The sequence below is a fragment of the Filicampus tigris genome, chromosome 6, assembly GCF_054856515.1.
Source record: "Filicampus tigris isolate MCC_2025a chromosome 6, RoL_Ftig_1.0, whole genome shotgun sequence".
Classification (NCBI taxonomy): Eukaryota; Metazoa; Chordata; class Actinopteri; order Syngnathiformes; family Syngnathidae; genus Filicampus; species Filicampus tigris.
Window position 1 is genome coordinate 16,118,476 of NC_141222.1, and position 141,450 is coordinate 16,259,925.

The 141,450-nt window shown below is 40.8% G+C and overlaps 9 protein-coding genes, 2 long non-coding RNA genes and 5 other non-coding genes across 28 annotated transcripts in view; 12 read left to right on the forward strand and 4 right to left on the reverse strand.

Moving 5' to 3' along the window:
- Positions 1-3,990: 3,990 nt before the first annotated feature.
- On the forward strand, positions 3,991-17,857 carry haspin (histone H3 associated protein kinase). The gene is made up of 18 exons (XM_086033408.1): positions 3,991-4,306; positions 6,145-6,267; positions 6,677-6,817; positions 7,042-7,185; positions 7,500-9,285; positions 10,551-10,689; positions 10,785-10,831; positions 10,911-11,009; positions 11,110-11,295; positions 11,817-11,902; positions 12,035-12,097; positions 12,170-12,261; positions 12,774-12,853; positions 13,063-13,151; positions 14,201-14,343; positions 14,450-14,552; positions 15,275-15,488; positions 17,060-17,857. Exons 1-17 carry the CDS (start codon positions 4,152-4,154, stop codon positions 15,474-15,476), a joined length of 3,678 nt encoding a protein of 1,225 aa, XP_085889534.1. The 5' UTR covers positions 3,991-4,151; the 3' UTR covers positions 15,477-15,488; positions 17,060-17,857.
- On the reverse strand, positions 15,849-47,030 carry fam184b (family with sequence similarity 184 member B). 5 transcript variants are annotated; one of them, XM_086033404.1, is made up of 19 exons: positions 46,447-47,030; positions 38,397-38,585; positions 35,718-36,350; positions 33,892-34,027; positions 31,547-31,695; positions 30,034-30,579; positions 29,206-29,313; positions 28,628-28,926; positions 27,266-27,410; positions 25,773-25,892; positions 25,373-25,505; positions 24,968-25,098; positions 24,767-24,882; positions 22,917-23,291; positions 22,734-22,848; positions 21,442-21,549; positions 19,161-19,516; positions 16,667-16,689; positions 15,849-16,594 (listed from the first exon to the last, which is right to left on the reverse strand). In XM_086033404.1, the coding sequence occupies exons 1-19, from the start codon at positions 46,594-46,596 to the stop codon at positions 16,464-16,466; spliced, it is 3,963 nt and encodes a 1,320-aa protein (XP_085889530.1). In that variant the 5' UTR covers positions 46,597-47,030; the 3' UTR covers positions 15,849-16,463. The 5 variants fall into 5 exon arrangements, with proteins under 5 accessions (XP_085889530.1, XP_085889529.1, XP_085889532.1 ...); XM_086033403.1 differs by having other exon boundaries at positions 22,917-23,309; XM_086033406.1 differs by lacking the exon at positions 46,447-47,030 and adding an exon at positions 41,449-41,741 and having other exon boundaries at positions 22,917-23,309.
- LOC147145994 (uncharacterized) lies at positions 18,814-32,017 on the forward strand. Its single transcript, XR_015087122.1, has 4 exons — positions 18,814-19,026; positions 24,811-24,891; positions 30,448-30,609; positions 31,535-32,017. It is a non-coding gene; the product is annotated as an uncharacterized LOC147145994 (long non-coding RNA).
- A 1,228-nt stretch (positions 47,031-48,258) lies between the features above and the next one.
- Positions 48,259-60,103, forward strand: tapt1b (transmembrane anterior posterior transformation 1b). The gene is made up of 14 exons (XM_086034239.1): positions 48,259-48,449; positions 48,818-48,948; positions 49,786-49,904; positions 50,877-51,039; positions 51,139-51,274; positions 52,014-52,111; positions 52,788-52,857; positions 52,984-53,064; positions 54,311-54,420; positions 55,183-55,242; positions 55,839-55,907; positions 55,985-56,061; positions 56,149-56,324; positions 57,112-60,103. The coding sequence occupies exons 1-14, from the start codon at positions 48,278-48,280 to the stop codon at positions 57,369-57,371; spliced, it is 1,722 nt and encodes a 573-aa protein (XP_085890365.1). The 5' UTR covers positions 48,259-48,277; the 3' UTR covers positions 57,372-60,103.
- Positions 60,104-61,561: 1,458 nt separating this feature from the next.
- On the forward strand, positions 61,562-90,009 carry prom1b (prominin 1 b). 7 transcript variants are annotated; one of them, XM_086033432.1, is made up of 28 exons: positions 61,565-61,912; positions 61,988-62,272; positions 69,547-69,608; positions 69,713-69,739; positions 69,832-70,037; positions 71,487-71,607; positions 71,675-71,738; positions 71,809-71,898; positions 72,673-72,696; positions 72,877-73,094; positions 73,167-73,241; positions 74,535-74,598; positions 75,174-75,333; positions 75,515-75,667; positions 76,892-77,015; positions 78,104-78,207; positions 78,302-78,386; positions 78,468-78,614; positions 80,029-80,100; positions 80,698-80,790; positions 80,903-80,920; positions 81,063-81,116; positions 81,778-81,858; positions 82,013-82,081; positions 82,180-82,269; positions 85,231-85,346; positions 87,344-87,448; positions 88,417-90,009. In XM_086033432.1, the coding sequence occupies exons 2-27, from the start codon at positions 61,990-61,992 to the stop codon at positions 87,414-87,416; spliced, it is 2,673 nt and encodes an 890-aa protein (XP_085889558.1). In that variant the 5' UTR covers positions 61,565-61,912; positions 61,988-61,989; the 3' UTR covers positions 87,417-87,448; positions 88,417-90,009. The 7 variants fall into 7 exon arrangements, with proteins under 7 accessions (XP_085889559.1, XP_085889558.1, XP_085889557.1 ...); XM_086033433.1 differs by having other exon boundaries at positions 61,562-62,272; positions 87,347-87,448; XM_086033431.1 differs by having other exon boundaries at positions 61,566-62,272.
- Positions 80,150-80,220, forward strand: trnag-gcc (transfer RNA glycine (anticodon GCC)). The gene has a single exon. It is a non-coding gene; the product is annotated as a tRNA-Gly (tRNA).
- Positions 80,355-80,425, forward strand: trnag-gcc (transfer RNA glycine (anticodon GCC)). Its single transcript has one exon. It is a non-coding gene; the product is annotated as a tRNA-Gly (tRNA).
- On the forward strand, positions 80,517-80,587 carry trnag-gcc (transfer RNA glycine (anticodon GCC)). The gene has a single exon. It is a non-coding gene; the product is annotated as a tRNA-Gly (tRNA).
- On the forward strand, positions 82,339-82,409 carry trnag-gcc (transfer RNA glycine (anticodon GCC)). The gene has a single exon. It is a non-coding gene; the product is annotated as a tRNA-Gly (tRNA).
- On the forward strand, positions 84,878-84,948 carry trnag-gcc (transfer RNA glycine (anticodon GCC)). The gene has a single exon. It is a non-coding gene; the product is annotated as a tRNA-Gly (tRNA).
- Positions 90,010-92,644: 2,635 nt separating the features above from the next.
- On the forward strand, positions 92,645-94,360 carry fgfbp2b (fibroblast growth factor binding protein 2b). The gene is made up of 2 exons (XM_086034107.1): positions 92,645-93,370; positions 94,247-94,360. Exon 1 carries the CDS (start codon positions 92,663-92,665, stop codon positions 93,359-93,361), a length of 699 nt encoding a protein of 232 aa, XP_085890233.1. The 5' UTR covers positions 92,645-92,662; the 3' UTR covers positions 93,362-93,370; positions 94,247-94,360.
- A 1,700-nt stretch (positions 94,361-96,060) lies between these two features.
- Positions 96,061-96,754, reverse strand: LOC147146003 (fibroblast growth factor-binding protein 1-like). The gene has a single exon (XM_086033809.1). The coding sequence runs from the start codon at positions 96,734-96,736 to the stop codon at positions 96,137-96,139; it is 600 nt and encodes a 199-aa protein (XP_085889935.1). The 5' UTR covers positions 96,737-96,754; the 3' UTR covers positions 96,061-96,136.
- Positions 96,755-97,387: 633 nt separating this feature from the next.
- Positions 97,388-107,638, reverse strand: anxa5b (annexin A5b). Its single transcript, XM_086034777.1, has 13 exons — positions 107,477-107,638; positions 107,323-107,370; positions 103,758-103,842; positions 103,315-103,409; positions 103,052-103,165; positions 102,678-102,768; positions 101,323-101,402; positions 101,138-101,188; positions 99,862-99,955; positions 99,694-99,789; positions 98,940-98,998; positions 98,740-98,862; positions 97,388-97,753 (listed from the first exon to the last, which is right to left on the reverse strand). The coding sequence occupies exons 2-13, from the start codon at positions 107,323-107,325 to the stop codon at positions 97,691-97,693; spliced, it is 954 nt and encodes a 317-aa protein (XP_085890903.1). The 5' UTR covers positions 107,326-107,370; positions 107,477-107,638; the 3' UTR covers positions 97,388-97,690.
- Positions 107,639-110,237: 2,599 nt separating this feature from the next.
- uchl1 (ubiquitin carboxyl-terminal esterase L1 (ubiquitin thiolesterase)) lies at positions 110,238-116,148 on the forward strand. The gene is made up of 9 exons (XM_086034778.1): positions 110,238-110,357; positions 110,456-110,467; positions 110,809-110,937; positions 112,973-113,114; positions 113,278-113,363; positions 113,914-113,961; positions 114,051-114,120; positions 114,335-114,393; positions 115,488-116,148. Exons 1-9 carry the CDS (start codon positions 110,325-110,327, stop codon positions 115,569-115,571), a joined length of 663 nt encoding a protein of 220 aa, XP_085890904.1. The 5' UTR covers positions 110,238-110,324; the 3' UTR covers positions 115,572-116,148.
- Positions 115,762-117,932, reverse strand: LOC147146006 (uncharacterized). The gene is made up of 2 exons (XR_015087327.1): positions 117,849-117,932; positions 115,762-117,715 (listed from the first exon to the last, which is right to left on the reverse strand). It is a non-coding gene; the product is annotated as an uncharacterized LOC147146006 (long non-coding RNA).
- LOC147146007 (LIM and calponin homology domains-containing protein 1-like) overlaps positions 117,430-141,450 on the forward strand; it is a 35,479-nt gene continuing 11,458 nt past the window's right edge. Inside the window, exons 1-18 of one of the 3 annotated variants that reach the window (XM_086034776.1) lie at positions 117,430-117,739; positions 127,772-127,842; positions 127,955-128,024; positions 129,045-129,151; positions 129,229-129,259; positions 129,330-129,440; positions 130,601-130,728; positions 131,872-131,942; positions 132,719-132,917; positions 132,979-133,122; positions 134,238-134,561; positions 134,671-134,922; positions 136,397-136,615; positions 137,755-138,078; positions 138,156-138,419; positions 139,466-139,684; positions 139,829-139,867; positions 140,977-141,106. In XM_086034776.1, coding sequence (XP_085890902.1) covers positions 117,644-117,739; positions 127,772-127,842; positions 127,955-128,024; positions 129,045-129,151; positions 129,229-129,259; positions 129,330-129,440; positions 130,601-130,728; positions 131,872-131,942; positions 132,719-132,917; positions 132,979-133,122; positions 134,238-134,561; positions 134,671-134,922; positions 136,397-136,615; positions 137,755-138,078; positions 138,156-138,419; positions 139,466-139,684; positions 139,829-139,867; positions 140,977-141,106 — 2,799 coding nt within the window. In that variant the 5' untranslated portion in view covers positions 117,430-117,643. The remainder of the gene's footprint in view (positions 117,740-127,771; positions 127,843-127,954; positions 128,025-129,044; positions 129,152-129,228; positions 129,260-129,329; positions 129,441-130,600; positions 130,729-131,871; positions 131,943-132,718; positions 132,918-132,978; positions 133,123-134,237; positions 134,562-134,670; positions 134,923-136,396; positions 136,616-137,754; positions 138,079-138,155; positions 138,420-139,465; positions 139,685-139,828; positions 139,868-140,976; positions 141,107-141,450) is intronic. The other 2 variants (XM_086034774.1, XM_086034775.1) reach the window with 2 other exon arrangements.

Sequence of the window (141,450 nt, forward strand, 5' to 3'; positions counted from 1 at the left end):
ACTGTGACTGGGGTTAATCATGGGCACTTTAAATGGTGGCAGGCGTATGCTGACACCCATTTAACATGAGTTTGAAGGTGAACACGGCCAAATCCCAGTTTTAAGAGGGTGTGCGTACTTGTGCAAGTACTTTATTTTAGTTATTTACAATAAGTATTAGTATTTAAAATGAAGACTCAAGGAAATCACAGATACATGGAAAATCTACTTAATGGGAAAATCAACCCAAACACATTTTTTCTCCTATTTTATGAAGCTGAGCCATGATTGGCCGTTACCTGAGCCCTGAGCATTTGTGATGTCATTTTCAGTCGAAAGAAGTGACAACTAAGAGATGGCTAAAACGTGTGCTTTAACTCTCATTCCACAAACGCAATATTTATCAGAATGCCTTGTTTCAACTAGTGAGCTTGCATAGAACATATTCTAGAAAAAAAATTGTTTGGGTTGACTTCCCCTTAAGTACAGTAACAAAGTACTGTATTTGTACTTTCGTTAGTAGTGATAAAACTCTGCTCATAATAATAGAGGGATATCATAAATGAACAAATAAATAAATAAATAAAACACATTAATTGAATCTATCTTAGCTGCTCAACAACTGCATTCTGTTATTCATTAGTATGATTTATTACTAGCATGTACTGTAACTCAATTAATTCAGTTTGGCCTTAAACCACCAAACAACGATATTAAGGCAGTGTTGATGGAAAAAAGATTGTAAAATGAATACATTTATAAAATAATAAATCACCTATGTGCAAAACATACCCTTGTAAATTGTACAACAGGAGCATCTTGTTTCTGTATAATATTGTTTAAAAGCTAATTCATTTTTAGGTGAAAAATTCCAAAGTGTATAAAAATATTGTATATCTGTAGATTCATGAAACACAGGATATACGTTTAAAAAGGCCAATTCCTGCCTATTTTCCTTCCATCCATTTTCTTATCCTGATCCTAATCGTCCTTTGGGAGTCCAAGACAAGCCCAGGGATGCTCCACATCCGTGTACTGCAAAGGTTCGCTTCATTATCAATCAAAATGTGGGAATTTGAGAAAATTGGCCCATTTACTGTGCTAGATAAATTCCTTAAAATACTTCTTTAGGATTATCTAACAAGAGAATCATGTCATCGCTTTTGTTGGAATTGATAAAATAACTAATCAACATTTAATATACAGTATTTTACCATTTCCATTCATCATTGAATGGATATCGTAATATCTGATACTGAAATGTATTGAGATACACCTTAATATAGGGCACATGATCATGCACATAATGGAAGATACATACAATAAATAGTAAACAAATAGTACCCTGAATTGAGGTATCAACAATAAATACATACTGTACATTACTATGCAGTTGTATTCATGCATAAAACAACTAAGCAAAATATCCCAGAATAATAACAGTCTGTTAATGTTGCTCAAAAATTGCATGAAGTCGTGGGTAGAAGCAGAACACTTGCTACGCACCACATTTGATCATTTGTCTGCGTTTGTCTGTGCAAGATGAGTGCTACGATTGCGGGGCAAATGGTGGTTGAAGAAGGCAGAATGCAATTAAAGAAATTGGAGGCCGTGCATCCGCTTCAAAAACAATTGGCAAAACTTAAGTGTGTGCTGAGTGTGCCAAACCACAAAGCAATTACTGATGACTTGAAATGTGGATTATGGAGTCAGCTTTGGCGAGAAGGCAATAACCATTTGGATCAGTGCAAGATGGGTCAATAAAAAGGCCCAAACAAGCAACGTGTGTTATTTTACAACTCTTTAATTAAAATTAACTGTATAATACATCATATAATTTTCATTGTGTATTCATATACTGTATTTTACTTACAACGCTGATTTCAACATTACAAGGCAACTGAACAGGCACGTCTTAATTAATTTGAACCATGATTTTCAAACTTCTTATACGCTAATCCAGCCCCCCCACAAATTTGGAAATTTGCCTTCCAAGCACCAGCATCACGACCAACATTTAGCATGGTAGGCCTATGTGTTGTCCAAAATGTGGCAACACCTTCATTCTTAAAAAAAGTGTATTCAATATTATTGTAAGCCACTGTACCATTATGCACAGCTTCTACATTAACACTACACTTAAAGGTAGGAAAAGAAAAACTGTAATTAAAATATGATCAACTTAACATGTACCGTCTGCAGGCCGATCCACCTCTGATTTTGAATGGGCCCTATGTTACAGTTTCCCATCACTTTTTGAATGGAACTACTGTACTGAAATGAACTTTTCTATAATGTTCTAATTCAGTGATTGTCAAAGTGTGGTATGTGGGGTCCCTCTAGTGGTAAGTGAAAGAATCACTGAATCAAATAATCAAACTATGCATGTTACATTGACTTAATGAAATGGTTCTCAACTGACCTACCTGGTTAAATCAAGGGTGTGCGGATGTTTGTCTGTGTGTGCCCTGCGATTGGCTGGCAACCAATTCAGGGTGTCCCCCGCCTACTGCCCGAAGACAGCTGGGATAGGCTCCAGCACGCCCTGCGACCCTTGTGAGGATAAGCAGTATCGATAATGGATGGATGGATGGGTTGTATTTAGGAGTGTAGTCCAGGGTATATGCAGGTATATGGTGTGTACCTGCTTATTTATCAGTCAGCATTGCGTATGCCCACTTCTAAATCCCCCCTGATGCGCACTGTTCAGTCATATCTGTAAACCAGATTGTCCATTTTTTCCTCACGGATGGTAAAGCCATGACCCACCCTCCGCTGCCTCTAATTGGCTTGCACTCGCTACCTTCGCTGATTGGATTGGTTAACTTTAGGTATATACGACTGATGAGCCAATCAGAAAGAGAGTAGAGTGGGTCATGCCAAGGAAAATATTTAAAATAAACCATCTGTTTATTTAGTGGCGGCACAAATCAGGCTGACGTTAATAGGCACAAATGAGGCCCAGAGAGACCCCAGTCACCCAATCAGCAGCTGACAGCTCCCAACCTGGAGCTAGCCAAGCTAGTCAGTGTGAGTAGACACAAGGACCTAGTCTACCACCACCAGGTCAGCGTACATACAGGTCATAAATTGCATCTACAGTTTATTAGGTGAAGTCTCACTAACAAAAGGTGATTTTGATACATTATGCCTCATTTTGAATGTTGAATTAGCTTGTAACAAATTACATTGGATGCATTTCTGTGTGATGTTATTTTAATGTCACAACTCTGTCCGCTCTTAATCAAGTCAGGAACGTTTTATTATTGTGAGCAAGTAGAAATTACAGATTTTTCTCACACGTCAAGGTGAAAATTGAGAGCATACCCACTTCTTCAGGGACCACTTCATCACTGGTTGTATTTAACTTTTAAGTACAATGCAGTTGCATTTAATATTTTAGAAGTTTTCCCCCCAAAGATGTATTTTCATTTTTAAAATATGCGTTGTTTAAATGTATTGTTATCTAAGTAAAGTTTTTTTATTTTCTATAATTAAGCATAGTGTTAATGTACAGACTGTACATAATGATAGTGGCTTACAATAATGTTATATACACGGTATACATAGAAATAAAGACTCTGCCTTGTTTTGGATGAACACGTAGGCCTACTAACTCCACTGTATTTTAATGTTGATCACTATATTTGGTACCCGTAAACTGTAATTCAAAACTGCTTGTAAGTATTTATCAAGGGGTAGGCTACTTCGTGACAAAGTTTGAGAACCGCTGAATGAATTGCTTGAGATACGCCACACGCCAATTGCAATGCAGTCTTTTGTTGACATCTAGCGGCTATCCCTGTTACCTCAAGTCTGTCACGGTTATATCGTCAGGTTCGTCTTTCTTGGATGTTTAGTACAACAAGCAATAATTTTTCAAAGCGGTACAAGTAACCGATGGATGTATTTTTATATTTTAACTCAAGCAAAAAATAAAGAAGTGGCGTGCGCGTCACTCTTTAAATTGTTATTCCTCCAATCCAACAGGTGGCGTTGGAGAGAAAGCGTTACACCTTGTCACCCAAGCAACTTGATGACATGATACAGTTTGAACAAGGAGCGGGTAACACGACAAAATGAGCTAGCGACAAAGCCATCGATATCTCGGAATGCAAGCAAATGATCATAAGTAAATATCCATCCATCCATCCATTATATTTTAACGTAAAATGACCACCGTGAAGCCAATATTTATGAGGACTTACGGGAAGACTAGTCGCAAGTTGGCGGCCTGGATTTCACCGAAGGAGCACAAGCAGGCCTTCGATAGCTCCTCGTCTACAGACGATTCCTTGTTGGTACACGCCAAATTCACCAAAGTCAGGTAAACAAACAAAAAGAAGCACCGTATCTCTTCCTATTGCGTCATCATGTTGATGAATTCAAATCAGTTTCCCAACCTTCACTGAGCTAAGGCAAATAGAAAAAGATCACCGCACAATACCAAACAAAAAATGTCACAAAACGTATGAAAACTGAAATGATGATCTCGTGTTGTTTTACTCACTTATGTACTTGTGGTGAAATTGGAGCCTCCTTAGTTAATCACAAAGTGTTTCCATTGTAGTAATGTTGACAGGTTCATTGTGTCTTCAGTCATCTAATTGGGTTTGTTCTGCAAATCTCGATGAACAAAGATTTAGGGCTGTGCAATTAATCGAAATTCAATGACGATTACTACACTCCACGATTACAAAATTGGCATAATCGTAAAAACCGATTATTAATATGTATTTATATCCAATGCACTCGCACTTTATTTACTCAAGGAAATCATACTTGAATTTACACATTTGCTCCAATTAATTATATACATTTTGTGTGGTCCAAAAGGAGCTTGCATAATTATAGTGTTTCAAAGAAATGTATTTGTCTTTATCTAAACATTTTCTTGTTTTGTAACAAAAAATCAATTATCGTTTGAATAATCGTGATTTCAACTATTACCAAAATAATTGTGATTAATAAGTTTTTCTATAATCGAGCAGCCCTACATTAAATCAAGCAAATTTAACTGAAATTCCCGCAACACCCATAATGATTTCTGATGGAACCCGGTTGCAAATCACTAAGTGAGGGATGAAAGATTTTTTTTTAATATTGCTTAGTACTAGCTACCTCGTGTCTTCGGCTCGATTCTAGTCCTGCAATAATTCATATTTATAGTTCATCAGAATTTTTTGAGGCGGCATGGTGGACGACTGGTTAGCACGTCCGCCTCCCAGTTCAGAGGTTGTCGGTTCGATCCCGGCTCCGGCCTCCATGTGTGGAGTTTGCATGTTCTCCCCGTGCCTGCGTGGGTTTTCTCCAGGTTCACCGGTTCCCTCCCACATTCCAAAAACATGCTTGGTAAGTTGATTGGACACTCTAAATTGCCCCTAAGTGTGATTGTGAGTGCGGATGTTTGTTTGTCTCTGTGTGCCCTGTGATTGGCTGGCAACCAATTCAGGGTGTCCCCCGCCTACTGCCCGAAGACAGCTGGGATAGGCTCCAGCCCGCCCGCGACCCTTGTGAGAATAAACAGTATAGATAATAATGAAAGAATTTTTTTTTTTTTTTTGCTAAAAATGCTTTAAAAAAAACAATGTTCAGATACTTCCTTAGTGGTGTCTGAGCATTTGAATTTGTATGTGGTATCCTATAGACTTGGGAGCCACTGCAATTTTTTGTCGTCTTTGCGTTTTGTGAAGGGCTGCCAGTTTGATACACTTTTTGACTGTTACTTACTATTAGAGGTGTCAAAATGAATCGATTAATTGCCATTTAATAAATTATTAATTTAACCACCAACTACTTTGATAATGATTCCCTTTTTAGAGCCATTGATTACGGTATCTTAAAATTGTTCTTTGATTCCAGCCTCTCAAAAGTAACATTTCTGTAGTCCTTCCTGAAAGGAGACTGATTTTGTGTTAAATCAAAATCAACGATGATCAACATTTTAGCCTTTTTTTACTTAAGAAGTGCAACTCATACATTTTGCCCTTCATTAATCAGTGCCCAAGAAGTAGCTCTCTGTTTCAAAAAGGTTGCTGAAATTGTGTGCTTACCAATACTACTTTCACTTTGGTGCCGGTAATTAAATTGAGTGCCACATGACCTGGCAGATATTTTCAGTATTTTCTGTCCACACTGTTTTTGACTTGATCTTTCTTAATGCAGGAAAAGAAAACCTGTTTCAGTCGCAGCAGCAGTCACAAGAAGAAGAATCAGCGAAAGTGACGAAGATCTCTTATCCTCTGCCAAAAGCCACAAAAAGCCACTTCAAATCAATGCAACTTCCAAGTAAGTCAGTGTATTACTATGGGGAAAAGTAACACCCACATTTAAATGGAATGCGAGAAACAATCAAAACAGCGCGGCTTCCCATAGCTGATGTCTTGTTGTTCATCTTTAGAGTGCAATTATTTGAAACCAAATCAACAGGTCCTGGTTGTAGCCAAGTAGTGCTCTCTTCTTTTCCTCAATTGCTCCGCGATTTGATTAATCAAAATTCAGTTCCACAAAATCAACAGAGTTCCTAGCAATCAATTAATAAATGGACTGTTATGTAGGGCCCCGCTCGATTAATCGGCCGGCCGATTGTAGCCCTTCATCATCGGCCAAATTGCCGAGGTTTGCCAGTTGTTTTTCCCCTTCATGTACCCTAACCATTAACAATGTTGTACACAAGAAATTATTTTCAATTTTTTAGAGCAAAGAAAAGTCCTTCCAAGGGAAAGAAAGTCCGTGCAACTAGGAGGAAAGCGAAAGAGAACATCACTGATGAAGAGGACATTTTCAGCGTGCCCTTCCCCTCCTGCCCTCAGCCTGCTCCACTGGACAGGGCAACCAGGTCTGTGCACTAACACACACACACACACTTATTTACACAATCAACTCCTGCTTTGCCTCATATTTATCATAAGCTCAGAAAATGCTCAAGATATCAAACATAAGAAAAACACGCGATTCAACTGAAATTGTGTGGTTACTAGTCTTGTTTCTTTGAAAACAGCCACAACACGACCTGGCAGAGGTTTTCTGTTTCTGACCTGATATTTACTGATGCATCAACAGGAAACGAGCACCTGTCTCAGTCAGAGCAGCGGTCACAATAAGGCGGAAGAAAGAGCATTGTCCGATTACCAGGGAGAGTGACGAAGATTTCTTGCCTTCTGCCAAAAGCCACAAAAGGCCACTTCAAATCAATACGACTTCCAAGTAAGTCCTTGTATTGTAATGTGCAAAAATATCACAATGTAAATACTTCATATAAGTCGATATCAATAATTAGAGGATTTTATTATTTTAAATCCAAAATAAAGACCCCGGCTAAAAAAAAGTCTGAATTCAGGCAATTTTATTTTGCAGTGTAATATTTAACCTTAAATAAGAGATGAACACAACTACGAAAATGTTCAATAAGCAAACTGGTCAGTATTGAGATTAAATAAACATTGCATGTTCCTTCCGTTCCGCTAAATGCCAAGTGTTGCAAAATGTTTTGGGTCATCTCTCCTTCCCGTTTTCCACAGTCTTCCTCATCCTCCGCTGGGATGTTTTGTGACTTGTCGTCCACGCCGCCCAGTCACCACAAAAGTCAAACGCTCAAAGGCAAAGGGCGATGTGTTCAACTTTGGGGAAGACTTTACTTCTGGAGAGGAAAGTCAAATCTGTCGTTCTCACAAGAAGAAAAGAGTCTCTCTGGCAATGCTAGAATCAAGTGTGGAGAATTCCACCTGCAACCTGGATACCGACCCCTTGCGAAACATGCTCCAGAGTGATTCAGCAGATGATAGCCTCGGGCCACACCCCAAGAAGCCCGTCTTTTGCTCGACACCTTCAGTTAGCCGGTCGAGCAAACGCCCCCATATTGTTCTGTTCCCCGTCACCGATCGGTCCCCGAACCCCACGTCCTTGTCCATCAGCCGCATAGGTGCAAGCGCATGCCAAGAAGACCGAGACTCTCCAAGGCAGCCATGTTCTTCACCGCCCAAAATTCTAAACTCCAGCAAGGAGCAGGAGGCAAGCCTGAGCGAGCCGAATGCGCAAGCATGCCCACTTTTCCGCGAAGGACATTCAAAGGACCTCTTTTTGCACCCGGGGAGTACGAACGAGACGAGTGGAGACGGCAAGGTGGAAATTGACGGCGCGTCGGCAAGCCTCCATCTGCTGACTGCAGACGGTCAAAGCGGCAGCTGTTCAGTGTCCGCAGTGGAAGACGTGCTCTCACTGACTGAAGTTCTGAAGGAGAAGTGTTTAGCCCAGCGCTGCACTGTGAGAATGAAGAGATTGGACGGCCTCACTGCCAGCGGACTTTGCAGCCGCACCACCGGCGCGTCCTGCCTTGCTGATCTTAGCTCAGCTCACAGAAGGCCAACCGCCGAGCATCGTCCGATTTTCGTGGATATGTTATCGCCAGAACTGTCACACGACTCGAGTTTAGCTGCCGCGAAAGATGAGACCTGCGGGCGGTCAACCGCATGGAATGAGCCGGAGTCCGAAGCTTCAGATGTTATCGTGGGTGTTGCGCCGTCAGCAGAAAGTGAATGCGAGGAGGTGTCGACGTCAGAGCACACTGAATCCACCCAGCACACCGGCAGCGGCTCTGAATTTTTCACTTGCGCAGAATTCACAGCCAGCTTTCCTGGGCAAATGTCAGCAAAGGAACAGGATGCAAATGATACATTTCAAGGAAAAAGTCGCAAAGTTAGGGTAGGGCGATTGGGTTTGGAGGAAATGAAAAGAGAAATCTTCCAAAGATTGTCTGTCGGACGATCAAGTTACAACGGCGTCGACACACCGTCCAGGGCAGAAAGACTCTCCATGGCACTGATCCAAAAATGCCTAAGTGACAAGCTTGCAGTAACAATTCAGAGACTGACACCAACACAACTGAAGGAGCTGCAGCAAAACGTCAGGAAGTGTAAATCATCCACAAATGGTTCCGATTTGACCAACGAGGAACTGATCAGAAGCAAGGGCCCGAATAAAACGGACTCGAATCAGTATAAAAAGATTTCATGCAATGGTGTGGAACAGGGCTCGTCTAGTTCTGACAGCGTTGTGGACCCGGGCAAAGAAGCCTCAAAAAAACGCTCAAAGGTTGACCAACAAGCTTCGGCTCGGGTTGGTAAAAAGAAGACGACAACGAAACGGCCGGGTACCACCCGAAAGGCGTGCGTCAGTGGTCTGAGCGTGAGTCGCTGGAAGAATGACAGCAAATTGCAAGCGCCGCACGCGTTCAAGAGGAAGAGTACAAGGAGGGCTGCCGACTGCACCATTAGCGATATGATCTCGAATCAAAGCAACGGACTGCAGGTGAGCATGACACGATAACCACGTTTAAAAATGCAGACTGTATTTCAGTCTTTCCATGGTCATTACAAGACCTATGTGCACACAAGTATATTCAAATAAAGCAACCCCCACATTTTCTTGACAATAATATGTTCTGTGCAGCTCAATGAGTCCAAACACGGGATTAGGATTGATAGTTTGTTTGTGGAAAATAAATTAAGTAGTAAAATCCAGCCATTTTTGTCCTTATCAGGGGGCGGCCATTTTGTCCCTTTCTGTTGACTGAAATTAACATCACAGTTGCTCATGGCTCAGATAACGACCAATCACGGTTCTCCTGTTTTCTGAAGCTGAGCCATGATTGGTTGTTACCTGAGCCCTGAGCAACTGTGATGTCATTTTCAGTTGACAGAAGCTAGCAAAATAGTCGCTCCCTGATATGGAGAAAAACAGGTGGATTTTACTGCTTAACTTGTATTCCACAAAAGTAATATTAATCAGAATGCCGTGTTTAGACTAGTGGGCATGCACAGAACATTTTCTTGTAAAGAACATTTTGGGGTTGACTTCATCTTTAAAACAATAGATGACACTTTAGCCTCATAGCGCAAGGCCAATAATAGCATTTTTGAGTAAACAAAACTGTATTAACATGGCAAAAAGGGAAAACCATACTTGACTATCAAGTTAACAAAACAAGACCTTTTTGAACAATTCCTAGTTTTTGTGAAAATTGCCTTGATCTCAATACTCATAGTGTTGTACCTGAACGAGTTGAGTGAATAAAAGTGCATGAACTCGTCGAGTTCAGTGAATAAAAATTCATGAACTCGTTTATATTTCGGGCGAACGTGAACTGAACATGGTGTATTTTGGCTTTGTGAAAGTTTCTGTGAACAACCACATTCTGGGGTCAATGCACTTTTTTTTTTTTTTTTTTTTTAAACAGCAGTTCATTTTTGTCCAAAAGTGCCAGGTTTTCTCTTGTTAGACTACAAGGAGAAAACTCGGCTAGACACACTGCCAATGAGCCTTAAATAGGCAGAAATGGCCATTATTTGGCAACCCCGGCCACCAACAGTTGCACGGCGCATACATCATCGAAACGAAGTACCGTAGTTCGCATAGAATGATGAAATTTCCCAACACTGCTGATGGAATGCAGTTCAATCAGATTGATAGGGTCCTTGTGGGATGAATAGGTTAGCAGTTCTAAGCATTTTCAAATCCGTAGATATGAAGCTGTTTCCTCAGTGACTAACTTGGTCATCCGTCCTGATGTGCAGGGGCTTACGGGACATGCGCTGAATTTCTCCACCCCGGTGAAGATGTGTCCCCTCAACCTGTCATCGCTGCTGGTCGACAACACGCCGCACACACAGCGCTGGAATCGACTTAAATCGGCCCTCTCAATTCACCGCAAAGGTACAGATCTTATGTGCCCATGAAACTCAACCTCTGTACTTGTGCTCATTTCTCATCATCGAATGTTCAACCGCTCTCTTTTGGCCCTTTTTTAGTGCTGCTCACACCGCAGAGTTCTAAAAAGCGGGTAGACACCAGTCAGGTACGCATGAAGGGCTCATCATAATTTGATACCAAAAAACTTGTCAAATAACTGTATGCAAATGTTCCTACCCCATCAGCTAGTTTATGACACCGATTTGTCAGCTGCAGAGAAGCTCTCTTTAATGCTGCCCACACCGCAGAGTTCTAAAAATCGGGTGCCAACAGACGTCAGTCAGGTATAAATGAAGCAATCGCCATATTTTGACACCAGAGAGTGAATCCGCATACAAAAAGACATTGTCAAATAACTCCATGCAAATGTTCCAACCCCCACAGCTAATGTATGACACAGATTTGTCAGATGCGGAGAAGGTGTACGCTGAGTGCGGACAGCAGGGACCGCTGCCCTGGAAGGAGTGCTTCTCAGCTCTTCAGATGAGACGATGCGTCAAGATTGGGGAGGGTACATTTGGTGAGGTCTTCTCCACCAGCAACTTGTCAGAAGAAACGGTTGCTCTTAAAGTACGTGTCTACATATGCATGAATATGTCACTGGCGAATTTTTACCCTGAACAAATCAACAGTGTATAGAAGAAACATTATGTTGGCTCGAAAAGGTTATGAGCACCACCAATTGAAATGAAATTGTTCCTTTAATTGTGACTGTAATGTCTGCAAGTTTTATTTACAAAACTGAATTTAATTTATTGATAACATAGTACCATATTTTTTAAAGTGGGTTAAGTACTCATTTTCAGAGTGAAGCATTCTGATTAATATCGCGTTTGTGGAATATGAGTTAAGCAGCAAAATCCACCCATTTTTAGCCATCTCTGGGGGCGGCCATTTTGTCTCTTCTGTCGACTGAAAATGTCATTTTCAGTCGACGAGAAGAGACAAAATGGCCGCCCCCGGAGATAGCTAAATATGGGTGGATTTCTCATATTCCACAAGTCTGAGAAGCCTTTTTTTTGTTTATTTTTTAAAGTGTTTGAAATTGATATTGAAAATAATGAATGAAACATCACTTCTTCTTCTTACAGGTCATTCCATTGGAGGGCAGTCAGATGGTGAATGGGGAAGACCAGAAGACCTTTGGGGAGATCCTTCATGAGATTATTATCTCAAAGTAATCTGTCCCTTTATTTGTGTTGCATTTATATACTGTAAGGTACACATAAAGTATATGATGTCCGCCCCCCCCCATAGTTTTGTAGAAATGTTGCTCATCGGATTTGTAAACCATCTTGTATTGTTACAGGGAGCTGAGCAGCTTGAAAGAGAAGCATCATAACCAGACCAGCTGCTTCATTGGACTTAATGAGTAAGCACTCTCTCTGCTCATCCGTGTTTTCGTCTCTCTGCGCTTGCTGACGTTCGTCTCGTTCCCTCATAGTCTCCACTGTGTCCGAGGCTGCTACCCTCCTGAGTTCTTGAATGCCTGGGACACTTTTGATAGGAAAAGGGGCTCTGAGAATGACAGACCAGGTTTGTGTTGTGTTCTCATTCTCTTGAATCCAGCAACATGAACACACTAAAGTCAAACATTTCTTTAACATACTCGTTTCTGAATATATTCTCTTTGGCACAGAAGAGTCCTTGTTGCACTGTCACCACTTTCCTCTTGAAAATATTTCCATACTTGCAGACATTATCATTGCAACATGATGCTAGCTCCGCGTTAAATTCTGCCACCTACTAAACGTTCCCACACTGGATGTGTTGACTTCCGCTGTTTCCGGCTGTGTTGCAATTTTGCGTAATATAAAACGTATTTATATATTTTTTCTTTTGGCAATATCTGAACCTCTGGACTATTTTTTGATTTGTAGCCCTTCAAGATATAGAAAAATAAATAATATAAGATGTATAGCAGACCCATGAATGATTGATTGCGATTTAACAGGGGTTTCACTTTCACTGTATTGTTGTGCATTGTAATGTGAAAATAAGTTTTATTTTACACGTTTCATGCAGCTGCTTCTCTCTGTGTTGTGTAGATTTATTTGAAAATGACCAGTTGTTTCTCATCCTGGAGTTCGAGTTTGGTGGTGTCGACCTAGAGAACAGCAATGGAACGGTATTCACACGCCAAACTTTTGATTGCATGTTCGGTGCTGTCGAGCAGACATATTATACATTTTTTTTCTAGATCTGGCATGGTCTATCTCTATTTATGAAATGGTACCCGATGGGGGAAAAAAAAACGCAATCCTGAGTTTTGGGGCGCATGCATTATATGGTGAATCTTTGCTGTCTCATAATTCCAAAATCTCTTTTGTCTTGAAGTTGTCGTCTTTGGTTGTGGCAAAGAGTATCCTCCACCAAGTGACCGCAGCGCTGGCTGTGGCTGAGCAGCAACTGCACTTTGAACACAGGTACACACTAAAACGTCATTACATTAAAAAAAATAAGGGCCGTCATTTGATCCTTTATTTGGCAAGTACCCTCTGTTCATTTTTTTAAATCGTCTTAAGTCTTCAATACTATACTGTACCTCAATACGAAATCTCAATACCAATGCTTAAAATTTACCATGTCAAAAATAAAAACACCACAAAAATCAGTCAAGATAGGGGAATTAGCAAAACATGGCACTTGACATTAATTGTCATGTTATTAGTTAAAAAGAATAACCAATGCTAAAATGATATTATGTTGACAAAAAAAAACACACCACAAAAATCAGTCAAAATAGGGGAATTAGCAAAACATGGCACTTCACATTCATTGTCATTTTATTAGCTAAAAAGAATATTAAGTAGTCGGTGAGATATTGTTTCCTCTTGATAAAATATACCAAAAATGTGATAAATATTTTAATTGCATATTTTGAAACAAAAATAGAATTACTCTCTCAGAGCTCGTGAGATTTTTAGTGTGAAATGTGACACACTTTTCTCTGACCTGTTTGGGCAGTTCATGATTGCCTCGATAGAAAAGTAGAAAAAGTGCACAGGAGAGCCCGGAGGTTGTAATGAGTCATTTGTGTGAGGTCTATTTTAGTGCAGTGGTGAACACGTGAATAGTACTGGAAGACCTTTAAGTCAGGATTATTTATTCTTTTCATGCAGTCCAATTGTTATAGAGTCGGATCAGTTAGACACTGAATTAGCATACGAGCATATTCTTAGCATTCTGCATTTGTGCATAGTATGCAGTATTCTTATATTTGATTTCTCCCTTCATGATACATTACACCATTATTTATTTACAAGCCCTTGTCATGTGGGAATGAATAATGAGTCAATAAAGCTCTGTAGCTGGGGGCTGAGTGCTGGACTCTGCTCATTTCCAAACACTATTGACCAAATGCAAATACAATTTGCTTGTCACAAAATAATTCGGACTCCTTTGACTAGTCTTGGAAGGCAAGTTGTCTAAAAGTGTGAGGTGTGTCATTTGTTACTTTTGGCTTTTCCTGAAGGGACCTCCACTGGGGCAACGTGCTCGTGAAAACAACAAAGCAGAAGACTGAAAGCTTCCTCCTCAACGGAGCATCACACTCTTTAGAAACCAAAGGGGTGTTTGTCCACATTATTGACTACTCTCTGTCCAGACTGGAAATTGGTCAGTGGCGTTTCTCGTTACCTATCATGTCACCTGCTGAGCTATTTTATTTCCCTTTATTGTTTAATCGAATGAAATTAACGCCAATGAGCTGTGCCCTCTCCAGATGGTCTGACGGTGTCCTGTGACATCTCAAATGATGAGGAGCTCTTCATGGGTCAGGGAGATTACCAGTTTGACATCTATAGACGCATGAGGGAAGAGAATGGGTCAGTCCAACTTTTTTGTTTGATTTACTATGTCTTGGTATCGTGTCTTGGGAGGAGGCCACATAAAATGGAAGTCAAGCCCAAGATATTTTTTTCAAGAATATGCTCTATTCAAACCCACTAGTTGAAACAAGGCATTCTGATAAATATTGCGTTTGTGGAATAAGAGTTAATCCACTCGTTTTTAGCCATCTCTGGGGGCGGCCATTTCGTGACTTCTGTCGACTGAAAATGACATCACAACTGCTCAGGTAATGACCAATCACGGCTGACCTGTTTTCTGAAGCTGAGCCGTGATTGGTCGTTAGAGCCCTGAGCAGTTGTGATGTCATTTTCAGTCGACAGATGTGACAAAATGGCCGCCCCCAGAGATGGCTAAAAACGAGTGGATTAACTCTTATTCCACAAAGGCAATATTTATCAGAATGCCTTGTTTCAAGTAGTGGGCTTGCATAGAACATATTCTTGAAAAAAATATGTTTGGGTTGACTTGCTCTTTAAGGGTTCATAAATGATTGGACACTGGTTGTGAAGCAATTTGGCAACACTTTGTTCGGATTTCAAAACTGCTATTAGTCGTTAGTTTGAGTGACCTCCTGAAGCTTTGCCCCATGCTTGGTCAGTGTCAAATGCTCGATCGTCATCCTTACAATGTCTGAATAGCATCCATGTGTTATGGAGACCCTCGTTCCTAGAACTCTTGCCGTTTTTTTCTGTCGCAGTAACAACTGGAACAGCTACCACCCTCATTCCAACGTGTTGTGGCTCCACTACTTGTGCTCCAAGCTGCTCTCCATGAGGTACCGCGGAACGGGCGGAAGGAGTACCAAGGACACATGGAAGGAGCTCACACATTTTCACGACAACGTCCTGCGCTACACTTCAGCAACCGAAGTACTCCAGACATGCCCCATGTTTACGTAACATGCAACGCTAGTAAGTGCGTTTTCTGGCCAAAAATTGTGTATATTTGCACTGCTGCAAATTCATCACTGAGGCACCACACACTGATTGATGTCTGTTTCCTGTTTCTGTGGCCGTGCAAAAGAATGTATATCGGCGCTGTCGGGAGGAATCCTCGTAGCGTCAAAATGACAAACTTTACAGGAGATAACATTTTTTTTTAAAAAAACACCAACTTGTTTGAGTTCCCAGGCACCGCTTGGTTCAATTTGTATTATATTGCACATTCTAATACTACCTTTAAAAATACATTCAGTCGCTAATTTAACGCTTGCATTGATTCAGCGAGTACTGCACTTTTTACCTGTTAAGAAAAGATCAAGAGGAATCGAGTACAAAAACAAAATATTTATTCAATTTGTTCATTAAGACTATTGTACATTTTTGCATCAAAACAAGCTTCATTTTGGTATGGGAAGTGAAAAGTGTGTGTGTGTGTGTGTGTGTGTGTGTCCGTAGTAATGAGGATCTTGATTGAATACATCAAATGCCTCCATAAGTCGAAGAGACACTCGGTCGGCGAAATTTGCCTTCAATAACCTTGTGATCATATTGAAGCAAATGCTGCACTGAAAAAGGAAGACTGTTTAAAAAATAAAATAAATAAATAAAATATATGGAGACATTTCAGACTACACAAACAAGATCCAGGAAGCCGAGAAGAGGTCAGGCATGTGTTTTGAGAAGCACTTTTTGGTTGAGCTTTGAGGCAATGTTGGAGATGGCCTTGCTGGTGATGAGCCCACGAGTCTGTTGTTCGAGCACTCCACCGATTTAATACCACTCAGCGAAAAGGATTCATATCAATGCAACAGAACCAGATGAACATATTTTTGTTAAAATCCATGCAACCTTATTTCACAGTATTACATTACCAACAGTGCGACTGGAGTGTCTCTTTTGAGCAGCCATCCCACGGCGTGGTCGTTTCATCACATCCACACGACTTTACACTTTTGCCGTATCGTCGACCCATTTTCCTCGTCTTTGACCAAGTGAGTAATCAGCGGTGCTCCCAGTTGAGCGTTTGTGTATATGTGGGAAGAACGCACGCACGCAGGTGTGGCAGAAGCGATGAACTGTTGGGAAGATTGTTTGTGCTCAGAAGGAGAAGTATTTGGTGAACCACTCTTGTTTTAGGCCCTCGGTACCTCTCTGCTCCATATAAGGCCCCCTAAAAACACACGTACACACAAAATACTGTAAATCAAATGTTACTTCAAAATGGTTCCATTTAAATCTTGGTATCATTCATTATTTCCGTTTTCACTTGGCAATTGGAAAAGACAAATGACAGCTTTTTCATAATTCAATATTAGGCTCCAGTCAAAACTATAAAATTGTAAAATCAAATTCAGTCCGATGCTTGCTCACATTTTTGACCTGAGCCTAAAACTGAAATTCTGCATTTTTTTTTCCCCCCTCCCCCTTTTTTTGTGTAAAATTTAAAAACATTTTAAAATGTTATTTTTGGTTGCCTGTTGACATTGTGGAACAAAATGAAACGGATTACATTTTTAATCTTTTTAAAATTGTGTCCACAGGAACTCTTGGAAGACCACTGTGTGTTTTAGTTCCAGCACACTATCAGGAAAACGTGCTCTTGGAAGGCCAGGAACCTTTGGGGCGATCTGCCCGACAGTGTATTACCACAGTGGAACGAACCTCTAAAGTCTTTGTCCCACAAATCTGGAACACACTTCCACAAATCTGCATATTTGCTCCAATTCTCAAATTTAAGCATTTCTGCATTGTAACTTTAATTTTCCGGTCTTATCCATTTGTTTTTATTTATCTTATTTTTAACTTAATTTTCATTCTCTCTTATTCTGTAGTATGTTTTAACTGTTTCAATGAGACTTTGGATTTCTATTTTAATTGCCCTGTTTTGCTTTCACGTTCTGTTGATGCTTTTTATGCTTTGTATAAAGCATCTTGAAGTCCCTTGCATCTGAAATGTACTACAAGAATAAAAACGCCATCCCTGAAGGCAAAGCCCAGGAAGTGATACAATTTTGGATTTTCAACCAAAAGATCAAAGTCAAACAAGTACGTGGAGGTCAAACCATGCTCAGTGAGCATCTTGAGGACTTTCTTTTTTTTTTGGTGATACCATTACACAGGTGATCTCAAACACCGGTTAATAAAGCTGGGATTCATCCATTTTTTTCCCCCTAAGTTGCCATTTTAGTGTTTTGTATTATACTGTACGTCACGACAGTACAGGTACACCCATGTACAAACTTCGGGTCCATTCTTTTGAAATCAAATCACCTGTAAGCCATTATGTATGTATATAAGAATGTAAGAAAAAAAAAACAGAATAAAATTGCATAATGCTACATATTTGCATGTAGTCTTTTAGAACTATTTGGTTTTCAAGCATTTATTAAGGTTCAGGTACATTTTTCTAGGCAGGGTACACACAGACAAGGGGGGTTGGTCTAGGACGGACAGGGTCGGAGGATGATCATTTTTATGAATAAGAACTGAGGGATGAGGACGGAAGCCTAAGCAGGTCGCGGACGGAGGACGGACTGGCAAAAAAGGGTCAAGTAAAATACTGTATTATGTGGACTTTTTCATAACGTCATTAAGTGGAATTATTTTTTTATGGCCATGGTGTCTTCTTAACATCCATAGATGCCACTTTATTAGGGCAATACCTATCTGTAAGCAAGGCAGTGCACTGAGCGCAGGGCTCCAGACTAAACTTTTTATTTTTTTTACTAGGAGCGCTGTGGGCCCTAACCTGAAATTTTAGGGGCGCAAATAGACAGTTTAGGGGCACAGGTTGTAAATTGACTTGCAAAGAAAATATTCTTCCCACTCATTTTCATTGTCACCGATAAAAAATATTCAAGAATAGTAATTACATATTTAAAAAATCTTCAAAGGTACTGGTCGCACAAGATAATTAGTTTTAAGTCAACGTTCTGTTATGAGTGGTTGTTAATTGACGTATCAGTTGCTGTCCTTTTATGCTTTGTCCTGTATGATGTCATATAGGCCTGAAGTCTTGGAGTTTAAAAGTTTTGAGTTACTCAGTCACACGTACGACTCAGTACGTCAAACCTTTTTTGAGTGAGGACGCAAACTCTCTTCCAGTCCTGATCTCTGTTGTGACTTTGTATTTTTGTTGATAAAGACTTTTTACTCTTCATCTTCCGTGTCATGTGTGCGTATGGGTCCAAATCCCGATCCTCGCGTCACACATTCGTTGTATTCATAAATACAACAGTATAAAAACGTGTACATTTAAGCCCCTCCTACTTACTTCCAGTGTATTACTTTTTGTATGATAGTACCCTACTCGGCTGTTTAAGTGATCAAAGGTACACGTTATTGCGTTCCGTATCCACTCAAGTAAATGTTTGACCTATTTTTGCATCCTCTAGTGTTTTTATTTAGCACAGAAGAATACAGGGCTGCTATTTTTTCCAAAGTGAACCAACTACAATGAGTCACTGTCACCACATAAAGGTCCGGAACAAAGGCGTCTGTTAGAAAGGTAGGTTATAAATAATGCAGTTTAATAGCACAATTGCAAATGTTATATTGGGAAATGACGCGGCAGGAGAAAAGTCGCTGATGCTGTCAGATGACTTCACGCAACAATATTTTTAAACCTTTTGAAAATCCCACCTGATTGACTGCGCCTGCAGGTACGCGTACGGCTCCTGGCAGGAGGGCGACACATAGCGAATGCCCGTCTGCGGCGAGGGGCAGACGGGCAGCGGCGCGGTGGGCGCCGGCGTGGGGGGGATGCAGGAGGTTCGGGATCGGGGCGAGCGAGGCAGAGGCGGGGGGGAATGTTGGCTGAGGGAGGTGTGCTTGTGTGGAAGGGACGAGGTGGAGTAGTGGGGGGATGCGTGAGGGTGGGAGGTGGACTGGTGGGGCAGCGTGGAGGAGAAGGACGAGGATGAGTAGGGGGGGAGGCGGTCGTAAGCGCCGGAGCAGGAGATGCTGCTTCCACGGGGGGACGACTCCACGTGCTTCCTCTGCGCACACAAACAAATGAAATGAAGACTCAGTTCAAATTGGATACGCACACAGTAGAGATAGACCGATATTTTTTTTTTCAAGACCGATTATTAGTAGTCAAGCAGGCCGATGACCGATATTAGAGGCCGATATTCATTTTCACTAAACAGGAAAATATTGGTGTCAAATTATTTTTTTTAAAAAACACTGAACTTTGTTTAATCGTCTTTGGCCATATGTGTATTGACCAATTTTTCAAATTTGCATAACGTTAAAAAATTATTTTTTTTTAAATCATTGTAAATTTTTGCCAATGTGGCCATCTTTGTTGTAAAATTCTAACAAAAAGAGATATTGTATTGTATTGACTTCAAATAAAAACAAAAGGTGCGTAGTGTTCCCTGTGTCAGTAGAATCTCTTATAAAGTTAGCTGAATATTTAAATAAATACTTACTTGAAGTTAACACTGTTTTAAATTGATTTATTGTCGGCCATCAGATTTTTTTAAAAAAGGCAGATACTGATATTTGTGAAAATACTGAATATCTGCGCCGATAATCGGCCCGGCCTATAATCGGTCTATCCCTAGTCGGCAGTATCACTGTATTTTCATATACAGTACAATACTGTAGTGTTGGAATCACCCATGAACGTACTGAGGACAAGCTCGATAGAAAATGAATGGATAGGAGTACACTGGTCAACACATTTTTACTAGTAAATCTTTTGAATCACGGAGGCAGGTAAACTTTTCAAGATGATTGTTTTTGGTGCTGGTTCCGATTCTGCCCTTGTTTCTCTAACACATCAAATTTTCATAATAAAATAAAATTACAAAAATATAACTATCGTCGCTGTCCGGTGAAAAACACCTATGTCCAATTTTGGGAAAAAAAATTCAATTTTCACATTAATGCGATGTCTGAAACACCATTCACGTAAAAATACATTGAACATTGAATGAAATGGACATAAGTGTTTTTCACAGGACAGCGACGATATAGTAATGTATTTATGAATTTAGGGTTAGGTTCAGCAACAGGTGGTATTTTTTTCGGAAATGTACAACGAATGGTAAAATCTGTATTATGCAAGCTTTAAAACAAAAAAATGAATCAAAAAAAATCTCAAAAATCTGATATGCTAGAAAAAAGTAAAGACATTTTTAAATCAGCGTCAAAAATATGTTTTGGAAGTAGGGACACATAAAACCATCTCTGATTAATATTTGCTGCTGACCAGTCGTTATTAAGGATGAAGTCAAGTCCAATTTTTTCTTTACAATAATATGTAGTCTATCCAGTAGTCTAAACACGGCATTCCCGTTTGTGGAATATCAATGGAGAAGCAAAATCCACTCCTATTTATCCATCTCCGGAGACGGCCATTTTGCCACTTGCTTTCCACTAAAAATGACATCACAATTGCTCAGGAAAATAGGTTTCATTTGATTTGAAAGTGTCCATTATTGTCTTTCTTATTATATTAACAATGTCTGATTTCAATGTCACCTGAAAGCGCAGGTCAGTGAATGACATGTCAAACAGAAGCAGCTTTTCCTTCGGGAATGTTATTTCAAGATCCACTGCCCTGTATCGACCTGCGCGTATCCCGCGGCTTATTCGGAAAGCAAAGTGAATGCTGGGGAATAAATTCCCATTCACTTGCAGCCTCACATCAAGAGCCCAACTATTAAATGTTTTTCAAGTCATTAAACATGTTTACTAGGAACAGTTTGCCATTTGAACAGCACTACATTAATCACATTAATGCGTATTTCCAAATGAACATTTCCACACACTCACAGGGATCCAGATTGGACACCTTACCGCCTGTGCACCAGAAACAAAACTTGGCTTGAGTCCAACATTCCCTTCTGGCAGGAAGGAGTACATTTTCGTGAACTCATTATGTGTTGGACACGCACACACACACACTCACCCTCATGGTTGGCGTGGTGCTCCCAGGGCGGGGCTTGTTCTCACGGAGCCTGAGGCCGCTGTTGTCCCCGACAACAGGGGGGTGTAGCTGCAGCTGATGCCGTTCTTCCTGGAGGGGAGGGAAGGATGGTGAAGAAGGAACTCGTTCACAGTTGGTGCTGTCTGCAAGTCTGATTTGTTTGCTTGCTTGCCTTATAGCAGATGGAGCAGTAATGGGCAACTTAAACATTTGCAAGTTCACCCGTTTAAAAAAATCGAGAGAGGTTTGGAATTTATGTCATAGGTACACATCAAGCGTGAGAGGCAGAATGTAAAAAAATAAAATAAAAATCCAGGAGTACGTCCTTTTTGGGGTTGGTTGTCTACTTGGCAGGATGTCGCCAAAAATACACGCACAAAACCTCAAGGGCAGGGATGGGCAACTGGCAGCCAACACACTCTGAAAAAATGATTTTACAATTATTTTTTTTTCAAACAAAAAGTCTTTCAAAAACGCAGGTAACCATTCCATATACGGTTTCCACGGAAACAAGGGGTAAATGGGGAAAAAGAAATACAGGGAAAAACAGGAAAATCCAGAATATGAAAAAAATATTGAAAACATGCACATCTGCGCGTACCGAACAGTGAATATGCAGGGGTCAACTGCAGTTTTAAGTTGTAATATCACCAATCACCACTAGATGTCTTTCACTTACACTGGGTCTTATATTCCCCCATAGTACAACATGAGGCATGTTTTTTTTTTTTTTTTGAGGATTTGGCATGATATGCAGGACACACATCGTACCTATATAATATTAACATTTTGGGTGAGTTGATTTTTGTGAAAAAATGTAAAATTTTAATTTAGTTCTTGCACTTAATATAGGTTTCTTATTCAACCATTTTGTGCTATCCTTGAACAGTAATTTGTATGCAAGAGAGATCTTAGAACTGGAAAAAAAAGTACAGTATGTGGTTATTTTGTTGTTTTTGTTGTTTGTTTTTTGTTGGGTTACCATACATCTATACGTGCATTGAAAAATGTACGATCAAAATGAAATATATTAAGAGCACATATTTTGCGCGTATGCACTTATTTTGTCCGTGTTTAAAATAACATTTTTGCCACACATCTGATTAGCAAGTGTAGCACTGATGAAAAATTGTGGCCCCCCCCCCTAGCATTTAAGTTGCCTGTCCCTGCTCTTGATTGTTCGGAAATGAGTCAATGGAGTAATGCTAATCAAGGAATTTATCACATTTTGCTGTTACAATCTCTACTAGGGACATGTGTGTGCGTTGTTGTACCACTAATCGTTTAATGAGCTGGTCTCGTTCCGTCAGTCTCTCCTGAAGTTTCCCCAACTGGAGGTCGTCGCATCGTGGTTCTCTCCTCCTGCATCGCTCCTCCCGCTCACGCAACCTGGAGCAACCGTAGCCACATAAGCTATCATCATGTTGTCATGTACACGTCACACGTGCGGCACTTACTCATTCTCCAGGGCGACGATGCGAGCCTGCAGCTGCATCTGAGCGCTGCTGTATTCGGACACCAGATTCTGAATCTCCCTCTTGTGCTCCTTCCTGATCTCGTCCAGCTCTTTTCTCCTCCTCTCGTCCCCCTCCTCAGGGTTCTTCTTTTTCTCCTGCTCCCCTTCCTCCTCCTCCTCCTCCTCCTCCTCCTCGTCTTCCTTCCTCTCCTCCCACAGTTTGTGTGACTCTTCCAGCTTCTCCATTTCCACCCTCAGTTTCTCCACCTCCTCCTTCAAGCGTTGTGCTTCGTCTTCCAGATGGACATCTCGGGACTTTTGCGAAGCTGTGCTCTCCTCTTCTTTCGCTTCGATTTTGGGGTTCACCTGGATGGACCTGTGAGGAGAGAGATGGCTGGAAATACCCATGCAAATTCATTCTGCATTAAAATGAGGCTCATGGTGTCACTTCAAATAGGACAATAATGCATGTCTATTTGATAGACTTGTATAATCGAACAAAGTACAATATAAGGCTACAGCAGACCCATCCCCTGATATTTATGTTAGGCGGTTGAATTATATTATTATTATTTATACATGTGAATAAATTAAAGAAATATTATTACCCAACAAACAATTGCGTGTGTGCGTGCGTGGCTCAAGTGTAACAGTTTTACAGGTTCTTTGAGAGAAATACTGGCTTACTTATCATTTCTGGCTCCAGAGAGGACCTTTCACAATTTGCAATGTTGCTCCATGCACTGAAAACATTGTTGTCGTTTAGTCACGTGGTGCAACATAACATTGTTGTGCTGGTGAGCTCGACATCCAACAACACTTCACTATCACAAATACTATCAAATAATGATGGATGACTTATTTTTTAGCCACTAAATCCATCGAATGTGTTCGGCACTCTTAACTTTCCGTTTTCCCGGGCGTGTTTCACTCGTCGCTCCAGCCCTCGGATGTTTAGCTAGCATGAAATGGGGTTTGTGATTGGCTAGCATTAGCGATGCATTCAAGGACCATCTTTAAAAAAGGATTTTTACACGCAGTTTCGAGCTTGGAAATCATACAATATATCGTTCAATTTGAATGTTCTTATCTAGGTAACTACGATAGTAAACTATGCTAACGATAAATCGTTCAGCCCAATAGCAAATATGACCATATAGAGTGGTCAACAAAAGGACATGTATTGCCATCATACACAAGTACACATGCTTCAAATTTTACAGCTGTGATAGGTTGTTGATAAAATTAAAAATACATTTTTAAAAATGTTTGTTAGTTTTTACAAATCCGTGACTCAAGTTGGGGTAGTGGGTGCACGGCGCCCTATGTCCCGCCCATGGGGACGCGGGTCTGCGCTAAAGTAGAAAATAAATGAAAAGATCTTTGCTTCAGATGTTCTGTTTTACTAAGAGGTCTTTCTAAAACGTCTTTAACTTATTGAGCATCATAGCAGGGCAGTATATTTGCACCCATCCATTTTCTGTAGTGCCTGCCTTCATTAAGGATTTTCTAGTGACTTACACAAGACTCAAGTTACATGGCTTAAATTGTCGCCAGTCAAACACAATAAGATCCCATTCATACATATGAGCAATTTAAAGCCTTGAATTAACCAATAATACAATAATCCCACCTGAGATTGGGCGCAAGGCGGGGGTACACCTTGGACCGGTACACACAGACAAACAACCAGTCATGCTCACTTTCATCATTTTGCATCTACAATGATGTTTTGAAGAATGTGGGAGAAAGTCAGAGTACATACAAACTCCGCACAAACTCACCACAGCGCTTCCTCCAAATCCACAATTCAATGAAATTGTTTTCCTTTCCCAATATATTTCCACTTACTTCTCCTGTAATTGCTTCTTGAGTGTGGCATTCTCTCGCTGCAGCTCCAGCATGGCGCAGCGACTCTCATCCAGCTGCCGCTCAAACACCTGGTTCTGGTTCTGCTGCTTCAGGTCCTAAAAAAGGTACACACCCATGCACACAATGGCATATTTAGGTCAACAGACACGGCGGGAATTGAACACTAGGAGTGTGTGTTACCTGCTGCAGTGCCATCATCTGCGTGTGCGCTTGCAGTTGGGCCTGAAGGTCTTCAATCTGCTGCATGTGTCTCTGGGTCATCTGTCTGCTCCATTCTGTGTGCTGCTGGGTCAACTCTGCACGCTGCTTATCTGACATCACGCGCCCGCGCGCACACACATACGCACACACAAGCGCAAGAAAAGAGAAACAACATCCACTCAGCCCATTGTCACAGGTAGCCTTCTGCTTGTTGCCATGGTGAAATGTATCCATGGCAATAAGAACCTCGCCGTTGAACACATCATCTCAAATCACTGCGTGCCTATGCGCGCGCACGTGCTTGTTTGTCCATTCATCCGAGGGCCTCGCTAGCCGGTGCTCATGTGTCAATGCGCAATCCATGCGCGAATGTGCACGCGTTACCTAACTCCAGGTGGTGCATGGTCTGTAGTCGGTTCCTCTCAGACAGCACGTCTTCTTTGGCTTGCCTCTCCAACGCTTGCAGCTGCGCGGCGTGACTGTGCCTTTCCTCAGCGAAGCACTGGCTCTGCGGTTCCTCCAACACACCAGAAGCTTTTTCACGGCCGATGCGAGCCACTTCATTTGTCTAAACGGTTATTTATTCATTTAATGGAAATATTACTAGCAGTTATTCGCCACGGGGCTCGCTACCCATCGCCCGCGAATAGCTGGCGTTCACTGTTTGGTTTGGTGTGGCATGAGATTTTTTTTTTTTGTAAAATGCCACTGCCCTTAATTGAAAAAGTGGCAAAACACTGGCAGATGCTTCCAAGTGTGTATTGAAATGAGGTTGTGCAAGTACCTGCAGCAGCTCCCTCAGCTTTTTGTTAATCTCCTTGGTCTCCAGGACCTCCTTTCTGAGCTTGTCGAGCTCAAGGTTGCCGTGGGTATCGTCTTCAGGTCCCTCCTTCTTTGCCTCTGTCTGTGTTGGCAAAAAAAAAAAAAAAAAAAGTGGATAAAAGTAATGAGACATGAGGCCTTGACATCTACTGGAAATTAGAAATAGTAGAAAATATGCAGTTGGTCTCTTATTTTCAGTGTTGCCAACAAATACAAGAGGTTGCTAAGGGCGGGTTTATTTGTTGTTATAAGTTGCTAAATGATGTTCCCATTGAGTGATTATGTCATTGCATACATAGAACATTATATATATATATATATATATATATATATATATATATATATATATATATATATATAACATTATATATATATATATAACATTATATATATATATATATATATATATATAATGTTCTATGTATGCAATGACATAATCACTATATATATATATATGTATATATATATATATATATATATATAATGTTCTATGTATGCAATGACATAATCACTATATATATAATGTTCTATGTATGCAATGACATAATCACTATATATATATATATATATATATATATATACATATATATATATATATATATATATATATATATATACACAACACGCCAACACAAACAAAATTCATCAGCAAAGAAAATCATTGGCCACAACATGCCAACACAAAATTTATTGTCTCACAAAGTTGAATTTAGTAAGAACAAATTTGATATTTATTCATTTTTAACACCCTTGTCAAATCAACAAAATGTAAAATTTTTAGACACTCTTACACTTACATATATTCCATATATTTCGTCAAACCTTTAAATTTGAATTTTTTTTTTAAAGAAAATAATTAATTTGGAATATCCATCCATCATTTTTTTTTTTTTTCTTATGGCGCTTGTCCTCATTACGGTGGCGGACCAGCTGGACCTTATATACCAGCCCACTTTGGGCAACAGGCAGGGAACACCCTGGACAGGTGGCCCTCCAGTCACACAGACAACCATTCACACCATTGGACAATTTCGAGTCTTCAATTAACTTCACAAGCATGTTTTGAGAATGTGGAAGAAGCTCAGGGACAACATGCAAACTCCATACAGGAGGGCATGAGCTGAGATTCAAACCCAGAACCTCTGGACTGCGAGGCAGAAAGTAATCAGCAAACTGACCAATCAGGTGAAGCTCCAAATAAAAGCAACAGCGTTAATTCAGTAGTTAGGTCCCTTAAACGTTGCACAGGTGCTTTATGTGGATCGTTAACACTTCTGGTGGCTTGTGTGCAGCAAAAGTGAAGTGAGCAAGACTCAAAGCCCAATTGGAGTCAGCGTTAGCGGACATCTGGCTGTTTTTTTTTTTTTTTGCACGCTCAATATCCGCTCTGAATGAGGCCAGCGGTAAAAAGCACAGTAGCCGCCGTGGTGTTTGGGGACAATAAAGTCGGCTCACCTGCAGCTCATCCAGCTGATTCTGCAGCTCGGCGATCTGGGTGTGCAAGTCTTGCTCCTGGTTTTGCCACCTCTGCTCGCTCTCGGCGACGGCAGCATTCATCTCGATCCGGAACTCTGCCCTGAGGCGATCCTCACACTCGGCCCTGCGGGACCCGACACCCCCCCCCGCAAAAAGACACGTCAATTATTTCAGAATATTGGAACAAAAATCGAAAAAAAAACCTGTATATTCTGAGGAATTTTGGATTACTGTTTGGACGATGGCGGCAGACAACGTCCCTACCAAATTACAACCGATCACAGATTTTGCATAAAATACAAAATATCTGCCGATCAGATCCGTGCTAAGTCTAGTAATAAGCTTCTCAAATCAGCTGGGATGGACTACAGATAACCCAAATGAGAATAAGCATTGATAGCATTATACAGTAGATAACCTCTTTATTCTTATAGAAAACTGAAGAATGTTAAAATGATACCTAAGACATTGCCTGTACAGTTAAATGAAACAGTTTACAGTAAGAACCTAATGAGAATGTGTAATTTATTTGCTTCCTTTGCTTCAATACTTTAGAATCCCATTGTTTTATTGGGCTTCATGCAATAATCAGAGTCAGAATCGAATAAAAGAGCTATCAAAAGGAGACATTGAGACATTGATGATACTTTTTTTTAAGGATGTTACGATATCCACATGTCACAGTAAGATAATATCACGATCTGAACCTCACGATATGATAATTATCACGATATTGTGGGGAGGTTGGCGATATATTAAAAGCTCACGATAGTGTATAAAAGCTCACGATATTTTGTTAAAAAAAATTTTTTTTAAAAACCCATCACAATATTCTTTTTTTTTTTTTTTTTTACATAACAGCATTCACAAAGATGACCTACAATGACCGAACACCTAATATCGAGGCACTTACTTGCTAATGCACGCACACATTGTGAATCGGGTCAATTTGTGAAGGAACTCAAATGTGTTATGTCTCCGTTTATCTGCCGATTAGCCTGGGTCTTAAACATCCATCCATCCATTATAGGTGGCAAAAAAATTGCATCAAATTAAACTGCACTAATAAACTAACCACCAGAGGGTGCTGGAGCTGCACAAATGGAAAACAACGTGGGCTTTTAAACAGATTTGCTGCTATCAATATCGCAACATGACGACTACGATATATTGAGGCAATTTTAATATTGCGATATTGCCGATATTGTGACATCCCTATTTTTTTAATATATGAATACTCTTTTGTTGCATTTATGGTTTCATTATACATTCTGTACTCTATTTCAACTATGATGACAATTATGGCAGCCAAAGCAGGCTTTTTTTTTTTTGTTGTGCTACCTGATACGTTCCTCAGTGTTGCGTTGGCTCTGTTCTAAAAGGTTCCTCTCCGTATTCAGCCGACTCTGTTCCAAAACTTTCTCCTCTAGCCGGTGTTTGTCCGCCTTGAGGGAAGCGATGTCTCTCTGCTGTCTTTCCCGCTGCTTCGCCGCCTCGTCCTGCATCCGAGTCAGGCGGCTTTGGGTCTGCAGCAGGTCCTCCTGCAGGCGGGAGCACTGTGGTCCGCACGGGGGCGATGTCCCTGGCGCTACTTTGTCCTTCTCTTCTTGATGATGCATGGCTGTCTTCAAACGAAAGATCTGAACACACATAAATCTGCTTGAGGAGTCAGTCCCTTTATTGTCACTCTGCTAATAGGGTGAACCCCGTTTATCGCTGGTGCTACGTTTCAAAGCGATAATGGAAATAGAGTAAATCTGTCCTCCATCATGAAACCTTATTTTGCAATGAGAATTGATGTGACTTCACGGGTGTATGCCCCAATATGTTTCTCTAATGCCGAATTGTGAAACTTCAGGGGCGACTTTCGCGGTTCCACTGTGATAGTAGAAGTTCAAAACAAACAGTGTGCACTTTACCTCATTGTCTGCATCTTTAAGTTTAATCTCAAATTCTTGTCTCTCCCTCTCCAGCCTGTCATGAAGCTCCCCATTCCGCCTCCTCTCCTCCTCTAGATGTGCACATACCTTGAAACAACATCCGATAAAACGATATTTGTTAAATGTTATAAAAATATAAATGTAAATATCTAAAACATTGTGGCAGTTGTGTTAATTCGTTTTTTACTTTTCATACATTTTGTTACGTGTCCAAAATTTATATATATATATATATATATATATAATTACTATTATTATTATTGTTGTATTAATAATAATTACTATAATACTGACCGATACTAGTATGAGTATTCACTGATACAGAGTACTGACACTGCTAGTACTGTAAATACATACAATTTCATTTAACACAATCACAAAAACTTGTGAACAAAGACCTTTCTTTCTGATGCAGATGATGCCGCAGTATAGCGCCAACTACTGCCAAGGATGAACTATTCTGTCAAGTATCGGTGCCTGGTATTAGCACCCTCTAAAATTACCCGATACCTTAAAATAAGGTATTCCATCCCTAGTTAAAATGTTACCTAAAACATTACCTGTACAGTTCAAAAAGGGTTTTAAGATATCAACAGTTTGAGACTAAAACAAATCGATTGAACTTAAATTTTTTTTTCAGAAGCTCTAAAATTGCATAGCAAAGTACAAATTTTTCAATCATATTCGTTTCTGACATTTGAAAAGTTCCATTCTCGAGTCTTCTCAGATTTGATCAGTCACATTGCGCAAACCTTTTGTAAATCAGATCTATTGTGATAAATAGAAAGTGTTGAGCAGGAGTCGGACCTCTTGGTTGGTCTTCTTCTCCGAGCTCAGAGCTTCTTGGACGCCGTGTAGTTCAGCCGCATGTCTCCGCATCACCTCCTCAATGGCCTTCCGCACCTGCTCCTTTAGCCTCCTCCTGTCTTCCTCCGCCTTCTCCACCAGCCGCTTCTTCTCCTCCTCCAGCTTCTGCTGCAGAACGGCTCTCTGCGCCTCCACCTGCTCGAAGCGCTTGTCCAACTGGGCGCGGACGCGGACCCTCTCCACGTCCAGCTCCTTGCGGAGACGCTCCACCTCCTCCTCCTTTTCCCTCCGCACATGTTCTCTGACTCCCTCGGCCTCCTTCCGCAGCGCCTCCTTCTCCTCGTCTCGCTCTCGCCGCAGTCGGTTTCGCTCCTTTTCCAAATGGCTCTTTTCTTGCTCTCTTTCCCTCTGTAGGTTCTCCCGCTCCTTGTCCATCTCCCTCTGCAGTTTGTCCCGCTCTTCATCTGCGTGTTTTTGGATGCGCCGCAGCTCTTCTGTCTGAGCCCGCACCATCTCGGAACGCAGACTGGACAGGGCCTCCGCGTGCTGAAGTACACCAACCAGACACTTCATTAGGTACGGCAGTTTCCGTCCATTGACGTTTCCATTACATTTCGATGAAAACCCGCACTCGGTTGTTCAATTTAAAACACACAAAAATCGACTATGTTTTGTAGTTATTGAATCCTATCCACTTTGAATTAAGTTTGCTTTGTGGAGGTAGCCAGAAGCTACAATGTAAATTAAACCTTCCGTTTTTTAAAAATTCCGTTTAACGTGTTCACATTGATGCATATGTGTCTCGGATGTCATCAAATTGTATTGTTTGTGCTTTTGTCGTCTTAGATGTAGAACAATGTGAACAAGATGAATAAAACTTTATCTCACTTTCCATTAGATATTAAGACTGTATATTAGAGTCAGCAATCGCCCCAGTCAAACCTTTGGGAGATTTCCTGGTTGCTTCAAATGTTCTTACAATGAATTCCACATGAAGGTTTTAAGAAATGAAAATGCAATACTTATTTAAAGTGAAAGTTAGTCCAAACATATTTTTTTTCAAGAATATGTTCTATGCAAGCCCACTTGTTGAAACAAAGCATTCTGATAAATATTGCGTTTTTGGAGTAAGAGTTAATCCACCTGTTTTTAGCCATCTCTGGGGGCGGCCATTTTGTTACTTCTGTCCACTGAAAATGACATCACAACTGCTCAGGGCTCAGGTAACGACCAATCATGACTGACCTGTTTTCTGAAGCTGAGCCGTGATTGGTCGTAACCTGAGCCCTTGAGCATCTGTGATGTCATTTTCAGTCGACAGAAGTGACAAAATGGCCGCCCCCTGAGATGGCTAAAAAGGGGTGGATTTTACTGCTTAACTCATATTCATATTCCACAAACGTAACCAGTATCGGATGTACGCAACCTCTCAGCCAGTTGGGATAGGCTCAACCTACCCTATTTAAGTGCTCCCGAAAATGAATGGACAGACATTCCACAGGATGCGTGTTACCTGGCGGATCTGGCGTGCGTGGTCGTTATTCCTGCCACTGGTCTGGAGCTCTAACTCTCTGTTCCTGCTCTGCAGACGGCTCAGCTGGCTCTTCAGGTCCTCCACGTCAGCGCACACACACACCTTGCAGCCCACATTCAGCAGCTCTTCTAAAGCCCACACAGATTACACACATCACCGACAAATGCCATTGCAGGACAATGAGTAGAAGTCACTGGTTAGACAATGATTAGTTTGGTTAGCTTCCAGTTTATGAAAATAAATGTCAAAAGCAGTGAATGAGTTCAGCCTTCATTCAGAACCTTTACACTGTGTTTAAAAACATGCAGCTTATTTTTGTCGAGGTACAACCATTTTTGATTGAGGTGCTACTTTTAAAATCAATGCTTTTGTACACTTGACAAAACATACTTGTAGTATTTGGGCCCCTGGAAAAATGTAAACCTTACCTTGGAGTCTAGTAACTAGTTATTCCGGATACATTAGCGTAGCTTGTACTTTAAGGACCGACAATGAATTCCTACTACCCCTGTTTCCATATGTTTCTCAGTGTACCCACAAGTCAGGTGTTCCTCAGGGCTCAGTTCTTGCCCCACTCTCAATTGGGGCACATTTAGACAAAGATGAATAAAAGCAGGCGTTTGTGTGTCTTTGCATTTTTTTTGTTGAAGAAGTCCTTGTTCACACAGAGCTGAAAAAAACTACAAACTAAAACCACTTTGTATAATTTATATACTGGTCCAGTACGACAAGACAACAAAATATTAGACCACCTTTGTTTCTTCAGTTTCATGTTTATTTTAAATCCCTGGTAAAACTAAAGCTGCATTTGTTTGGACAAATAAAATGATGACTACAAAAATAGCCCATAAGAGTTCATTTTAAGATCTATCCAGCCATTTTCCATGGCTTACTTAATAATCACCAAAAATCACTTGTGTTTTTAAGGTAATAGCTATCGCCCTGTACTGCCCAAAACAGTTATTTTAGGCGGTTCATGTTTTCTTTTCGGTCTGTTAGTACCTTTAGCCTCCACTGGTCACACCAATGGTATTCTTAACTGGTTATCAAGTTCATGCTCATACGAAGGTATAATGAACTGGATCTGTCCCCCGAGCCTTGAATTTGACACCCATACTTAAAGCCGTAGTCAACCCAAACATATTTATTTAAGAATATGTTCTATGCAATCCCACTAGTTGAAACACAGTGTTCTGATAAATTTTCGTTTGAGGAATAAGTGTTAATCCACTCGTTTTTAGCCATCTCCGGGGGCGGCCATTTTGTCTTCTGTCGACTGAAAATGACATCACACCTGCTCACATCGACCAATCACGGCTCAGATTCAGAAAACAGGTCGTGATTGGTCGTTGTGAGCTGTAGTGATGTCATATTCAGTCGACAGAAGTGACAAAATGGCCGCCCCCAGAGATGGCTAAAAACGAGTGAATTTTGCTGCTTAGCTTACCGTATATACCACAAACGCAAAATTAATCAGAATGCCGTGTTTCAACTAGTGGGCCTGCTGGGAACATATTCTTGAAAAAAATATGTTTGGGTTGACTTCCGCTTTAAGTGGTGCTTAAATATTGAACAATATTTAACTATGCAATGGCCTTTCCTAGCTTCACTCGTCTGCTGATGACGCTCAACTCGAATCTGCCTCCTCTCCTTTCCGACAATCAATTTGAGAGACACATCTCTGCATGTCTTAAAGACATGAATGCTTGGATGTCAGTGAAAGGCCTTAAGCTTAAGCTTGACAAACGAAGCTTCTCTTTCCGCTGCAAACATCATCACCCCCTTAGCGCCGCAGCGTTGGACTAAGCCTCGCGCTTATGTCAGAGTCAATACATCACATTTTTTAAGTTTCTTAAGGACAGGGACAAGCACAACTGACAAATGAACAAAATGTAAAGTAGAATGAAGCATGTGATGCAAGTCTCATTAACTCAGTGCTTCTCATTTATTTTCTGTTACAGCCCCCCTAGCAAGAAGAAAACAATTTGTCCCCACCCTAACTATAAACAATAGCATTTGTCTATAAAACAGTTATAGGTACACCTCTGCATAACATCGTATCCTTGTTAAGATAAAGAAAAAAAACAAAAACAAAGAGATATACTGTAGTTCAACTTACAAGAATAATCTCATTAACATTGTTTATTAGTCGGTAAAAGAAAAGACCTTAAGTGCATCAATTTGCCTGAAATTCAAAAAAAAAAAAATATCCTTGTTTAAGCTGTAAACATTTGTAAAAAAGCATGTTCCCCAGGGTCACACGCAACATCGCAGCACCCAAGGGGGGGCCCGCCCCACTATTTGAGCAGCACTGCATTAACTACCTGCTCGGCTCTGGAGTTCATCTTCTTGCAGCAGTAGCCTCTCTTTGGCCACGGCGAGCTCCTCCTCTGCCCGTTTCGCCGTGCCCTCAGCCTCGGACACGCGTTTCCGATCCAGTTCCAGCTCTTCCTCCAGGTTCTAGGAGTGGGAAGAAGAGCGGCCAGCATGGGGGCACATTTGAGCACAGAGGAGGAAGGGATGTTTGGCAAAGATAATGCGGACAGAGCGAAAGAGCAGAAAAGCAAGTAAACAATTGTAGCTTTGTAGCCCAGCTGCAGGACTTTAATGGTCAGCTACAAGGGATTATGTCAGCTGTGTGTCGAGCTTCGGCAGGGGGTCTGAATGCTCAGCTTTGATGGTGAAACTGCAACGATTCTATCTTGAGCAAACTACTCATTAGGACAGAGCTGACAGTGGAAACAGCACTCAGCAAGCACAGCCTGTGGTTAGACAAGCAAGTTCTCCCGTCTCCGCCTAACATGGACCTCCAGTAACGGTCATTAGCTGGCAATATCAGAGCTGCAACGTAAACATGAACTTTATCCGTTACAGTGGCTGTGCAACTGCAGAGTTCAAAATAGAATCACAGTTAGGAGGTGGCAAAAGGTATTGGGCCTTGTCGACTTGCACAAAACCGTGCTTTTAACAAGGTTTCCGTCAGGTAGTTTGTTTTTGCTTTAAAATAAATTTGCCTCCCATCAGTCATAGCAAGGCAGTCGATTCCTCTATTACGGTAGCCGTTGGCCGTGTTTGGAACAAAGCAGGGCTGTCACTATCGAATATTTTTCAAATCCATTAATCTATCGATCGTTCCATTGATTCATCGGATACTATTTTACTTTGCATAAAAATGTATCGCAAAACTATTTTTGTTTATTTGGTATTAGTATTCGGTGTTGTTCGGTGATTCGAAAAAACAACAACAACAATACAGCAATATCACACGAGAAGGATTGATATTGTACTGAACCACCTTGTGAAAGTGATTCAGTTACTGGTTCGGTCCTTGTTTTCCAAAGTAAAAGCAGATATTTGCAAATCGTCGCTGTCATGTGAAAAACACTTTTCTCCATTTTTTTTTTCATTTTCTTATTTTTACCTGAATCATGTTTCCGCGTTACAGAAATCGCATTAAAGTGAAAATTAAAAAAGGTTACAAAATTGCCGACAAGTGTTTTTCACAGGACAGCGACGAAATGTCTTATTTGGATTAAACGCAAAAGCTCATCAGTATGCTTTCATGAAGGACTACAGAAATCAGGGAGGCTGAAATAAGAGGATTTGGACAATTTGAAGTTAAACAATGGCTTTAAACGATTATCAAAAAGTTGTCGATTAATTTGATAATCAATTAGTTGTCGACTAATCGATTCATTTAGACACCTCTAGAACAAAGGTTCTGCATTGTTTGGAATGCAAACTGTGGTTAAAATGTGTTGATTTTATACACACTTACATTGTCTCTTTTATATTTCATAAAAAAAATGAAATAGGCCTACATGTTGAAATTGTTCAACTAAAATGGCATTTTCCATCATTACATACTGACAGGATATGGAGACATAATCTATCAGACTCTTCATTAGGTACACCTGCACGAACCAGCGAGATCCAAGCCACAAACAATATGATGAGAGGGCTGCAGTGTAAACATAATCCCGTTTCCGCTTTTTTTTGCCAGTATCAAAATCAAGAAATTCTATCTGACAATAATCAAAGCTGAGCATCATTATCATTTTGGTATCGTATTGCATCCCGTTAGCCGGTGCAGGTGTACCTCGAGTTATGTCCGCCGACTGTATGTGAACAAGAAGTGACGGGGTTCTACCTGAATGCGCTCCTGCAGTTTGACTGTGTTGCGTTTGCTCTCCGTCTGCCTCTCCAGATGACCCTCCACCTCGGCCTCGGCCCTCTTCACCCGTTCTCTTAAAGCACTGTGCATTCCTTTCTTCTCCTCCTCCTCTTTCTCCTCCCACCTGCGCTGCTCCTCCCGCCATTCGGCCTCTATCTTCTTCCTCATTTCTTCTTTCTCCTCTTCAAGCCGGTTCATCTTTTGCTCCCATTGCCCCCTTTCCGCATCCGCTGCTTGCCTTCTCTCCTCCTCTCTTTGATCCCTTTCCTCCTTCATCATGCTCACCTCCTCCAAAAGCCCTTTCACTCTCTCCGACTCCTTCTCTCCCTTTTTCCCCTCATCTTCGCCCTTCTCCTTCTTCTCGTCCTCTCCGGGTCTCTGCCTCAGCTCGCGTTTGGTGCTCAGCTCTTGGATCATTTCCTCGGCGTCTTGTAGTTGTTTGCTCAATCGCAGGTTTTCCTCCTGAGCAGCGCTGATCAGGGACCTGGCCTCTCCAAGGTCCTCCTCTGCAGCCTGGAGCCTCTCCTCAAAATCCCGTCTCAGTTCGGCTTCAGTTTCTCGCTCCCTCTCCTCCGAATGCATGCGGAAGAACTCAAAGTCGGCTTGTACCTGGAGGCGCAGGTGGCAAGGAGTTACACACGCTGCAGTCTAATGAGCTATAATGCAAGAGCTGCAGACATTCTGCCTTTACAAAGTGGGAATTAGGGAATAGAAATGGATATTTGTGATTTTTGTTCATTGTGTTGGACTGACCCTTGTTTAATCATATTTGAAGCGTTTGAATATTGGGTACACTATTTGGGCAGGTGCTGTTAAAGCAAGACACTGGGATTGAAATAGGACTTAAAGTGGAAGTCAAACAAAAACTTTTTTTTTTTCCGGGAATATGTTCTATGCAGGCCCACTAGTTGAAACAAGGCAATATGATTAATATGAAATATGAGTTAAGTAGCAAAATCCACCCATTTTTAGCCATCTCCGGGGGCGGCCATTTTGTCACTAAGCCGTGACTGGTCGTTACCTGAGCCCTGAGCAGTTATGATGTCATTTTCAGTCAACAGACGTGACAAAATGGCCGCCCCCGGAGATGGCTAAAAACGGGTGGATTTTGCTGTTTAGCACATATTACGAAAACACAATATTAACCAGAATGCTGTGTTTCAACTAGTGGGCCTGCATCGACCATATTGTTTGGGGTGACTTCCTCTTTAATAACACTCCAAGAGCCTTCCACTCAAAATTATATCTAAAACTATTTTTGTTGATTAATTGCTAATCATTTCCCAAATCACGGAAATTAAGTGAAATGCGCACCCCTAGTTTTGATTGCCACTGTCAGAGGTAATTAATCGAACCATCTCTATGTTCATTACTGTGGTTGTTGCTTTACAATTGTGTAGAAGTGTGCTACACCATAAATAAATCCCTTTCTAATTATGTATGTTTGGTTAACTTATAAAACTATAGAAGAAAAACTAAATTTTAAACAGGTGGTCGTAATGAGGTTGCCGGTTGATGTCGAGTTGTTAGTTATGTAAGAAGAAATCAAATCGATCAGTCAGTCTTACTGTAACCTGGTTGTTTTGTTGAAATATTTTCATGTAACATGACCGATGCAGTTCTTAACAAAGTTGTTAGAATCTAATTAGACCATCATCCAGTGTATCACATCAATGCCACATTTGCCCAAATTTAACAGTACTGGTAATTACTGAAATATTTGTTTACGTTTCTGTAATGGTTAAGACCCCAGTATGTAGAAGCTGTTAGCTAAAATTGGATTTTTAATTATTAAAATACAATCATTACTGCTATCCATTAACAATCAAATGTACCTTTTTACTTTTTTTTTTTTTTATATAGTGACGCAAATGATTAAGAGGTCAAAGTGTAGTTATTCATTTGCGTTCCCGGTCCGAAAAAAAAAGTGGTTGAAGTTATGCGTGATTATTTTTTGACTTGAAGGCAAGCCGAGTGAGTTGGCTCAAATTTGGGTATGAAATAAATTAATCTTGAGCGGGATTAACAATGAAGTATTATCACTGTTGTTACTACATACAGTAATTAATTCATGCTATAATGTTGAGGGCTCACCGAGTCTGCATTAAATCCCTTCATGATGCCGGAGGGTCTCTTCTTGCATATGTTGATATTATTTCCAATGTCAGATTTTTTTTGATAAAGGCATTAGCTCTTACTAGGCTGTACCTACTGAAGAGAGTGTATGTTGCAAAAGTAGCCACCGGAAGGATTTTTTTTCTCCCCCATCCGATCCGTGATTTGCATGTGAAAAAAAAGGATAAAACACCCAGCGTCTACGATGACTTTCACTGACTCCTGAAGCTCATGCTAGCGTAATGCGGTTATATATGATGAATGTGTATGTTTTATTGAGGCAAATTATGCAAATTGCACATGACGAATGGGCTAAGTACCGTGCTGTTTGCACTGCTTTGATTACAGTGGGGCGCAGTCGATGCGACTTTGATTTGCAGCGCTTATGTGAGCGCATTAATTTTACAGCAAAACAGCACGGCCTTGGAAAGAGGTTGGCTCATTATTATGGGATAAGGTTGGCGGGGTCATTACGCACACCTGGGCTCAAGGACACACACACACACACACACGCGCGCGCAGAAATATGCATGTGCGTACCTGCGCTCCGACCCGCTGCTGCTCATCCAGAGACTCCTGCAGCTGGAGGAGTCTCGTCCTCAGCACTGAGCCCTCCCCCTCTTGACACGTCTCCATCAGGATGCGGTGCAGCTCCTTGTCATGGGCGTGGTTCAAGGCCTGCAGGGCCGCCTCCTGCTCTTCATTCTTCATGTTGAGGGAATAAATCACCTGGAGGGGATCAACAAGGGTAGTGACGATGCGGTTTGTTGATGATCTGTTGATGTAATGCTACAGTATAGCGGGTCATGCATACAGCTCATTGTGGTCATAATTTGTTATAGACACGACAATCAGTCGGACTCGATACGCGAACGTTTCTTCTTCTGAGTTAATAGATCTTACGAACTAGGGAAACTTTTTGTGTGAAGTGGACATGCACAAAAGCAACTCAATTGCTGTCCAGTGGTGTGCGTGAGAGTGACCCAAAGATCATCCAAGAACCACCCGTGATTGGTCGTTGTGAGCAGTTGTGATGTCATTTTCAGTCGACAGAAGACAAAATGGCCGCCCCCGGAGATGGCTAAAAACGAGTGCATTTTGCTGCTTAACTTATATTCCACAAAGGCAAAATTAATCAGAATTCTGTGTTTCAACTAGTGGGCTCAACTAGTGGAGTATGAGTCAAGCAGCAAAATCCACCCCTTTTTAGCCATCTCAGGGGGCGGCCATTTTGTCACTTCTGTCGACCGGAAATGACATTACAACTACCCAGGGCTCAAGGAACGGCCAATCACAGCTCAGCTTCAGAAAACAGTTCAGCCGTGATTGGTCGTTACCTGAGCCCTGAGCAGTTGTGGTGTCATTTTCAGTTGACAGAAGTGACAAAATGGCCGCCCCCAGAGATGGCTAAAAACGGGTGGATTAACTCTCATTCCACAAACGCAATATTTATCAGAATTCCTTGTTTCAACAAGTGGGTTTGCATAGAACATCCATCCATCCATTATCTATACCACTTATCCTCACAAGGGTCGCGGGGCGTGCTGGAGCCTATCCCAGCTGTCTTCGGGCAGTAGGCGGCTGACACCCTGAATTGGTTGCCAGCCAATCGCAGGGCACACAGAGACAAACAAACATCCACACTCATAATCACACCTAGGGGCAATTTAGAGAGTCCAATTAACCTACCAAGCATGTTTTTGGAATGTGGGAGGAAACCGGAGTACCCGGAGAAAACCCACGCAGGCACGGGGAGAACATGCAAACTCCACACAGGGAGGCCGGGGCCGGGATCGAACCCACGACCTCTGAATTGTGAGGCGGACATGCTAACCAGTCGACCACCGTGCCGCCCTGCATAGAACATACTCTTGAAAAAAAATACAGTATGTTGGGTTGACTTCCTCTTTAAGGCTTTATATATTAGGGTGACAATATTGAACATAAGCACTGGTTGGAAGGGTGTGCAAGCATGAACATAATGAAAACTGGCGTCCACAGTATCTCCAAACTGCGAGATGTTGTCCCTAATAAATCCACCTACCCACGCATGTGTGTGTGTGTGTGTGTGTCCATCTCTCTCTTCCCCATATAGACTGTGACTAACCGATGAAATATGGCCTGTTTCTCATTCACTTTACCGCTGTGCCCACAGTGTTATCATCTGATGACCCCGATGTCTCACTTACACACTCTCGGAGGTGTGTGTGTATGAGTGTGCGCAGGGGGGGGGGGTTGGGGGGGACGCACGGGCTCATATTTTACGCAGACGCCGCTCTGTCTGCGGCACACAGCTGGCACACAGTGTCGCAAGACATTCCCCCACGTGTGTCAATACGTGTGTGCAAGTGTGTGTGTGTGTGTCCACCTTTAATGCTTTTCGCCTGTGATATCAATGACAGATGTGACATGCGGCAAAGCTCCCGTCTCACGTTCCGCTCAGCCCAACACTTATATCCAATCATGTCACGGTGCAAGAACTTTGGCTCACGCACTGCGAGTTGGACCGAGAGGAATGAAAAGGGACTGTATCGAGGGCAGGCTCAGAGGGAAGAGAGGGTTCATGCTGTGCTTGGATGTCCGTCTCGGCCTCGCTTTTTTTTTTTTTTTTTTTCCCCGAAAATGGGAGCAATGAGCCGAGAGAAAGGGCCGGAATGAGGACAATTTAACAGCACAGCACACCAGAACATTAAATCCCAAATGCTCCTTGCACAATAATGTTACAACAGCCTCCATACTTTATTTAGGAAAACTTGGTTCACCAGGCAGCACAGTGAATGAATGACTGGTTAATACATCGCCTCAGAGTTCTGAATGGATCGCTGACACGTAAAAACGGGCACATCTCGATTTTCATGCTGGCGTGAGCCTCGTTTAGCGTGTTTGGTAATTTGGCATTTTCTTTCAACAACGCCGACCCACCTGATTATTTAGTGACTGAAAGTAGACTAAACATTTAGACCAGCTGAAAGAAGTTCTACACAGGTCTCACACCCATGGACCCAAACGATTGGACTCCAGCGATGTATTTCGGTGCCTCTCCTGCGTTCACTTTAAAGGGAATGAGAGGAGCCGCTTCCATCGGCAGTGAAGCTAGTCGGCTGTTTTCACACCCACAACGAAACACAAACACTCATTTCTAACTGTGAAAACACCAAAAGAGAGAAAAGGCCACCCATGCACACAGTTAGTCCGAACTTTGCGCTAGACTTGCGCCGGGCATGAAAATATGTTAAAGTTGTTCAATAAAACAGAAATGTTCCAATAATAAAGACAACTGAAATTTTTGGGATCTAACTGCATTCAAAAATAAATTGCGTTATTAATATGAATTATATGATAAATTGGAAAATTCATCCATGAAAGAATTGTTACTAGCAGAGATGAATATGCACTGATTTGAACTGACACAGTTGAAATACCAAAAAATTTCCGACTGCAACCACCTCCAGAGAACACACCCACCGAAGCCTAAATACTGGGATTCTACACCTAAAAATTTTAGAATTGAAGAAGCTTTGTGGATTAAAGGTGAAACATCTTCGACGAAGAGCAACAGTCGAGTTGCTTTGATTGAACCTTTGCACATTACCGTGACCGGGTTGACTGAGAACACAGACAACTGCAATCAATTTTGTTTTTCCACTTGGCAGTCCCCAGTTCAGCTTTGCTCTGCTGTGTTCTTCCCTGGCTGGGGTAGACTCTTTTCCAATTCAACACTAAACCCATGCTGCACTGAAGCCATCGCTTGGAGCGACGCATGCTAACGACGGTCACCTCTACCTACTTGTAAGGGATTAATTGTATTTGAAAAGAAACTGAGGGAAACTATAAAACACCGCACTGCAGTCAAGTGGAGACTGTGGAGTATAATACAGCAGCATCCAGAACTAAGGCACAACATCAGGGTACGCTAACATTACATAAATACATAAAGAACCACTTCAAGGCCACTTATAGGCTATAAAATAATCAAATGAAAAAACTGTGAGTACGGCGTAACTCAGTGTGGCTTTTTTGTGCCGAGTGACGTTTTGTTACATCGCTGCGCAAAGTATGTCATTGTAAACCGTTCGTAACCTTGAAGAATATGTCAGTGGTGGCTGGTCAGGGTCAGCAAGACCTTCTCTGCTGGTCAAAACACTAAATAGAAGCAGTGACCAACATTTACAACCCATGAAATTGTATTTATTTTAGTCGCAGCAGGCCATTCTCCTCATTTCATAGCATTTGGATTGTCTGCACTACTTTCAGTATCGGTATGTGTATGTTATATTTTTTTTGTCCTATCAAATTTCAGCCTCCATGTGCTGCCATGTCAATCTAATCGAGCAAGGACCTTTGGAATCAGTAGTGCTGTCTGATGTTACTTGAAATATATTAGTTTCAAGCTAAACCTGGAACAAGCACCATCAGTCAGTCAAAGCTCACCAATCAGCATCATTTAAGGCACCTGGTCAGAGTAAAATCCGCCACAACCGACCACCATCAGCCAATCACAGCTCACCAATTATCTTTTATTTAAGGCACCAGTGCAGCACAAACATTCAACTCTGAAAGTTCACTGCAAAGACTGCTGGTAAAGCCCTTTCGTTTATGTGGTTATCGTGATGTTTATTTGGTTTATCTTAATCTTGGTTGTGCTAATAATGTTTACTATTGGATAATCCTAAATTTTGATTTTGATATTTGACTGACATTTAATCTAACTGAGTATTTCTAATTTCAATCGTTTCACATTGATGACCTGTTCAATCATACCTGTCTTTGTCTAGGTTTATAACCTTAAAAGAAGTTCTCCTGGAAACAACCCAAAGAATCAATAAAAGGAGAAAAATACTTTGAGTTGTCCATGTCCTTTCCAGTGTGCAAAGCCTTTTCAAGTTTGGGCTAGATTTGAGTTGACGTTTGACAAAAACACTTGACAATTAGAAATGGAACCGTTTGTTGAACCAATGAGACGTCATGCTCGTCCTCACAGTGTTAGCTAGCTGGCTCCCGATACTTTCAGCATTTTGACGTTTTGGTTGGTCAATTTTCATCTAGCAAATCAAATTTGTAGTAATCTACACACATTCATTTAATACATTAAATCAGAAACTATGCTGTGTGATGCCCAGTATTTAATAATCAAATCAAATGTATGTATGTAGTTATTGGATAAATACAGATTTTTTTTTTTTATGTAGTTTGTATAGTATACAATGTATAAATTTTGTAATTGTAAATATGTATAATTTGGGTTTCTTTCAAATGCACGACCTGCTACTGTCAGTAACTTATACTAACGCAAAAGCAACATAATTACAGCAGTGACCTGTATAAAAACACTTAGGTCAGAAATATAAAACAATCACATGAAAAACTATTTATGGCAGTAAATGAGCGGGCCTTTTCGTGCTGAATGTCGATGTATTCTTACGCTCCTTGGCAACCTACTTCATTGTACGCCGTTCTTAACCTTGAAATGTTTTTATCTTGCCACTGTTGTAAATGGAGAGCCATGTTGAGCAGAGTAGGCACCAAGTCGTGGAAAGGAGCACAGAAAAAAAACCTCTCTGAACCTGGTGTATATGATTTGGCAAAATCAAGGACGCTACATTGGCTAAAGAGGCAGCCTACACTCCCAGCTCGCAAACTTATTTTCCATCCAAACGGTAAAGAGAAATCAACCCAAACAAGAATATGTTCCCAGCAGGCCCATTAGTTGAAACAAGGCATTCTGATAAATATTGCGTTTGTGGAATAAGCCTTAATCCACCCTTTTTTAGCCCTCTCTGGGCGCGGCAGTTATGTCACTTCTGTCGACTGAAAATGACACAACTGCTCAGGGCTCACGTAACGACCAATCATGGCTCACCTGTTTTCTGAACCTGAGCCATGATTGGTCGTTACCTAAGCCCTGAGAAGTTGTGATGTCATTTTCAGTTGACAGAAGTGACAAAATGGCCGCCCCAGGAGAGGGCTAGAAATGTGTGGATTAACTCTCATTCCACAAACACAATATTTATCAGAATGCCCCGTTTCAACTACGCGGCTTGCATAGAACATTCTTGAAAAAAATGTTTGGGTTGACTTCCCTTTAACTAACGTTTGGATGGGAAAAAAAGTTTGCAAGCTGGGAGTGTAAGGTGCCTCTTTAGCCAATGTAACTCAGGTGATTGTGTAGCCTCACAGGGCAGCAGTTGCTGCGTTTAATGACATCAACTTTATAGTCTGCAAAGCATTCAATTAATATTCTGTGCATAGTGTAAAGCAGTGCAGCTGAGTGAAAAGCTGTTGCAAAAAAAAAAGCAAAAGCGAGGTTAGACAGAAAGATGCACTCTCTCGCTTGCATCAGCTCGCCTCCCACACACGCACACACACACACACACACACACCTCCACTCATAGGAGTGTGCGTCTGAATTACAAAGCAGGCCCCACTTTGACAGTGCAAGCTGCATAAGAACAGGACATCACATAGACAAAATTAGATCTGCCTATCAAAAACGTTGCTATGAACACACACCCCATCACATACACAAATGTGCTTCTATTCTGATGTCTACTTATTGTGTAAAATGAAGACTTTGAGTCTTTGTGTGTGTGTGAGTGTGTGCGCGAACACAAGAAAAGACTCCTGTGAACATCCACAACAGCTGAACCGACGCACTCATTTCGCACTTTCTTCCCATTGGCTTGTTGCAGCACGTAAACACACTCTTGGTTTATCTTTAGCAGCACCCATTCAACCAGGGCACACCAGAGCAGGCAGAAGAGGAAGGAGGGGTGGGGGGGGGAGAAGTGTGAATCTGTGATTGGTGGAGAGGACGTGAGGAGGTGCTTTAAGTACAAGTGCATGAGTTATTAAATATATAAGGTTACTACCGCTGACCCCATTTCCTGTTGCAATCCACTTACAAGCCCATAAACGAATACTGTAGGTCAGAAGTCAAGGGGTTGGATTACTTTAAACCCCTTTAGTTCCCCCTGACTCTTGATTCCACACCTTCAAGGCATGTCGGACAATTCAACGAGGTCCATCAAGGCATGCTTGGGTAATTTAGGTGTGGAAGGCCTGACCTGAGCACCCATCAAACACATTTGAAATTCACATGAAAACTGTGAGCTGGGCATGTCATGTCCAACATCAAATGGCATTTCAGGTCATCTGGCCAAGTGTCCCCAGACTGTTGTCCAACCGGACACAGAAACAAAAGGACGGAGCAGGTACTCTTGACAAATGTCAAACGTCCTTAACGAGTACAGACACAAGAGCTGAGCCATCCTCTCTGTCATCTCTGCGCACATCCTGCGCATATGCTCGGACATCTTCAGAGCGGCAAATGCGAGCCGCATAGAGTGTGTTGCTGCAGAGCACATGCTCCTTGACACACACGCACGCACAGAGGTGAAGCCACGAGGGAGGACGCTGACTGCATCGTCATCAGTAATCGTCACCGCTCAACTAACGGCGGGTCATGCCCTGCTTCTCTAAGCACTATTGTGAAGAGCTCACACGCGTGGGTCCCTGCGCAGCACTAAAAGCCTCGAAAGATAACACAGAATTCTGCTGCGATAAGCACATTGGGTTCATTTGTATGCACACACATTACATGTGTGGCTGCTAATAAACGTGTGAAAGTTATCATAAAACTGATGATTAATACACTCAAAACTCGATTAGCTGCACTAGCTAAATAGAGTCAAGACGAGCTGGTTGTAAGATTTTGACTTGACGTAATGTAATCGATAGTTGCCATACCATTTATCGTCATTACAGTTGGGGGTCATTCCTGTTGACTATGGCGTTGCACACCCTGGACTGGTCGCTAACCAATGGCTGGGTGCAAAGAGACAACAAACACACTCACATTCACACCTATGAGATTTCAAGCAACCTGACGCAAACTCGGGGGAGAACATGCAAATGACACGCATGGCGGCCAGAGTCGAACCCACAACCTCAGCACTGTGGGACACATGTGCAAACCACTCAAAACAACTTGCTACTATAGAAGGGTTAATTGGCCCTATCACACATTTTACGATTTTAAGCATTTGAAGTTATGTCAATGATGTAGGCTACAACTTCACCATCAAATGATGACATAGGCCAAATTAGTTTACTGCGGTGCACAAATCTCATTTTAATGCAGTGTTATTGTACACTATGTAGACCATAGAACATAAAATAGTGTCACAGATTTTTGGTAAATTTTCTTAAAACAGATTAGAGTCCAGGTAATGACGTTCCAGGGAGAGTATACATTTGAGTTTGAGTACATACAACAAAGCAAAACTTGGGTATGGGTTGTCATGCATTCAGAGTACTGTCATATGTAAATCAATTGCGATTCAATGGAGCTGTGCTTTAATTGCAAGTGTAGCAGATTTCAATCATTTCGAATTGATGGAGATGTTACTCTAATTTCTCACTCATTTCCGTGTAGCAATGTGTCATTTATACTGCATGTAATTTCTGCTCACGTTTGCATTACAGGATCGGAGAAAAAAAAGCATCCGCGAAAGCACAATGGTGACAGCTCCACTTCAACGTCCAGAGAGGCGGCGCTGCTTTTAGGTTCGTCCGGTCACGTCCCACCTACCTTGGTGAGCTGAGCGATCTTCTTGCACATCTTGTTGTGCATCTGGAAGTCGCACTGCTCCTGCTCGACGTTCTGGAACTCTGCCGCATTCCCGTTGACAGCAGAGCCCGGCCCGGGGGTCTGGATAGCTTTCCCGGAGCCCGAAGCCATTTTGACAGCCGCCTCTCCTCCAGGGAACAACTTCCAAGCCCGGAGGATAATCACAAATGATCCCGCCGCCAGTCAAATGCAGAACGCCGCCTAAATCGTGTCCACTTGTCACTCGTGCATGTCATTCCTCCGTCTGTGGGCCCCCTCCCGTGAACGGCAGCCGGTGGAATTGTGTGGAAAACATTTGGGAGTAGATCGGCGGGGCTCTCCGCGTGGAGCGTTCCGGTTGCAGCCCCCAACTTCAGCTGTCCTCCGCCCGGCGATCACGGAGGTCACACGCTGGATGTCCATCGGGGACGCGCTCGCTGCGAGCGAGCCTTGCCTCGGTGCCAGCAGATATTTGTTCCTCTCGGGCGCGGGAGGATGGAGGCACTGGACGCCAACCACCTGTCTCCGAGCAGAGGGGCGGAGAGGGGCGTGCGCACTGCGCAGCCTGGCTGCAGAGCGCAGTTCGAGGCGTCGCTCAACGTGAGGTGGAGTTAAACCTTTGACTCCGCCCCCCGCCCCCCACACCCCAACTCAAATGGCGAGCCATACTCCTTTTCTACCTTGAGGTAAGTTGCAGTTCTTTGCTTGTGTACATGTGAAACCAATACGTTGATAATTGAACTATTCATGCAGATGACGTGCATCAGCCCCACGCTTATGTCAGGCTTGCAAAATATAAAATTTAGGTGATGGTTGGTGTTTACTTGTTTATTTATTTATTTATTTATTTACTTATTTATTCCTCCATTTTCAAGCAGGTAGAAGTAGCCCGCTTGGCATGAAGCGCAGTGGCCACAGCCTTTTCCAAAACTACTTATATTCATATTTGAGTAAGCGTACTAGTTTGTCAACATGCCATCAATAAACCCCTTCAGCTTTGGTTAAGAGCACTCTACCCAATAGTGAAAGATCCCTTGAAGCCATAAATCCAAAATAGTCCTTTTTTTCAGTTTTGTAAAAAAATATTGTTGCCGTTCTTTAACATTCTTACAAATATGAATACCAAGGCACTTAAAGCGGAAGTCAACCCAAACACATGTTTTCAATAATATGTTCTATGCATGCCCACTAGTTGAAACAAGGCATTCTGATAAATATTGCGTTTTTTAACTTCTGTCGACTGAAAATGACATTACACACACTCAGGGTTCAGATAACAACAAATCACAGCTCACCTGTTTTCTGAAGCTGAGCTATAATTGGCCGTTATCTGAGCCCTGAGGGTATGTGATGTCATTTTCAGTCGACAGAAGTGACAAAATGGCCGCTCCAAGAGATGGCTGAAAACGGATGGATTTTGTTGCTTAACTCATATTCCACAAATACAATATCAATCAGAATGCTGTGTTTCAACTAGGGGGCCTGCATAGAACATATTCTCTAAAAATATGTTTGGGTTGACTTCCACTTTAACTTCTTCTTTACAGATATATTACTTGGACTTGCTTCCTTAATCTGAGCTAAAGCCAAATTTGAATACTTTGATCTGTTCAATTGGAAGACAGAAAATGGTTGAATCAAAAACAAAGCATTATCAATCAATAGAACAAATTACATTGGGGGAACAAAGATAACACGAGACGTCATAAGACTGCGCAACGTGGAGCCGAGCGTTTAACTCCACCCTACATTGAGCCACGCCCCGAACTGAGCTTTGCAGCCAGCCAGGGCTACTCTTAGTGTGGCTGAAAAGATGGCGGACTCGCTGTCGACGGGTCTGGCGGACGATCCCGAAAAGGAGGACAGGGAGATCGGCGGGAGGACGTCGAGGGCAGGCAGGGGCAAGTGGAAAGACGGTGGCACGGATAGTCTGCGGTTCAGCGACAAAAATGGCAGCGGGAAGGGGAAGAAACGCAACCTGTCAGGTGGGAAAGCTAGTCCGGCTAGGGCTACTAGAGATAGCCCCCCAGTTTGACAGCGATAGCAACCCGCTTTAGTGTCTGTTGTTGTCGCGGGCGATTATGTTGTGATCCAAAGGGGAACCCGACTGTAGTTTATGATTTACTGGTAACGTCTTTTGAAGATGTGCCCCTAATTATTTTAACGTCATGTTAGCATCCCGCTAGTTATACATTAGTTACAATATTATGCGACCTGACTGTCAACAACATGGCACATTGACACTGTATTGTTTAGTGTTTGTCCAGCATGCCCACCAGCTTTTTGTGCAATTTAAAAATGTGCAACTTTTGTAATGAAATTGACACCATGGTGCATTGTTGTGTCTGTGCAGATCTGTCCCTGGTCAGGTTTGTAACCACTGAGCTCACCAGGGGTTACTTCCTGGAGCACAACGAGGCAAAGTACACTGAGCGCAGGGAAAAAGTCTACACTTGTCTCCGCATCCCCAAGGAGTTGGAGAAGGTGAGCTAAAACTTATAGTGATCACCTGTTGTACCGCGTTGCTGTTACAAGTTGCTTATACAGTACATTTATTATTTTGTGTAAATGCCAGTAAGTGAGATTAATGGCTCAATACAGGTTGTGCGACATGCTTGTTAGCATATTTGTTTGCTGATATCGTCGCTGTCGGACGTAATGCTTGCATCGCCAAAATAGCTACTTCTCACATCAAAGTATGCGCTTCAGAGGGACTCACCGACCAGACAAAATGCATTTGGCTCTTCACAAAGGCAAACGACTGTGGTACATATGCTTCAAACTGTTCTTCAAAGGTCTTAGAGCCATGATTTGACGAAGTAAATAAAACGATGAGCTGACTTTTAACCTGCGTGATAGGTGGAATTGAACCACACACCAATTCACCTTGGTGGCTGACCTAGTGTGCAACGAAAAGCACTATGCATTTTTAACATATCAGTCTTACTCAAATGTATCTAACCTATGTATTTTCACTTACTGACTAAAAAAAACATCCAGACTTTCAATCATTGGGTGACAATTATGCTGCACGGCTCGCGGAGAGTGAGGGAAGAGGTGGTTACTAAGCGACAGGACAAGAAGTAGCCTGGGATCTTTTTCCACTGGTTTGGACCTAGACAGGAATTTGGTGGTATGGATTTTTCACTGTTAAAACCGAGAGCCCTTGCTTTGCTTATAATGAGTAGGAGATGAACAGCAGCTTAAAAAAAAGGGAATTCTTTCATCTGATTCTAATAGCACGGCAGGGTCTGGGGGTGTTTAGGCTCATTTATGAGCTGCAGCTTTGTGATTGTTGCCCTCTTTGTCTTTTTTGTTTAGTTGATGACATTTGGCTTCTTCCTCTGCCTGGATGCCTTCCTCTACGTCTTCACGCTGTTGCCCCTCAGAGTGCTGCTGGCCCTCTTGCAGCTTCTCACACTGCCATGCTGTGGTCTTGGGTAAGAAAAAATAAGTCCTCAACCTTATCAATGTAATATATACATATCAGTATAGTCATTCTTGATCCTTCGCGTATTTTAATAAAAGCATGGCACATGTTAAGACACTTTGTAGAAAACATCAGAGGTGGCCATTTTACTAAAATTTGCCGGTCCGTTTATCGCCATCCATCTGCAGCCTGGGTACCCTTCCGCTGTCCATCTATCTGCCTTTTTGTCAAGCTGGATCAAATGGTAATCGCCTATAGGCCGGTCCGTCAATCATTTTAAACGCGCTTCCGTTAGCGCTTCCATCGACCGATTTCTCCCTCAACTCCTGAGTGACATGTGAAACCGACATGCGGCCGATGTGAAAAGGACGCCTCATCGCGACCGGACTAAATACTAAATAATTTTAGGACCCCATGGCTGTAGCGGTGCAAGGCCGGGGGGTTGCGTATGACCGAGGAACAGTCTTTTTTTCTTGTCTTTTTAATTGGTGTACAGGAATCAAGTGTAATTGTACATCCATTACAGTAGGTGGCAGTGGTGCTCTCATTTATTTCATCCATCCATTCCCCAAACCGCTTATCCTCACGAGGTGCTGGAGTCTATCCCAGCTGTCTTTGGGCAGTAGGCGAGGTACATCCTGAACTGGCTGTGGACCTGTTTTCTGAAGCTGATCCGTGATTGGTCGTTACCTGTGCCCTGAGTAGTTGTGATGTAATTTTCAGTCGACAGAAATGACAAAAATGGCCGCCCCATGAGATGGCTAAAAAGGGGGTGAATTTTGCTGCTTAACTCATATTCCACAAATTCAGTATTAATCAAAATGCCGTGTTTCAACTAATGGGTCTGCTGGGAACATATTCTTGAAACAATAATATGTGTGGGTTTATTTTCCTCTAAGTGTTCTTACATAAACAAAAATGTTGCATGTATTATTACTAATTGCCTGTAGAGGGCAGTAGATAACTTGGACTTGTGCTATAGAGGCGGGCGCCTCCTGCAGCCGGCCCAGGTGTGCGATGTCCTGAAAGGCTTCATCATGGTCCTGTGTTATTCCATGATGAGCTACGTAGACTATGCCATGATGTACCACCTCATCCGAGGCCAGTCTGTCATCAAGCTCTACATCATCTACAACATGCTGGAGGTACTCCCAGAAGGAAGACGATGGTCATCAGCATGGTGACGGCCAACCCCCTCTCATCATCTCCTTTCCACTCTGTTTTTTTTTTTTTTTTATGGGCAGGTGGCCGACCGTCTCTTCTCGTCATTCGGCCAGGACATCCTGGACGCGCTTTACTGGACGGCCACGGAGCCCAAAGAGAAGAAGCGGGCGCACATAGGCGTCATCCCCCACTTCCTCATGGCTGTGCTCTACGTCTGTATCCTTTGCTATCTGCTCTGCAGTGCAGTTTCTGCATCATATTCAATATGAAAGCAGGATTTTAGAGGATTTATTAGCTTCATATTTATTTATTATACATGTCTATTTGTATACATTTTAAACCCGAAAAGGTTTGTGATTTTTCTGTATATGCTGCAAAATGGTGTCAAATCATTTTTTTTCTGTTGGACAAGGCCTTGCTAAATGAAGCTCCTCCACCTCATGTAAACATAGTTCCTTCAAACCAAAATGCTAAAGCAATATTTCAAAATTAAGACATGGCATTTTGAGGCTCATTTGAAGTCTGTTGCTTACAAAATAGTAGCACCTACTGAAGCTTAAATAGTTTCTCAGAGGTGTAATGCTTGATTTTGTCTTAATTAGTTGCCAGGTGCATCATTCACAGCAAGACAAGAAAACTATCTACCCTCTACTTAAATAAATGGGCAGCACCTCTCTACAGGTCAGCGTCCATGTTTTCGGCCTCCGCTTGGTTTGCACGGCAGCATAATAAAGTAACAAGACAGTCTAAAGCAATGTATTGTTCGACTTTTCAGTATTTCCATCTCCAAAAATATGTTTTACAGAGGGAAGCCAGCTCTGTAAAAAAAAAAATATATATATATATTTTAACCAATATTCTAAAAATCACATGAATAGTCTCGATTTTTGATCCAGTGATTGGATGGGGACATCCCTTCAATTTGTTTGTTCTTCCTCAACGTGCTTGATCATAGTTCTCCACGCCATCCTCATCATGGTCCAGGCCACCACGCTCAACGTCGCCTTCAACTCCCACAACAAGTCGCTCCTCACCATCATGATGTCCAACAACGTGAGTAGTACCACTCATCAGCTCAGTTGACAGATTTTAGACAATGGATTTCAACTGGAACAATGTGCAGCTTTCATTTGGAGACTGTGGTTATTGACTTATTTCATTTAGTGCTATACAATATAAAGAAAGTAGTTACCAGATTCTTCAAGTCAGTTCAAATCAGATAAATTGACCAATGGAGAGAAGTAAAATAAAGCAATAGCTCATAATCCGTCACCATACACTACAACATTCTCTGTCCAACATTTAGGAGACAATTATGAGGTATGGGAATTTATGGTTGCTATCCATTGTAGAGTGAATAACTGAACCACAAAGTAGCAAGGGAACACTGTACTGCAATTTTGATGCTCATTTTGTTAGCTCGTCGATGGCAATTTGCAGTTAGTGTTAGCATTAAGCTAGCAGACTTTCATAAATTAAGCAGTTTTGGTTAAATACACAGGTACACTTGAAATGACAAGTTTGCATGATATACTTCTATTTTTTTCACTCAGACTTTTCCTGTGTAGTTGTTGTTCCTAATGGGAATAAATGAAGTGTCTGATTGGGGAGAGATATTTCATATATTTCAAGTGGACGATGCAGCCGGCGATAAATTGAAAAAAACATACCGAATGCTGCGGCCAGTCACCGTAAAGTACAGCTTCCATCCATTTTTGTCTCCTTGCAGTTTGTGGAAATCAAAGGAAGCGTGTTCAAGAAGTTTGAGAAGAACAACCTTTTCCAGATGTCAAACAGCGGTAAGTGGAGCCACGCACACGATGAAGCCAAAAGGTAAATTTAAGGAGGTGCGTGCAGACGCACTGTACGCAAAGTAGGTTAATCCAGGATTCATTTTGTGTTTTGTTTTTGTACGTCGCCCTCAGACATAAAAGAGAGGTTCACTAACTACATCCTCCTGCTCATTGTCTGTCTAAGGAACATGGAGCAGTTCTCCTGGAACCCAGGTAACCACATACAAAAAAATGTCTACCAGAAAAAATGTACCCTTAAGAGGTAGGATTTAATGCTACAAGTTGGTCAAAGTGTCAATAGGTTTAATAGTTTTCTGTCATGTCTATCCTAAAAATGTCACAGGAACATATCCTTCATGGACAAAAATATTGGGACACTAGAGATCCTTGGAATATATATTTTTTTGTTTCCAAAATTAAGGACGTAATCATACTTAGATGACAATTCAAGTCAAAAATTGTCTTTGCAACAATATGTTATATTGCTCCCACTTGTCCAAACACGGCATTGTGATTTATATTTTTTGTGGGATAAGAATCAAATAGATTAATCCACTGGTTTTCATCTATGTTAGGCGGCTGACATCAAATGATGTCAAAGTGACCTCTTGTTCGCATTGTGGACGTCACGGCTTATCTGTTGTCTTGAGTTTGGTCATATGACGTTCACACAGTGAGCAAAATTTCTAACTTAAAAAAAATATATATTTTATCATATTAATTTACAGATTTTGGTCTACAAGGCTGCCTTGACAAAATTCGTTTCATGACCACACATGAAAATACTTTTGTCTCAGATTGTCTTTCTCCAGTAAAGTAAATGGAAATGCCATTAATCCGTTACTGTCATCCAAAAAGCTAACCGTTTTGGTCTTTAATAACAATAGCACCCAACAGTATTGTACTTTATAAAAATATACATAAATAGAAAGTAAAGAACTTTACAGTGTGTGCTTCTTGAGTGTATGCTTCAATGACCATTGTAACATTGTGCTGCCCCCTTCTGCTGTGTGTGTTTGTGTGTGTTTTAGCCACCAGGGGGCATTGTAATACTTAATATAATTACTACGCAAAGAAGACAATTTCTTTTAATATCCTTAACCTGCATTTACTGTATATTAGATGTTTTTCATAGCGGATAAAGGATTAGAATATTGCCAATAGGACCTGACCGGTATGGATTTTTTTTTTTTTTAGGCCGATTCTGGTATTAGGCAGAATAAAGTTAGGATAACAGATTAATCAGATAATCAATGTTGAACTATATGAATGGTGGGAATAAAATAACTTCTTTTTGGACACTTAATGCTTGCAACAATAAAGATATTAATTACAGGCAGAACATTTGACCGTTTTACAATACTTTGTTCTTCTCTTAATTCTTACAAATTTTTGAAGCGGGCTGGTGTTTGAACGTCATTATCTTTGCCTGTTGTTGTAATGTGTAATCCTCTCCCAGACCACCTGTGGGTGCTGTTTCCCGATGTGGCCATGGTGATTGCTTCCGAGGTGGCAGTGGACGTGGTCAAGCACGCCTTCATCACCAAATTCAACGACATCAGCGCCGACGTGAGTGCCTTTTACACGGAATGAGCCCCGCCAATCCAAGAAATCAAATGAATTGATACTTTTTTGATAATCGATTAATTACCTTTTTTTAGTTTAAAATTTTCCAGATGCTCAGAATCTCAGCTTCTCTCCAATAAATATTATCTGATTTGTGTTTAGTTCTCCATGAAAGCAGACAGATTATGTTTTTGTTGAATCAAAATAATACATTTGGTTTTACTTTGGAAAACAATGATCAACATTTTTTACTATTTCTTGATTTGTTACAGACCAAACTAGTGGCTGAATCATAAGTTATGTTTGTGCATTTTCGGCACTGTCACTTTGAAATATTGTCCTGTTTTTGAATAAAGGGATGGAAATTATTTTTTTTAAATCAGATTCATCAACAAAATAACAGATAAATAGATTTTTTAAACAATCGTTAGTTGCAACCCTACAATAAATACACCACTACTTATGAAACACTACCTGAAAACACTCCCATTACGGATCTGTTAGGCATCATTATTTTAGTTTTATTTTACAATTCTTATGATAACCTTGTGCGAGAGTTAAGAAATGACATTGCTTGTGCAGGAAATAAAGGTTTTATGATGGTGACGGTTGGGTTAAGTAGCATCACAGGACAGATTGTGTGTTCTACTTTATAGGTCCCACTGTATTACTTGATATGATGTTGACATTGTATGCCGCATGTGATTTAAAACTTGGCAAAAAGCACAGTTGTGATATGCTGTCTTTCTTATATTTACGTCACAGGTTTACGGAGAGTACCGAGCCAGTCTCGCCTTCGACCTGGTCAGCAGTCGACAGAAAAACGTGAGATGTCGCAACATTTTTTGTGTGTGCGTGCGTGCATGCATTTTAAATCAAGTAAATTGAAAGTAAAATGTACTATCATTATCATTATCATGAAAAAGGAAGACATGTTTCCCCTGTGCAATGAAATTCTTACTTTCTCTTCTACGCACTCTCAATTAAAAGTTCTGTGTCAAAAGTAACGCAAATAAGTTGAAATGGTTAACCCAACACTGGGGGTCTGAGCCAATGCTGGGTTACTTATACCCAGTGACATCATGTTGAATCAAGATTTTGATCCAACAAGGGGTAAAAACTACCCATGCTGATGAGTTAAAGCTACTGAGATGTATGTTACCAGGTTATTAGTATAGCTGGGTTAAAAATAATAATACATTTATCACAAACATTTACTAGGAAGAAGAAGCTAATTTCCCCATGGCAAGGCACTCACATTATATGTTTGGCTTTTCTTTCTTTTACTATTATTATTATTGTCAAGACATATCTGATGTTGTGGCTGCTAGATTGTGCATACTCAAGTAAAGAAATATACACAAGATGGTTGTTGGTTGATCACATTGTACTTGTGTGTGTCCATCGGTGTGTGCATGCAGGCTTATACAGACTACAGTGATTCTGTATCCAGGAGAATGGGCTTCATTCCTCTTCCTCTCGCACTGCTGGTCAGTTGCCAGATACATCAATCTTTATTTCTTGTCATGTATAGTGCAAGTTTTATTGCATGCGCTTCTTTACCCAGCTGATCCGCGTGGTGAGCAGCTCAGTGAAGATCCAGGGCTCCCTCTCCTTTATGTGTGTGCTGCTCTTCTATTTTGGGTAAATGTCCGCCTTAGTGCATGTTTTTTTGGGTGGGGGGGATTGTAAGAATGGCAGGTTCACTGAGTGACATTTGTTTGTGAGCAGGTTGATCACTCTGAAGGTGCTCAACAGCATCGTCCTGCTGGGCACGTCGTGTGCCTTTGTCAAGGACGCAAATATGGAGGAGAAACTCTTTGACCCGCCACCCTCGGCCGTCTCCAGCCGCGTCAACTCCCGGGCTTACCGTGCCAAGCCACCTCACACCACCGCGACGCAGCAAGGTAGCATCAACGGCATTTAGTACAACTTAATAAAAGTGAATGCATTATATTTAAGTACTACTACTACTTTTAAATACACTTTGATTTTGGTCTACACTGAATTCCATGAAACTTAAGGAAATGGCGTAGCATGTGCCAAACACAAATGAATACAATATTCCTTTACCCCTTTTTAAATTAGAATAAAAATCTAATTATATATAAAATATCCTATTTTTAGCAAAGCATTGCTGCCATAGTTGTGTGATATTTTCCCATTTCCCCACCTAGTTCACAATGAGCTGAACCAGAGTGGTATTCTGTTACTGGATTGTGTCCATAATGACCAGCATGTTCAAAGATGAGGGTGTCCATATATGGACAAGGCACCAGGACAGACCCGAGGCTGCAAATCAATAATCGATTTTGTGGTCGTAAACAATAGGTATCAAACCCGGGGCCTCAAGGGCCGCTTTCCTGCATGTTTTCCATCTCTCCTTGCCGCAACACAACTGTTTCAAATGATCAGGATAGTATCAAGCTCCTTCAGAGCTTGCTGATGAGCTGATCATTTGAATCAGGTATGTTGCAGAAGGGAGAATTGGAAAGAATGCAGGAAAGCGGCCCTCCAGGACCGGAGCTTGACACCTTATGTCTCCCGGCTGGTATATGAACACCTCAGGATTTAACCTGGGACAGCTGGATGAAATGACTTGGGAGAGCAAAGTTTGAGCTTCTCCGCTTAGATGGTTAAGGAAGTGATTCCTAGCACAGCCAATGTTACTGAACGCCACAATTCATCCCACAGAACCAACGACGGACAAAGCCGGAATACCGTTGGCGTCAGTCAGCCCGCAACCAGCCTACGTGGCAGAGAGCGCCGCCCTCCCCGCTGTCCCCAAGAGCGACTCTGACACCTTCCTCACCACACCTGACGAGGAGGACGATGTCATCAAGATCATCAATACGGACACGGGCCTGGACGAGGAGGTGCTGGCGCGCCGGACCCCCAAGAAAGACTTGCTGGAGATCGACCGCTTCACCATCTGTGGCAACCGCATCGACTGAACGTCACAACTGCGGCGGTGACTGATCAGTATTTATTAATTTATTACAGACACAAACCAGCAGAGGCTTTAAGCTGTTACTATGCCGTGGTAACGAGTTCACCAGGGCTCGCCGGAACCGCTGCCGGTTGCTGCGCAACCTGCTTAAGACAGCGTGGAGACCGCAGTCACAGAAACCAGAGATGTGAAACTGTTGCTGAAATGGTTACAAATGCACTGTGTGTTTGTCTTTTAAGCACAATCCACAGTCAGCCATTGTTTTAAGAAGGAACTAATTTTATCGTTATTTTAACTTTTTTTTTTATAGTGAACAAATTTGAGGTTTTTATCTGAAGTGGCAGACTCGTCGTAACAAGCTGGAATCCTGATGCCATTTTTTTTAATTTTTTGAAACATGTTGCTGAGTCATTAGCCCGTTTCCCACGGCCTGGAGATGCCGGTAGTTGTTTGAAAGGGTACAGTAATCATTCGCGAAGGATAGTGACCGAGCCCTATAACGAATAACACAAATACGCAAGTAACTGACAGCTCCCATGAAATTGAAACAGTAAATACTCTTCAAACTATGATTCCAAAACTACTGTTACACCCTGGACTGGTTGCCGGCCAATCGCAGGGCATGTACAAACAAACATTCACGCTCACATTCACACGTATGAACTCAGTTTATTCAGCTTGAAATCCTTCACATGTGACCCATCCCCAGTATCTATAGACGTGCCCCAGGGCTCCAGCCTGGGTCCCCTGTGCTTCATCATCTACCTTCTCCTCAAAAGGTGCTCATAAATAGCATTTATTATTGTCAACTTAAGAGTCTTATTTAAAAGAGTGCTGAGGTGTCTTGAAAGCATTAATTGGTCAATATGCACGCAGTAGAAAGAATTACAGCACAGTTAAAATCCACAAAGTTTTTGGGGGGCTGATTATGTCTCATACAAATTAACTTTGTTCACCCGGCACACCTGCAACGCAGAGTATGGCTTTCATTACCATGATTACCAAGGACAAAGTGAGGGTTATTACTAGCCAAGAGTGTGAACAAAACAGCTAAATGGTCGAAGCCAAATTTCATCAGCAAGCCGCCAAATAACACCAAATTAGTTGAGCATATTTGTGCATGTGGTGGAAATATTTCCCCGTCAACACCTAACACTCACTTATCCCGTCCTGTTGTTTTGCTATGTAAAAGGCTAAAGATCTGATGCGGTAGTTTTGGGGGGGGGTCTCTCTGTGTGAAAGAGACTAATGATAACAAATGCAAGTGTAGCTGAACATCTTTTACACTAGGCGTGAGGAAACCTTTTTCCTATCAAGACATTTTTTAAATGCTTTAAGGACCATCGTAAATAATGGAAAAATATGATACAATCAAATGTTGTACATTTGATGAGCATTTGTGGGGCTTTTTCTAACAGTCCCTCTGAGATATGGTTTTATTTGTTTTTAATGGCCATTTTTGGTCCTCTGGCCATAGGTTGCCCAATTTGCTTTTAGTACAGATCGACTGATTTTTAAAGTATTTTGACGTTATAGCGGCAATGTAACTTTTAAAGACTGCCCTCAAATAATGTTTTTAAATGATCAAATGACCAAATTTGCCCTTATTTGCTCTCATCGTGTGTACAAGCATCCACTTTACCACTTTAGCTAATTTTCTTCCTAAATAATCTCCGAACAAAACATCAAGAACAACCTTTTGCAGGTAAAATGACTGAAACAAGAAATTATTGGTGTGTGCCATGATAGATTTCAACTCATTCTACATAAAGTACATGAAATATTCTGTCAAAATGTGATCCATGTATATTGGGTTATAAATGTTTTTACACCATGTCACCATTATATTTTTTAGTTTTGTAGTGAATTATTTGTAATAGCGTGAGGCCATGTTTAAAGGCCACTATCATCTATAGTTAAATCCCGATTGGATTCCATCTGAATTTGATTCTAAGTGACACTTTCAAAAAGTAAACAAACTCCGCTTCCCTCATATTTGTCTCACGTGATATACAGTGGGTATAAAAAGTCTACACACCCTATTCAAATGATGTTTTTGCGATGAGACCATCACCATAAAATCATTTGAAGTTTTGTGAACTATGACTTTTACAAGAACTTTAAAAAAATCTTTTACAGATAAAGTAAAAAGAAACAGCTGAGATAATATTTGCACAAGTGTGCACACCCTCTTTCAACTAGGGATGTGAATGTGTGGGAATAAGTTGGGACTCCCGCATACTCGTGGCTCGGCACCCGCGGATTCATGTATTCACAGATTTTGTTTTTCCACAATATTCTTTTAAAAGTATTTTTATTTGTTTTGGGGGAAGCCAAACCCACTTTTAAAGGAAAACGCGTATTGACGATTTATCCCAGTAAAAAAAAAGCATTTAAAACGTACTAAAACACGTATTCGTGCTATTCACGGGCCGGCCGGTCCCTATCCTCCGCGAATAGCAGGGGTCCCCTGTATGTCACAAAAACCTGGCATTAGAGTGTGGGTGTGTAGACGTCAACTGTACCTAATTGCATCCATGTCATCTTTTACTTGCTGCCTCTTTGATTGTTTAACTGAACAAACAATGTTACTGACAGCTTCTTGATTTGCTTCTCGTTCAGTTAGCGTTTGTGTGAGCGTGTGCGTGAGACGTAATCTTCACAGAAGAGCCACTTCTCCACCAACAAGCCCAGGAACTTTTTGTTCCTGGTAGAATAAAAGGTTTTGTTTTCTAATGCTTCCTGGTGTTCTTAATACACTTCATGTTATATGTTTAGTATTGTGGTTGTACTTTAAAACGGTGTACAACTGCGCTGTATTAAACTGATAGCCGTTTTTAATAATTGTGGGGTGGACACCTTGTACCGCCATAACAGTTACTTTTCAGGAGACCCCAAAATTGGCTAGTTTGTTCATCCATTAGCATTGCATCGTAAAACAGAGCAAGCCATTTTCAACATTTTAGATTGGTCAGTACAGTGTAAAAATAACACCCACGCGTGCGGACTGATCACTAGTAAAGAATTTTGAAAAAATATTAAATTCACCAAAATGTGACTTACAATGTTTTGGCCCGACGCTAGCGATATGTAGAAAGGAGCCAATTCATTATTACTAAGTAACTGATGAAATTGCTGCGCTCAAATTGTCTACTTAATTGGTGGGGAGGGACGGCTCTTGCCAAACTTCGTTAAGTGCGTCACAGGGGCCTGTTTTAGCCGCGCCCCCCAAATCGGACATCTGAGAAAGTGAGTTTGCTATAGTACCTCAACAATTCAGTACCAAATTGCGCTTATCTTTAATAAACATATTCAATGTATTTAGAAACAAATCACAAATCATATTATTTACTTGTGTATAAATGACTGATTTCATTATTCAGATGTAGTAATACATGTTTTACATTTTATGCAATGTATACAAATTAAATATGACAGTTTTTATTGTTTATTGTAGTTTTTATACTGTCATATAACATACAGAGCTAATATTTTTTCATTTGCTCTATTCATATTCATTTTTTTCACATACCTAAGTATTTCATAGGGGCGGCACGGTGGTCGACTGGTTAGCACGTCCGCCTCACAGTTCAGAGGTCGTGGGTTCGATCCCGGCTCCGGCCTCCCTGTGTGGAGTTTGCATGTTCTCCCCGTGTCTGCGTGGGTTTCCTCCGGGTACTCTGGTCTCCTCCCACATTCCAAAAACATGCATGGTAAGTTGATTGGACTCTCTAAACTGCCCCTAGGTGTGGTTGTGAGTGCGGATGTTTGTCTCTGTGTGCCCTGCGATTGGCTGGCAACCAATTCAGGGTGTCCCCCGCCTACTGCCCAAAGACAGCTGGGATAGGCTCCAGCACGCCCGCGACCCTTGTGAGGATAAGCGGTATGGATAATGAATGAATGAAAAAGTATTCCATGTGGTAGGTTATCATTCAAAATACATTTTATAAATACAAATTCAGTATTAATATTTCTATCATTTGTAATCATTGTTATTTTTTATTTAATACAGCTCTAGCATTGGATCTGCATTAGATTGGGTCAAGTGTACCTAATATTGTGTCCCAATGCCAGTAAGATAATGGTTTTAGCGCGTGTAAGTCAAGGAACCGTCAACAAGTATCACTACATGTCCCAAACATTGTATCGTTCTCTTTGCCTTGTACTCATCAAATTATTCCACGACAGGCTTTTGTAACACAATTAAGTACATTTGCGACATGTTTTTTTTCATTTCTGTTTTGGCTCGATTTTTACGCAGCCACATTTGTGTACGTACGTTATTTTGATGACGTTCTCTGGCCGGTGTCAAGCGGGATTTAGAGCTCAACTGGCGCTCGTATGAGTGACAGGCGGCCGGCCACACGTTCTCCTCTTTTCCCTCCTCCCCGTCGAAGGAGCGAGGTACCCGGGGAAGATGCGCGTCAGGAGACCGGACGGAGCCCACTGGAGCTAACTAGAGTGTGGAGAAAGTTACCGCTCTCTTGTTTTGGTGGTACGCCGCTCAGGTGTGAGGTCGTCCGGAGTTCGGACTGGAGCAGACAGGTGTCTTTTCTTCTTCGGACAACACGTCGTCGAAGCCCCGGATTTAATTGTTGTCTTTGTTCCCCCCTCCCGGAGGCATGTTGTGGACTCGGTGGCTCGTCCTGCTGCTATGTTGGTGGGGGGCCGCCACCGCCACCACCACGTCCGCGAGCGGCCAGTATCAGCAGCCGAAGCAGGGTGACTCGCGAGCGGACCCCCACCGGCAGCGCTCGCCTCCGCCGGTGGAGCCGCTGGATTTTGGCTTTGTCCCGGCGGCGGTGTACGACACCCACGCGTACTATGAGCCCGGGGCCATCGGGATACTCTTCCACATGGTCCACGCTTTTCTCTACGTGGTCCAGCCTAACTCCTTCCCCAAAGGTCAGATTATTAGAAGTTATTAGAACACACAAAATCCTTATTTCAATTCAGATATTTCCACATTTCTTAATCAATTCTAATCATTCAAAATTCCCATTCCCTAAAATTTCCCATGACTCCCAAAATTCAGGTTTTCGAAATGTCATAAATGTATATTTTCCCCAGAATTTACATTCCAAATTCAAAATGTTCCGCTCAGTCAAAATACCTTTAGAACTGTGTTCCACATTACAAGAGTTACCACATTCCCAAATTTTCCACATTTTTCCTCATTCCAAAACTCCCAACTTTTTCCACAACAAAATTCCAGTCTTAAGCCATTCTAAATTATGCCGTTCTCCTCCCTTCTTGACAGATTTAAGTCATTCCAAATTCTATTCCCCAAAATTGGCCTCGCCTTCATTTTTTTTTTTAAACTTTAAAAGTGGTATAAAATTGACATACACTTCATCAAGTGCAAGCTTGCCCAGAGTTTTCTAAACTGGTTGAGGACCAAATTGGCTCTCGAGATTTTTATTGTTTGGTCAATTGGGCCCACAGTGTTTTGGGGTGGCACAGGAGCTACTAATTCATATTTTTGTATGTTCTTTATCAATACTTTACACTATAAGTGGTTGTTAGGGCATTACATACCATAAACCTAAGCTAAATTCCCGACCATTACGGATAATACACTCTCGGATCATTTCATTAGGTACATCTAGGACTGGGCGATTGGATTAATTCAAGTTGATTAGTCAGAGCAATTTAAAAAAGATATTTTGATTATTATAATTTTTTTTGCTGCTTACGTAGTTCAAAACCTATCCCTGCTGATGTGCACTGCTTATACAAACAACATGGCACAGTGTTGCCAAATTAGCTAATGCTTTGTCGCTATTAATTACTTTTTCAACCCTTCTGCATACAATAGATGAATTTTGCCTTAACACAAGATAACAGTGCCTACTTTTGATTGACATTGTCATTTAATCGAGAGCTGTTTCTAATATTTGATCCACTAGTGTAGCTGGTAAAGACATGGAGGACCTCACACACACAGTCCAGGTGGCATGTGGGACTAGCTAAACAACAAAGTCCAAATGTGCACCATCAAAGAGCATATGCTATTTACACACTGATGCTGTTTACACACCGTAGATAATACGCATGACATACTGGTCATTAGTTCCATTTTATTGGTACATTCGGTTAAAATATGTTCACGAACGCAGGTGTCAAAGTATTTTAAACACAGTATATGTTATTTTTCATACACTCTTCGCTAGTACCTATGCGGTGCTTCATAAATGCATTAGACCACCTGTCTTAAGAAAGAGATAGCATCCTAGAGTGACATCATGCGGTTTCTTTCACTTCCCAACGAGCTCTTGTGGTTTGACCATTTTCAACAGGAATGAATTAGCATTCAACCATTAATACTCAATTTCTGTTCAGGAATCCAGTTAAATAACTAAAATTTGGCATTCTAATCACGAAAAAATAATCTGCTTTTTTATCTTTTAGTTGTTGTTTTTTTGTACATTTAAAACTATAAAAACTTAACCTGCGAGCAGTGATGAATGGTGATGAATACGGCCTTCGAAAGCTGCCTCAAAACAAAATGTCCGACTTCTTGTTGGAATTCAGTCACCGGTTCTTGAAACTTTTTTTATGCTAGACATATCCACACACTTTTGTGTTAATGGGTGAACTAGTGTTGGGAGCAATTTTTTTCGCGCGTTCCAGAGTCTTTTTTTTCATGAAATACGAGCCCAAAATGACTGCTTCACACCAAAACGGGCAACTTCCTGTTCAATTTCACCCATGGATCATTAAGACTTTTTGTGTACCACCAAATATTGTGTCAAATTTGGGCATATTCATAATTTCCAGGGTCTTTTTTCATGAAATTTGCCATCAAAACGGGTACTTCTAACCAAAATGTCTTATTTGCTATTCAGTTTCTAGCATACTTTGTGACTTTTTCGTGCATCCTGTTATGATAAAAATGTCCATCCAATTTCGTGTTGATCAGTGAAACTAGTGCTGGGAGCTAATTTTTCATGCTTTTCTTGCTGTTTTTTTGTGAAATTTTCCCCCAAAATGTCCGATTCAAAAAAAATGTCTGAATTCCTGTTTAATTTCAGGCATGAGACTTTTTCGTGAATCTTGTTATGATAGACATGTCCATCCAATTTCATGTTGATGGTGGGGCACTGCTGAGTGAGCACCAGAACAAATGTGTGCTCTAGTGATGTTGAGCCCATAAACCAATGTTATGATCAGATTAATGTGAGTAGCGAATCAAGAGCCGACAATCGCGTTCTTGTTGTTGTTGTCACACGACAGGTGTGAAGTCAACGACGGGCTGCCGGGTGGAATCCTCGTAGATGAATTTTTAGTCACGCCACGTTCAAAGCTGTCTCCTGTTATCAGTTAGTGTGTATGTGAGTGGTCACGTGTGTTATCGCAATGCAATAGGATTGGAAGCCTTTAAGACGCTGCCATTTTTGGTGCGCGGGGTTAGGCCAGCGGAGCTGGCTAATCAATTAACAGATCAGCGATTAGGGTAGGCTTTCCTAAGTCACCTGCATCACTGCGTAAAACTTTAATCCAGCAAGACCATATGCTGCCATGGCCAGGAACCTTCCACCCTGAGGATAACACAGGCGGTCTTCACCTGTGGAGTTGTTGGGCAGATCAATACATATACTGTACATCCATATTGGTGTTGGTCAGGAGCAGGATTATAATACTTTATATATATATATCCATCCATCCATTATCTATGTCGATTATCCTCACAAGGGTCGCGGGGCGTGCTGGAGCCTATCCCAGCTGTCTTCGGGCAGTAGGCGGGGGACACCCTGAATTGGTTGCCAGCCAATCGCAGGGCACACAAAGACAAACATCCGCCCTCACAATCACACCTAGGGGCAATTTAGAGTGTCCAATCAACCTACCATGCATGTTTTTGGAATGTGGGAGGAAACTGGAGTACCCGGAGAAAACCCACGCAGGCACGAGGAGAACATGCAAACTCTCCACAGGGAGGCCCGGGCCGGGATTGAACCCACGACCTCTGAACTGTGAGGCGGACTAAAGCCAAAACTAAAACTAATAAAAAAATAACTAAAACGAAGCATTTTCAAAAAAATGAAAATCTCTAAAAACAAATTAAAACGAACTAAATTAAAACAAAAAAGCAAAAGTTGAAGCAAAATAAAAACAAACTATATATATATATGAAGGGCGACTGGTTAGCACGTCCGCCTCACAGTTCAAAGGTCGTGGGTTCGATCCCGGCTCCGGCCTCCCTGTGTGGAGTTTGCATGTTCTCCCCGTGCCTGCGTGGGTTTTCTCCGGGTACTCCGGTTTCCTCCCACATTCCAAACACATGCATGGTAAGTTGATTGGATACTCTAAATTGCCCCTAGGTGTGATTGTGAGTGCGGATGTTTGTCTCTGTGTGCCCTGCGATTGGCTGGCAACCAGTTCAGGGTGTCCCCCGCCTACTGCCCAAAGACAGCTGGGATAGGCTCAGCACGCCCGTGATCCTTGTGAGGCTAGCGGTATAGATAATGGATGGAAACGGAGCTCATTTTTGCTCTATTATTAGTTCATTTTATGCCTATAAGCTGTAGTTTCAGTTAGCTTTTGTTTTTTTGGTTTTATTCTCTTCATGAAAATGTGTAATTCGTTTTAGTTTAATTATTTATGCTATAGTAACCTTGTCAGAGATGACTAACCCTCCTGGGCCATGCAAGATCTATAGTATTAGATTTTTTTGTACATTTTAATGCAATTTGATCCCCACATTTATGAAAGATAAGCATAACACTTTTGGGGAAAGTCCATGACCAAACCAATTTCTTTCTTTTATTCGGCAAGGCAAGTTTATTTGTATAGCACATTTCATGTACAAGACAATTCAAAGTGCTGTACATAAAACATCAAAAGCATTAAAGCAGGGGTCACCAACTCCGGTCCTCGAGGGCACCTGTCCTGCAGGTTTTCCATCCCTCCCTGCTGTAACACCAATAAATAATAATGGAAAACAACAATGACATGCTAACAGTTAGCATTGCTGGTTGCGGTTTTAGATGGAATGATGATTTGAACACAAAGGTGGAGCAACACATGTAGACAGAGAATATAGCAAATTTGACAGGCGTATATTCTTTATCCTGTAATAAAAATACTAATATTACGGCATCTTTCTGAGTTACTTTCACTACCAGTGCATGAAGAAGTCCTGGTGTTTTTCATGAATGCCTTCTGGTGGCCAAAGCGGGCACAGCATTAACTCATGATGCGCAAAATGTTTAATTCGTTACTTTTTGATTTATCACTCTTATGTGTATGGGGGGGTGGTAGTGGGGGGTTGTCACACACAGACGCACAATCAAGTGAAAGGCGGTCTCCAAGTGCCCATTTGACAGCGGCCAACTTTACATCAAGGAGATCTTCTGGCAGTTTGTTATAAACGTACTTTGCATGCTCCGATCTCCTGCAAGGACTCAGCTTGCTTTCGCCATGAAGACTGCACTCCTCACTTGCGCTGAATTTAAAGGGAATGAGGGGAGCCGCTTCAATTGCCTGGGAATCAATTCGACTTTGTTCACTCCCACAACGGCTCAAATCGAACTGTCCCGCTCTACGAAAATACCAACATAAAGAAAACTCCACCTACGCGCACAGTTAGTCTCCACATTGCGCTAGACTTGCGCTGGGAAAGAAAATAGAACCCCCAAAATCAAGACATCACTGTATTAAGTTTCTCTGAAGACACATTGACGCTCAACGCCCACACCCTTCGAATCTGTATGAAGGTTTGGTTTGCAGCAAAGGCATATTTTGGAATCTTTTCACTTGTGTGATAAACATATGCACACATACACACACACACACACACAAAATAGATTAGAGGATTAGCATTCACAGAGCTAACGCTAACATGCTGAAACTGCGACTAGTGCAGATGGCATTGTCAAACATACGTATTTATACAGTACACACACACACTTGTGCGAGCCACACAAAATGGGTCATTCTTGTTTTGTCTGTCTGACTTCATGACTGTGATTGGTTGGAGAGTGCAGGCGCAGTGGGGGAGTGGTTTGCGGCATTTATTTTATTACTTATACTTTTACAACCGAGATATATATGTATATTTGTGTGTATGTATATATATATATATATATATATATATAGATAGATAGATAGATATGTACAGTATATATGTACAATATATATATATATATATATATGTACAGTATATATATGTATATGTGTGTGACCTGACTCAATAAATGTTGAGAAACACTGATCTAATGAAAGAAGTACATGTTTTTCATGCAGCAAAATAAGCAAGCTCAGTGTGTTCTTAGCTAATTGATTGTAATTCCCCTAGATGTCCGACTATTGGGTGGCGATGCACATTTAAGTGTGCATCTGACAGGTCGAACTCAGATAAAAGCATACAATTCCATAAGAAATTGATAGCATGTCTTTGCGATATGCATATTGCATCGGCCATTATCACGATATCGATATTTTTTTTTTTTTCAATATATTGTACAGCCCTATCACGAATTATTCATTTTGCTTCTTGAGTATGTAAGATGAGGTGGGTCTAAGGTCACAAGAGATGCCACGTCGGGTTGCACAATGTCTGCACAACATCTTCGGTTAATCTGCCCGAGCGGGTCAGCGCCAAGGATTGTGCCAGACTATATTTACACTTTACTGGAAGACACCGGGGGCCATTTATTTGCTTCAATCATTAGAGACCTGTTGCCTCACACAGCAGTGGGAGGGCGGGGAGCTTTGGCAGCAGAAGGGCGTCAGACCTGTGAAGGAAAGGATTTTTAAATGTCAAATGAATCGATGTGTTTTTCTGAATTATTAAACAGAATTGTAATTTTGAAGTTTTGTTTAATTGTTCGCGTGTGTAATTGCGACACTAGTTGAGCCCTCTCGCCTCCTCCTCGCTCCTTTCGTATGCAGCATCTATCCTCCCCTCTTACTGGGTCACTGAACTAAGCTGTCTAAGCTTAGCTGCCCTCTTCGGCTAATGCTAACTAAGAAGCTGTGAAAAAAAACAAACAGGTGGTGCCGATGTGACTCACTTGCGATATATCTGCAGACTTGATCCATCCCCCCACCACGCCACAGGATTCCTGTAAACAGTGTGTTTAACCAGATTCAGCATAATCTTCTTACTTGGCCCAAGTATCGGTTTCTCCTATTGACACCAAATTGGGTGGACATGGCTATCAAAACAGAACGCACAAAGGAGTCTCAAGGACCCAAGCCCACAACTGAACAGCGAGTTGGACATTTTGGTTGGAAACAACCATTTTGGAGAATGAGTCCCATCCATTATCTATACCGCTTCTCCTCACAAGGGTCGCGGCCGTGCTGGAGCCTATCCCAGCTGTGTTCGGGCAGTAGGCGTGGGACACCCTGAATTGGTTGCCAGCCAATCGCAGGGCACACAGAGACAAACAAACATTCGTACTCACAATCACACCTAGGGGCAATTTAGAGTGTCCAATCAACCTACCATGCAAGTTTTTGGAATGTGGGAGGAAACCGGAGTACCCAGAGAAAACCCACGCAGGCACGGGGAGAACATGCAAACTCCACACAGGGAGGCTGGAGCCGGGATCGAATCCACGACCTCTGAACTGTGAGGCGGACGTGCTAACCAATTGTTCACCATGCTGCCCCGAGAGTAAATTTCATTGGAAAAAAAAAAACGTAGCCCTTTACACCTGAGATGTGGGACTTGAGTCATGTGCCTTATGTGACTTACTCCCACCGCTGCTTGACACCAGTTTTACCGATCGACGCAAAATCGAGTGAGCGCCTCAGTATATCATAACAGGATGTGCGAAAAGGTCTAAGAACCCATGTCCTGTGCTGGTACTTAATTACAAAGGGGGACCAAGATTTTATGCCTTCGCAATCTAATGTGAGCCAAATGTGACGTTTAATGATCACTTTGAGGATTTATATAAAAGGGCAAAAAATTTGCAAAACATTTTTGGTAACCTCAAGGCAGCACTGCATACTACTATATATCCCATATAATAAGCATAATGAATTTAAGGAATCAAGGAATTGTATTATTATTTAACAAAATGATCAAATAAATGTGATTAAAAGATAAGGTAGTTGCTTATTCACAGTTTGAACGTGTATTTTTAAAGTTTTGTCGAGCAGAATTCAATTGTGACCCAAATTTAAAAATCACCCAAACCGAGTTTTTTTTTTTTCCTTTTCAGATCTGATTGTTAAAGTCATTCAGCAAAATATGGGAGGAATCAAACTTGAAGAATGGAGAAAGGTTTGTCCACTATTTCATTTTGTACAGCTATGCGATAACATGTCACAGTTTAATGATTGATATTACCATTTTTTTCCTTCATCTCTTTATCATACACGATTCAGCCAGACAACGTCGTCGTCCTGCTCGAGGTACGCCCCTCATAACGTTGAACTTCAGTATAACAAACCTGATTGGTTGAAAAGGGTGACTGACAGGTGTTGTATCCCCGCCCACTTAACAGGGGGCCTACTATGAGCTGGGGTTCCTGGTGTGCGCGACCATCGGCGTCTTGTTCGTGGTCCTGGTCCCCGTGTTGGGCATGTGCTTCTGCGTTTGTCGTTGCTGCGAGAATTGCGGCGGAGAGATGCACCAGAGACAAAGGAAAAACGCAGACTGCCGACGAGGCTTCTTCACCGCCACACTCATTGCCACCACCATCTTCATCATGTGAGGACCACAAAACCATTTGAGCTTGCTAACACAGCAATGAACCATAGATTTGAAAAAAATAAGATTTTTTGGGGTGGATAGTTTTCCTCATTCAATAGGTTCAATTATAACTGCACCACCACTAGGCAGATTTTACTAGGCTCGATTATATCAGCCCCGTCACTTGTTGCTAGGTAGAATTCATAAGGCTCGATTTTAGCTGCCCTTCCAGTTTTTGCTAGGCAGAATTCAAAGGGCTCATTTACAAATGCCGAGTCATGTCTTACTAGGCAGAATTAATAGGGCTCAATTAATAACTGCCCAACCACTTGTTGCTCGGCAGAATCAAACGGGCTCAATCATAACTTCCCCACCACTATTTTTGAAAGACGTATTTCGCAGAGGTGGGCGTTTTATTAAAATTTCCCGTTTATCGCCTTCTATGTGCAGCCTGGGTACGCTGGATGTTTTCCATCTCTTTAAATCAAGTGTGTTGCAGCATTGCGAGATGGAAAACATACAGGAAACCAGCCCTCGCGGAACAGGATTGAAGACCCTGACAAAGATGGGAAAAATGCATCTTCCGCCGATGCTTAGTCCGACTATTTTTTCAAGTTTCCCGTCTATCGTTTATCGCCTGTAAAATGGACGTGCGTCATAGGCGGATAGATGGACAGGTCCGTCACAAAGGCGGAATGTCCATCTCTGGTATTTCATAAGGCTCGATTATAACTGCCTGGCCACTTGTTGCTTGGACGAATTCACTGACGCACAACGAACTCTCCACTTGTTACCAGACAGAATTCATTAGGCTTGATTATAACTTCCTAGGCACCTGTTGTAGGCGGAGTTCATATGGCTTGATTATAAATGGACAGCCACTTGTTGCTAGGCAGAATTCAGAGGGCTCAATTGTAACTGTTCAACCACTTGTTGCTAGGAATAATTCATTGGGCTAAATTATAACTGCCCCACTATTTGTTGCTAAGTAGAGTTCACGATCATAACTGGTTGAACACTTGTTGACAGGCTAAGTTCTCATTGAACTCTATGATAGGAGTGTTGATGCTTGTTGCCTGACAAAATTAATAAGGTTTCATCGCAAAAGCCCAAAATGTTTGTTGCGAGAATTTATCAGGCGCAATTGTAATTTCCTGTCACCCGTTGCTCTCAGAATTCATCAAGTACCATCATGACTGTCCAGATGCTTGTTGCTAGGGAGACTTCATGGGCCTCAATCATAGCTGCCACATCACCTGTATCATTTACATTTTTTCTTCCATTCATATTTTTTTATTTAAATAACATTAAAAAAAAAACATGAATAACGTTACCTTCCTTTTGCTTCCCTGTGTTGGAGAAGCAAGGTTACAGCCAAGACTTAATTTAACCTCCCTTTGTTTTCATTTTTTTTTTGTATTTAAATTTTAAAAATCAATCAAATGATATGTGTACTGTATGTGTCAGTCTGGGGGTACTCGTGGCCTACGCAGCGAACCACAACATGAGCTCCCACATCAAGAGCACTCGGCGGTTCATTAACACTAACTTCAGAGACTTGAAGACGTTTGCCAACAACACACCCGCGGTAAGCAACTTATTCACTTCAAGTTGCACAAAGAAGCCAAAATTCACTTTTTGTCACTTTCTTGCAGCAAATTGAATACATGACAGCGCAATTTACGACCGCCAAAAATAAAGTCCTGTCCGAACTCGACAGTAAGTGGCTTTACTGTACATTTTATGAATAGCCCCCTAAAATTTAACTTTAACTGTATTATTGTGGTAGACATTGGACCTTTGCTGGGCGGGCGGATTCACAGTCAGCTGGAGAAGGAAGTGGTTCCATCCCTGGACACGGCCCTGCGCATGGCAGGAGGTACATCCTTGCTCATTAGCCTTCCTTTAAAATTGAGTTTTCAGATAGCTTGCTGAGATTGCGTATACTATAATACGATACAGCAAAACGCAATACAATTTGAGCTGATCCAATCAAATACATTACGATGTGACACAATTTAATTGGATACGATAACATCTGAAACTACACAATACAATAAAAATAATTCCATCTCACACAGAGAAAAATGCTACGATTTGATACTACAAAACCAATGTGATACAATTCAGTCTGGTCTGATTAAATACAAGAAAATCCAGAGCAATGCGATAAGCTTCAATCCTATTCGATTCAATAGGATAGAATGAAATACCACAGGATACAAAATCATTTCATCCGATATTCTAGAAATACAATACGATTTGATACGATACTACACAATATATTATTTGATGCGGTTTTGTACGATGCAATACGCTATGCTACAATTTAATGCGATACGAGTCAATATGATACAATGCAATAAAGCATAATTGCCCAAGACATTTAAAAAACACCAATGTGCTTGCTAAAACTTGTTTTGTTTTCCGAAAATGTTAAAATATGACTTAGGCAACTATCCTATTCAGTTAACGGTACGATTCGACCGGGTACAGTGCCACAGCCGCAGTTTGAGAACCGCTACTTTATTTTGTCGCAAAACCATTGGGGAAAAAAGCCATATATGACGCATGTTGCGTAAATCATCATATTCTTGTTTTCATGTGTTAAAAATATCTATTTCCCTCTTTTTTTCACCTAACTCTTCTAAAGTTAAAGTTGAGAATGCAATCAAAGGTAACAAGAAAATGTTCTGGTTTTGTGTTTGTGACTAGAAGTGTCAGTGGAAGTGTTATGAACCGGTTCTTGTGACTGTGTTTAGTGTTTGTATTTGTTCTTCTTGTGGTTGTTTTCGTCCATTTATTATTACTTTTGGTGGTTAAAATGTATTTCTGAGGAAAACGTGTTGGTTTGCAGCCATGCGTGAGACAAAGGAGGCCCTGGAGAACGTCAGCTCGTCACTGCAAATCCTCCAAGAAGGCACAGACAGGCTCAGGAACAGTCTGTCCACAGAGCGAGCGTCACTGTCCAACACCTTGTCCGACCCGGCCTGCACCAACGGCGCCGTATCGCCGAGCTGCAACGCCATCCGCTCCACGCTTTTCCAGCTGGGCGTCAACGCTGATTTCTCAAAGGTGGCCCCTCAGCGATGTTTCAAAATTAAATGAACGTGAGATCAATTGATGAACACTTTTGTCTTGTTGCAGCTCCCGGATGTCGACTACGCCTTGGAGAATGTCCACACGGTCCTTCAGACAGACCTAAGCAACATTATACAGAAGGTCTGTAACCCACTTAAAGGCCCTGATTGACCAAACCGACGTCGGAGGTCGTGAAGCGTCGTGGCGTCTGAATGCGCCGTCTGTTTAATGTAGTGGCCACCGTCGTAGTGTCGTAACCCGTCTGTCAGCGTCTTGGGGGCAGTTACGCATGTTCAATCGCCAGTCGTTACATTTGGCCACTCTGATTGGCTGTTAGCTAGCAAATCAGCGCTCAGAGCACCAACGGGAAGTGACAAATGCGGAAAAACAGTGAGCGCGCCGCCGCTGCCTTAATCTTCTTACGAGTACAAGAGCGAGGGATGACAATTTAAGTATTTCACAATACCGTGTCAAGAACGTGATGGTTTACCTCTCGTGGGAGTTGATCGTGAGCGAAGAATATAGCTGAATGTATTGTTTACGTTTTTATAATCTGCCGCCGGCCAACAGCGTTCTGGTTGGATTTTTCTAACCATGAGAAATGGTGACTACCGCCGCCAATGGTATGGAAGGGTATTACATCTTATGCATGCGCAGAAGGTACTTCAATGGTCAGCGTCGCTGTCTGTCGTTGCGGTGTATTCCCCCAGCGTGACGTGCCGACAGCCGGCCGGACGCCACAGGGGGTAAGCGTCTGTCACTGTTGGCCAGCGTCTTTTTGGTCTATCTAGGCCATACACTTTTTTTCACAAAATCAAAGACAATTTAGTGTGTAACAAATCTAACATACAAGTTTCATTTAAACATCATAGGCAGTTTAAACGAACATATCCCGTTTTTTTGTAAACATAAGACAAGGCAATTAAAGCGTGAGTTAGCAGTTTCCAAACTGCTAGCATGATTTGTATTTAGCCTACTCCTCGCATTAGTTTTCAATGAGCCTAACATGTTTGTTTTTTTTAAACATTCATTTTTGTAAACATCAAAGACATTTCATCCAGTTTCTCAAAAACCCCAACATGAGTTTTTGGAAACATCAAAGACAATAGTTTTTAAAGGTGTACTCAATATACGCGTTAATGTATAAATAGACGGCCGTTTCAATTTTTCAGTGAACCTAATGTACGATTTTTTAATAAACAGCAGTAGTAAGTTAACTTAACACAAATGTTTTCGTAAACGGTCAAGATGATTTCATTTCATCTGTGATCCAAAAAATGATTTTGAAATTTTGAATTTTGAATCGCACTTTGAGTTGAACTGACCGTCAATGTTTTTAAGACAAACACATTGAAAGACAATGTAGTCTTTCAAGAATGATTTTATAACTCATTTTTAGTTTCTCACGCATTTTTCTCTTCCTTCCACGTTTAGGGCTACTCGTCCTTCAATGACACACCAAAGCTGGTCAAGGAGCAAACCAAAAACATTATAGGAGGTACACAAAGTGCTTGTGTTTGTGTGTACAGTGAATATTGTGTGTACAGTGAATATCCTATTACTGAGGATACGTTCCAAATCTGACTATTGGTGAAAATTGCTTATAAGGAGAGGCCATACTACTGCTACTGCTACTGCTACTTTAACACCAATGATGCAGCAACACATACAAAAATACCATAGAACATTACTCACAGGCATAAACATATTCTCGGTTTTATGGGAACAATGAATATTTCTGGGGCTTGCTCTGCCTCTTCTTGCTTGCTTCTCTCTTGCTGCATCTACATCCAGTAGAACTCAGTGCTGCCCTGCAGGTTGTGGTAGAACGCGGTACTACGCTGATGCTGTGCAACAAATTCAGTCCCATAAAAATCTGCGATATTGTCGGGGGTTTACTGTACGACTATTAACAACTGTCTTATTGTTTTACACCCTTCTTTCGGACTACTAAACTGCAGCGTTACCTCGTGAGTGTTTCTTTTGAAACTTCCTAGATTAAACTGAATGATCATTGTTGATGTATCGCGTATTGATTGTGTGGGGTTTGATGTGGGTTTTTTATATTTTTAGGAGTGAAAGGGATGCTTGATAAAATCGGCTCTGAGATCAACGGTTTCGCCAAAATGTTTCCAGTGGAGGCGTCACTGGCCAACTTCACTGTCTTCCTCAATCAGGGGCAGAAGAACATTGAGTCTTACTATGCGCAGATTGACCAGATCGACTTCTACAGGTTTGCTTTAGTTTTGACAAAAATATAGAGTAATGGAATATTGGGACACCCAGCCATTTGAGTTGAGAGGAGTGTCCCAATCCATGGTGTAGTCCACCTTTCACTCCAAATCTGGGTTAGCCTCCAGTACCCCGTGGAAACAAGTTTGCCCACCCCTGGTGGATTTAAACCTTTTCTACAGGTGGATTGGCTGTGTGGCGGTTCTGTGCATGGTGGTCCTCATCCTGTCCTTCAACATCCTGGGCCTGCTTTGTGGCACATGCGGCTATGACAAGCAGGCCACGCCAACGACCCGCGGCTGTATGTCCAACACGGGCGGGAACCTGCTGATGGCGTACGTATGAAAAAATAGACGTTGCGGTCCGACAGAGGTTGGGTATTTGAATTACATGACTTGACTGGCGTCCGACTTACCACTCCACATCATTTTTCCACAAATATCACAAACCGCACCTTGGTTGTTTGTAGTCCACACATGACTCTGTTTACAATCTGCCAATGTGTCTTCAATCTGAGACTGAGTGACAAACTTATGGCCTATTCACACTGCACTTAGTTTTCTTGGTGTTCAACGCAGGGCGAAGAGTTGACGGCACTCTGGTGCACGTTTTCCTATATTGTGGTTGCTTAACGGCCCACCAGGAGGTAGCACGGATGCACAATGTTGTAGGGGTTTGTCAAGCAGGACAGTCCCACAACATCCAGATCATTTAGGAACTGTGGGTAGCTCTCACTACCGGGACCCTGCCACCGTGGTGCTTTTTAACCACCTTGGGAGACCTCAATCCCAGAGATCGTAGAGCCAGCCTCAGAGTCCCCAGATGCCCACACCTGCTCATCTTTCCTCACCTTGGCCCCGCCAACAGGTGGGTTGCGCATGGGAAGAGGGACCCACATTGCCCCTTCGGGCTCCGGCAGGGCCATGAGACACTTGCCATCGGGTCCTAACTCCCCACACGCGTCATTATCTCAATGACTGATGTTCTGTTTAGATTACACGTTTTACTGTTGGATTTACAGACTGTAAAACAATTTAGTGTTTGTACAATACAGCGGCTCATTGGTCCTTGATAAGAATGTTAGAGGGTAGATTACTGCCATCTACTGGACAGATTTAGGTTGGCCGTTAATCAATCCAATAGCAATAGGGTAAAAAAAAAAAAAACAATAGCCATAGGGTATGAGTCCACTTGTTGGTAAGCATTGTTAATCTATTTATATGCATTTACCTTAATATGATGATGTTTAGAATTATAATCACAACACCGTGTGCTCATTAGAAGCCAGTTTTCTGTTCAACATGCTGTGTGGCCATGCGATTTATTTTATTTTATTTTGTTTTTTAGTATTGTATTTCTGAGTCATTGGGAAAAAAACGTTAACATGGCTCGAGCGGATTGACTTTTTTGATTTTTGCCACAGTAAGGATTTACTCGAAGCCAGGTTAAGAATTGAGACGGACTTATGACTTGCACCTCCTGTATGTGTTTTAGTGCCAACTTTGCAATCTGAGGCCACGCATGAATGATGATGTCTTGTATTTTGGGGTCTATGACAGCGGTGTGAGCTTCTCCTTCATCTTCGCCTGGGTGCTGATGGCCATCGTTACTACGTTGTTTGTCGTCGGGGGCAACGTGGAGAAGATGCTGTGCGAGCCGCTGGCCAGCCGGCAGCTGTTCCAGGTACGGTCCACAAACGCTTTTTACTGCTTCCTGTCTGCGTTCATTCATTCATATGGTGAGAGTCAATGAACTTAATGTACATTATTTTTTTAAGGACGATTGTGACAACTCATCAGTGTCGTTTGAGTCAATGCAACTGAAGTTTTCTAACTTCCTTTAATCCAAAAGGCTTCATCAGTTCTAATTTTTCGTTGTCAAGTCTGTCCATTTATGCCTTCTGGGGGGGGGTCAACAATAGGGTGCTGCTTTTGTTGCCCAGTGCGGTTAGTGAAACGACAACCCTGAAAGAGGTGTACAAGAAGCCATCTATGTCTAGAAAAGTCATCTCTATGCAGAGGAGGTGGTTTGGGTCTTCACCTATTGACAGTGCCGCTGGGACAAAGGACACAGACTCACGTATAAACATGCATATGATCACGCAAATGCAATATACACAACCCTATCTATTAACGCCTTGTTGGCTTTCCCCGCAAAACCCTCCTTCCTTCTGATTATGGTGCACGTGCAGAGTGGGATGTGGTGGCGACCCTGTTGGCCGCAAAGTCTGCTCTCTGCGCGTTGGATTTAATGTTACCCCTCGAAGCCACCACCCAACTCCATGTGCTACTCTGTTGTGTATTAATGTATGCCTATTGTTGATGTTTTCTGGGTTTTTTTATCCAAACTCTGCTCCCCTAACAGGAGCTCAGTATTGGGTTGTTGTTTTTTTCCCCCCTCCCTTATATTTTCTTTTCATCTTTGAAAACGGGCGCTGTAAAAGGCAGCCTGGCGGACTCCTGTTCTGTATTCTCATTGGTCAGTTTTTCTATGTTTCTCAGACTGACTGAATGTGTTTGTTTTATTTCGTTGCACCCTGTGTTAAAATGATAGTAAAGCTATTCTGATTGTAACATCTCTCACTCCCAAAGATCACCTCAAAAGATGTTTTTGTTTTTTTTAAAGCATTTACAAAGTATAATGGAAGTCACTTAATGTGCATTTTCACTATGCATGGTCTGGCCCGGTCTCTATTCAAAAGCGACTAGGGAGGGTTCACTATACACCAAAATAAGTGGTTTCACTGTGATTATACCTGTATGTGTGTTTAGATCATAGACACACCTTTCCTGGTCCATCCAGCCAAGAAGAACTTCCTTCCTGGAATGCTGTTTCAGAACCCAAACATTGACTTAACCTTGGGCAGCATGTACAGGTAAAGGCACAATAATCTTTTCAAAAGTGTATATAGTCGACATTTTTGATCTGAAACTGATGTTGTTGTGTTGTTTTTTTTATTTGTTTTTTAGGGAGTGCTACGATAACAACGGCCTGTATCATGCTTTGCAGCTGGAGACCATGTTCAACATCAACTCCTTCCTCAACAGGACAGTGGTAAGTGTCCGGTTGAAATGTGACTCGCTCCTGATAAGTCTTATTTATTATCAATTGTATGTTATGCGTGTCTGTCATCAGTACAACAAGGACCTGGCCAAAGTGTTTGAGAGCGTGCAGGTGGACCTGCAGGACATCACGCTGCTGGAGCAGGCGGGCAGGGACAACCTCATCAACTTTGCCAACGCGGGCATCGGCATCATCGATTACGAAGCATACCTGGCTGAGGTGGCATGACATTGATACTATTGATTGACTGCTAGATTGGAAGTTACAAGTTTATTCGGTAGTCAGTAACTTAGCTCAGCGGTTTGTAGGCCGGAATGAATTATCGTTTTAGGATTGAAAATGCTGACCTTAGATAACAGGGTTTTGTCATCGTCGAAGCAATTTTTTTTTTTTTTTTAAAGCGCACTGTTGACACTAACCGATCAGCTCCGAGCTGGTTAAAAAGCAACCACGTCACACAGTCAACCATATCCCAGCCGTTTGCCAACACAAGGTGTCAAGCCAATAGGAACTACGAGCTACGCTGTGCCGATAATCTCCTCTAAATAACTAATACACGCCTCCGTAGCAGCAAATCAGTTAAACTTCTATCAATTATCCTTATCATTAAAGGCGGACACGGAGTTAAGCATGTAATAACACTGCCAAAGAAGACAGAACATGTAAAGATGGAGAAGCTGAAGCCATTTTTAAAAAAATTGAAAAAGGACTGCCTATACCACTGAAGCTTGATTTGAAGAAAATCGTGAACTGAATCCAAATTCAAATCCATGTCAGAAAAATCACAGTTCATGCCTTTCCTAAAATCATTCAGCCCCAGGTGGTAATCACTCACTCAGTTTGTCTGTTAGTCATTTATCAAATTGCTTTGTCCATCAGCGTTTCACGGGGGGTGCCACTGGGAGTGGCAGAGGAGGGTAACCTTAGGAAGACTTGCAATGAGGCACAGTCGTCAAAAGATGGCAGCGATGCACAATCCATCCATCCATTATCCAATCCGCTTATCTGCGCAAGGGTCGTGGGTGTGCTGGAGTCTATCCCAGCTGTCTTTGGGCACCAGGCGGGGTACACCCTGAACTGGTTGCCAGCCAATTGCAAATCACACAGAGACAAACAAACATTAACGCTCACAATCGCACATTGGAGTAATTCAGGGTGTCCACTTAACCTACCATGCATGTTTTTGGAATGGGGAGGAAACCTGAGTACCCGGAGAAAACCGCAGGCAAAGGGAGACCATGCAAACCTCACACGGAAAGGTCGGGGCCGGATTCAAACCCATGACCTCTTCACTGTGAGGCAGACGTGTTAACTAGTCTATCACCGTGCCGCCCGCAGAGATCCACCATTTTAGTTAATTAGTCAGACAGTCAACACCATTTTAGTTAATTAGTCAGACAGTCAATCAGTTGGTCAGGTGAGTTAGTTACTTACCTAGTGAGTCAGTTGATTTTTCAATCAGTTCATTAGTTAATTAGTAAAACAGCCAGTCAGATAATTAGACTAGATTAGAATATATATGTAACACCTTAACTTGAGTGTTTCTGCTTTATTTCCACTCACAAATAAAAAAAGAAACACTAAGATCACTGAAATAAAGTTATGAACTTGACATGAGGTTTATATTTTCAAGGTGAATAAGGGAATCACGCTTGTGGACCTTCTGACCTTCGCTACTGACCTGGAGGGACAGGCTGACCAACTTGTGAGTTGACGGGAATGAAAACTTCTGTTTTTTGGGGAGGCCTTTTCATGCATTGGTGGTTCAGTGGTAGAATTCTCGCCTGCCACGCGGGAGGCCCGGGTTCGATTCCCGGCCAATGCAACTTGCTTTTCTTCTTTTTTTTTCTTTTTTTTTTTTTCAAGTTAGTTTAGAATTGTCTTCGTTTTTTTCAGCTGCTCCGTGGACAGCTGACCAACTTGTTAGTTGAGATGAATATAAACTACCCTACTGTACATGCATTGGTGGTTCAGTGGTAGAATTCTCGCCTGCCACGCGGGAGGCCCGGGTTCGATTCCCGGCCAATGCAATTTGCTTTTCTTCTTCTTTTTTTTTTTTAAGTATAGAATTTTCTTTTTTTCATCTGCTCCAAATGTGGTCAGCAATTAATGTTTCTTTATGCATTGGTGGTTCAGTGGTAGAATTCTCGCCTGCCACGCGGGAGGCCCGGGTTCGATTCCCGGCCAATGCAAAGGGACTTTTTTTCTTTTTTTCAGCACCTCCAAACATGTGGAAAGCGTTACCTTGACTCCATATGTTTTGCTTTCCTCTGTATTTATTTCTGTTTGTGTGTATTTGCAGCCACGTGGCGCTCTGGAGAACGCACTGAAAGGTCACGCCAGCAGCATCCGACAGATTCACAGAGAACTGGTGGTCCCCATGGAGCAATCCATGGTATATTTCATGCAACATACACACATGCAACACACATTTCTATTATTGTTATACACAAGTCACTACATTTGGCATTTCCTCACTCTTTCTCTCCTCTCGTTCACTGTGGCAGAAATATGTCCGTGCCAGGGTAAGCACGGTCACAGTGGTTGTTGGGTTTATATTGTAGCAGTGCTGTGGTGATGTGGCGTTGTGGCCTGTGAACTTGTTCATGAGTATTCAGGAACTTCACTTTACATTAGTGTAACAAGTGTTTTTGTGTCATTGTGCAGAGCACCATGAGTCAAAGCATAAAGCAGCTGCAGAAAACCTCCAGTGACCTGCCGGTGAGGCACTTGACTTGACGTTTCTATTTTATTTGTATTTTGCATTTTATTAAATACACTGTAATATTGACCATTATACGTCATTTTTCATTTTCTTTTAATTTTACCTTTTTATTTTTCATACATACATATTTACATGTTTTACACATTTTTTTTTTTTTACATACCGTTTTTACATTTATATTTTACATTTCATTTTTATTTTTCAGGTTACTTATATGTAACTTTTAGGTTTTTTACATGTTGCGTATATTATAATTAGCTTTTACGCTCATGTTACTCTTTTGCATTTATATTATCATTGAACTTTCTTAACATGTTTTTTTGGTTTCATATTTTATTTTCAATTTAAATTGAAATTGTATACATTTCACCATTTTTACATTTTATATATACACTGTTTTTATTTTATTTTACATACATACATTTTATTTTATTGGTATTTTTTGTCATTTAAGTGTACTACTTTTTTGCATACGTTTACATTCAAGCTATTTTACTATTTATTTTGTCTTTTTTGCACACAATTATTTACATTGTTTTCACTTTATGTTTATTTTTCATGTATTCATTTATATTTTTCATTTTTCCTTTTTTTTCTTTTTTTACATGTAAACATATTTTTAAATGTGGCTCGGATGATGGATGGATGGATATTTAGGTGAAGGTGACCAACATCCTGAGTGCCATCGACGCATCAGAGTACCTCATCAGTAACAATGCCTCATATGTGGTGAAGCAGGTACCCATATTAATAAAATAAACAATCTCCAGTGCATTTTGAGCCCTTTTAACGAAAGGGTGAAGCTTGTTCTTTAAGGAAACAATAAATAAATGAATAAGCTGTTCTTTAAGGGAACATAAAATTATAATTAGCTTTTGTTGCATGTGTCCAGGAAACCAAAAACTATGTCCAAAGCTTGGTGGGGTACTTCAAACAGTACACAGACTGGGTTCACAACTCTGTGAGTATTGACTTCCATGCTACAAATGTATAGTCAGATTTACAATACAGTAATGCGATAATGTTTAGTACTGTAATGTGTTTTGATTGTTGCTGCAGCTGACTGCAGAAGTGGCTCAGTGTAAACCCATCAGCAACATTGTGGATAGCATTGAGATTGTCGCATGCAGCTTCATTGCAGACTCAGTGGTAAGTCACTGCGTTGCTCATGTACATTTCGTTGTCGTTATATGTCTCTATTTCAAAATAGCTTTCTATGCATTGGTGGTTCAGTGGTAGAATTCTCGCCTGCCACGCGGGAGGCCCGGGTTCGATTCCCGGCCAATGCAACGTCCTTTTTTTAAAAATTCTTTTTTTTTAGTTTGGATCCCAAAGCACGTTGCAACCATTCATCCGACCCTCAGCGGTTTTGCTTCCTTTTTTATTCATTTAAAATATATTGTGTTTTGTGGGAACGTGACATCAACTCTGCTTCACCGAACCCAATAGTATCAATCTGCAGCCAGCAAACCACATGTCAAGTAACCTCTTAAGGCACACATGTCAAAGTCAATTGCCCGCGGGCCACATTCGGCCCGCGAGAAGGTTTTCTACGGCACCTGAGATTATATCTCTTTATCATTAGATCCGGCCCGCAGCCCGCAGCAAGCCGGCGTGGGTAGCAGATGTGATCGGGTCCTTCGCGACTGCCGATGACGTCACGCTTATGTTGTAGCGTCTTCCAAGAACATAGACTTAGTTTAATTATCACGTTTTTATTAGTCCAACCGGCTACTGTGGACCGCAGCCGACGCCAATACAGTACGACAACCGTTCAGTCAAAAAAGAGCAACGACTCTCCTCTTCGTCCTCCTCAGCTACTCTCGCTCGCATGCCCTCCCACTCAGGGAGCCGCGCGATGCGTTCAGTAACCTCAGAAACAACACAACTTGGCAAGACACAAATTCGACCACAACACATTCGTTACACTATTTCTGTAATATATTTCTTTGCATCTGTGATTACCACTCCCTGGCTGTTGTTATAACGAACATTACCTCAACTTTTGCGAGGATCGCCTTTCGGTCGTCTACGTGCCGACTGAAGACTTCACGTCACTTTTCGTGGCTTTTAGAATCAGATTGTGGTGAAAGGTTATTCAGAGTAAAACACGCTTTATTAAGAAATACTTCATGTTATAAATCTAACGTTGTTTTATTATTAGTAATTGTTGGCATTTGATAAATTCATTGAGTTTCGATGGAGTACTGAGATGTCCCACATTGTGAGCAGGCATTGGACGCTCCTCGAGCTCTAAGTGTCGATAGAGAGAGACGTGGTTTCTTTTCTTTTTCCTCCTTCGACACAGCTAACTAGTAATTTGTTCGTGCCAGCAAACTCAGTAGTTGCAGATTGCCCGCGTTTCACCACGTTTGTTTTTGTGTGTAAATGTTAAAAGGTGAGTTTAATCATTTAGGTTCGTGTCAGGTAACTGCTTGTACATAATAGTCTAGATATGTTCTCGTGAGTGATGTCACGTAGATGAACTTTAGTTCGGTATTTCGGCTAGTATGCTAACTATTCTAGTGATGAAACGTGTGAATGTGTATTGTATGTATTGTTTGGCTTGTTTAATTGGTGGTTCCTGGTTTAATTGCGCAATACAGTGAGCTGTAATGTTTAGGCATATTATTAAGTAATGGATGTGCATTGGATGATGTTGCTAGGTTATTCTTTGCCTGTGTTGTTGCAGACCACAATAAATAGACGTGTCAAGTGGAATGCGAGCCTGTGTTCTCTGACAGGAGCACCCACATTCATACCTTGCTACTCTAAAATAGAGTCAGCTGGAGACATCGTACCAATCAAATGATCCTCTCCGTTTTACTTCACATTATGTACAGTTCATACGATCCTGTACGCTTACTTTTACTCCATTCCCAGGCTCATTTGGTTTAAATTAGTGATATTTTGTTATTAGTCACATTTTATATATTGAAAAATAATAGTTTAATTGATATTTTTGTAGATGTTATTGTTCAATAAATGCTTGCCAGCTGTCGGCACGTCTCGCTGAAAAAACACACTGCAACGACAGACAGCGACGCTGACCATTAAAGTACCTTCTGCGCCTGCAAAAGATGTAATACCCTTCCATACCATCGGCAGCGGTAGTCACTATTTTTCATTGTTAGAAAAATCCAACCGGAAAGCTGTTGGCCGGGGACGGATTATAAAAACGCAAACAATGCATTCAGCTATATTCTTAGCTCACGATGAACGGGGGGGACTTTGCTCGTGAAAGTCGGCCGAAGTTTGCAGTCGGAATCGCTAACGGACGCTCCGGATTAGAGCCGAAATGGGCAAGACGGGATCGGTCTCACAAAAAACGCGTTTTAAATTTTTTTTCCCCGTACAAAAATTGTTATACGGCGTACACAATTTGAAATGATCAAAAAAACGTATAAAATACGGGGAAAACGTACAAGTTGACAAGTATGTGTACTTGTTAGAAGATTAAGGCAGCGAAGGCGTGCTCACTGTTTATCCGCATTTGTCACTTCCCGTTGGTGCTCCGAGCGCTGATTTTGCTAGCTAACAGCCAATCAGTGACCAAATGTCACGACTGGCGACGCCCCTGAGACGCTTAGTGACGAGTTACGACACTACGACGGTGGCCGCTACACCAATCAGACGCTTCACAACCTCCGACGTCGGTTTGGTCTAGGCCTTTATAAATGACTGGAGACAGAGTAAATGGAGGAAATTTTAAATTCATTTACATTACATCTTCTCGCAGTGGCTTGTTCTCTCACAGGCATTGGTGGTTCAGTGGTAGAATTCTCGCCTGCCACGCGGGAGGCCCGGGTTCGATTCCCGGCCAATGCAACATCTTTTTCATTTAGGTCCTTAAACACGTGGGAACTCTTAACCTGAACGCCAGATGTTAAGCTTGAATTTTTATTCATTTAAGTTTTGTGGGAAAGTAACATCAACACTGCTTAACCAAACCCAGTGGTATCCATCTGTAGCATACAGAACATCTGGTTACACTCACATGTCAAGAAACGCCCACTGACAAGTAATGCTGGAGGAGCATTTTTGGATTCACGCCCAATGCAAGCAATGTTTGCACAACGAATAAGAAGTGCTCTTTTGTTGTTTTTCTAGAATACGTTCTGGTTTGGACTGGGACTCTGCAGCATCCTCCTGCTCCCCAGTATCATCATCTCCATCAAACTGGCCAAATACTACCGAAGGATGGACACGGAGGACGTCTTTGAAGAGTGAGTCCAGACAACACCTACTTTTGCTCACCCCAATACAAGAGCTGTAACATTTGACTGCTTAGCTTTGAAAACCATGGCTGGTAGGAATTTACCGGTAGCGCAAGTTCTATCAGCAACCAACACGGGGCTCAAACTCACACGGACATTAAAGCAAAATCAATCCAAATATTTTTTTTTTCAAGAATATGTTCCCAGCATGCCCACTAGTTGAAACACGGCATTCTGATTAATATAGCGTTTGTGGAATATGAGTTAAGCAGCAAAATCCACCTCCTTTTAGCCATCTCAGGGGGCGGCCATTTTGTCACTTCTGTCCAATTGAAAATGACTCAGGTAACGACCAATCACGGCTGACCTGTTTTGTGAAGTTGAGCCGTGATTGGTCGTTACCTGAGCCCCGAGCAGTTGTGATGTCATTTTCAGTCGACATAAGTGACAAAATGTAAGCGACTTAATACTCTCTTGCAGTGCATACATTATTGTTGACCAACCGTCTTAGGACTTCTTTTCTCTTTTTAGCGGACTCATTACCGCCATAGTTCATTCATATTTTACTTGCCTTATTTTAACTTGAGTGCCATGCCGAGGGTCAGATATGGCTAACTGGCGCAGGCATATCAAAGAGGGAACTCCTTTACTTCTACACCACGTCTCCATCCAGAGGTGTTTAATCGGGTTATCATGCATAATATCCCTTTATTGTAAGAGTTGTACCGAGTCAACTGGTAATTTATTTCAATGACGTTACGCCGCTCGCTCGACGCGAGTATGGCGCACAGCCGCCGAGTCCGCACGCATGCCCCGTTGGGTTAGCTGCTTCTTCATTGGTTTAGCTTCTTCGTGTTTGGAGGCGGATGTGCGCTACCCATATCACACACCATGCCGCGATCGGGTTTGTTTTCTAATTTATTTCTATCTAACGTTTAATCAAAGGCATTTTTGATTGATATCGATCACGTGTATCGCGATACATATTGATATTGAATTATCGGTCCAGCCCTTGTGAGGGTCCATATTTTTTTACAGCTCTTGTAATAGATGTCAGCGCGTATTGCTACATTATTAACCAAGGTTTATTTTCTCTTCTCCTTCTCTTTTTAATCACCATTAATTTGTGTAATCACCATTTTTCATATTCACATTATTATCCACAGCTCCACTTACCCATGGCTTGTTGCACTTTGACTGTTGTCTCTTCTTTCCTTGTCACGTTTTTTCCCCACTTTCACTTTGGATCTTTACCTTCATCATCATCATCATCTTCATTATCTAAAGTCATCTCTTTTGGATGAATCCTTCTTTTGATGCTTTCCGATGATCTTCTTGACTGGACATTTTGCCACGGGACTCTTGTTTTGCATTATGGGTAATATGTCACATGAGGAGCAGGATTTGGACCCAGGAGCAGACATGACACGGAAGTAAAAGCCTTCATCCACGAAATTACAAAAGTAACTACAGGGAGCGGGACTGGAGGAATTTTGACTCAAGCTTATAAACTGTAAGACATCAGGCCTATATAACCTCAAAGGACAAAGAATAAAAGGACCATAGCAACTGCATAGCAACTGATACATTAAGGAATAACCAGTCACAACATAATAAAGGTAAACATGGTGACCAATACCTTTGGAAACCACACCTTGCCATTGACCGCATGCACGTGGTGACGGTAAATTTTAATATATTATTATTTTAAATGATTTTTAATTTCTTGATAATTTTTTATGTACTGTATTTCCTCAAATAATCATTTGTTTGCCTCATTTTCCCATGAGTGGAAAATGTGTGTTGAAGAGAAATCAAGTCCCAAATTTTCTTTGCAGTAATACGTTCAATGTACTCCCATTAATATAAACACAGACTTTGTTTCAAAATGACTTAACTAGAGTTAGCCCACTCTAGTTCTCGTTGGCTCAAATTCCTTTGTGTGTGCGTGTGTGTGTGTGTGTGTGTGCGCGCATGCATGCGTGCGTATGTGTTTGCATGTGCAGTAGCTCCCCCTATAGTGACACCCTGTTCCGATTCCCTCGAGCCTCGGCTCCCCCGATCTGCGCTGACTGCTGATTCAAAATGGAGTTTGTCTCCCCCATGATGAGGTAAAAGGTCAATCTTACAGTAACTTTTGGGGGCTTTGAACGCATCGCTTGAAGTGGTTGCCAGCCGCCAATCATCGGGATCCCATTCTTTTCCTCTTGATCAATCATCCGTCAATTTCATCTCAGATGTGTCAAGAAGCCATGAGGAGAAGACATTTTACTTTGGTGGGGATGCCAACAGCACTCCAGTCCCTACGCCGCCTTTTTGTGCGCAATCCTTGAATCGGCCATCTTGTCGCAAGATGTGTAATTTGCTAGAATAAAGTATTTAATATGAGACAAAAAAATGACAATAGATACAATAAAAAATATATATTTAAAAAAAATGTCCTTTTGCAAGAGTAAACTCATAAATAATTTATGAAAAATGAATAATTGAACAGAAAATTTCATTTTCTCATGAATTCATTTTATATCTAACAAAAAAGTGATACTGTGAGAATTCTAGTTTTTTTTTGTAGAAAAAGTTGGAATATGAGAAAATATTTGGAGGTTGGTGCAAAAAAATTGTAATTTTACAAGATCCTTTTGATATTACTAGAAAAAAATCAAGTCATATATACATTATACATTGAGGGTTGCTCGAAAAAGGGAAGCAGAGCAGAGTTAATCCCAACCATGCTTTCTGGTCGGAGGTCTCAGATTTGCGTGATATTGGCGTATTTTTCCAACAATTTCTGATAAAATTTGTAATTGTATGACTTACCATAAGATGTACCACTGCAATTGCAGTAATCATGTGATACACTATCTTACCGTTAGCATAATAGCAACAGCAAGTCATCTATGAATTTCTTCAGAAAACAAGTTTTTTTTTTATTTTAGCAAACTTAGTTTTTATTGATTTGGTAACAGTAAGTTAAAAATGACTTTTGATAATTATACAATTTGCCCTTCTGAAACGCTTTAGGTATTACTAAAAAAGACGCTAAAAAGGTTGATTAATTTTATTGTATTTTTTTCCACAGTGGCCAAGAAAACTGGAACTGAAGTGGGGGTCATCCTAAGTGCTCGTTTCATCTCCTCATCCTGACTCAAGACACACAAAAACCAAAGGCAATCAAGAAAGCACATTTGTTAACTGTTGGTGATTCTCGACCCCTTATTTTCCAAGATAACCCGACATTCCGGATTTCCTGTTCACATCTTTGGATGATCCCAAAACCAAAAGCGGAAGAAAAATGTCAACAATCATGCAGGAACTATGAATTTGCCAGCCAACTCGCATGTATTTATACAAAGCACGCCAAGCATGTTTTAACTTACCTAACTTTCCCGCGTAACTCCTTCCATTATGTACATATTTTATATATATTTTTTGTTATTTTTTTGTTTTTCTAACATGTTTAGCTTTTTTTTTTTCTTTTTTTTTTTTAGGAATAGACTTGTCTTTCATGTGAGAGAGAGTAGCTAGCTAACATTGTTTGGGCTCAATAGATTACGTCATGTTTTGTAAAAAAGAAAATTGGGGGAATATTAAATTTGTATAATTTGTATAAAGTTGGTATATGACACCATCCAACCAGTTCTTTGCTTAAATTAGCTCAGTGTAATGCGCCGTAGCTATGGCCGATGATGAAAGCAACGTAATCACTTATAAAGATCACTGATATTACTTTTTTTTTTTTAATCGGGTTTTTGACAAATCAAAACTATATACCTGACCTTTGGAAATCATCACAATCTGTGTTAGAGCAATATGAATTAAAACATTAAATTACAAGAAAAAGCATCATTTTACGATCATATTGTCATAACATGGATAAAAGCATAACGTTCCAAAAATAAAGGCGTAAGCATGATAATGTAAATGGGATAAAGTTGCAATCTTATATCATTAAGGTTAGGATTGGGCTCTACAAAGAATAAGTAATACAAGCTTAACGTTACAAGGATGAAGTTGTAATATAATGAGAAAGTAATGTGCAATTTTTCAGCAAAAAAGTGGAAACTTTTTAACAATTAAGTCATATTTTGTTTTTTCATCAGAAGATTGTCTTTTATATTCTCACTTGGGGCCAGTTTTGACCTCCCTTTTTCTGATGTTTCCAAGCTAATGCTAAGCTAACAGGAAAAAGTAAAATACATTTCTAAGTCAACTTGAGCTACTTTACCCCAACGTTTCCAAGCTCATGCTAAGCTAACAGGAAGTGGGAACGTTTTCTTCATGTCAGCTTGTGAGCTGCCTTTTTCCATTGCTTTCAACATCACACTAAGCGTACAAGGAAATGGTAGGAAAAATTGGTAAGTCTTCTTGTGAACTGCTTTTTCCTGACTTTTGCAGTCATGCTATGCTACGCTAACCGGAAGTGGAAAGGAGTATTTTCCCATACTGTTGTAAAGTTTTGTTTTTCTAATGTGAAGAAGGATAAGGTGAACTTACTGGCTAGACAACAAACCAACTTACTGTTAATAATGTGGGCTAACAATGATGCGTGTGTTTTGGGGTTTTTTTTGCAATTGGTGGTGTGGAGGGGCCAAACACAAATCACAGTGTGTGCGTGTGAGTGTGTTTGTAGAGGGGGACTCAAATCTATGAATAAAAAATCCAACAAGTGTCAGCTTTGTCTGCATGATGGCTAACAGAAGCTCCCAGTCAGTCAGTCGCATGTATAAAGAGGCGAGAGCATTTCCCTGCTTTTATATATTAGCCACTTTGCCAAAGCACACACAAAGCAATCACTCGAATGTTTAGTGGTGTTGACATCTTTTGGGGGCGAGTGGGCTACAGAAGTGGTGTGATCTGAACACATGAACGCATGCACGGAACATCGAGTCCTAAAGTCTACACATGAAAATACAGATTTCTATAGATGGGCATTTGAAATGCATGACTTAATATACTTCATGAAATGGACAAAAATGTCAGAAATAAAAATATTCATGGAGAGGCAATGTCTTAAGTTGCGTTTAGTTCTTAAATCTGTACGCGAAAAAAATTGTAGTTTTACGAGAATAAAATTGTGATTTTGCGGACATATTTTTCCCCACCCCTACCATTTTTTCCTTCCAGAAACAGTCAAAGTGACCCCCCCGCACCCCACCAGATTGCTCTTTCCCTCACCCTCTTGATTGATGGACTTCCTGAATGGCGGTATAGGGTGTTCGTCAGGAAATTAGGCAGGCAGCAGACTAAACATTGCCGCCACTCTTCCGCTTTGTGTCCCCTTTGCAGCCCACACTTGAAAGACGTCCTCTGTTATCCTCAGCCCTCACTCCAGAACATGTGCTCAACTGCCTTTGGAAGGCCTAAAAATAAAAAACGAGGAAAAACAACACCCAATAATAATGCACTTTATATAAACACAGAGTAATTAATTAGAATGTAATTTTAAAAACTCTTTGTGTGTCATAATTGAATGCTGAAATTCAATTAGGTGGGCTGCTCCTGGTGTGCAGGAGAGCAGTGCTGTTTATAACAAAACAGACACCAACGATGGATAAACTTTTTATTACTCCTCAATTTTCTTTAATATTACTTATTTTTCGTTGAGGATAAAGAATATACGCCTGTGGATTTTGTTTCGGTCCTGATTACTGCTTTTTTTTTTTTTTTTAAGTTTTGTACCCGGTAGTAATGTTTTTGTTAAGTAAATTGTAAAAAAAACGAAGCATTAGGAATCCTTTAAATGCTTACATATCCCGAAGGTTTATTCTGGCACTTCAAAATCAAAATAATGAGCTTCTTATTTGGACGGGTCATCTTTCACTCTCTTTAATAGGAATAAATACACTACGCTTCCATACACACATCCAAATATATGCCATATATTTATGCATCAATAGTGAATGAAGGTTCTATGAGGGATTATATAATGTGTCATGAAGAGTTTTACCATGTGCCATATTTGTTGAGTGTCATTGAACCCCCCCCCCACCCCCCAATTCCCCCCTTCCACTGAGTGTATATCACACACTCCAGGTGGGTGTGTTTGTGCGCCTGTGTGTGGCGTGAGGAGGAGGAGCAGCTGTGTGTTGACCCGAAGAATGGCATCTTTGTGCGTCTCGACCCTATAGAGCCGCTTTCGGATGTTTTTGATAAAGTCAAAATAGAGCCCGAACAAAGGCGGAATTTTACAAGGGGAAAAAATGCATCATCAGAGAAGTATGCCAAAATAACATTGGGATGTTGCATGAATGAAATTGTGCATTTCATAAGAAAACATATAATTTTATGTTTATGTATTATTATGTATAATATAGAATATATTGAGAATAAAGTTGTAATATTACTGGGAAAAGTGTCATTTTAAGAGGAAATACAATAATGCAGCAGTTATTTAAAGCATTTTACTGAATGACCTTTTTTGAAAATTCATCACAGGGCCACTCAGAGAGCGGACTGCAAGCTGCCTGTTGCTCATCTATGAAATAAAGCTTCAAATTGTTTAATAATTTGTATAGAAATGAAGTGACATTTTGAAAACAAATATCATCAGGATTAATTTATAAAAATTACAAATGGTATTATTAAATTACAATCATTTATTAATTTAATGTGAATTAAATCCTTATTTTACAAGATTACTTTGCATTTTACAAGGTTTTTTTTGGGGGGGGAGTAGTTTGTATACAAATTAAGTAAAATTATGGGGGGAAAAAGATCAATATATGAGGAATTTAAGTTTTTTATTTTACGAGATAAGGTTTTCAAATTGCTAGAACAAAATAGTAATATTACCAGAAAATGTGCAGTGTAAAAAAAAAAAAAGATATTGCACTAACATTGTGGTGATTTTACACTCAGTTAAATTACAAAAAAAAGTGCAAAAATTATGAAGAATTTTGATTTTATGAGATAAGGTTTTCATATGAGAGCAAAGCAAATATTACTAAAAAAAATGTGTAGAGTAAAAATAATTAAATATTGCACTACCATTCTGAAAAAAAAGTCCATATATTACCGGTGATTTTTCATTTTTAATTTAGAATAAAGTTTTGTTGGAAGTAGTAGCATTACTATAGAAAGTTACTTAATTTTTAGGGGGAAAAAATGGAATATTACATGAAACGTTTTACGCGTTCAGTACACCCTGCACCCCACTCATTAGAGCCCGCCCCCTCCCCCCAACCGCGTGTGGGTGCGTAGGCGGAGCCGCATATTCACCTGAAAAAGACGCCTTTGTCCGCCTCACCCTTATAAAGTAGCCCTTGGACCCTTTCTGGCCTCCTCGCACCCTTTCCCGTACTCGTCCTGCAACGTCACTTCCCAACATGAGGGTCCCAGCGGTTGTTCTCGTATTGGCGGCTTGGGCGTGCGCGTGCCACGCTCAAACCAACAACAGTGTCAACCAGCAGCAGCGTAGCATCTGGGACGAGCCCATCCGCTTCAGCACCAAGAGCAAAGACGCCTGCACCATGGTGGTATCGGGGGCCTCGGACTACACCCGGCTGCGCGTCTCCTGCAAGGGCCCCGCGACGCAGGGCGCCACCCAGGGCCGCGCGTACTACTGCGACTTCCAAGGCAAGCCAAACCTGTGTCGCGCCTACAGCCTCAACCCGCGCCACTACTTCACGCAGATCATGTGGGAGCTGCGCAAACTGAGCCACGCCTGCCAGGGTGCCAAACTCTACCGGCCCCCCATGTGTAAGAAGTACTCCGATGAGGTCCAGATGAGCTTCCTGTCCGCCTGGCCCCGAGCAGCCAAGCCCGCCAAACCCGCCGCCGGTGCCGCCGCTCAGCCCAAACCCACCGTGACTCAGAAACCGCAGAAGCCTCAAACGCCCGTCAAGCCCCAAACGGGGAAAGCCGTCCCTGCCAACGCCAGGAAGACCACCCCCAAGCCGGCCAAGACCACCGTGAGGCCCCCGACGCTGTTGCCCGAGTCCAAGGCGTCCCGCATGGCCACGGAATACTGCTGGAAGAGCTTCCACGGCATCTGCACGTCCATCATTGGATGGTTCAAGAACTGACGCGGACGGGTGAGTCACGTTGCAAGAAAGCAGGGGGTCATGTTTATAGGACACATTGAGGCTGTCAAAGTGAAGTGAAAACAACTCCACATTTTTGGGCCACCTTGATGGGCTCGGGTTGCTATAGGATTTCTTTACTGACGCCTTGTCACTAGGCAGATTTCAGGCTTCAATCATTAACGCCCCATTGGCCAATTAAAAAATGAAGTGGTTACCAGCACAGTGCCTCGGATTACAAGTCAGATATAAAACAAATTATTCCAATCAAAAAACAAAAACTATTTTATTACATATACACACATACACCCAACAAGTAATGATTCTTTATTTCTGTTTTATATTTTACACTATTAGGTCAGTTTATTTGAAAGGGGACAGTGCAATTTCACATAACACATGAAAAATCATGGTTAAAAAAAAGACAGAATTAGCCAAAAGGCTTTTTTCATTTGTAGGCCCCTGGTTGGCCGTGATGTAAAAAAAAAAAATTAAAATACAGTTACAAGAAATACATATAAATAGCCAGACACTAAGTCCTTCAAGCATTTTACAATATACATTCTAACCAATAATTAACAATAGTTAAGAGGCACACAATAAAAATCACAATTAAAATCTATAAACACACATAAATCACTGCTCTGTGTTAAATATATACATTGATGACGGAGAAAAAATTCACCATTTGCACGATTGAAATACTATCAATTGCTAAAAAATGATAATAAAATGGGAATAAAATTAATACTTTAAATTGAATGCAGCCTTTGTGATACAAAAACCGATTGTGAATAAATACTCAAAATTAAGCGATTTGAAAATGTTGGTTGGATATGTCGACTGTATTGACTAATAAATTCATACATCACACTGCTGTTGTTTCAGGTGGGAGACACCACTGATGGACTTGTCACATGACATTGTCATTCACAACTGAGCATCACTGTATTGAGTGACCGCCAAAAATGGAAGGAGAATAAAATCAAGAGTTCTCAGTTTCATTCAGCTGTGTGCTGTTTTTCCTTTTTTTAAAAAAAAAAAAAACAACCCCTCAAGCCGCCTCCAATCATGTGCTGCGTTCAAAGACCTCCTTGTTCAGCACACATCAGCAGCGCGTCTGTCGACTGGCCCTGGAAGTTGTTAACATTTCAGACAGCAAAACTACACACGAGCTGTGAACACACAAACAGAGGTGGTCTGTGTGTTCCACAGATTGGCCCACTGACCTGGAAACAAACTGTTATTGTTCGAACATGAGTAGAGAAGCAGGGTACAGTGGATGTAAAAAGTCTACATACCGCTGGAATGCCATTTCTTCTGTGAATAAAAAAAAAATTAGACCCATACTATTCATTTCAAACTCATTCCACCATTAATGTGACCTATAACCTGTTCCTATATAGTGAAAAAAAAATCTATAGAATTTCAAGAGGAGAAGTAAATACAAACAACTGAAATAATGTGGCTGCATAAGTGTGCACATCCTATTATTACTGGGGATGTGGCTGTGTTCAGAATGAGTCAATCTGACAATCGCAACCAAATTCATGTCAAATGGGAGTCAGAACTGGTACCATTTAAAGCGGCTGGTTCTGATTAACCACAAATAAAGTTTAGATGTTCTAATATTTTATACATCCTATTTTGTACATCCTTGGACTGGCCGCCAGCCATTTTCTGTCGCACGGATTGTGGCAAACGTGCGCAACTTTTGGTGAGAATAATGCAAATATAGACAAACCATTCACACTCACATTCACAGCCGCTGGAAAATGTTGTCTTTAATTAGCTAAATGTGCATGTTTTTGGAATGTGGGAGCAAGCTGGAGTACCTCAAGAGTCAAACCCAGAACCTCTCAACTTTGATGCAGACGTGCTGACCATGAGCACAACTGTGGTGACCCTCACTTTTTCATATCTGCTTCATATTTTGTGATATCCGAACAAGTTTGAACATATTAATGCATGTTTTGCAATGATTTCTCTTCTCAGGCATGTCCTCTATGACTCATGAGTGACTGGAAGCTGTTCTCCTATCATTGTACCGGAGCATTTTGACTGATTCGTCTTTTTTGGGTGGTGGGCTTTGAACATGCCTCAAAACTCAAACATTTTTGGAAGTATTTTAGATGTCCCTAATATCAAACCTACCAAACTCCTCCAGAGCACCCGGCGGAAAGTTTGGTTGAAAAAAATAAAAATCATCCCCAGACACCAGTTTCAGCAATCAACATGAAATTGGTTGGACATGTCGACTAAAGACGCACCAAAAAGTCTCAAGGACGCATGCCAAAAATTGAACAGGAAGTTGTCCAAGTTGGTCTGAAAAAGCCATTATTCATGTCAGTTTCATGAAAAGGGGGCCTGGAAAGTTTGAAAATCTGCCTCCTGACAGTAATCACTATTTTCTGTTTGGTGCTAGACGGAATTCCCTGGGGCACGATCGTTTTTTCCCCCTATTGGGTAATTTAACAAATGGATGGATGGATGGATTACAGGGTGGCACACAAGCTCCCTCTAGTGGTAGGCGAAGAATCACTGAAACAAATAGCTACAACTGTGCATGCTAGTCGTTAAATCTTTTTTTTTAATCCATTTGATAACAACAGTTCAGTTTACTGCAAATACGACTACTAACTACTAATTAGTCGTGTACAAGATGTACACACATTTTAAGATAAACACTCCCAAAAAGGATAGTGGTTATAGAAAACTCTTTATTTGATACAATATACATCGACTCTGTAATAAGTATATTATATGAAAGAGGAAAAACTAGCAGTCATTATGCAGCATGGACAGAAAGAACGTGCACAGGCTGGCCCAGGAGCTGCTGCAGTACTCCTCCGCCTTCCGGCGGGTCTCCGGACAGGCCGTGGTGTTCGTCGCCGGGGGGTGGTACGCCGGGGCCCGGTCCGCTCCTCCGGATTGCGCGGCGACGACGGAGCTATGAATGTCCAGTTTGAAGTGCGCGTCTCGGGGAGCCCTCTTGCACATGCGCGCCCTCACCAGCGTTTTGTCGTCCGCGCACACGCCGCTCCCGAGCCGTCTGAAGGAGCGAGACACCTGCTTCCAGAAGCCCCGCGGTTCAGCGCGGAAGGCTGGGCATAGGCTCGGCTTGCCGTCGTAATGGCACTCGCGGTCGGTCACCCCGCCGTGGACGCGCGCCACGGGGTCCTCGCACTTGACCGACACTCTGACCCGGTCGTCGCCCCGCTCCCGGGCAAGCCATGTGCACTTCATGGTGCCTCCGTAGAGGAACTTCCCCTGGCCGACCACCGATGGAGTTCCCCGGGTTATCCCTCCCGTCTCCCCGGAGGTGAGCACCAGGAAGGGAAGAAATGCAACCAGAGTTCTCAGCATGACAATCAACATGTTCCAATCACTGAAGTCCGTTGACTTTATACACACAAAAGAACTTCCGATGAGTAATAGAGAACCAATCAGAGTCGTCCAAAGCGCCCCCCCCCCCCGCCCACCTAAAACACACACATGAGTCACTAATGGCTTCCCGCCACAAGGGAAAGAGTGAGTACGGGGGAGTGACTTTGTAGAGGCATGCCTGGGCAAACGGCAAGTTAGTTTTTATTACATGAATAGTTTAGAGCTATTTGATTTGATATATATTTTCAGGTTATTTGTTTTAGAATATTTGTTTACACTGGTGCCTTAACATTCAATTTGAACTCGTTCCAAGACCCCTACCCAAAAAACATCTTTCCCCATTTAAATGAATGGAAATGCCATTTGTTCTCATATGGTGAGCAGTTGCCACCATTAGGAAATATAAATGACCAAAAACTAATATAGTTTTTATAATCATCTTTCAAAATTTTACTTTTAGATCTGCTTTTTGGGCATTTCTATTTTTAAATACATTTGTTTTTAGTTACTTTTTAATTTTCATTTGGTTCTATTTATTTACTAGCGCATACTTTTCCACATCATTGCCCCTTTTTCAATACTATTGTGTACTTGATGATCATATTGCACATCTAAAGACAAACCTCACGACAAATTATGTGATTGTACTTCATCAATTGAAAAGTTTATTACGGAGTCAATTATTAAACAAGTGCAAACACATGGAAATGGGATCATTCGTAAAATTCGCGGACCGTCTGTTAAAAAGCGGGATGGAATGGGGTGAAAGTGAAATGTTAGCTACCTTTCATCGATTTTCAGATCAGATCAGATTTTCAAAAGCACCCGACGGCTCGTCCGTCAGCGTCACATGCGATACGTTTATGTGGTGAGTAACTTCGAACGAGCTCAGTCGTCTCCCAAGATCACTGGAGATGGGATTCGAGTTAGCCACTGTTGGCATAGTTACGCATCATCCCCGCCGCACAGAAGGAGTAAAGCCTTGCGGTAGTCGCCGCCAGTGTCGCCCTGTATAAGCGAACAAAAACACAACACAAACAAAAAGTGAGCGATGTCAGCCTTCCTAATTAGTCATCAATAATCAGTTCACTCGTAGTCTCAAGATCAATTTTCAAGTACCTGCTCATTAAAAAAAAAATAAAAACATTGAATAGTTCCAATATTTATATAAAACAAAAACTATGAAAATTGTCAAATTAAACTGTTTAGTAAATATTTCTCCATCCTTTAATTCATAATTTTAGCTTCAAATAAGCCTTGAAATAAAAATGTGGGCTATGCACATCTGTTATCATAATTAATAAAACTATTAAAATATTGATGCCTTCATTCATTCTAAAGGTAAAACATTTTAATATTACAAGAAAAAGTCAGAATTTTATGTCAAAAGATTACAAAAATGCCCCCCCCCAAAATGTATATATTTTATGAAAAAAGACTAAATATTAAAAGAATTAGGCAAAATATTAAAAGATTGAAGTCTTACAAGAAAACAGTTGTAACAAGTCAAACTATTACAAGAAAGAATAATAAAAAAGGCCAAATATTGAAAAAATTAAGTCCCAATTCCACAAGAAAAAGCTGTGACTATTAGAAGAATGAAGTCCAAATAATAAAAGAATGAAGTCCAAATTTTATAAGAAAACAGTTTTACAGTAATAAATAACAGTAATATTAAAGTGTAAAGTGGTCATTTTACAAGGATAAAAACCCAACTTATTCAAAGAAAGAAGTATTAAATTCACAAGAAAGAAGTCCAAAAATAAAATAGAAGTTAAAATATTACGAGACTTAACTCAGTTTTTCAAGAAAAAAGTTGTAATATTAAAGACTAAAATTGTACTGTCCAAGAAAAAAAGGAAACATATTCAAAGAATGAAGTGATCATTTTGCAGATAATATTACTGTTGAAACAACAGTATTAAAGAATAAGATGGAAATTTAACAAGAAAAAGGTCTCAATATGAGAATAATGAGGTTGCGTTAATGTGTACCTTGATCATGGAATGAAGGGAGCAGGCAAACATTCTCCTGAATTCTGCTCTGATGTCCAACAAGTCCACCTCGCTGCGAGTGGCCATCACTCGGATCACAGTGTTATCGTCGGTTCCTGCACCCTGTAATCATACAACTACTCTTAATATCCATTGTATATATTACTTTGTCATATCTATCCATCAATCGTTCATCATACCTTCATTGCGTAGTACAGAGTCTCAGCAAAATAGGCCGGGACACTCCTGGCACACTTCACTATAGAGGCAAACAGAGAAAAAAAATGTTACAAGAATTAAACAAAAAACAAAGTCAGAGTTTTACGAGAAAAAATGTCTTAATAAAGAGTAAATTCATCATTTTACTAGAACAATAACATCTTAAATACAAGGGGTGTATCTAATCATAAAGTTGCAATTTTTACATAACAAATATCTCTGAATAATTCAAGAATGAAGACGTAATTTTACATGAAGTTACATTACAACAATAAAGTAAATATTTTCCTACAAGAAAGTCACTACAGTATAAAAAGATGACAATTTTACAAAAAATATATCAAAAGCATGAAGTCATGACTTAAAAAGGAAATAATTGTACTTTTACAAGAATAAAGTCATAATTTTACGAGAAAAAAACAGTTACATTATAAACCAAAGTTGTAATTTTGGAGGAAACTTTTGTTTTTTATTACAAGAATAAAGTTGTAATTTTACAAGTTTAGACATTGCAAATATTATTTCAAGAGAAAAAAAATGAAAATGAAATCTTACAAAAGTCAGTTTACCAAGCAAAAAAAAAACCCTTACAAATATTAGAATGGCGTTATAATTTTCCAAGGATAAAGTCATAAATGTATTTTTAAAAAAAGAAGAAACCACCCATTACCCATTAATTATTTTTATTATTTATAATTATTTTAAGCTGTTGAATTTGTGTTTCCTCTTCCTTACCGACAGCGAGCAGCAGCTCTCTGAGGCTTCCCGACGTCTCCCTCCTGATGCTCTCCTCCATCTCATAGCCTGACAGCTTCATGTAGGCGTCAAACACTGAAAAAAAAAGCGCACAAAAGTAAGATGACAAACTTTGTTACGGTGCCTCATGCGGGCCTGCCCACAAACCTTTCCTGAGGTGCTGGGCGCTGCGGTTTCCCAGGATGGTGACAAACGTCTGCTCGTCGGTGCCAAACTTGTGCTCTCCGGCCTTGAACAGGACCTACAACAACGACAACAATATTTTGAGAAAGACAAAACAAGCCTCTAAAAAAACGGCCCGCTACTTAATTCAAAGTAATCACAAGCCAACTAACTTGCTACCCAGCTAACCAACAATTAACTAACGGACTTGGATTTGTAAGCGTGATTTGCTAACTAACTAGATAGCTAAGTAGGTGGGTGTTTGCTAGCTGACAAACTAGTCAAATAGCAAGCTGACTAACAGAACGAACAACAGTTGGCAAGTGTTTGAGAACTAACTAGCTAGATAACCACGCAACTTAATTTCTACTAAAAAGTAAAATACCTAATTTGCTAATTAACAGAGCTGGGCCTTTTACTAAAAATTGAGCGTCCGTTATTCGTCAATCGTGTGCAGCGTGGGTGCCCTTCCGTCATTCGCCTTTTTTTTCAGGGGGGGGAAAAATAGTAACCGTCCAAAAGGCCAGTCCACCTCTAATTTTAAACGGTCGTCCGTCGGCGAGTCAGACTAAACTTTCACTAGCACTGGGCACTTCAAACTGAATACACAGCACCAAGAATTTTGAAAATCAGATGAGTTCCGGAGAAATTGAGTTTTTTTTTTTTTTTGTGTAAAAATAAATAAATACATTAAAAAAAAATAAAAGGAAAAAAAAAAAAAAATTGGGGGTGAAGTTTTTGTGTGATAACACTGAGAGAAAATCTGGTCAAAGAAACGCCTTCAAATTAGACTAAAACAGTATGACTTCATTATTTCTCAACATATCTTCTCAACCCTTTGGTTTGGTCTGCTACTCACAGAAGCCCTCCTCCAGTTGGCTGAAAAAAAGATTTTATTAGGTAGGTAACTATTTGCAAGTTAGCTAGCTGGCTTTGGCGCGAATTATTAATTTAGAAAAGACAGTTATTTAGCTATCTCGTTAACTAGCAAACTGCTCACTAGTTAGCCACCTTGTTGACCACAATCCAAATCTGTCACTGTAGTTTACTGTTAACTAGCTGGCTAGTGTCGCTATCATTTTGAAATAGATGGGTGTTGTTGAGAGGCTTTAACCTTAATGCTTCTCGACCGCCATCTAGAGGCCCAAAAAGGCAATTGCATGACCAACCCGACATTTTGGAACCATTGTTTGAACACAACTTATTATTGTATCAAATCAAAAAGTTCATGATGATATTTTGAAATATTCTACAGGTTTACCTCAGCATCAGACTGGATATTTGCCTCCTGGATGCCAGTCTGCCTGTTGGCCTGTGTGAACATAAACATGGCACTATTCATTCTTTGAACAGCTGAATAATACATGACTACAAATACAGCACTACTAATTTCCATGGGTCAACATTTAAATGGATTCTAAGAGACATGGAGGAGATTTTGCTGACCTGGAGCAGGATGACCAGGAGCCTCTTGAAGTGACCTGAGGTGTCTCCTGACACGTCCTCCTCCAGGACGTCATCATACTCTGGTAAAAACATGCACACATTAAAAACATCCTTTTTTTTTTTTTTTTTTACTTTGGCCATTTTAGATAACATACCATTATTAGCAAACACTGTAATCACATGAGAGCGTTTTTTTTTTAAATACAACTTCCCTTTTTCTTTCACTTTTATTTTTAGTTCCTAGTACATATTTCCCCATTACACTTTATTTTTTCTTCAACAGACTTACAGTCTAACTTTGTGACACTAGAAATTTTAATACAATTTTAAAATATGGCTGACTTGACAAATAGTTAATTTATTTATGAAGGAGTACTGTCTTCACACTCTATAAAGTTGTCACAGTAATAGTAAAAGAGACACCAAGCATTTCTTGAAAAATCCAGTTTTTCAGTCACAATTTTATGTCAGAAATAGTCATAATTTCAAAACAAATTCATATTTTGCCTGTAATATTGTGGGACCTGTCACTTTGTCAACTTCAAAAAATCGTCAAAGAATTTTCTCATCAAGCCAGGCTTTTTTTGAGAAAACTAAATATTTTCTTGAAAGGCAGTCATAATATTACGAGTAAAAAATATGTTTTACTTTTTTCTTTCTATCACTTCTTTGTGGAAAATTACATTTACCATTTTGACATATTTTTCAATTAAAAAAAAGATAGTTCCAGAAAATAACAGAGCAAGTCACAGTTTTACATGAAAAATTACATTTCTAAACATTCATATTTTGTCTATAATCTTGTGAGACACATCATTTAGGTCAGAGAAACGAATTATTTAATAAAGTCTGACTTTTTTTGTGACAATAAGTCATTATTTTCTTTCAAGAAAGTTATATTCCAAAATAAAAAAGGTCTTCCTCACAAAATCATTTCTGTGGAAAAAAAGTCACATTTTGACGCCGAAGAAATAAAATTGTCATTTTATAAAAAAGTCACAACTTTATGAAAAGAAAATCTTACTTTTTGGGGTGAAAAGTTGCCATAATTCAAGAACATCTTTTTTTTTTTCCCCAGAAAAAAAAGTTAATTACTTGAGTATTATGAGAATAAAGTTGTGCTTTTATGACAAAAAATCTGTAGTAAATCATTTGAATTGAAAAACATTAAAGATGTTTTGAATTGTAGGAAAAATATTCATATTCCAGAGTGTTTTCAACAAATGCACCCCTGAAAATGGTTGATAAACGAGTAGCTATATTCCACCCCCAAAAAATCTGCGACGTAGCGGGGCCACAGTAAGTGCAGTGCGATATAGTGGCGGAACACTATATATATGTTCAATGCAGGTTACCTTGTCTATAGGCAGCTACGATGTCCTTCACCTGCTGACCAGTCCTGGAGGCCAGTATCTCCACCAGCACCTTCTCGTCGGTGCCTGCCCCCTAGTGATCAAAGAGGGCATTTTCACAGTCATACTCAAAGGCCGAAGTGATATTATATTGTGGTTTTGTATTGACGATCTCTATAATTGCTACGTGATAGTGGTGGTATTAAGTGGTGGATTCAGTCACCACTCAAAGCCCAAGTACGAAATGCACGGCCCGCTACTGAAGATGATAATCCTCTGTTTTGCACGACACCCCGCCCCATGTAGCTAAACATGATTAATATTCCGAAGATTTCACGGTATAACGCATCGCAATTTTTTATTCTCGATTAATCTACCTTGATGGCGTTGCGGAGTGACGTGACATCATAGGCAAGGGGCGCGGTCATCAGGGCCACAATGAGCGTCTCAAATTTACCCCCGAGCTCTCCCTTCAGGTCTTGTATCAGATCCTGAAAAGGAGACATATGATGCATCAGTGACTTTATAATAGCTTGTACACAATTTGCGGAGCGTCCTCAGTGACTGATTAACTATCAATTGTTAAACATATCTACCATATATTTCGTATAAAACCACACAGGCGGTGACGTCATCCCACCTTTCCGAAGAGAGTCTTGTAGGCGGCGGTGATCTGCTGACGCTGGGCGTTGCTGCGCGATGTAAGCAGCTGCAAGATGGCTTCCTCGTCCGTGCCTGTGACGACAACAAAGTACGCTTACGACACGTCGGGTTATAGTTGAACACCGAGAAAAAAAAAGAAAAAAAAAAAGAATAAATCCCACTGCATCACAACTAATGGTGGAAAAAGCGAAGCCCTGCGAATACTTTCCAGACACATTTTATGACATAACAACAGGCCTGTCCTGTCTCTTGCATCTGCGCCTCATATTTACTATATTGTCTCATACGCATAATTACAGTATCTGTTTGCTGGGCCACTTCTCAAGTTTGCCTGGCGAGTACAAACATGGCCGCGAGCAGAGTAGTGGTCAAGTCAGGTGACATCAATGGAATAGGCGTGACGGCGAATGAGAGTCTTACCCAGGCCTTTCATGGCCTTGTACAGAACTTCAGCATCGGTGCTGGCGTTGAAGTTGCCGCTGGCTTTCACGGTTCCTCGGCTGGCCTGCAACGACAACAACAGGATCAGCATCTCACAAATGGGAGGTTCGGAAACATTTGACCGTGTCGGCACTGGAGAAGTTCATCATGGTGATAGAAGCAATTTATCCTAAATTACGGATGGAGAGATTATGTGACCATTAGGCTAGTCTGTCAAAAATGCATGTAACTGTATTTTTTTCATCTCCTGATTTATATTATGAATAGGCGCAACGGAGGTCTTGTGAAGGTAAACATTGTCATATCTCAATGACGTTAAATAAAGTTTGACTTACAAACAAGCAATGATAATTTTCATCTCATTTTTGACATATACAGATTTTTAAAAAACATATTAACTTACGTTATCATACATATTTTATATGTCTATTTGATATAATTTCCTGTTAGAAAATATAATTTTTTTAATGTTTGTCATAAATATTGCAACTCAAAATATTTAGTATTAGAATACTGTATTCAACAAATTTACAATATTGTAATAAATTAATAGATATAACAGAATGATGCTATGCTATGCTATGCTATGATGCTAGACATCTGAAATGACAAAAAATAGTAATAAAGTATTGAGTACACATAATTATTAGGGCCTGACCAATATGGATTTTTGGGAGGGTGATGCTAATTCTCATATTTGGCAGAATTAAATTCTGATAACCGATTAATCAGACGATTTAATTAAACCAAATAGAATTAATAAAATAACTTTGTTTTGGGTTCTTTAAAATGAAATGTGTTCATTTGTATAAAAAAATCAAAAAGAATTCGCAAATAATCTGATCTGTAAAAATTTTTAAAGTTAATTAACTCTGCCGGTCAATTAATCAGTTGGATCCTAATATTCATTTATCTATATGGCTTGTCCTCATTAGGTTGGCTGGCGATATGAAGCCTATCCCAGCTGATTTGGGGCAAATTTGTAATTTAATATCCTCACCATTTACTGAATGTGAACATTGTTAACATAAAAAAATCAAGAATGTGTGTGGTTATAGAGAAACTACATAATTAGTCAACGAAATGAAAACGCAAACGTGAGCACATAACGACTTGCAGATGTGCGCCTCGGATTCGTTTTGTTTGCCATTCACTCAATAGTTCAAACAAAAAGGCTCTTGTTTGATGAACAAGTCACAATTCTATCACTTGATAATGGCTAACTGTGGATAAGAATGTGCCAGGGAAAGGCAAACTGATCAATTCGGTGAAAGACAACACTGATGCGATAAGAATGGAACGTACGCTCCCTCACATTGTCCAACATGAATGACTAAACGGCCGTGTGGCGTCTCATTCCAAAGGAGGCGAGATGTTTGGAGAGCAAAACCCCAGGAATGTCGCTGCAAATCTGATGCCAAATCATGTGGCAGGTCAGCAAAATTTTTTTTTTAAAAACAACAACAAAAACAAGCAGGCATTTTGTGCTTTTTCCAGCAGGAGCGATTCCAAAATGTTCATGTGCTTGTCCTCATAAACACGCTGAGTAGCAGCAGCACAAGTTGAAATCTAATCAATGTTGGCGTTCCTCTTCGGACAAAGAACAGCGATATTTGGACACAAACACAATGTGGATCGTTTAAACCGGAATGTTGGACATCGATTTGGAATGTTTTAAACAAATGATTCACGACATCAGCCCTTGCCAATTTTAGGGTCGTCATCACAACTCGTTTTTATTGGATCACAAAAAAGATCCTTTCCAAAAGTATTGGAACAATGTTTGTAATGGCTAGGATTTCTTATCTTCTGTTGATCTTGTTTTTCACTCACAGACCGATTTAGGATTTTCATGTTGGTAATGTGTCTGAGTAGTTTTAATGTAGTATTATTTGCAGGCAAAACACCCAAAATTTGAAAGCGAGAGTGTGTGCGCATGCATATATATATATATATATATATATATATATATATATATATATATATATATATATATATATATATATATATATATATATATATATATATATATATATATATATATATATATATATATATATATATATTATATTATATGTGTGTGTATGTATGTATGTATATATATATATATATATATGTATATGTGTATAAAACCAGAAATGCCTTTCTTATCTTTGACAGAATATGTGATTTAGTTAAAGCGACTTCAACTGAAACGGTAGGCCAATTTTAATACTAATAACGCACACCAAGCATGAATATAAATCTTATCGATGTATACGTACTTACAGACATTACATCTTATTGGACATATGAGAGGATAGAGATGGTTGTAATCCGCATAGTACGTCAGACTTCCTGTCCATCCCCACAGAACAGCATTTACTTTTTACTGAGGCAGGCGTGTTTACCACCATGCTGCCCGTTCTCTGCACTGCTCTTTTGAAATTTGATCTACTAGACGTGGGTAATGTCTGGAGTTACGCCTCCTGGCCATTCCACACACATCTCTGCATGTGACTCGTGGAAGTGAAGCTCTGTGAAAAAGTTCCATTTCATCCATTTTCACTTCCTGCCAGTGAAATGTGTGGAAACTCTTTTGTCCGTACATTCTCTAAGGGCGAGTTGAAACCTGACTTTGACAACTTTGAAAGGGGGCGAGTGGGCGTCTCTTGTCGGAATCTTGACCCTCCGTACTGTATGTACACAGAGAGCAGACTGGTCTTATCAGCCCCACTCCTTTTGTTTATAGACTATATTCTGTTGCCGTGGATACAGTGCAAGGGAAGTCCCGGCTAGCCGCAGATGGCAACCGCTCCATTTAAATGACGATATAGTGGCTCCACCCTGACTTGGAGGAAAAGGGATGCTTCTCCTTTAAAACGGAGGGTGGGTTTTGTATTCTGACTGGAAAAGGGTGTTTTAAAACAGACAGGCACACCCCACCCAAAATGAAAAAGGGCCTACATGAGTCACAAAACCCAAACTTCCCTCCCCAAAAAAAGCTTGCTTTACAACCATATGACACTTCATCATCCTTGAACTAGTTACCTTAGAACCTAGTATGAACCTTTCAGGGGAGGGGGCATGACTCAATTTGCGACTGAATTTTGAACATGTTTTTTTTTTATGATATATTATAACCATATGATGATAATTTAGGGCTTTTGGATGAAATGTCCTGGAAGGCCCCATGCACAGTTTATAACCATCCCTGCTTTAACGGTATTATAAATAAGCAAGATCCCCTTTAAAATGTCCTGTCTGTGATAGATAAAAACTACAATCTAAAAAAAATGCTCTATTAGATCAATTACATTATGGATACACAATAAACTGGAAAGCCTATGTGTGTCAAAAACCAGCTAAAGTGTTATGTAATTCAGAAAAAAGTGGGCGTTGTTTTCGGAAGTCTTGATGCTTTTTTTTTTACTATCATGAGTCATAGATTTGCATTTATAACGGATCTTGTTGCTTTCACACTATGACCTTTTACAACAAACAGGGTTGAATTTAGTTTTTTAATGTGGTGTGTAAAGCAGAAAAGTGCAAGAGAGTGACTCACCATTTTGACAGGAGTTGGTTGTTGTTGAGTGTTTTCCTATGAGAAGTTCTGACAAAGGGGGGGGAAAAAACAAATTTAGACTTTAGCAAAGAACTACCCAAAGTTCGAGCCCAACGTTACAGTGTCACCTGGCCGAAGATGAGCGCCGACTTACCGTAGAGCTGCAGCTGGCACGCCCGATGAGTGCGCGGAGAGAAGCGGCGAGGTGAAGTGAGAGAAAACGAGAAGGACAAGGAGGACGACAAGCTCAAATCCTCTCGGAAAAACTCTTCTGGGCGTGCGAGTGAGTGGACGCGCCACACCCCGAGTGCGCAAAGCACCTCGGGAGATGAAGTTTTCCCTCAACCCACTGACACCTCGGAGGAAGCAAAATAGTCGAAAATGAAGCAGAAAAAGCAAAAGTTGCACTTTCTTGCTCTTTTTTTAGGCAGAAGCTTATATCCAGGGGCACGCTTCTATATCCACAGCAACAAACGGCGACGTTACTAATGGTCATTTGATTTTCTCGTTTTTATTTTATTTTCTTAATGAAAACAATGGCACCACAGATCACTTAATTGGGTAAGCTTTACTACTATCCCTACTCCCTCTTACTAATGGATAAAGTTTTGTATTCCCAATTTCATTTTACTGTTCCATGGTCAACAAGCACGTTTTAAATAATAACATTTGACAAAAACGATATGTTTAGCTAGCGAGCACGTGGCGGCCATGTTGGGAGTGACAACGTTCCAAGGCAATCATTGACATTGAAATTAATTTCTCAACCTCTTTTCATGAGGTGCACTTTTTTTTCATTAATGCATAAACGTATGCTACAGTACAGAACACAAAAATGTTTTTTTTTCCAACCTGTGAACTTTTGTTTTGTGTTTTCTTGCTGTCAACAAACATTTTAAGCCTTTGCCCCTCCTAGTTTAGCACAGCCCCAGGCTCACAGCTCAAAAATGGTCGTTTCGTATCTACTCTATCTACCAGCAGGTAATAAAAAAAATCACGTATTCTTATTTGGATTTTTTCTGTTACAGTTCAGAGGCATAGCAAGTTCCCACATGAAACATTAGGTAAGCGACGGGAAAGTTGCTCAGCCTCTGACATATTATGGCGAGCAAAATACTTTTCGCATTATATCAATATGCTTTTTGCATTACTTCAAAGTAATTTGAAATGGTGTTTGAGAATATAATGTACTCTACATCAGCTGTTTTCAGGGGATATTTTTAAACAAAATATGTTCTTAACTGTTGTTCTTAACTACTTTAAAAGTAAGTAAATGGTTCATGACTTTTCAACAATTGGAAAATACGGGTCCCAGCCAGGGTGACAACACTTGAGAACCACTGGTCTATACAGTATCTATCTATGTATGTTACAAGTGAATGTGAATAAATAAACTAAATACATTCTATAAGTTGAGAGCGAGAGAGTTGTTCCTTGCCATACCGTGGTTCACTTTTTACTCTTTCACTGTATTACAGTTCAACAACTACAACCATATATCATCATTGAGCTGGCATAAGGAAATAGAACCTCTTGATCGCTGGCTTGTTTGGCATACGGCGGAGTCTATTTCCACAGCCTCCTTCGCATTAATAACTAATGGGGGGAGGAGGTGGATTTCCTTTCACCGGTTTATTGTCTTGGCAAGACTTGCACACAATGATGGACAATCAGTCTGCTCTTGGCAAACCTGGGATGCAGAATAAATTAATGTGTCTATTGTAAATTGTAATTCTCTGTGAATGTGACAGAATGCCAGAGAAAGAAATGAAAAGATTGGTTAATAGATCGTAGTAATAAATTAGAGACACACACATCCGCAGTGTATTCAGTCTGGTTTTATACTTTTTACTTTGCAAGCATGTGCATGTTGAACATGTCTACAAAACTAAACTGCATTCACACTACTTCTGTTACGCCTCATCCTATGACTGTGAGCAATACAGTATACTTTAGTCTCCCATTCTGCCATGAAACAAGTAACACATCGATACTCATTTCCCCCCCCCCCCACCCCCAATTAATACGTATTTATTCTTCCTCAAGTAATTTTTTGAAGGACTACATTTTACTTTTGCTTGAGTCGTAATATATATTTTGGTTTTGGTTAGTTTTGTCCAAATGTTTTGTCCAAACGTTTTGCAAAGAGGGACAGATTTGGTGAGGTGAAAATGTGTGCGCGCTTCAAGTTCATTCAGCTTCAAGTTGCGTTAATTTTCCACGACATTTGTTACCAGTCACCTGGTCGTAGTTTGCATGTTTCGTCTGGTAGTGACTTTTGATAGCGAATTCCTTGAAAACAGCCACAGTCTCTTCACGAACTTGGCAGACACTGTTGTTTTGTATTTCAGCGGGGAAAAAAAGAAGGCAATTCCCACTTGTCCTGGAAGCAACGGCCCGTACTGTCAAATTTCCTTTTCTACACTTCACTCTCTATTTTAGTTCTGGGCAGGAGAGCGCAGTCACAGGTCAGCTGCCATCTGGTGGTGAAATATAAAATGGCTTTTTTTATATTTGGTACTGTGGTCAACACTACTGACAAGCCACTCTATTCATTTTATGCCAGAGGCTGCGGCCAGTAGAATTTTGAACACGGGCCGCATTTGGCCCCCGGGCCGGACTTTGGACATCGATTTTCTAAAGCGTCAAACCAGCTGTTCCAAGCCGTTTTGTGATTGGTTTTGATTGGTACGTCACACCATTCTGGAATAATGCCCATTCACCAGTCCCATTTTACTTAATTTACCCAAAATCATACATTTGCCCTTTTCTTCTGTCAGTCAGCGTCTTAAGGTTAGTAAATAAAATAAAATGTTAAATCAAATCAATCATTGGCGACTAGTACGGCCGAGATAAACCAGCCAGTAGGTGTGAGACCACCCCTCTAGAATTGTCTTGAATGGTACGACCCATGTCCTATAAATACTACCAAATCTGTCGACGCTAGAAAATAGTAAAAGTTACTCTCAAATCAAGCATCGAAACATCAAAACATTGCCAACATGGAGTGGACTCCGATGGAAATCAACCCTGAGGTGAATTAAAATAAGCGCGACCACCTTTAATTGAGTCATTAAACATGACAGTGGAATAATTTGTTGTTTTTTGGTGTCCGTGTGTGTTATGCTTACAGGTGCTGAACAAGGTGGGTAACTGAACTTAAAGAATACATGTCAGACGCTGAGTCACGGCATTTAATTGTCCGGTAAGTTTGGACAAGCGCTCCCAAGACATCAATTTATCAACAATGGACCTGTTCGTCGACGGCACAACGCCAGTACGACAGTTTAGTGGTGTGAAAATGGTTTGGAAAAAACACATGTTTTTTTTATAAAGTCTGAATCGAGAGCATCCCCTCCCTCGTGGTACCGTTAGCTTATCGGCTAATGATGGGTGCGGTCTGTCTGGACCACTAGCATCTTCCCACTAAGCAGCTCATCTCGCCTCTGCGTGGCCGTTTTTTTTTTTACTCTTTCTTTTCGCCAGTTGATGAGTAAAGTCGGCGTGGGGGAGGACTGGCGTTTCGTGGACGTCCTCGGCTTGGAGGCCGAGCAGCTGTCCGCTGTCCCGAAGCCGTGTTGTGCCCTCATGCTGCTCTTCCCCATCACAAAAGAGGTAATTTAGTAAAGACATGAATCAAGAACTGAATTGCTGAGTGGTATTTTGTTTTTTTTTTAGGGGGGGTGGGGTGGGGGGGGTGGAATGGAATGGAATGGTTGGGTGTGGCAGTGATCCATCCAGGCCTCATGTCCCTGGGGTGTGGTGATGCTGAGTTTGCAGAAGTGGTGGATGCTGATTGTAATGATGAGTCATCAGTTGATGTAGGGATCAAAAGGGGGCTTAGGGACCAAGCCTGGACACCAACAATGGATGATCCCTGACCCCCTCCCATGCCCCCTCAATGTTTTGTTAGTACTCTAAACCCCAAGTTAACCCCTAAATAGCATCCCCAGAGCACATTTCATTTCAAACTCATTTTGCCATATTAGGACTTTAAAACTAATGGATCATGGGTGATTTTATAATAAAAAATATATATGTATCTATCTATCAAAGTGTGAGAATGCTGGTGTGTTGGTCCAAACAATTACTATACTGCTTTACTGTTAGGTCTGAATAGTTTCGTAAACCTAACAGCGCAGGGTCCTCTTTCCTTTTTTCTTGGTTTTTTTTTTTTTTTTTTCTTTTTTTTTTATATCAGGGGCCAACCGTTTAATCGTCTGGCCAATTGTGGTCCTTCAAACATAGGCCAAAATCACTGGTTTGCAAATTTGTTTTTACTTTTATGTACTCTTTACAGCAGTTGTACACAAGTAACACTGGTGTCATTATTTATTACAAAGAATTCTATACCATAAAATTACATTTGTTGAAGTCATTCTATGGACCTGCCATTCAAAACAAAGTAAATTTAATTAATTTAAAATTAATTTATACAAGCAATGCAAGTTGTTCAAGAATTTGATCCCGCTGTCACTATTTCACATACAACCTAAAGTCATGGTTTGGTTAAAAACCAAACAAACAGTGCAATATAAATCACTTATAATACTGATAATTTACTATAAACACTTTGACTTTTAGTCTTTTAAGCGTTCACTACGACAACTTCACAAGATTAACATAAACATAAGTCTTTTTTTATTTTTATTTTTTTTAAACTCTGCAACATAGATTAATTTTTTAAATCCATTACAGCGTCCCCCAGCTGTTTGTGGCTAGTCAGGGCAAGTCACTGATTGATAGATTTACTAGATTAGCTTCAGTCAGCTAGAAGTACAAAAAGACAAAGCCACCTGAAAAGGTCCTGGGTGAAGCCGCAGTTTATCATGCCTAAGCCTTTGTTTTTTGTTTAATAAATGAATAAATTCTTCAAGAAAATTATAGCGCCACCACAAATCTTATAGAGTGTACCGTAAATTATAAAAACAAAAATATATTAAAAAGCGTGTTGCACAAAATTTGTCCACAGAGTCTAGCTAACACGGGTAAATTAGAATATTTTTACAATTTCATTTATGCTTGGCTCATATTTTTTCTAGTGCTTTAAGTTTTAAAAATTTTTATAATTAAACCACACATTTTCAGATGCTTTTCATAATCATTCCACAAATTTTCACCATTATTCGGAGTTCCGAAGGAAATTATCCAGCTTCACTAAATGTGTTCAATTATTCAAATGCGTGTTTGTTCAGCGATCAGTTGTGAATTTCACAATTCCATTTCATTGTCAATCTTTACATTGTAATTCAATTTCAGTTCTTTAGGTTGTGATTAAATTTGATTAAATATAGATTTTAAATGCTTTTTCGATGATGTAAGAATTGTATTTTCATGCCTCATTAAAACAAGACAATTCTGCATAAACACTGTAAACTGAAATATATCTTTCATACTGATAATTGTGATCAAAATCGAAATTCTGCCAGTTTACAAAAGACGTCGCGTTTTTCTATTTCCTGTGTTCCGGATTTGACAAAATGTGATGCAATATTTCTGCCCATCCCATGGTAAAATATTTTCTAATAGGCACCTGACAAAGGGGTGTTCATTTAACAGTACACTAATTAGAGTATGTGTTGTTATGCTGCAGATGGATTTTGCCATTCAAAAGTTGTTGTTTTTTTTGGTTGTTTTTTTTGTATCTCAGCATGACTCTTTCAGACAAAAGCAGGCAGACAAAGTGATGCGGGGCTCGGACGCTTACTTCCTGAAGCAGACTGCCACCAATTCCTGCGGCACCATCGCCCTGCTGCACGCGCTGGGAAACAACCAAAGCAAACTCACCTTTGGTAACATTCTGCATTTATTTGACATTTTAACACAAATAAACCAAGCAGTTTACCATGTCTGTGCCCCAGTTGCTATAGGAAATTAGGCACCTTTTTAAAGTAAAGAGAGCAGAACTGAAATGATTTAAAGACGAAAAAAGAAATCTTGTCTTTTTGTTTTTAGAGAGTGCTTCTGTGTTGAAGAAGTTTCTGGATGAAACTGCCAAGATGTCTGCTGATGACCGTGCCAAACATCTGGACAAGAACAAGGTGAGGATCATATTAGAATTGAGGATAACATATAGCGTATTTAAACTTTTTTTTTTTTTTTTTTTTCTAAATTTAAATCCAGCACAGTACATATTTTTATTTTTAAAGCACAGTTCAGTTGTATTTAACTAAGTTAATTTGCCATCTCTTTGAAGACTGTATTTTAAATTTTTTTATGTGAAATACATTGAAGTTGAATATATTTTTTGTTTCTAGTGTTAGTAAAATATGCTTTTTAGCATAAACATTATTCCTCATTTTTGATTAACTTGAATCTATTACTTACTGCTTTTCAATGTTGGTCATCGTGGTGGTACTTGGAGACATCAGTATTTAAATTTTTTTCAGTACCTGAGAGGGAAAGCCGAAAGGATAACAACAACTGTAGCACTTAACAGTCTGGTCATGTTTATACATGTACATGCCGATAACGTCCACTTGGGGGAACCACAGACCACCACACCACTCTGGCGTCCAAAATACTTTAAATGTTTGTCTTGATTTGTGTAATTGTAAGTTGTTTATTTTAATGATAAGATCTTTTGTCCAGGCAATCCATGATGCTCACAATGAGGTTGCTGCACAGGGACAATGTAGGGTAAGTCGTCTTGTGTCCAGCATTTTTTCAGTTATAGAAATATTGACAGATGAATGAATGAATGAATGGTATTTGCAAAATTTCCGCAGCCCGAAGCAGATAAGGTCAACTTCCACTTCATTGCCTTTGTCAATGTGAATGGACAGCTCCTTGAATTTGGTGAGGAAAATATTACTTTTTATATTCTGCATTTCCTCAAATAGCGTCCTCTGCTGGCGGTAAATGTCTTGACCGTAACATGCACTGCTTGGTCGACACGGCGTGTGTAAAGCTGTTTTACGAAAGAAATTCTGGCCAAAGCAGAACACTTTTGAGGAAATGCCACAATTTGATTTTTGTTTATAAAGTCTTGACTGTCTCTTTTGCTGTTAAGATGGGAAGATGAACGGCCCCCTGAACCACGGCGCCACCAAAGATGAGACCCTCGTAACGGTACGAAAATTAGATTTCTTTCCAAATTAAGTTACATTTGGAATGGAACCTTCATGCAAATCCCTCAAACACACGAGGACAGGCTTCCCATGGAGCCTTAGTCTTAAAAGGCAGTAAATTCATGAATCTATAAACAATAAGCCTTAATTAGCATTAAAATGTCTTAAGTCTAAACACTGCGTTCTGACCAATATTGCGTTTGTGGAATTTGCAGCAACATCCTCTTGTTTTATCCATCCGAGGGGCCGGCCATTTTGCGGCATGCTGTCAACTGAAAATGACATCACAGTTGCTCAGAGCCCACGTAACAACCAATCGCGGCTCACCTGTTTTGAGTTTGGTCATGTGACATTTGCAAGCTGAGCTGTGATTGGTCATTACCTGAGCCCCGAACAGTTGTGATGTCATTATCAGTCTACAACAAGTGGCAAAATGGCCGCCCACTGAGATGGCTAAAAATCGGTGGATTTTGCTGCTTAATTCCTTTTCCACTGAGACGATATTAATCACTATACCCTGTTTAGACTAGTTGGGCCAAATTCAACATATTATTATACAGACAATTTTTGACTTGACATCCACTTTAAATTTAGCTTGCCTTAAGCTGTCACAACCCTTTTTTTTTTTTCAAATAAGACACATATCACTGTAAAGTATTTAACTTTTTAAAAACATACTGGAATGACATCAATCAAACTTTACTTATACAGCACTTTTCATACATAAAAATGCAATTCAAAGTGCTTCCTGTTACATCACCCCCAATATTTTCAAACAAACTTGGGTAAGTTATGTGGTTTGGATTAAAAGACAATATGTGATTATTTGTCTGTTTAGTTTACTGTTAAGTTGAACTGGGAGTGTCTGCTAACAGCTCAAAGGAAGCACTTTGCCTCTTTTTCTAAAGAATTGCTCTCCATCTGTTGCCTGTGAAGTTCACTACTACCATCGAGTGCTTGCAACTCAAGACAAAAAATGAATCAAATGAGCGATTGCTCGGATCTCAAAACTCTTTCAGTCGGGGTACGACTGTACTTCACCTCCTTCTAACCCTAATAACCTGTTTGTTTTCCCTCCCACCAATTCACGTCCAGGATGCTGCCAAAGTGTGCAGAGGCTTTGTGGAACGAGGACTAGGTGAAGTTCGCTTCTCTGCCGTGGCTCTGTGTCGTGGTTAAATTGCCTACCAGGACAGAATGTAGACCACAAACCCATTTATTGGCATTTTCTGGGCACTGTCGAGCAAGTATTGTGTTCTCTCAACACTCACACATACTGTATACTGTAGGTTAAACACTTCATATTGTGAACTTTTAGCACAACTGTTCAAGACAAGCTGAAAACATTCTATTCAATCTTCTCCTTAGATGTGAACAAACAAATCCCACTGCTGCTGTTTTTTTGTTGTTTTCCTTCCTTTTTTTTTTTTTTTTTTTAAGCACTTGTCTCTTTGTACGTTTTTGTTAGCTTGAATGCTTTGCAGACCAATGAGAGTGCAAATTGGAGCTGTGTGAAAAGCAAAAAAAACAATTTTTTTGGGGCTCTTTAGATTCCTCTTGCTGCTAATTGGTTGGCCTGATGTTCCTCACAGCCTCAATGTAGCTTTAAGAATGCATTTGTTCACATAGTGGACTCACTTTGAAGCATTTGAAGAGAGCAATTGACTTGGTTAGCTTTACTTTGCACAGTTAGTTGTGTGTATTGCACTGATGGTGTGGCTGTTACTGACACAAATAAATTGCTTTTGATGTGTGATGGTGGTGCAAGTGATTACCCAAACAATAAACGCACACCGGTGTTAGAATTGCATGTAATGGGATATCTGCGATCCAGAATTTTTCTAAATGAAGTATTTGATTATCCCTAAAATGACGCCTAATCCCTAATTGTGTTGTTCAGAGGTCTTGAAAATGTAATGTAATGTAGTTAAGTCTGCGGTTACCCATAGCGTTTTATTTTTATAATGACCCTTTTTTTCAAAATAGTAAAAATAAATAATAAATGGGGCACAGATCGCGTTACATACAGCCTTGAACAAAATTGTTGGCACCCCTCTATTAATAAAAGAAAAACTATCAGTGTCACACACATTTATTTGGATTAAATGCCCGATCAGAATTAAACTGCTTCATGTACACACCTCATTCAGAATATTCTGACCCGATCATGCCCATTCCGATCAAGATTTTATTCCGAACGAGTGAGGTAGGTTATGTCGATTGTTAATCCGATTGGCGCGCATGAAAACACTTATTCCAACGTTTCGGAGCAACCTGTGTTTTCTGCGAATGTCTGTGACGTCAGTAAACGCGTTTCTGTTAATACCGGAAGGTAGTAGAAGCGGACCGAGTGTTATATTTTTTGTTTGATTCAATAAAGTTTGGGGAGGAAAAGACAGAGTAAGAGAAAGACGCGGCGGCACAAGACTAAACTGGTACATTTGCAGCTCCATTAGTAAGTGTTAACTCGACGTAACCGCGCAAACTGGAAAAATATGCAAAATAACCCTAACGTTTAAAGTAGAAATGATGGGGTGATGTTGACACTGAAGTCGCAACGGCTTCTACTACTACTGAAAACAGTGCATCCGATCAGAATTTTAATCTGAACTCTGGTTGGATTAAAAAATTGTGTCGATGTATATGTAAATGTAGCCACTCATAAAAGTTTAATGAAAGTGGAAACTTAGGACATTGCAGTCAAATCAAGAAATGTTTTTTAAATTATACGGATTTCTGCTATTTACGACTTCGACTGGTCCTCGCCCCCCGCGGGTGGCGGGGATGCACTCCATTTTTTTCATTTTTCAACAGGGCACCGACAAAGTCAGCAGATGCCGTTTTACCGCGGGCATCTTGGTCAGATATTTAATAAGTTATCTCTTGACTGCGTTAAATAAGTTTCCTTTCATTTACTTCAAGTTATTAACTATTAAAATGATGCAAATGTGATATAACGGAACTAGTACGCCCCCTTGCACAGGGCAGATTCCTGCGTGCGCGTCCCTTCCTCCCCGTGCGCGCGCCCGTTGCGCTATTGGCGGAGGACAGCGTCCACCACTGCCGCTCGCGCGCACGCCTCCTGCGTAGGACAAGCATTTTCTTTTTTGGTGGCATCGTGGTGGGTCGTCGCGGAAGACTGCCGACTCCCAACTACCGTCCACCCGTGGTGCAAGACAACATTGCCGCATCTCAACACTCCGCGAGTGTCCACCACCGAGGGTCCCACACACGGATCGGCCTGCCCGGCGATGGCCAGCCCGCCTGCGGGTCGCGACATCCAGCCGGAGTCGGCGGAGGCGAGCCGCCCGGAGCCCGCCTGCCTGGAGGCACAGAAATGGATCGAGGTACGCAGACTCAACACGAGCCGTCGCTGGGGGGACTGGAAGTGGGGTGGTGGATGAGGGACGCGGGTGGGGGGCTTTGGCTGGATAGTGGATATAAATAAATACTCACTGCACCGGTGCACCATCACCTGTTCCGTGGGGAGGGCGAGTGTGTCGGGTTACAGCAAGAAAAGTTGTCATCCTAACACTCAACACTGAGTGAAAACGACTAATGAAAACGACTCCCACGCGGTTTAAACGGACTCGTGTTTTTTTTTCTTAACTGCGTGTTTATTTCCACGCCATGAGCAGGAACGCCCCCTTATTCCACGGTGGTTGCCATGGTGATGTGAACCGGGCCAACGTTCACGCACCAGCAGCATTCGATGATCATGATGATGATGAGATGAGATTATCATGTGCATCATCCGCTTTTATTCGTGGTTTATAAATATATATTTATAAAGCCAAGTGGTGAATCATAATCGCAACAGCATGACCTATTTTTTTTATTTGTAATATTATTTACAGTTCCTCGTGCATTAGCCCGTGTGTAGTATGTGATGTCCGTTGTGGATGATACCACCACTGACAATCTAATCTTCGTTGGTACACTTCTCTGGTGATATTACGAGCATTAATAGGTTACTCAAATTGCAGAGTTTAACATGCTAAAAACTGCATTGTTTTTAGTGTTCTAGTAAAAAAAATTAAGTGCACATTGGCCATCTTCTTAAGGTTACCCTTGAAAGTGGAACGAAGAACACTTTCTCTATACTTATATAGTTAGTTAGTTTTGTAAACGTAAGATGTAGTTTCAGTTAGTTTTCATTCTTTTCCAAAGCATTTTTTACATTTTATGCTGTTTGCCCTAAAAAGTATTGTCAATGAAAATTTGAACTTCAGTCACAAATGTGATGGGTAGAACGCTGAAATGAATACATGTCGTTGGGCAGTTTTACATTTGTACTTAGCTACATCAGCCATCTTGGTTAGATATTTAGTCAACTCTACAGAATCATTTGGTGGGACAAAGATTAGACTCCTGAAACTTTGAAGAATCGCTGAAACTTGTGATGGTTTGAGTGCTAAAATAAACACATTGTCCATTTTGTCTTCTACCAAATTCAGCTACGTCGGCCATCTTGGTAAGGTATCCGGTAAAATCGTCAATTCTAAAATCTGATGTTTACCTCTAAGCTGCTTCCGGACACCTTGGTTTGGTACAGAATTTTGTGAAATTGCAGGACTGAGGTTGGGCTTGATTAAGAGCTGGAAGAATAACAGCGGTTAATTGTCACTACAGTTATATGCCTCCTACTTTTTAAAGCTAACATCAAAATGCACTCATTTTCAGCCATCTCTGGGGGGGGCCATTTTGCCTTCTGTCGACTGAAAATGACATCAGAACTGCTCACAACGACCAATCACGGCTCAGATTCAGAAAACAGGTCAGCCGTGATTAGTCGTTGTGAGCAGTTGTGATGTCATTTTCAGTCGACACAAGACAAAATGGCCGCCCCCGGATGGCTAAAAATGAGTGCAATTTGTTGCTTAATTTATATTCTACAAATGCAAAATTAATCAGAATGCCGTCATTCAACTAGTGGGCTTGCTGGGAATATATTCTTGAAAAAAATATGTTTGTGTTGACTTCCGCTTCAAGGGACTAAAAGTATTGGAACAATTTTACAATCATAAATCAAACTTTTACATTTAAATATTTTTGCCTTAAACAGCTCCTTGGTTGCTTTCACAGTTTGCTTCAGGTCATTGTCCATCAATACTGTGAAACGCCATCCAATGAGTTCTGAATATGAGCAGAAAATAATGCACGAAACATTTCGGAATTCATCCTTTTGCTTCTGTCAGCAGTCTCATCATCAATAAATGGGAAGTAGTTCCTTTTACAGCTATACATGCCCACGACATGGCACTACTTTTTAGGCTAACTCGTATGCACTAATGGTTTTCTGCATTTAACGTCAATATCTCATCCACCCAGTCCCATCGCAGGCCGGCATGATGACTCCACATTAGTGAGGAGGCAGTCCAATGAAGTGCATGTCTCCTGCTGTGCGGCTTTGTTGTCTTCTGCTTTGGAATTGTGCAGGTTTATTTTCAGCGGCATCCAGACTGCTTCTATTTGCAGTGCTCGTTTTTTTTCACACTTTCACAGGTGGCAATGACTCAGTGTATGGGCCGTGTAACGGTATTCTATATGTGTGTGTGTGTGTGTGAGACACTCCTAAGACACGCCTTGGTTGAGTGACAGCAGTTGCCACAGCAACACGTCATAGGCAGGCTCTCAGGTGTCAGTCTTGTTTCCGAAAGGGACGGTGTGTGCGGCCCGTGACTCCCACCCACCAGGAATTAGCCCAAACGATCGGAAACATTTGATGCAAAGCATAAATTGCAGGGTGATGCAGTTCCACCCCAGTCCTGTAGGTGGTGGTGAAGCGCATTACAAAGTAAGTGACATTTGCCACACACTTAAGCTTTTTTGACCATGGCTCCATCTGCTGGGTCACTGCCACAGTTCGTACCAAATCTACTAATGTTAGCAAATAAATTCCTTGATTTTTACAATCGACATTGTTGTAATTGTCTAACTTGTCCATGGGTGTGACCCAAGGGCGGAGCCATGGGTGGGCCTGGTTGTGCACAAGCCCACCCAGATTGACAGACTGCCCACCCAGTGGGATTTATAAAAAAAATATATACTTTTACATTTTTAGGAAATTATTATTAAGTTATTTTTCAATTTGTGTTTCGTTGTTTTTTATTTTATTGAATATTAAAAATGGCATAATTGTAGTTGTCTAACGAAGATCTAAACTTCCAGTTTGTCATTTTATTTGAATATACGATGTGTCGGGACAGGAGGATTGTGCTCAGTGAGAGAAATATTCAGGCCCACCCTGGTTTTTCCAGGCCCCCCCATTAGCCACGTTCTGGCTCCGCCCCTGGTGTGACCGTGTAAATCTGAGTCTGAATGATATGTGCCCTGTTATTGGCCGGTGAACATTCCAGGGTGTGTCCTGCTTCTTGCCCAAAGTCAGCCGGGTTTGGCTCCGACTCGTCCGGGACCCTAATGAGGACACGTTTAGTTTTTCCAAGCTAACGAGTTCCTGTGTAGTAGTTTTGTAGTACTTTTTTAACCAGCTAGGTTTTTACACATAATTTTTTATTATTTTTTGGTTATACAGTAAATTACAAACTAGTTTTTTTTGCAATTTTTTATTTATTTATTTTTTCAACTGAAAAAAATATTTTTTTGTTGTTGAACTTTGCATCATTGTATACAGAGCTGGGCATTTTACAAAAAATTTCCGGTCTATTTATCGCCTCCGCGTGCAACCGGGGTACCCTTCCGCTGTCCGTCTATCCGGACTTTTGTCCAGCCACACCAAATAGTAATCGCCTATAGGCCGGTGTGGTTACCAGATGTGATCGGGTTGCAAGATTGTATCGGCGTGCTTGCTTGTGCGCCTGTTGATAATGTCACCCTTTATAATATGCTGTATTTCTGTAATATATTTCTTTGCCTCTATGTTTGTCACACTCCCGCCTGTTGTGTTTGTATGTTCTGAGTTACTTAATAAAAAATAAAATAAAGTAACCTACATTACTGCTATTTTTACGAGTAAAGGCCCTGATAGACCAAACCGACGTCGGAGGTCGTGAAGCGTCGTGGCGTCTGAATGCGCCGTCTGTTTGGTGTAGTGGCCACCGTCGTAGTGTCGTAACCCGTCTGTAAGCGTCTTGGGGGCCGTTACACATGTTGAATCGGCGTCGCCACTCGTGACATTTGGTCACTCTGATTGGCTGTTAGCTAGCAAATCAACACTTGGAGTACCAACGGGAAGTGACACATGCGGAAAAACAGTGAGCGCCGCCGCTGCCTTTAATCTTCTTACAAGTACAAGAGCAAGGGTTGACAATTTAAGTATTTCACAGTACCGTGTCAAGAACGTGATGTTTTACGTCGCGTGGGAGTTCATCGTGAGCGAACAATGCATTGTTTACGTTTTTATAATCCGCCCCCGGCCAACAGCTTTCCGGTTGGATTTTTCTAACCATGAGAAATGGTGACTACTGCCGCCGATGGTATGGAAGGGTATTACATCTTATGCATGAGCAGAAGGTACTTTCATGGTCAGTGTCACTGTCTGTTGTTGCGGTGTATTCCTCCAGCGTGACGTGCCGACAGCCGGCCGGACGCCACAGGGGGTAAGCGTCTGTCACTCTTGGCCACCTTTTTGGTCTGTCTAGGCCTTAAGATACTACGTCACTTCCCCTTATGCCCCGAGAAGAAGCCGCTGGGAAAAAAAGTATTGAAAGTCGGGCTTTAAACCTAACGCCATAAACGTTTGCATTTCTCCTGCCGAGCTGGGAACTATTTCGTCGTTTACTCGGGCTGAAAAGTTGCACGCATATTATGTGAAGTATTACATCGGTCCGCCTATCATTTTAAATGGGCTTCCGTTAGCATTTTCGTCGACCAACTTCGACCAACTTCCACTTTGGTTTGTAGATTTTTTTCAAACTGAATATCAAGATTTTGTTTTGTATTTTGCATAATTAAAATAAATAAATAAATAATTAAATAATCAAAATAATAAATAATTTAAAAAAAGTATTTTGTACAATTTTAGTAAACTAGTCTTTGTGTGGTATTTCACATAGTTTTATCGTCTTGAAACCTTTTGTATTTATTTGTTCAATTGTAGTTAAAAACAACTTAAGTGATTTTTGCGTTGCATTGTGTGTAATTTTGTACTTTTTGTGTAGTTATTCTGAACAGACAAGACACTCTCCTTTGACAGCATAAACTCATCAGCAAAATGTTGACTGACTGACTGCGTGTGTGTGGGGTCACCCTACAAATCCTTGTGATGCCACACACACACACAAACACAGCAAACGTGCGCGCCAGATGTCGCGGCCGTCCTCTGTGGCAGATTAACCGAGTCCCAGACAGCACGAGGCGTCTGCAAACAGAAAAAAAAAAGGCTGCTTCTTCCTGCATCCACACAACATAACACAGCAGCACACAGTGAGGAAAGCTATGAAAAGGAACGATTGCACACACACACACACACGTTGGCCTGGGGCAAAAGTTTCTACAGTTTTGCTCACACAGCTCTTAGTATGCTCTGTCACACTGACCTTTCATTTACAGTGGAAGGTCCAGATCGTAGCTCAATTCAAATTATGAATTTAAATTCAGTGTGTTTTATATATGTACACGTATATACAGTATGTATATATATGTGTATATATATGTATATATATATATATATATATATATATATATATATATATATATATATATATATATATATATATATATATATATCTTTTTTTTTTTTTTTTTTTGCCGGTATATTATATTATATTATATTATATTATATTATATTATATTATATTATATTATATTATATTATATTATATTATATTAGGGTAACCATCTCTCCAATAAAAGATGATTCAAAATGTGTCTCATAGATACATGGGGTGCAATATGATTCAAGGACGATATGTTTGAAAGTAGATCAATTCAATTTGATGCACTCACATATTTTAAATTAAAACCGATTTTACTATTCAAATCAGTTTTCGTTACACCTCTAATAACAGTGCCTAAATTATTTTTGTCGACTTGTGTGACAGTAAGATTATAAAAGTTTGACTTAAAGCATTGCATGTACAGTTTTCAAGATGTCCACAGCTACAGTTGGATTATTAATTGATAGCAACAAATTATTTTCATTCTTTCCAATGGTAAAAAGTTGACAATTGCAGCCAGTGTGCCGCAACAGATTGTATTCGACATTTGAGGTTACAGTGTGGAGCCCCAGACATGAAATTCAAAATGGAATAAAATGTGGCCACAAAATACTAGATTGTCGCCACAAAATTGTGATGACATGCGCACAACATACTAATTGGAGCCAATTGGATGCAAATGGGGCCATTGCTAGAAACTGCAATACGCAATTCCCTCTACCTTACCGTTCCTTGAGAACGCACGCTTCATTTGTTTAGCCAGAAATCCGGGAATGAGATTTATGTTATTCATTTGTATTGTGTCCGCAAAATTCAAAACTCTTCTCTTTTTTTCCAGTTTCATTGACATGTAGCCATGCCATTCACTAATCAATCAATCATTAAAAAAAAAAATCATCCCCATACTTTCGCTACCCAACCACTTTGTTGTTTTGCTACCCTTGAACATTTTTCACAAAGGAATCTGAAGAAGTGAAACTGAACCGGTGTTTGGTGGAAATGGGGCATGTGCATGCGTGTGCGTGCGTATTGCGGCCATGGAGTGAGCATTCATGTCAGTCGCAGAAACCAAGCGAAAGGTCTTGAGGGTATTTCAGCGCCAGTTGCGGAAATCCGAGCCCCTGCGTTCCTCATGGCGAATGACTACGCTGTGACGCGTTGAATGGCAGCAGCAGCTTCCATTGAAATCCATGGAGTGTCTGTGTGTGCGTTTGTGTGTGTGTGTGTGTGCATGCATGTAAGGGTCAGTGCCAGAAGTAGGCCAAAGCAGCACTGACTTGTGTCTTGCGTGCTTCTGTACTGCACAAAATGACAAGCTGTAAAGCAGCAGATTATGTTATTGTACTGTATTTTCATCAATCCATGCATCCATTTTGTTGTCCCCGTTCGGATTGAGGTTTGAGCCGGAATTTTTCCCAGCTGACTTGTGGCGTGAGAAGCAAGGTATAACTCCCTGTCAATCTCATAAAATACTCAGCTGCTATATGGTATCATCCAGCCAAGATCTTGTTGTGATGTAACCTACAGGATTCACAATCAAAGCCCGAGGTACAAATAAGTACTGTTTATGATTGGAAAAGGTACATAATTGGTCCAAACTGGCAAAGGGACCATGTACCTTTTTGTTTACATATAAGTATACAAACAAGTGGCCTTTAGGCAAATGCCTTTTGAAAGAGCCCACAGTTGTACGGAATGCAGTTTAAAGAAATAAAACGTAGTTGTAGATGTAGACCAAGGTTAGGCAACTTGACGACTTTTCAACAAACTGTCAATGGTTCTAAATAAAAAGCAAAAATAAATAATAAAATAAAAATAAAAAGCTGCTGGCGTTTGTTTACATTTGTAATTCTTCCTTCATAAGGTCATGAATCATTATCATTTTGAATGTTTGTCTTAATTAAAGTTAAATTTACGTACGTTGTTAATATGAAGCGCTCGAAACAGAAACATTCCGGTTAGTTCTTCTACTCTCTAGGGTCACCATTAACTTGAGAGTGACTTCAAAATGCCACAAAAGCTATCTTTGCTGACAGCATCTCTGTTCTTCTTCTCTAACGGAGATGAACGGGTGGCAGTGTAATAGGTGATGACTGCCTTCTAGTGGTGAACATTGTTATTGAAATTTAAATGTCAATGTTATCCATCCCTGAACTAGAAAGGTATCTTACCCTGTTGAAGGAGTTCAATATCCTGCACCGTCACGCTTTCTAGGTTGAAAATTTGTGCTGACGCAAGTGTTGCAGTGTTGCATGCGGATTAGACAACAAAGGGATTATTTCTGTCATCCAGATGCGTGTAGATTTGAGGCTCTAATCTCGCACGAAAGCTTCAGTAATCAGAGTGGGCGGTTGCTGACAAATCAGTTTTTATACAGCGCTTGGATGGGAGCTCCTCACAGTGCCTAAGCACTCAGGTAACGACCGTCACGGCTCACCTGTTTTCTGGTTTTGGCTATGTGATGTTCGCAAACTGAGCCCTTAGGCGCTGTGATGTCATTTCCAGTCGAAAGCAAGTTACAAAATGGCCGACCCCGGAGCTAGATAAAAACGTGTGGATTTTGCTGCTTAATTCATATTTCACAAACGAAATATTAATCAGAATGTTGTGTTTAGACTAACGAGGGTGCATAGAACCTATCCTAAAGAAAGGTTTTGACTTGACTTACTCTTTAAAAGGTGAAAGCGCCACAACATAAATGCTAATAAGCGTTAGGATTAAGCTAGGAGGCTGAAAGGCTAAGCCTTGTTTTAATTAAACAAGGTATAAATCTTTGTTTGATGTTTGTCTTAATAATAAACTGTGAGTGATATGATTAAGTGTCAAAGACAAAGATAAAGCAAAAGATTTCATCTTTTGATGTTTGATGACCTAACTCACGTCTGGATTCACCTTCTGTTTTTGTGCGATCACAAAAATATTCATCCTGTCTTTTACGGACAAATGTTGCTATCAGAGCTCATCTTTGGCATTTTTTTCCCAGCCTACGCTCTCACTTTGTTCCCTGCATCCTACACACAAGTCGACAAAAGTGCACACTGAGTAGTCCGGCTCTGTCTTATTTGGCCGACTGAATAATGCATGAGAATGCTGTAAATGTTTCAAAAGCCCAGAGTAAAAAAACAACCGTACTAGATGTGAGCGGGACAGGCGAAATGATGCCAGACCAGAAATGAACAGTCGAGAAGAGAACGGTGTCGCCAATGGGAAACATCTGGAAGTCTTATATAAGAAGGGGGTCAGACACAACAGGTCATATTTTTATGATTTGCGGGTATGCAGCGGCTGCCGATTGACGCCGGCACACACATGCGCTACGTTAAGAAGACAGATTGGGACTAATGTAATAAATCATCAAAGTGAGCAAGGACTTAGAGGGGGAAAGAGGATGGAGCACGTTTTTAGACGATATGGCGAAAAGTATTGGTATGTGTGGCCATATTGGAAGAGAAAATGGTGACCATTTTGCCCCTTTTATGGAGATAGTTGGGCTACCATGAGAAGAAAAACAGGCATTTCTAATATAGACGATAAAAAGTGCAATAAAAAAAAGCTGTATTGTGCGGAAAATCTTTTTTTATTTAAATAATGTAAGATTTCATACTGTACATACATAATTATAGTGAAAATCATATCATCTATATTAACAATATTTTATTTTTAGCAAGCATTTTTTTCATCATTATTGATACTGTAAGAGTAAGTTAAACAACATGAGACTAACGTTATGCATGTTTTTGAATGTTTACACTGGAGCACACACATACACATTTCATAGTTATCCTACCGCTAATCTGGATTAGCGCATGTAAACTGGAATCAGTCAAGCCTCTCTTCCGTTCCATTTATCTTTGGCACCGTGTGTGTGCGCGTGTGTGTGTGTGTGTGTGCGTGCGCGTACAGTATGTGTGTGAGATGATGATGTTGATTCCTATTCTTAATTGGCACTCGTGTGAAAAGAAGTTAAACACTGGAAAAATAATCGGTAAAAACAAAATCGATAAGACATTCAACCTTTAGTAACAAGTGACGATCGATTTGTCGGTTGTTGGGTTTGTTGATTAATTCATTGGTTAAGAGGTGTGTCCTTTCTAGTTGTAGATCACTGGGCTACAACAAGAACAAAATCTGAATGTTAGGAGAATAAATGTGTAATATTAGGAGGGAAAAGGCTGTAATTTTAAAAATGCGAATAAAATTGCAAAATTTTGTGCGGCACTAATCGAGCTAATTTGAGAAATACGTTTTTATTTGCACTAGAAATGTACAGCGTTTTACAAGAAAAAAGTCATTGCAATACAAGAATAAAGTCATAATATTGCATTAATATTAATTGCTTTCTAGTCGGTGTCTAGACTAGCAAGTGCTAGCAGTAGCGATGGCCATTTGAATACATTTCCTTTGATACATTTTACAGCTAATTGTGTCTTTGTTTTTGTGTTTGTCATACATGATTTTAGTGGGATGGGGCAATAGTACAAATAGTGAATGTTCTGAACTCCTGTACCCAATGCTTTTTATCCATGCAGTGCTCCCCTACAGGAGCTTAATTTGGGGCTATTTTTTTCCCCACCCACTTCTTTTCTTCTCATCTGAAAGAACAGTCAAAAGGCGACCCGGCAAGCTCCTGTTCTGCACCCCACGTTGGTCATTGTTTTTTTCTTTTTGAACAGGTTGTGTCTATTCCATTTCGGTGCACCTTGTTTGTACAATGAAAATAAAGCTAGGCTAAACTCAGATTTTCCATTTTCTGTCTGATAGGCTGTCACAGGGAAGAGCTTTGGAGACAAGGACTTTCGCAGCGCTTTGGAGAATGGCATCCTGTTGTGCGAGTAAGACTGATGACATCACACGGATGGCAACATCACACACACACACACACACACACACATCAACCCCCTTTCTAATCTTGGCTATCTGTTGACCTTCCCCTCCTCCACCCAGGCATCTGAGTGCAATCAGACCAGGCCTGGTCAAGAAGATCAACAGACTGAGCACCCCAATCGCCGGCCTGGTAAGGAGAAACCCACAGGCCTCAGAACATTCACACATGAAGGAAAAAAAAAAATAACAGGAAAAAAAAAACCTAATAAATGCACTTTGATCTGTACATATCCTCTGCTAACGTTTTGGAATTCAATAAACAATAAATAACATAAACAAATTAACAGTGTAACGTTACAAGAAAAAAAAGTCATAAAGTGTCAGAAATTATACCATACAAAAAGTCATAACGTTACAAATAAACATTTCTTAAAATGATGAAAAGTGGTCAAGTAGTGAGAATACATTTTTAAAGTTGCGAGATTAAGGTTGGAAAATTGCTACAGGTAAAATAAGATACCAGAATAAAATGTCTTAAAGCTACGAATACAGTCAAAATGTTGTGTTAGCAAAGTGGGAAACTAGCGAAACCTTTTTTGCTAAATATTATTACAGTACAAGAAAAAAGTCAACATTGCAAAAATAATGTCACTTTGTGTTTCAGAAAAAGTCCAAAACATACGAGGATACATTTCTAATGTAAATTCACAAAAGTATGTGACTAAACAACAAAAAGAAATCTTACTACTACAAGAAAAAAAAACTTTTTTTTTTTTTTTTTCAGGAAATGGCTCTTGTGTAAATATTATGAGTAGGGCCTGACTTATTCAATGAGAAACCTAAGACACAGATAATGACATTCAAACATTAAATTTTTCTCTCCGTTATAAAATTAAATGCTAAAGAACAAAGTCTTGTAAATATAATTCATGTAATTCATATTAATCGGTTATCAGGATTTTACTCTGACAAATATGGGAATCGACATCGCCCTAAAGAAAAAAATCCACATTTCGGTCCACCCTAATTATAAGAGTTCAGCATACAGTGTATTTCATTTGACATGTTTTTGTTTGACATCACAATAAGTGGCGTTATCTGCTTATGGAAACCTCACCTCCATCCAGCATAAAGTTATGTATTTTTTGTTTGTATGTGTTAAATTGTTTTAAATGAAAAAACAAAACAAAACGTGGATTTCCTCCTCTAGGACAACCTGACAGTTTTTCTACGGGGCTGTGAGGAGCTCGGCCTGAAAGGTTCACAGCTGTTTGACCCAGGAGACCTCCAGGACACTTCCATCCGAGCCAACCTCAAGTCAGTACACAATACACATATATACTGTAAATAATATGCACTAAATAATAGCATTAAATAATCTTTTCTTCCAACAGGGATTCCGACTGCAGCCGCAAACTGAAAAACGTGAGTTGCATCTTTTTCCCCCGCTGTAACTATTGAAACACAATTCTAATCCCTGGGTTGTGTCTTACAGGTTCTGAACACCGTGTTTTGGCTGGGCAAAGCGGCCAGTGGCTGCGCCTCCTACAGCGGACCCACGCTCGACCTCAAGGAATTTGAGGGTCTGCTGGCAAACATGAAGGTGGTGAGTGGGGGCGAGGATGTGGGTTAATGGACGGAGAGTAGCCAGGGGAAGGCGTGCGGGGGGTTGTTTTGGTTGTTGACCGGGGTGCCCACCAGTTAGAAGACATTCTTTTGTTTAGTTTCTCTCCTGTTTCAGGGAGACAAAAATGACTCTTGCACTGATCTGATTCAGTGGAACCTATATTAACAGAAATCAAATTCAATTTGAATAAAATCAAGTTGTTTGACCAATTCAACCAATTAATTTTATGAGAACAGAGATGTAAAGTCACCAGAATTATGTTTTAAAGTTCTAAGAATAAAGTCTTAACCAGGAGCATCTGAACCATGCTTTTATCTCCACTAGACTTGATTATTGTAACGGTTGTCTGACTGGATTCCATCAGAGGAGCATCAAACAGCTGCAGCTCGGGTTCTTACCAGAACGAAGAGATCAGAATATATTACTACAATCCTAAATACTTTACACTGGTTCCCTGTCAACTGTCGAATAGATTTTTAAATTATACTTCTGGTCTACAAATCACTGAATGTCTATGGTCCTGAATACATTAAAGAAATGCTCATGGAATATAAAACCAGTACGGTTCTGAGGTCAGCAGACTAGGGTCAATTAGTGGAGCCCCGAGTTAAACGCAAACATGGTGCATTAGCGTTTAACTGTTATGGCGCACGCAAAATGAATAAGCTGCCAACAAAAGTGAAGTTAGCCCCAAGTGTAAATGCTTTTAAATCTAGGTTAAAGGCGATGCTTTCCCCACCATACCTACAGTACATATGATCAAGGTCCTTAAGATCATTTCTATAATGAATTGTTCCAAAACAATGTTCTTGCACTGTACATTCTTTTAGTGTTCTTAGTAAAATACTTTTCATTTCTCTACTTTGCTTTTAAATGTCTTACATTTTTCTGTTTTTTTAAATGTATTACATTCTTTTGCCTTTGAATGTTGTGTTTTGCCTTTAAATGTTTTGCATGAATGTGAAGCACATTGAATTAGCTCGTGTATGAAATGCTCTACAGAAATAAAGCTGCCTTGCCTTGTCTTTCCTTAATACAGTGGTACAAATGGACAGGGCTAAATGTACACTCGAAAAAAGAAAGGCTCCCTTTATATACTTACTTGTGACAAGTTGTCTTTTGTCCTCTTCCACGTGTAGGACAGCGACGAGGCGGCTGACGGCTCGCAGAAGCGCAGCGTTCGTGACAGCGGTTACGACTGCTGGGACTCAGAGCGCAGCGAATCACTCTCACCACCCAGACACACTCGAGACAACTCTCTGGACAGGTCGGACAACCACTGTCGTTAACACCAAATGGAAGTGGACGCAGCAAAACAGTACACACAAGTGAAAATAAAATAAATACTCATATTTTTTCGGAGGCTTCCAACATTTGGGTTCATATTCTGGAGTTTTGACATTTCCCAGTTTTATTGAAAGCAGCATATCGTCGCTGTCCTGTGAAAAATACTTTTGTCTGTTTTTTTTCTTCATTTTTCTTAGTTTTACATGAATGGGGTTTCCGCGTTACAGATATTGCGTTAACGTGAACATTTAAGAAAATTCCAAAATTTGACGTTTTTCACAGGACAGCGACGACATACAGTAAGATATTCTATGGTTACAACTTTCTAGCTACCTAGTGTTCACGACCTACCGCAGTCAAAATGAGTCAGTTAGGTTGATAGGTGGTTAGTTAGTTTTCGTTTGTGACCGAGTGAGTTAACCACATCCAAAAGTTTGTTTCGTAGGCAGCTAGGTTAACATTGTTATTTATTTGGCTAACTAGTTTGTTAGTTGTTGAACACAAGCTAGCTGTCGTGCTAACTAGCCGCTATCAAAGTCAGACAGTTAAATGGTCGGTTAGACAGTTAGTATGCAAACACTAGCTCCACAGTCAGCTAACAAACTGTAATTAGTCAGTTGTCAGTCAGTCATATAGTTGGCTAGCTAAGTAGTTAGTCCGTTAATTAGTGAACACTGGTGAGTTAGCTGACTAACCACAATCAAAATCAGTTAGATGTATTGTTAGTTAGCTAGCTAGCTAACCACAATCAAAGTTATTTAGGTAGTTTGTTAGGTAGTTTGCTAAGAGTTAGTAGTATTCTTTGTTTTACATTTGACCAAATACATATGCAGTTAAAATTGTTATATATGTATGCACATCGACTTCCATGCAGAACATGCTGTGTACGACTAAATACAGATATAGTATTTAGTATAGTCTTTTTGTCAACAGTCTGAAATTTCCCAGCTTTTTTAAATGCAACATGTAAGAAAATTGACATTCTTCTTAAGCAGACTCACAAAAGGGAGCCTTCTTCGACTTCTCCACATTTATAGCTTGATTGTGAAGTCCAACAATAAGACTGTTGTGTTACTAAGAGCCATTCATTCATTTTGTTAAAAGTCTTTTGTTTCATTGACAGTCTGGACTCATTTGGCTCACGTTCGCAGCACAGTCCTTCTCCCGATGTGGCCAACCGAGTCAACACGGAAGGTTTGTTCCCACTCTAAATATTGAAATGATTGATAAAATATGACTACTGGCACGTCCATCTTCTTTCTCAAAGCACAAAAAGTTAAGTGCCATTAATAGACTCAAGCATATCGAACGGGAGGGTTTAACCTTGTTGTGTCATGTGGATAGCTGTGTGTGGGGGTGGGGGGCCGTGTGCAAGTGTGTGTGCATACGTGTGTGTGTCCCAGATGCAGCAGCTGTTGGTCACAGTCATTAGAGATGTGAAATGTACTGGGGTCAGCATCCTGTGTGTTTGAGTGTGCACGTGTTTGAGTGCGTGTGTGCATGTGTGCAGGAAGGTGAGACAACCAGGCGGAAACATCTTCCTCATCCCTAGCCCTAGGATAGTTTTTGATAATGAAATTTTTCACCATACAGTATATCGTCACTGTCCTGTGAAAAATCCTGTGGAAAATTTACACATTTTAGGTAATTTATTTCATTTTGGAAAAATGTCCATAACATAAAATGTGGATAAAGTGAAGCACTGTGTAAACTTTCTGGATGTACTGTCCTTGCACGATTGGGATTTCCTCATCCTCTGTTTCAATTGCTGTCAGAATAAAGGAAATATGATCATAGTTATGGTTAGTTTGCTGTTACTTTGCAAACACTAGCTAGTTATCCAACAACATTGCTATACTTAGCTGGGTAGTTAATGAGCATTAAGTAGCCAGGATGTAGCCTGTTAACTAACAAACAGCTGGACGTTATTGGTCGTCTGTCCTTTAACACTCCAATGGCCTTGACATCAGGAAGAGACGGCGACCCGGAGGCGGACGGCGGCAGGAGGCCCGACGTGCAGAAGGATGACATGTCAGCCCGGCGTGCGGCTAGCGGAGAGGCACGGACCCCCGTTGCCTTCAACCAGTTCCTGCCCAACCGAAGCAATGCCGGTTTCTACGTCCTGAACGCGAAACGCAGAACTCATACCGAGGATGGAGAGCAGCGCAGGTAATAACACTTTTGGAATATATTCAAGTTGACCAACCCACGCTAATGTAGCACCATACAGTCCCGCTAAGGGCAAAAAGAGCCCAAAGAGCGTGACCTGGGCGCGGGATCACCAGGGTGAAAATCAAGCGTGTGAGCAGACCAGGCTCCACAGGTTGGAGAAGGCGGGTATCAAAGTGTTGCCTGCGGCCCTTCGCTATGGAAGGTTAGAGTTTGGAGTGTTATGCTCACACCTTGTCTACTGACTTGTGATTGGTCGTGGAACTCATGCTGCTGGTGCAAAACGAGTAGTTGATTAATCTGCTTATAGTTGATTGGCTGGTACTGTGGTGGTGTTGTTGTTGGCCAACAACTAACTGCTTGAGAAATGCTGACTCATTGTTTGTGCAGTGTGGGCATTATGATAAATTCACTGTATCAGTCATCCCATTGATTATTAATTTATTGTTCATTTTAGGCTTTTATACAGACAAAACACAAGCCTTAGTTAGTTAGTTGGTTAGTTAGTTAGTTTAGTGAGTAGGGTTTCTTGCTATCAACTCAATAAACTACACTGTAATTTAAAGCTTACTTGTTAGTTATCTAGCCAACTAGCAACAGTCAAATTCAGTTGATTAGTTAATTTGGTACTTGATTTGTTAGTTAGCTAATGCAATTCAGATAATCAGTTAATTAGTTAACTAACAACAATAAAAATGAGTTAGTCAATCACTTGGTTAGTTATTTATTCTGCTGCCAGCCATCAAGCCAACCACGACTAAATTCAGTTTAGCTTGTCAGTGTGGTGGTTAGTTGAGTAGGTAGCTACCCAAGTATTTAGTTAGCAGGCAAACTAATTAATCCTAACTTACCATCTAACCTTAGTTTCCGGCTACTTGCTTGCTTGCCTGCTAACTTTCCGCAATAAAAGGCAGTTATTTTGCTGTTAGTTGGCTGGCTAGTTATTTAGCTACCTAGTTAGTTACGTAGTTAGCAAACACTTGATTGCTAATAAGCCAGCTAACTACTTTCAATGTGAGTTAGTCAGCTAGCTTGTTAGTCTTTTGTTTAGGTCAGATTCTACTGTAATATTAAAATAAGGAGCAACATTCTTCATGTGTTGGATATCGATAGAGGTTTTTGTTATACCCATTCCTAGTCTGTGATGAGATTTTCATTGGAGAAGGTCTTCATTTGGGTTTTCGAGTCACCTGGATGGACTAATGATTTTGTTGGCCAAATTAAATCCATGCACGTCACTAACGCTTGGCATCACGGAACGTCGCTGTGGACCTCTTGGCCATTCTGAAATGACTTGTTGCCATCCCGTCTTCAACTCAGCCCTTCCTCCTCCTCCACCTCCCCCACCCCGGAGAGGCCAGCTTCTCCCAGTATCATCCTTCGCCGCGATAATGACTTTTTGAGCTCCCAAAAATCTGCTTGGGACTCCTCCTCGGACGGTGAAGGCGAGGCGGAGGGCCAGAAGGTACCAGACATTCGCAAAGATGACCTGGCCTCCCGACGGGCTCCTCGGGGCCCTGCGGTGCCTAGGGTGCATCAGTTTGTCATGGCTTCACCGCTGCTCGAGTGCAGCAGCAAAGACCAGGAACGCTGGGAAGGCATCAGACGATCCTCACATAAAACACTCAAGGACAAGGACATCAGGTTAGACCATGCGCTGTTTGTTTACGTGTGCATGCTTGTGCGTGAGCCTTTGGTGTGTGGTTTTACCACCCACTGTTGCCCTCACTACTCTATCCCGACGATTGGACAGCGAGCTTCAGCAAATCCCTGACATCATTACTCGCCAAAAAGAAGACGAAGATATGGAGGACCGTGAGGAAGTGTCTGAGGATGCTGGAAGGGTTAAAGTGACACCCGACAAGCAGATGGACGACCTGGCTCTCAGACGAGCACAGACTAGGCCACGCCCCCTCTGCCGGGACGGACCAATGAGCTTGACCTCAGCCGCCATGAGCCAAGCCGACGTGCAGAAGTGGGAGAGGCTCAGGATGAGTGAACCCAGGTGTGTGTGTTTGTGTGTGCGTGTGCGTGTCCATGCGCGCTTGTGTGTGTGTGAGTGTGCATGTGTCTTCAAGTTGTCTTCCAAAATAAAAGCTATTAATATACACATTGTTTCTCTACAAAGTAAGAGACTTCTCTTGTCCGTACAACGTTGAATCGTGTTGCCTTAATTTTAACATTGTTACTATCATGCAAGTGTAGAAATAAGTTAAAACAGCCAAGTATGTAGTGACAACAGGTGCAAGTCCAAAATTTTGCACTTTAGAGGTTCCATTGTACTGTAGCTTTAATACATTTAATAAATCAGGAACACGACTGCTATACTGAGGATCCGTAACTATAAATCTTTGAAAGTACGCCCCCTAGTGGCTACTTGATTTCCCTTGAAAGGAGTTTTAAATCTCCTTTAGTTCCCTCTCGCTTGGCTCCTTTTCACCACTTTATTTATTCTCCTCATTATTGTGCACTTCATTGCCATCTGACAGGCTCTGAAAGGGCAGGGAATGTGCCGACCCTTAGTGTGTGTCATTGTATGTGTGTCATTGTGTGTGTGTGTGTGTTACAGAAGAAAAAAGAGGCAATTGTTGGTTGTGTGCTGAGGCTTTTGTATTTTGTCCTCCTGGTGCTGATGTCATTAGTTTGCACAGAGGAGGTTTTGTGCGCCTGATCATCACAAGGAGAAAATGGCTGACATGCTAACAGTTGCTCTGCTAACAAATAGCAACATTACGCTTTTGTACTCAAGTTGCTGAGGCAGATCAATAAGGATTTTACATCCAACCTTGTAGTACTGCAGACAAGCACTCTTAAATTTAGAATGGCTAACATACTAATTGTTGCTATGCTAACATGTAGCAAAAGCAACCTGAATGCAAAATATACTAAGTCACATTGATAAAGACAGCATTTTACAAGCTGCCCTTTGAACCGGTACTATTACAATTTTGAAAACTGCTAAAATGCTAAGATTTTGCATGCTGACATACAGTATATGTCAAGATAGCAACCTGAGTAGATAAAAACACTAAAATAGCTCCATAAGGATTTTACATCCTAACTAGCAACCTTGTTGATGGGATTTATTACAAATGAGAATGGCTAAACCTGCTGATGGTTTCATAGCAAAATAGCATCCTGAGTACAAAAAAGCACTGTGGGGTGGATTGACTAGGATTTTAACCTCCTGCCCTGTATCCGCGTACAAATGAATGGCTACAATGCTAACGTGCTAACAGTTGATATGCTAACATACAGTATAGCAAGACAGCATCCTGAGTATAAAAAGTGCTGAAGCGGCTTGATTAGGAATTCCTATCCTGCCCTGTTAGTTTGGCACTATTACAAATAAGAATTGCTAAAATGATAACAGTTGCTATGCTAATACATAACAAGACAGCAACCTCCTCTACTTCCTCTCTGATTCATCTGGGGTTGCTTATTTCTTCTCCGCTGTGTGTATGTGTGTGTGTCTGTAGCGAGCCTGGCCCCGTCCCCGTTTGTCAGGCTTGTCGGGAGAAAACATACGCCAGTGGCGGACGGGGTCGTGGCAAGTCGGTGAGGTTCGGGGGCGTGACCGAGATGGGGCAGCCAATAGGCACGCCTGAGTCAGGGTTGCTAGGACGACTCCTCTCCCAGGCGACGGTCGCCGTGCCGACCATTGGCCTGGGCTCCCTGCTCTCAGAGCGGGAAGGCAGGTACAAACATGGCCGCTTGCACTGGTTTGGACTGGGCCTGATGACACCGTAGTTGTCTCATTAGAGTGCTCGATAGCAGGCTTTGTATTTAGCTTGTCGGGGATGCAACTATCTGCATTTTTCTTGTTTGGTTTCTGCTTTTAATCAGAGAAAAGCATGTTATCTCGCTCATTTTTACAATTGATGTGAGAACATGGTATAATAGTTACAGTCTACATGACAATAATACACTTCCTACAAATGAGAAAAAAAGCTAATTTGAGATAAATAACAGTAGTAATCTGAGTACAAAAAGTGCTAAGGCATAGCAATGATTTGATTTGACAGGATGGGTAGGATAATGAGAATGGCTAAAATGCAAATATGTAACACTTGCTATGCTAACAGAGAGCAAGATAGCAACCTGAGAAACAATAAGGCAGGTGAATACAGGTTTTACATTGTACTATTAATAATTAATAATGAAAATTACTAAACTGCATACATGCTAACAGTTGATATGCTAACATATTACCGGAGAGCAACCCAATTACTAAAAGCAGTCAGACCCATTAGGATTTTACATTGTACTGTTTGAAATTAAAAGTTCTAACATGCTAATTGTTGCTGTGCTAATTTCTAGCAAGAGAGTACAAAAAGCGCTAAAGCGGACAAATAAAGATTTCACGTTGTGCCCTGTGATCGGGTACTATTAAATCAAGAATGCCTAAAATGTTAACAGTTGCAATGCTAATGTTTGGCAATGTAGCAATGTAAAAAAAAAGCGCTGAGGCAGTTCCATGAGGATTTCACATCCTGCTTGGTAATCAGGTAATATTACTAACGAGAACTGTTGAGATGCTAACATGTTAACAGGTGTCATGCTAAGATGTCGGATGATATTAACCAGAGTACAAAAAAGCACCAAGGCAATTCTTGTTGAATTTTACCTCTGGCTCTTTCGTCAGGTATTATTCCAATGAGAAGAGTAAAAACTATTACTAAATAAAGTAATTTAATTGCTAACATGCTAACAGTCGCGATGCTAACATATATCAAGACAGCAACCTGAGCACTGTGTTATCATTAGCATGCACAGTTTTTTGGTTATACGGCATTAGCACGAGCCACTTTTAGAGCTCTATGTGATGCCCTCACAGCTTCACAGACGGAGGACAACCCAGTCAAGCTACCTCCAACTTCTCACCGGGCTCTCCGGAGGCTCCTCTCTCTCCAGCTGAACTGGATGCTCATCTGGCTCAGTATGAGAGCAGTTTGAAGGAGCAAGAGGAGGAGGAGGAAGAAGAGGAAAGCATACCAGATATTCACAAAGATGACATGATGGCAAGGCGAACTGGAGTTTTCCATAAGCAAAGCCCGTCTTCGGCATCTTACAACCGCTTCCTGCCTTTGCCCGCCTCAAAATACAAGGTCCAGGTTACTGGTCTGGGCACCAAGGAAGTAGACAGGAACAAGAACATCAGGTGGGAATGTTCGGACGTGTCAACTAGCCAGCTCATTTGTGTGAAATTCAAACATCTCACTGGAGTTTTTGTCACAGAGTGGAAGAACGCAAAGTTCCGATTGAAAGTAACCCACACACTCATACTGAGAGGGAACATGATGTAGATGATAATGATGGTGCAAACAAGCCTCTTCGCAACCCGGAGAAGGACGACATGTTGGCTCGCAGGACGGGATGGCTTCAAAAAGCCAGTCCGGCCTTCAGGCAGTTTCTACCAGTGCCGGGTGCGCTTAAAAACAACGCCATCCAAAGTTGTGAAACCAAGCAGGCGCCCAAGTGTGTGGAAAACATGGCGGAAAGGTACCTTTTAGGGTTTGCTGTTGGAGCTTGCGTCAAAGTGACCAACAAAGTATTGAGGAGATGACTAGGACTTGGATCCAATCAAGCTGTATTAGAAAGGCTGCCTTTACAAAGCGTACTTTTGAAAAAAAATATATAAATACAATAAGATAATTGATCATTTTTCTTCTGGTCTGATTTGTTTCCCCAATAATCGATAATTTTTCAATTAATTGATTATTTGTTGCACCTCTAATTTTATTTAGAACGGCAGTTTCGGACAACTTTAATGTTGATGATTTGCGACAAAATTCAATTCAAGAAAATAGAATTAAGATTCAGTTAGAGATGCTGCAAAATTTCAGGAAGTGTTTCTCAAAGGTTAGCATGATCCGCAATATGTTTTATTTAATTTACAGAGACAGGTTTCAGCCAAAAATCTGCAAATAAATTAATCTGTGAATGCCAAACCACTAATGTATGGGGGTTCACTCTATTTCATTCTGTAAGACTTCAAAATTTCCTGAAAATGTTGCAACGGCAGCCTGGTCTTCAACCAAATGCTGTAATATTAGTCTAATTTTATGAACATTCAGAATTTAATTTAACAAAAAAAAAGAAAAATGTTTGGCAACATTACCATTATCCGCCGTAACATTTAATTGAGTTGTATTTTATTTCATTTAAAATGTATTGAATTTAAACTTGAGCACTCCAACCCAGGATAAGATTCAAAATGCTGTGTTATCATCATTTTTTTACTAAAAGATTTTCGTTCATCATTATATTTCATTAAATTTTCCTATTTCGCTTTTCACGGTTAAAGGCCGCTTGCATCGGGGACAAGCCAGTTATGTGTGTAAAGGCAGAATTTTTGATACATGTCTTGTACTGGATTAAATGTCATTAGATGGATTTGGTGTAGCTAATGTTGCATCCGACGAGTGTATCGTCGCCGTGGTTTGGCACTAGCATGTTTGTCTGATGCGTGATATGCGTTTATTCACCTCGTTGTGGGAGGGACACACTAGCTTGGATTTGATGCATTTGTCTTGCTCGGTGGTCAGAGGTGGCGTCCAACCTCTTGAAATCCTGCCCAGGAAGGAGGAAGTGGTCGAGCAAAAAGAGAAGACGGCAGAAGTGACAAATGTGGTCCCTTCCCAACTCCGGCTGGATGATGTCCTCCCACCTAGTGGGGAGGCAAGGTTAGGAAAGGCCAGTAAGACGGAGGATCCGCCGAAAAAGAAAGCCTCCTGGTTGGGGGACGATGATCTACCGCCAATGATGTGAGACACCCTCCCAATTTTTGCTGCATGTGTTTGTCTTTCCTGCCATCGAAATAATGATCGGAATGTGTTGAATTGAATTTCCCGCTTGGCCTACTCGGACCCTCACATTCCCGTCTTGTTCACTTCATTTTGTCCTTCCAGGATGAGCCGCAGAGTCGCTTTTATGTCCGGGGACGCCGAGTAAGTTTGACGACGCGGATATGGACGACTCTGCATGCTAACAATAACAACTTTTTCGTACAGTTGAACCTCTAAAACCACAAAAAGAGTTTTCTGGGTTTGGTCATGTGCCATTCGCAATGCGAGCCCGAGTGCAGTTGTGTTCATTTCAGTCGACAGCAGAGGGCGGTATTGGTCAAAATGGTGTCCCCCTGAACTGGATGAAAAATGAAGAATTTATGTTTAATTCTTATAGCACGAACGCAATATTAATCCGAATACCGTGTTTCAACAAGTGGGGGCACATACGACATATTCTTGCAAAAAAATAAAACATAAAAAAGAGTTTATTTCCCCTTTAAAAAAAAAAAAAAATCCAAATGCAGAGGTTCTACTGTATTATGATTCTGACAAGCTAACATGCTTCAAAATGCTTTTGTGCCGCTCATTGCTAACCTGCAGCTTTTTATTCTCATCTTTTACATTTCGTATTTAATTCAAGCTAGCTCACTGGGCTCCATTAGCACTTTGGGGCCTATTTTCGTTCTGGGCGCAAGTCTAGCACAAAGCACAGTCAACCTGTGCGCATGGGTGGAGTTTTCTTTGTTTTGGTATTTTGTCAGACTTTGCGCTAGTAGAATAGGTCGTAACGGGCATTTGCGCTGTTGTGCGATGGAATTTTGAGAAGTCTAAAATTTAGTCCATTTTTTGTGCCCAAATTTGCAGATGTGCTGGGGGCGAGGAATAAATGCCCAGTGAGGGGTAGTGCGTCTATCAAATTCACAAGCACGCTTAATTAGACCATTGCCCCGGCATGAAAATGACAAAGCGCCCGCTTTTACGCTGTGCTCAGACTCATTTCTATTACCAAATTGTCGGATGACTCAGGAGCAGGAACACCCAAATGGGCGCAACACGGCTCCAAAGACGCTAGACTAGACTTGAGCTGGTATGAAAATGAATTTAAGCATGTTTTTACGCCAAGGGCACGGGCACCGGTCTAGCAAAATAGGGTGCTTTGTCGTTTCCTTTGCTCCACAACTCATTTATTGCTTGCCTTGCCTTAACACGTGATGTGTAGTAGTAGCCAGGATTCCATGTTTTTACGAACGTGGACTTTCCCCCTTCAGGAGCGTGAGCATGGGCGACATGGTCGACCAGGACGAGGCGGGACACTTGCCGCAGCTCAGCCTGTCACGTTACGAGCGCATGCACGAGCAGTACAACAATTTTCAAGACGAGGATGACCAGTGGCAAAGTGTAAGAGATTTGACAGAAGAAAAAGCGCACACTTTCTGTGTAATGGTATTTTTTCCATAACTGACATTTCGGGAAAAAAAATACATAATGCTAAATTACATTTTGGTCAGCTCTTGATTTAAACTGGTGTGCTATTGCAGTCAATAGAATTTTTGTATTCAAATAATAAAATTTGACACAAATATTTGCTAACAAAAAGCACCCATTAGATTATTTTTTCCCCTACCAATATCTGCCAAATGTCATCTGGAATAAAATTTGATTAAACACTTTCTATACATTTTTATTGAAAAGATACGCTTTGGCAAAAATATTTGTAAGATGTTGCCAACTAAAAGGATTTC

What these genes read in the sequence shown, in the direction of transcription:
- LOC147146003 (XM_086033809.1), bottom strand. Translation starts at nt 96,736, where the DNA reads ATGTTGATTGTCATGCTGAGAACTCTGGTTGCATTTCTTCCCTTCCTG.
- prom1b (XM_086033432.1), top strand. Translation starts at nt 61,990, where the DNA reads ATGTTGTGGACTCGGTGGCTCGTCCTGCTGCTATGTTGGTGGGGGGCC. An exon ending in GACCAGATCGACTTCTACAG is followed by an intron (nt 75,334 to 75,514) that starts GTTTGCTTTAGT and finishes CCTTTTCTACAG; the next exon opens with GTGGATTGGCTGTGTGGCGG. An exon ending in CCTCATATGTGGTGAAGCAG is followed by an intron (nt 81,859 to 82,012) that starts GTACCCATATTA and finishes GCATGTGTCCAG; the next exon opens with GAAACCAAAAACTATGTCCA.
- fgfbp2b (XM_086034107.1), top strand. Translation starts at nt 92,663, where the DNA reads ATGAGGGTCCCAGCGGTTGTTCTCGTATTGGCGGCTTGGGCGTGCGCG.
- anxa5b (XM_086034777.1), bottom strand. An exon ending in CGTAGCTGCCTATAGACAAG is followed by an intron (nt 101,403 to 102,677) that starts GTAACCTGCATT and finishes TGTTTTTACCAG; the next exon opens with AGTATGATGACGTCCTGGAG. An exon ending in AGAGCTGCTGCTCGCTGTCG is followed by an intron (nt 98,999 to 99,693) that starts GTAAGGAAGAGG and finishes TTGCCTCTATAG; the next exon opens with TGAAGTGTGCCAGGAGTGTC.
- haspin (XM_086033408.1), top strand. Translation starts at nt 4,152, where the DNA reads ATGACCACCGTGAAGCCAATATTTATGAGGACTTACGGGAAGACTAGT. An exon ending in CCTCTCAATTCACCGCAAAG is followed by an intron (nt 10,690 to 10,784) that starts GTACAGATCTTA and finishes GCCCTTTTTTAG; the next exon opens with TGCTGCTCACACCGCAGAGT. An exon ending in AAGAAACGGTTGCTCTTAAA is followed by an intron (nt 11,296 to 11,816) that starts GTACGTGTCTAC and finishes TTCTTCTTACAG; the next exon opens with GTCATTCCATTGGAGGGCAG.
- fam184b (XM_086033403.1), bottom strand. Translation starts at nt 46,596, where the DNA reads ATGGCTTCGGGCTCCGGGAAAGCTATCCAGACCCCCGGGCCGGGCTCT. An exon ending in AGATCGCTCAGCTCACCAAG is followed by an intron (nt 38,586 to 46,446) that starts GTAGGTGGGACG and finishes GATCCCCTCCAG; the next exon opens with GTGATTTATTCCCTCAACAT. An exon ending in CTGCAGGCGCAGTCAATCAG is followed by an intron (nt 16,690 to 19,160) that starts GTGGGATTTTCA and finishes GTGTGTTTTTAG; the next exon opens with GGGGCCTTATATGGAGCAGA.
- uchl1 (XM_086034778.1), top strand. Translation starts at nt 110,325, where the DNA reads ATGGAGTGGACTCCGATGGAAATCAACCCTGAG. An exon ending in AACATCTGGACAAGAACAAG is followed by an intron (nt 113,364 to 113,913) that starts GTGAGGATCATA and finishes TCTTTTGTCCAG; the next exon opens with GCAATCCATGATGCTCACAA. An exon ending in CTGCACAGGGACAATGTAGG is followed by an intron (nt 113,962 to 114,050) that starts GTAAGTCGTCTT and finishes AAATTTCCGCAG; the next exon opens with CCCGAAGCAGATAAGGTCAA.
- tapt1b (XM_086034239.1), top strand. Translation starts at nt 48,278, where the DNA reads ATGGCGGACTCGCTGTCGACGGGTCTGGCGGACGATCCCGAAAAGGAG. An exon ending in TCAGCAGTCGACAGAAAAAC is followed by an intron (nt 55,243 to 55,838) that starts GTGAGATGTCGC and finishes GTGTGCATGCAG; the next exon opens with GCTTATACAGACTACAGTGA. An exon ending in GTGCTGCTCTTCTATTTTGG is followed by an intron (nt 56,062 to 56,148) that starts GTAAATGTCCGC and finishes GTTTGTGAGCAG; the next exon opens with GTTGATCACTCTGAAGGTGC.